Source organism: Marmota flaviventris, chromosome 8 (assembly GCF_047511675.1).
Source record: "Marmota flaviventris isolate mMarFla1 chromosome 8, mMarFla1.hap1, whole genome shotgun sequence".
Classification (NCBI taxonomy): Eukaryota; Metazoa; Chordata; class Mammalia; order Rodentia; family Sciuridae; genus Marmota; species Marmota flaviventris.
In genome coordinates, this window is record NC_092505.1 from 26,667,113 (window position 1) to 26,811,291 (window position 144,179).

The 144,179-nt window shown below is 35.7% G+C and overlaps 1 protein-coding gene and 1 non-coding gene across 2 annotated transcripts; one reads left to right on the forward strand and one right to left on the reverse strand.

The window, feature by feature from the left end:
- Positions 1 to 39,954: 39,954 nt before the first annotated feature.
- Trnai-gau (transfer RNA isoleucine (anticodon GAU)) lies at positions 39,955 to 40,028 on the reverse strand. Its single transcript has one exon. It is a non-coding gene; the product is annotated as a tRNA-Ile (tRNA).
- Positions 40,029 to 64,694: 24,666 nt separating this feature from the next.
- Positions 64,695 to 120,539, forward strand: LOC139706651 (uncharacterized). The gene is made up of 8 exons (XM_071614882.1): positions 64,695 to 64,718; positions 70,444 to 70,575; positions 88,014 to 88,054; positions 91,022 to 91,059; positions 92,772 to 92,858; positions 100,001 to 100,077; positions 117,786 to 117,912; positions 120,059 to 120,539. The coding sequence occupies exons 1-8, from the start codon at positions 64,695 to 64,697 to the stop codon at positions 120,421 to 120,423; spliced, it is 891 nt and encodes a 296-aa protein (XP_071470983.1). The 3' UTR covers positions 120,424 to 120,539.
- Positions 120,540 to 144,179: the final 23,640 nt, after the last annotated feature.

Below are 144,179 nucleotides of genomic sequence, written 5' to 3' on the forward strand. Positions count from 1 at the left end.
TCATAACCCACTTGAATCAAAGTGTGGAATATGATATGTCAAGAAATTTGTAATGTTTTGAACAACCCACAATAAAAAATTAAAAAAAAAAAAAAAGAAATGAAATGGGACAAATAGTACAAAACATAAAACAGGAATCATTGACTAAGAAAAACATAAATTGAAGAATTATTAAAAGACAGTTTACTTATAATGTGGAGTTTAAGATGTATGTCGATTTCCAGTTTTAATGTATTTAAATTAGAAACTAAAAAAAAAAAAAGAATTACTTGGGAAAAAAAGGCTTTGAAATGCTCAGAGATAAATTTTTAGATTTTCCTAGTTACTTTTCATGTTGATTTTTCATATATGATTCTTATTTCTATTTAAATCATGTTCTATAATTCTAATTAATCTTCAGAATTTCAATTTAAATTGAGTTAAAATAAATCCCCATCTCAAATGAATATTCCTATATAAAATATTATAAGATAGTAAGAGTCCATATGCTTATTTTTCTAACAATTTAAAGAATATAGTCTTTTATCTTCAACAACTTAATATACCACCACTATATATAACTTAGTGATGTTAAAATTCTTTTTCACTCTCACTCTAATAAGTATTGAGATGACATAACAGATAACAGTAGTATCAATCAGTATTTAACATGATAACCCCTGGACTATTTGTTAGATCTAGGTACAAAAAGAATTCATAAGTGGTGAATATTCATCAGCTAATTAAAAAGTATTAAACATTAAATAAGGTTAAATAATAGTCTTTTTAGTTATTTGTTTAAAAAATAAAAATCTCTGTATGCTAATGAAGATCTATAAATTCAAATATTAGAACACTGGATCCAAAAAACCAAGTCAACTTGCACTGGTGTGGCTTCCCTCTTATTTTTACTCCCATCTTATCTACTTAATTTTTATCCATTCTTCGTGTTTCAGTTTAGATATCACTTCCTCTATCCGATTCCCTGCTTGTCCCTCTTGAAACACTTGTTGAACTGAATTTTAGCTGCCTCAGCGGACAGCTCCTCCTCAGACAGGAACTATGTCTTGTTCACTGCTGATCCTCTGTGCCTCCTACAGGCTCTGCTAATCCTTGTTGCTCAATACATAATCATTGGGGAAAAAAATTGTCAAAGCTTTTGAGCATTTCTGACAAATAGTAAGCCCTCTGGGACAGGTACACCATTCCTAGCCTCATTTTGGGGATATTCTGGAATGAGGAAGAAATACAAAGGAAGCTAAATACAACATCCCCAGGGGATGCTAAAGCCCTAAGTCTTCTTTACTTATGACTTTGGCCAGAAAAAAAAAAAATCCCTTTTACTATTTCAATTTAATTTATCAAACATTTTTGAGTGCTATGGGTTTCCTTAGAACTGTACAGATAACCAAGACTGTTTTTACTCTCGAGGTTTTTAGGCACTGGCGTTGCAGCTTTGGTAGGTGACAAATAACAAGGTATACGCTACAGACAAAGCACCTAACTTTTTAGACTAGAGTCACTTGAAAGGTATTACAGTGCCCAAGACATTTATGTGAAGGCCATGCTTCTCCCATTGCAGAATATCCTGGGTCATTTAGTACTGTGCCCTAGGACTCTTTCCACCTTAGGAATCCCATTGAAACCTGGGACAGTTCTTCATCCCCAAATATGTAGGGTTTATAGAAACTCAAGGAGCTCTTCAGATGTAACTTCTTCTTCCTCTACATGAATAGGTTCAAGATTGGTCAGACTTAATTAACATGGAAATCTTTCTCTTCTTAGTCCTTTAAGATAAGTTACAGATCATTTGATGGTCATTAGGTCCATTTGAATTAATGGTCATGTGCATTTGGCCACATGTACTGAGTCATACACATTTGGGCACTGCCAGAGGTGCCTACGGGATGGCCTCTTCCTGGCCATAGCTTCTAATTGCAAATGGCTATTACCATCATTGGGACAGAGGTGCAAAGGCTGCTAGGTGAAGATTTCCATAAAGCGATTGCACTTTTGTTTCTCCTGCAGTAACCTAAGCCTTCCAGTTGCATTTAATTAGGGGTATGATTTTTTATCGACCAAGACTTAAATTCATCACTAATAAAACAAATATCACCTGTGCCCTAAACTGAGTAGAATCTATAATTCTCCTGAGTAAGATACTACTTATTTCAAAACATATTTTCACTGCAAGAAACTTTTATATATATATATATATATATATATATATATATATATATATATATATATTTGATGTTAAATTGGAAATTAAGTGGGGGTATTCTTAATAGGAATTGTTTGGCTAACTGCCCATGTTTTCCTGAAAATTTATATCTTAGGATTAGCTTTTACATATTCTGTAAGCAAGTTAGAAGCTGAGCTTTTGTAGATTACCTGCTGGAAGGTAGCGGGGATTCCAATTCTTATACACCCTTTACTATCTGCAAATAGAAACCTGGAGAGATCAAGAGAGAAAGGATTAAGGAACAGGAAAAGGTTAATGCATAATGCTACCTTGTGTGAGAAACAGGATATTTTGCTTTTCAGCCTAGAAGGAACTAACACAGATGTTTCTAAGTAATGGCTGGTTCCACCAGGAATGTATTCCTTTAACAGCAAGAGCCATATTTTTATGTTATACTGGCTCACCACACATTTAAAATTGACATACATTGGAGTGCTTCAAATTTATACCTTCATTTGGGCCATTCATTTAGTAGGTCAAATCATCATTATATTTCATGGGTATGGTGGATTTTAATTCATTTAACATTTTAATCTTTCATCAGTTTTTCATTTCAGGGGATTTCACAGCATATACAGGATTTGTATAAATTTGTGTGCAGTAAATTTATTCTTTTAACAGTTTTATTCTTTCATCAGAAATTCATTTAAATGGGTTCCATTATATATCACTTCTACTTCCAGTGCAGCTTTAGGTCAGGCTATAATTGATGCAAAAGCAATGAGGTATTAAGAGAGATAGGAAATATCTGAAATTGGAAAGAGTTCAAGAAGTTGGCCATTGTAAGGGCATTACACTGCTCAGATAAGGTGGGAAGGGGAGAAAAATACAGCATTTTGATACGAAGCCTTGCATGCGTTATAATTTCAATTCTCGAAAAAGTCCAAAAGATCTATTTTATCCAAGCTTGGGGTTAAAAAAATTAACTGCTTCAGTTCCCTAAAACATCCCCCATATGGCTATGTGAATATACAGGCTTGTCTTTACCATCCATTTGAATTAATGGCACAGCTTTGTTCAGTGAATATTCTCCCTCGCCCCCTTCTGCAATGACATTCATTAAATGACATCCTAATGATAAACATTAATATAATAAATACAGTAGCTATGGAAATAACCCAGGGAACAGCCACATTCTATCATATTTTCATATAGTAAGTAGATGAAATCACTGGGAGTACATAATAACTACAGAAAAGTGCAGTATAAGAGATGCCTCTAAAACAGCAGAGGTGTTGGTGCTTGCTTTGTGTGCATGAGAAAAGCAAAGGATGACCTTGAGAAAGTCCTCTTTGCTCTCTAGAGCTTTGCAAAAAAAAAAGTTACTACTTTTATAGTAAATACCATTGTAGGTGGGTGAAACATACTTGATCAGTGAATGAAAGGTACCCAAGAAATGGCAGGTGGAAGTTTGAATTCCAATTGTTTGAATTTGTTAAGGTCTCTTTGAAGGAGACAAAGCCTCAAGAAGAAAAGGAAAGAAAAAGAAAGTAGAAAGTAAAGGAAGAGAAGAGGAGAAAAAAAAAGAAAAGAAGGAGGGAGGGAGGAAGTTACCTTGTGATATTGTCATTGTTGCATTTAATATACTTCTGTATGAGACTGATAGCTACTTATAGTCTTCTCCTGATTTTTTTGGCACTGTGGAGTGCCTGCCATGCCAAGTGTCGAATAAATGTTTGTTGAATTGAATTGAATTGTACCGAATTGAATGAAGTAAATTAATAATGCTGGGAAAGATGACCCAAGTCCATCGTGCTTCTCCATTCCAAACCTCAGCAAGGGTGATATAAAAATGAAGTCAAGTTACTTACCACTCTATTGTAAGGGCATGTTCCTTTATGCATCTTGCTGGGGAGAGGACATGGCTGGGAGGGAAAAGAATGCTTTCAGACTGAACAAATTTGGATAAATTACTAATTTGGATAAATTAGTACTTCCAATGAGACAATGATGGGTTATAAAGCTAGTTATATGAGAATCATACTTATTTCCACTCTAATGTCATGCTAAGCTCTGTGTGGCTCGTCTAATTAAATTATAAAGAGCCCAGGTAACAGCATCTATAGGTTCAGATTATGCAGTTACTTATATGAGGGTTTGAAAGTTAGTTGGGAGCAATAGTGGATTTCACTGTATATTCAGGATAACTCTGGTTTGTTCTAGTTCTCATAGGACATCCTAAAACTGACAGAATTGTAGAAGGTCTAATAAATTTCTATCTGTTTCCATCTGGGGGTGGGGGAAATAAAGTAAAATGAAAAAAACTCACTATTCTACAGTGGCTTGAGAAAAGACAAGGAATAAAAAGGTTGATTGCCCCCCCACACTGGCTTTGGAGGCTCCCTGCACTTATGTGGACTGCGTGCTATCAAGTCTGGTTAACAAAGTTTCAGGTCCATTTGGGTGAGTCTTCTGGTCCTTCAAAGGGCAACAGGTGTCCCAGAAAGTTTATTAGAGTAATAAGAGAGTATCTTATGGAAGGCTAATTTTATTTGCATCTAATTTATCAACCTAGCTGTCAAACTACAACTGGGAAGGTAAATTTCACCATGTGGACAATTTTGTAGCCTTTCAAATGATAATTATCTGATTTTTTTTATACAGGCATTTATTGATGGAGGCCGACAGAATGGAAAGAACAAAACTACAAAACACAAGATGGAATCCAGTATAAAAATCATCTTTCTGCTTACCCCTGCTCTATTGCTATTTGTATAATGCATGCAAACTTTCTTTCATGTGCAAAATATGAAGCAGGCCCTGTTTTATCTCACTGATCTTGCTTATCTATGTACTTCCTTTAGTTTTGCCTGCTTTTCTAACCAGGCATCTTTTGCTAGCAATTTCAGATTATAATGCTCATTTAGATGATTTTTACAGTTATTATTCATTAAAATGTATACCAGTTAGATCTTCCTTTAATACTTAAGTAATCTGGTTGAGTTAGAAAAAGTTTGCAAAACTTTAGTCATCAATTTTATGAAGACTGAGCCCTATCACATATTAGAGTATTTGGGTATCATGTGAGTGTTGAACAAAGGTACAGAGTTCCCTCTGTACTTTTTTTTAAAAAAAATCATGTTTGCATGATGTTTCTTTTCCTTTTACCTTCAACATACTTACATTGTTTTTGTATTGAATTGCTTGTAGATAACATATATTTGTGTGATACTTTTGACCCACCCTGCCAAGCTCTGTTTTCTAATTGGTGTATTTGGTTCTTTTACATTGAAAGGTAATGTAATAGGGTTTAAATTTGCCTTATTGTTTGTTTTCTGTTTATTCCATGTGTTTCTCATTCCTCTGTGTCTCATTTACTTGCCTTCCTGTGAGTTACTTCACCATTTGTTTTGGGTTCCATTTTGATCATTTTTTTTATTTTACTGAGTATATTTGCTACGGGTTGAATTGTGTTCTAGTTCATATGTTGAAGTCCTGACCTCCAGGGTGTTGGTATTTGGAAGGGAGGCCTTGGGATGACATTAAGTTTACACTCTCATAATGGGATTAGTGCCCTTATTAGAAAAAGATGGGGGATTTCTTTTACTCTCTCAGCTCTGGCACAAAGAAGAAGTCATATGAGTCCATAGCAGGATGATGACTGTCCACATGACAAGAGAAGAGGCTTCTTAATGAGACCTACCTTGCTGTACCTTGATCTTGAACTTGCCAGAACTTACAGAACTATGAGAGGTAAATTCACATCATGTCACCTGGTCTATGCTGTTTTGTTATGGCAACTCAAGGTAATACAATATTATATTTGCATGATTTTCTTAGTGCTTGCTTTAGGTATTATAAGATGCATATAAATCGTATCATAGTATTCAGGCATTGACATTTGAAAACTTCTGGTGAAGTATAGAAGCCTTATTTCCATTTAGGACACTTTACCTTTCCACTTTCAAAATAGAATTAACCTGATTATTTTCTTCACATATTGAGCACTGTATGTAATAGCATTTTAATTTTGCTCTGATCATCAAATATTATCTTAGAAACTGAAGAGAAAGAGAGACTGAGTTAGATTTTGTGAGCCACAGTTGCACTGAGAATTTCGCTTTCTGATCCTTGGTAATATATTTTGGTGTCTTTGGTTTCCTTGGTGCTGTGGAATCTATGATATCTTTCTTGGTGCTTCCAGGTCAGTCGAAGCCATCTGAAGTTTTCAGGTAAGGTAAGGGTCAAGACATAGGGTTTTGACAGTTGTTAAATGAGACTCCTATTATTGACAAGGTATCCACTCAATTCCCGCCCAAGGAGGCTGGTTGGTGTCTCTAAGTGGAGTATGAGAAGAGTGAGAATCTAAGCCAATTCCCTAGGCTTCTAGCTGATGGCAGGACTCCTGTTCAACATGAAGAAGGAATCCACTTAACTAGTCCACTTTCTGCCACTGTGTTAGGGATCAGAAGATGTGGGGCCTGGTTCTTTTCTAAGTAGGAGAGACCTAGCTGTTGTTTTTCTTAGGTTGCTTTTCTAGCCAGTCCATCTTCTTTTATTTTTACCTTGATAAGTCCTTCTGCCTTTGCCCTGTGTTATTTTCAGGGATGTATAAGTTATACTTAGGTGGAGAGGAACAGGAAAAGATAGGTTCTGCACCACCTTATTCATATCAGATGTTTTCCTCCTGCATTTTGAAATGTTCTTGAAAATAATTTTTGATAAATTAGAGATTATCTTCTATGTCTTCTTTATAAATTCCTGTACTTTTATTTACTAAGTTCCTTGAATTAAATATTAACAGATTTGTCAGGAAAAGGACTGGAGAAAACTCATTGAAATTTTATAGTTATTTCCTTTTTGGGAGGTAGAAACATGGGTGTTTCTTATTTTCTGCCTTGTTTTTTTATGTGTTCCAATTTAAAAAATATTAGTGAACAATATAACAAGTTTTAGTAAAAATGTTATTTACTAAGGGAAAAAAAGAAGCAAAAAAAAAAAAATCCACACAGCATGGCTAAATTAGAAAACACTGAGAAATAGTAGAAAAAATATATCACTTCTTTAATATTCAGGCACTGGGCTCTTGGCCTTCTGTGCATCTGTGCTTACCTGAGATACATGTTTAGAACTCCCATCAGTCAGCTAAAAGAAGAAAAGAAACCTTCAAAACTAAACAACAATGATGGCAGTGGAGGGCATGGTGGATAGCATGGACATTTGACTAATGGTGGTGAGTCAATTGAATATCTATATAAAATAGGTATTTCAAGCCATATCTTCTAACACACACACACAAAGTCTATTATAGATGAAGTACAGACCCTTATATACAGACTTCAAAAACAAATTCTTCTGAAGAAACATAGAAGAATATTAGAATACATTCAGAATATATTCAGATATTAGAATAGAAAATATCTCTTGAATAAGACCCCAAATCAATAACAATAAAAAAAGAAAATTGTAACATATTAAGAAAACACATTCACCAAAAAAGCACCATTTAGAGAATTAAAACCAGCTTACAGATTGGGAAAAAATTTGCAAATCAATAAGAAAAAAGACAAATATAAATGAAGAGGCATCTAGAAAAGGAGATGATAATAATGACCTGTAAATGAAAAGTTGTTGTTAGCAAACTGAAAATTAAAATAACAACTGGCTACTACTACATTTCCATTAAAAAGGTTAAAGTAAAAAAACAATACAAAATATTAGTAAAGGTACAGAGCAGCTAAACTTTCATACACTGACAGAGGGAGTGTCCATTTATACAACTACTTTGAATAATATTTGGGAATATTGAATTAGATTGAACATATGTACCTCTTATAATTCAGTATTCTAAGACTAGTCATATATTCAAGAAAAATATAGATATGTGAACATACATACATATATGTACTTATATTTCTTGAAAGGGATTTATGGCAGTGCTACCCCTAATATAGAAACTATCCAAATATCCATCAATTGTATAATTGATAAACATATTAAGTGTAATTACATAATGAAATCCTATACATCAGTAAGAATGAGCAAATTACAACTACAGCCTCATCATGAATATACTGTGTAAATGTAGCATCAAATGAAAGAAGCCATACACAAAATACGTATCTTATAATAACATTTATATAGTGTTTAAAGCTAGGAAGAATTTACGTAGAGGGTTAGAAGTCGTGATAGTGCTTATTCTTTGAGGCAGGAAATGACTGGAAGAGGGGACAAGAGTGGTTAATTCTGGGATCTTAGTCATGTATCATTTTTTTTGGTACATGTGAATTCAAGTTACCATCTAGTGTTCTTTTATTTCCTTCTGAAAGACTTAGTGATGTTTAGATGAGTGTGTTGTAATTCTAAAAGGTAACTGAGCTTGCATTTATTTAGAATTCTTTTTTCGTCCACATCAGTTATTTTTCAACAAAAATATGACTACATTTTAAAATACAATAAAATCTTATTTCAAAAATAAAATGAAATTGATCAACTGTATTTTAGATGTGTTGTGAAATCACTTTTAGTTGTTTATGAAATTTCTGTCTCCCCACATCACAGAAAGAGAAGGGACAATAGTCAAAGGCAGGGATTGGTGATAGATGCTCCTAGCTCTCTAAGCCACTACTCTAGAGTGAGGCAATCAGTAATTTGGAGATTGTATATCATGCTTCTTCTTTACCTGGAACAGCTACAAATGAAGTCTGTTTTGTCTAATATTAGAATAGCCATCCCAGTTATTTTTGCTGTTGTTCTTTTCATGGTATATCCTTTTTCATCCTTTTATTTGTGTCTTTTAATATAAAATATATTTCCTATAAGTAGAAGAAAACTGGATCATTTTTAAAATCTACCAATTTCTGTCTTTTGGTTGGAGCACTAAATCCATCTACTTCTAATATAATTATTGATAAGGTAAGATTTATATCTGTTTTGGTAATGACTTTCTGGTTATATCTTCTTGATTCTTTATTTCTACAGTGCTGCTTTATTTTTTGTTAAATTCATATTTTCTAGTGTATTATTTTAATTCCTTTAACTACATTTAGTGAATCATTTTTATAGTTTGCTATGAGTGTTATAACAATTTATAACAACAGTTCAGATTGGTGTCATGTTAATTGAAATAAAATACAAGAAAAACTTTACTCCTATACAGTTCTGTTCTCTCATTTTCACTTGTAGTATTATTATCATACTAATTATGTCTTTATACATTATAAGTCCATCCATTGAGGATTATAGTTATTGCTCTATGCAGTTGACTTTTACATAATATTGAAGAAAAGAGTTAAAAGCATATAATACATATTCTCTTTTATATTTACCTGTATGATTATCTTAATCAACATTTTTTATTTCTTTATGTGAATTCAAGTTACCATCTAGTGTTCTTTTATTTCCTTCTGAAAGACTTTCTAGTATTTCTTATAACAATAGTGATACACTATTTTATATTTTGCTCCTCTGGTGATTTTTAATTTATTTTTGAAGGATAGCTTTGCAGGATATAAAATTCTTGTTTGGCAATTTTTTTTTTTTCTCTTAGCACTTTCAATATGCTCTCCCACTGTCTTCCATTGTTTCTAAGAATTCAGCTGTCGATCTTAATACAAAGATCGTGTACATGATAAGTTCTCTGTAGTGCTGTATGGTGGTCAGGTTCTCAGCATTATACCTGTCAATACCCTCCAATAGCTTGCCCACATTTACTCTTATCTGCTTAAACATCACCAGGACTAGTGTTGCCTTCCACACCATGGCTGGAGTTGAACACTGGCCTGGTACAATGCCCTCCAGAATCAGAAGAAAAAGAGGAGGTCAAGAGACATGCATTGCAAAGGAAAGGATATCTGTTTTTGGTTTCCATTTACTGGATCTCTTTCTTTTCTTCTTACTAACTACAAAGTTCAGTGAACACATATTCTGGTAAAGTATCTTTAAAAATAGCTATGTTTAGTGGTACATTCAACTTGTAAATTAACTATTCTATTTGGAAAGATGATGATTGTATCAAGACAGTGGCATGGAAGTTTGAGTATAAATGATTCTCACAAATCAAGAAATAGACAGGCTTAATCAAGGGTCGAATATTTTCACTGATATGTGGGAGTTAACACACAATAAAGGAGTGGGGAGAATAGAAGTTCAGTGGAGTAGACAATGGGGATTGAAAGGAAGGAAGGCGGGGATGGTAAAGAGAAGACAGTAGAATCAATCTGACAAAACTTTCCTATGTACAGATACAGTGAATCTCACCATTGTGTACATCCACAAGTCTGGGATCCTAATTAGAATAAGATATATTCCAAGCTAGTATAAATATATCAAAATGGTTTCTACTGGTTCTTCAACTTGGCTAATAATAATAATAATAATAATAATAATAATAATAAACAGGTTTTGATGAGTTAGTTACTGTGTCTTGATTCTGAGTACAGATTCATAGAACATATAATGGTCTTTTTGTCACTTTTCTTAGAAAGGCTGGGTGTGCTCAGATGACTAGTATTCCCTGCCCTTTAGAAAATTTTCTAGTACAAAACAGAAGAAAGAACAAATAGGTAACTAATGACACACGTCTCTCATAAAATTCTCTCTTCCATTTGACATTTATGTGTGTTTTCTAGTTTTTAACTGAAATAGTGGCTATTTATAGGAACTCAAATTTGCTGCATTTTCATAAAGTTACAAAAAATGTGATAGTAGCAAGTACCAAGCAGTGGCTGCCACACTAACCCTGAAGTATAAATTATAGTGATTTTTTGTGCTTTCTTTTTAGATTTGAGATTCTTCCAGAAATAGATCCAATTACAGATGTGGATGCTTAATATGGTTGAGCACTGATATGGATTCCATAAGTTGAAAGACTTGTGTGTATGTTTCTATAATCCTTTATCTTAGTAGATAATCTAACATTATTGCTTGAATCACCCTACTTCCTGTGGTTAGCAAATACGCCACTACCCAAACTATTCCTTTTAAGCAGAGCAATATATGCTGAAAAGTATAGGGCCACCTGAAGCTGGCTCACTGATCATTGTAATAGATCAAAAGATGACTCTAAGATATCATCAGGCCTAGGTCGATGATCATTCTGAGGGGAATGATTCCACCATAGAACACTGAGATCATTGAAACTCTTCTGGAAACTTCTTGAACAATCCAGGGGTGGACATTCTCCACCTTTTCTCACTAATGAGAAAGAAACATGAACATATACAGTAACACACAGAAACTCATTAACTATATTTCTTGAACATGTGAAAGCAAGAGTTAAATGCTGGTGGAGAGGGGACAGGAAGTGGAAGGTTTGGATAAAAGAATAATCCATCAATTCTTCTTAAAAATGGACACATTAATAAATAGTTCATGTGGAGGAAATGATTTATGATGGACTGAGTCTAATTTTTAGTTTTTTTCACATGAAATCAAATTTATTTAAATAATTTAAGAAACTTTTATTCATAATTAGTTACAAAGCAATGTTACATGCTATGCCCACATATCTCCTCTAAATGATCCAAAGAACAGACTGTTGTTCAAATAGCAAAAATACCTTATGTTACTGAGATTAGCAGTGCAGATTTTAGGAAAATTGGTAAACCCTCCTTTTGAAGAGAGTTGAACCACTATATTTAATTTTATAAGTAATTAATATTTCTTTTTTCCTAATGAGATAAATGTAATTTTAATTTACAGTGCAAGAGGGAAATGAATCGTGGTGCCCTTTAATACCTTCAATCACAAATCAATTTTAAAAAATTAAAATATTATTTAGAATCTTCTGAACTGTGACTTGAAAATCGCTGTTCTGTGCCATCATTATTTCTTCTACTATTTATGAATGAATGTAGGTGGTATCTATAATTCCAACTTTCTGCTTTAGGAGTTACACCTCCAGGCTGTTATGCCATCTCAGTATGTCAGAGAACTAGTTCCCAGCTTGCTGCACTCAATTTCTTTCTGACAGCCAAGAAATTTGATTTTTATAATGAGGTGTAAATCATAGAAAAGGATTGTCTATAAAAGACTTCAGTAGAGATAAGAGCAGGAGTATAAAGAGTTTATATCAATGGTGCTGTAGGTTCAAACAGAACATCAGAATTAAGGTCATCTTCGGAGATGGAGACTGTAGCCAACCTATGCATCCTGTATCTGTACTGAATGTACAGTGAAGGCAAATATTAGCAGTAATAAATTTCATGCTTAGATCAGTTTTTCCTATGATGGTAGTCAAGAGGTCTGTCTAACAGATACATGACATAATAAAATGTGATAATATTTGACATCCTTCTGTGACTTCCCTCAAGGCAAGTAGAGGGTAATGGTGTAATGTTCTCCCTTCCCACTCACCCACACTTGAACTTAATGATAGGGTGACATCATTGCAAGAATGCTAGACAGGTAGAACTAAAAAGTAGAAATTTGGATTGTGGCATACAGTAATCTTCCCTACTGAGATGGAAAATTTTCTTACGTCCAAACTGATGAAGAAGAGAAAGGTTTTATTTCAGGATTTGGTAATTGTTACTTCTGGTATCCAATCAGCTTATTTTATCTTTGTGTCTTTTTTTCCTATTTAATATCTAAGACTGTGGGTAGAAATAAAGTGATCAAATGAAATCTACATCCAATCAGTGTTCTCACTCCTTGTTCAGCATCACAATCACCCTGTTGAACTATTATCAGATAATACTGATTTAGCATCTATGTCGGATCAGTGTACATCTGACTACTCTTATTAATTTACCAATCAGATATCATAACATTGACTCATTGAAATAAATGTGACTCAATCATGGGCACATGTTGTTATAGCTGTATAAGCCCAGAGGACCTGATAAAATATCAGTTCAAAATACATAGTCAGTTATTATGTACCTCCATGTAATTCAATAGCTGAATATTTCACTTATGTAATGCCAAGCTTAGAAATATTTAAGAAATATCCAGCTGTTATTGGATTCTATATTGAATGTGGATATTTAGCAATATTTATCAATGCAATTGTTCATGCAACAATTATAAGGAGATAGGCAGTCCTTAATTATGTAAGTAAGTTCGGGGGATGTAGTCTTACAAAATTACATGCATTTTCTCACATGCATGTCTTACATATTACCAATTATTCTTTCACCATCATTAAGTTTTGAGAATATTGTTCTATCAGTCAAAATAGGTGCAGGAAATAGTCATAAATCACACATGCAAAAGCATCTTCTGCCATATATTGAGCTAATATCACCACTTGGATGAATTTCAAGCCCATTGACTCAGATGCTCTATCTATAGATTTATCTGACTCTTAAATAACAATTGGAGAAACTGTAATGTTGCTGACGAGGCTTATAATGATGATTCACAAGAAAAACCTATTTGTTTCTCTCTATTTGCTTGTTTGCACATCATTCTTTCTGTTGGATTAGTGAGCAGAAGGAATTGTAAAACCACAGGGGAACAGTTTAAATGGGATAATGCAGACATTAGAGAATGATTAACAGTAATTTCACAAAGGTGGAAGGTAAGCTGCTCATTTTTATGGAATGGAACAAATGTGTTTGGAATGATTAACAAAATAAGATGTGAAAAAAAATAGTAAAATGTAGCCACTCGGTTCTCTCTGGGCAGCAAACCATATGAAATGTAAATGCAACCCCCTTCACATATTTAATATTATTTAATGTTAAACTTTAGTTAGACTATGGAGGACAATCAACATAGAACATAAAACCCCACAGTACTTAAATGCCAGCCATCCCACTCAATTAAAAGACAGTTTATAACATGTGTACTTTTCTGGAATATCTTTTAACCCTTTACAAGCCAATATAACTCAATGTTTAACAATAGCATTTTAAGAAAGCCCAAACTTCCTTCCATAATTCAGTTTTATATAATTGCTTAAATCCTGAAAGTTTCCAATTAGCTTGTAAAATAAAGACTATTTGTTCATTTATTAATTCCCCATATATTGAACCTATTCTCTGTGTGGAGCACTATCTTAGGTGTTGTGAGAAATATGAAGGAATCTATGTGAAGTGTTGTCCTACTGAAGCTGGGCAAGGAGTGTCGATACAAAAATATATTTGTTAATATCCAGAGTTCCTCAGTTCTCCATCACTTAGGCCAGGTTGGGACAAGCTTTTTAATTTCCAGAGAGCTGCTACTTTAACTTTTTGAAATGACTCCTAATATCAGGCAAGGACTGCTTCGTCTTTATTTCCTGTTGACTTTTTTGTTGCTCTTCAGAGGGAGATGGATGCTAAGATCTTTGAGAGTGCTTTTAGTAGACCTCCTTGTCATAGTACTCCACATGTTTAGCATTGCTCCATCTTTACCCCACTCTGACCCTTGAAAGAGAAGAGCTCAATGAGGATACACTGGAGCCTGGGTAATATGAGGTTCATTCCTAGGAAGGACGAGATTGTTCTTTAACCTTAAGCTTTTGCTAATAAAATTGTGGCCCATGGACCAAAAGTAGGGTCATCATCTGAGAGCTTCTGAGCAAAGCAAGATCTCAACTAGGATCTCCAACCTAATGAAGCAGATCTGCGTTCATATACACACTGAAGTAAGAAAGCACTATGTTAAACTATTGAAAGTTAAATGAATTGGAAAAGCTCTCTCTCACATTCTTAATTTAAATTCAGATTAAATAAGGCACAGTTTGTTAGAGTATGATTAATGCAGTCTTTGATTCAATACTATGCAGTCAATTTAGGGCAGAGATTTTAACTTTCAACAATGTTTCTGAAATGCCCAGAACAGTGTTGAGGTGGAATAAACACTAAATGGATATATATTGATTAAATTTACATATTCTGCTCAGTATCAAGTATGGAGTTCTCTAAATATATTATATACTAGTTGATTACAGATTTGTAAATATATACTAGCTGATATAGACTAGTAAATATATACTAGTTACAAATTTTCTATTTCAGTTGCTAGTCCCCAATCCGTACACATTCATTGTCTTCAACCTGATGAATTTTTACATAAATGAGTCTTATTTCATCAATCTACAATATTTACCAAATTTCCACAACTATTCTCTTTGCTAGAAAGTTGGAATTAAAGAATGAAAAGAGATTTTCCTTGCTCTCAAGGTGTTTATAATCTGATTCATTGAAGGCAGAGGTATATATAAAGTGCAATAAAAATGTAGGAAAATGATTTTATTTTCCTGAAATACATCAGGCATGACTTCACCAAAGCAGTATTTGAAGTGAGACTTAGTGAATGAGTAGTGCCTAAAGTCAGAAAAGTTTGAGAGTATTTTAGGTGAAGAAACTGAGGTACACAAGAGGTTATACAGTTTTTACAGAAAAGATAAAGACGGGAGCATGAGACTGGGCAGGAAGGCAATGGCGTGGCCCGCAAAACCCTGCTGGCTTATTGAGGAGGGGTCTGCATATTACCAGGCAGGCTACGTGGGAGCCATTGAAGACCTTTAATTAGGACTTGGTCATATATGCATATTCTAGAAAGGTTGAGTGAAGAAGGATTATAACCAGAGTCAGAGAGACGTCCTGGGAGGCTATTGCAATATTCCATTTTAGAAATTCTAAGAACTCAAACTATGATAGGGAAGTGGAGGTGTGATGTGTGGGGGATGACAAAGATTTTCTCCTAGACCGAACTCTCCTCAGGTGCCCTGAACACTTTTTCAACCAGGCATCAACTATGGGATTTCCATGTTTGTCCTGGTATGTGAGGTATATTTGTCATGTACTCATAGAAACCTCCACTCCTCAGAGAGTAGAGGATGGCACAGATCCACTTACTGTATTTGCAAATAAAAATGTCCTTATGGCTGTGTGCAGTGGTTTATGCCTGCAATCCCAGCTATTTGGGAGGCTGGGGTAGGAGGACTGCAAGTTCAAGGACAGCCTGAACAATTTAGCAAGACCTTATCTTAAAACAAAAAGGACTGGGAATGTAGCTCATTGGTTGAGTGGGTTTCCTATCATTTATCATGTGCAAGGTATTGGCTTCAATTCCACAAAAACAAAACAAAACAACAACAACAACAAAACACCCTCATGGTGATTTTTTAAAATTCTGCAGCTGGATGCATAAATCCATAAAATATAGAAAATTAACAACAAAGAGCAATTATTTATAAAAGTAAAATAGAGAACTGGAGATGATTCCAAGAATTCTCATCTCAAAAATAGCTTAGTCTGTTCCAATGCCTTGCATGTTTTCAGGTAAATTTGCTTTTATTTAATTTTTTTAACACACACACAATGGAGTATTATTGAGCCATACAGAAGAATGGCTTTATGACATTTGCCTGTAAGTGGAAACTATCATGCTAAGTGAAATAAGTCAATCTCCCAAACCCAACGATTGAATGTTTTCACTTATATGTGGGAGCTAACCCACAATAAAGGAGTGGGGAAGAATAGAAGTTCAGTGGAGTAGATAATGGGGATTGAAGAAAGGAAGGGGGAATGGGAAAAGAAAGTCAGTGGAATAAAATCTGGAATGAATGAATGAATATATATATATATATATGTAAATTTCCTGTGTACATACATGAATAACTACAGTGAATTTTACTATCAAGTTCATCCACAAGAGATTAATTTAAAAAAAGAAAAACTATAGGAAAATGACAGAAAAATCAACAGAGGGAAGGGAGCAGGCCTGGGACAAGGAAAGGGAAATAAGAGGCATTGAGTCTGAACTAGAACATGATATATTCCATGCTTTTAATATTGCTAAAGCGGATTCTACTGTCATGTATAACTAAGAAGAATCAATAAAAAATATTTGGGAAAAAAAAAACAATCTGAATAATTACTCATAATTTTTCACTCACATAGACACATTCTGAATGTAATTAGAAGAAAAAAAGCAGTGGTGGAGTAGAATCCAAGGCATAAAGCTGAAGTGAAGACATTAGATATAGGTGACAGAACACTTACGGTACAATTAAGAGATTGACTTTGGCTGAATTTATAATTGCTTTTTCTTGCATAAAAAAGCCGTGGTTTATTTTTAATGAAAGATTAAAATTTAACTCAACAATGACATTTTGAGCAGCAACAATGCAAACAAATGGTAATTTCATCTGGCCTGAATTCAGCCTTTTAAAAATGCTTATTCATTTCTTATGTACAACAATTACTTTACTGGGTTCAGTTTATTTAGTTATTTAACATTTAAAAATGGATTAAAAATATGTGACCACATTCTATTACCTGGCTTAGAAAATTAAGCTTGTGGTTCTGTTCTCGCTAGGAAGCAACTCCCTGAACTTGGTCGACAGGCAGACAGGCAGAGCATGAAAAGAGGATTAAAACTGCTTTCTGTATTCCCAACTTTGTCAGTGATAACACAGAAATCTCCATCATTCATGTAGCCCAGAGAGTTCTAAAGCATTAACAATTTATCTAGCTTATATATTATAAAAGCTAGAAAGCATATATTTTTAATACCAACCACCAAATCCAATCGTAATGCAAAATGTGTATTGGCCGTTTGGTACAATCCTTGCTGAATGAATAAAACAGGAGATGCTCCTGGAAAAGCTGGTGTCCGATAAACTTGACAATAAAAATCTCATCCAAAGGGGTTAAGAAAGGTGTATGGGGAAATGCACTGCTTTGCAAGAAAGGTACTATATTTGATGTGTAAATATTTTCTTTTTTTTTGAATTTGCCAGGATGAACAACTGAAGGCATTGGCTTTTGTGGGGAAAGTTGTTAACAGATGCTTTAGACACATGTATATGTGACATTGATTGCAAAGTTCCTGAGTTGCTTCACTGTTCCTTATCATTTGTCCAGGAGAACTGCTTTTAAGAGCAGAGTTCAGACAGGGCTCACAGAGCTAGCCTGAGGCAAACTGTCAAGAAGGAAACTCTGTTGTTCAGTAACCTCCAATTCCTTCCCACCTTGTGGCTTTACTTTGCTTTTTTGCTTTTTCTATAGCCCAAAGTTTATGTCTTGGCAGGGTGAATGAAAGGAATCTACTTATCTTCATTTGTTATGAAAATCCAAAGGTTTACTGCAGGAAAGAAAAGCTAATTCTGAAAACATCCATATCATAAACTAATAGAAAGTTTCTTGTAATATAAAATTAATATTTGACAAATCTACCACATTTTCTTCAGGAATCATTATGTGTGTTACATAATGATTATAATTTATGTTTTATGCATTATTATAAATTAACATTGCTAGAAATACTGTATTTTTAAGGAAATGTCTCCCCAAAGCCTAAGAAAAATAAGTTTTCAGTACAAACAAAAAAAATCAATGTAAACTATGAAAATAAATCATCATCATTTATAAAATACAGAACAGAGTGAAATTAGGCAAGAGGAATCTCGATCTCTCTCTCCCACCTCCCTCCCTTCATTTTTTTTAAATTTTAAAGTGTCAAAATTATTTCTACAAAAGTTAAAGAATAGCCAAATGAACATAAGAATACTCAAAAGGAAGTTAAATTTTAGGTGAAATGGTCATTTGGCCAGTAGTATAAATAGTTCAAGTGAATAGACTTTAGATTTTTTTTTTTTTTTTTTGGTTCCAGGGATTGAACCCAGAGATGCTTAACCATCAACCCACATTCCCTGCCCTTTTTTTTCATATTAGAGACAGGATCTCTGAGTTGTTTAGGGCCTTGCTAACTTGCTGAGGCTGGGTTTAAACTCATGATTCTCCTGCCTCAGCCTCTCTAGTTGCTGGGATTACTGGAGTGTGATACTGTACCTTGTTAGATATTCTCCTCGATTGTAATAATACGGCCTGAGATTTCCTTGCCTGGAATCATCAGCTAGATCATTTGATATACAGATGGCCAAGACCTGCCACAGGCCTCTGAATCATCTGAACCTGGACCTTATCCATGTCTTAAACAAGCCTTCTCCCCACCCCTTTTTTGGGGGGTGCCAGGAATTGAACTCAGGGGTACTTGATCACTGAGCCATGTCTCCAGCCCTATTTTGTATTTTATTTAGAGACAGGGTCTCACTGAGTTGCTTAGCATCTTGCTTTTGCTGAGGCTGTCATTGAACTCACAATCCTCCTGTCTCAGCCTCCAGAGCCACTGGAATTACCAGCCACAGCACCTGACTCCCTGCAATTCTTATATACATCATTGTTTGAAAACCCCTACATGGTTCTAATCTAGAATCCCCTGGCCTTGTGTCCTTGACCTCCAGATAATGTCTAGAGCTAACAAACTTCTTTTTGTTACATTTTTAAGAATCTTCTTTTCCTTATGTCTCAAAGGCAAAGGAGATATAAAAGATGTTTCCTAGGATCTCTTCATTCTAAATTCTTGGAGAACTCTTCCTTCAATACATACTTGTGGAATATTTAATAAGAGAAGGAAAATTCAAAGCACTGTATTGCCATTGTCCTCCACCCACTGTCTGTGACAGACATTAACAATCAATTATAACATCCCTTCCCATTATCCTGCAGTTGGCTTAATAATCTTATCCAAAGTAGCACTTAAGGCAACCATTTTCACTTGATCAGAGTCATCACTCAAATCGCACTGTAAAGGACTGGGCTAAGGGTAGTGATTGTGAATGTGAAACAGGTGTACATTGTGTCCTGAAGGAATTTGGAGTTAAGAAATAATAGGGAGTATCCTGGGGACATTGCTATGTGCTTTGTTAGAGCAAAGCCAACGTGAATGTGTGTGGTAGAAAGTAAGTCTAGATAGAGACCTGATGGCCAAGGTAAGTGACCATTAAGGTAAGACAAAAGCATGAGACATTTCTGTGATATGACATGGGGCGGTGACTGGGTCATGAAAAACTGGGAGTGAAAGGATCACACTGTGCTTAAAGAAGATGTATGGAAGTGAATAAAAGAGTCTATAAATGCAGAGAACATGCAGGAGGCCATTGCAGAACTTAGGAAGGCCATAATGTAAGAACAGATTGATGGTAATAAGAAGACTTGCAAGGAAGAGGTGGGTGGAAAAAACACATTGCAGATGTAGAATTGAGAAGTTTGACTCCAGTGGTCAGAAGCAGAGGAGGGGCTGGGGTTGTAGTTCAGTGGTAGAGTGCTCTCCTAGCATGGGTGGGGCACTGGGTTTGATCCTCAGCACCACACAAAAAAATAAATAAAGGTATTGTGTCCTCCTACAACTAATATATATATATATATATATATATATATATATATATATATATATATATATGTTTATAATAATCTTATAATCTTTATAATCATCTTGTCATCTAAAGTAGCACTTAAGGCAACCATTTTCACTTGATCAGAGTAGTCACTCAAATTACATTGTGAAGGGCTGTGTTAAGGGTTGTGACTGTGAATGTGAAAAAGGTGTAAATTGTATTCTCAAGGAATTTGGAGTTAAGAAGTAATAGGGAGTATTAATCACCCCAGATGACCATCAATAGAGGAATGCATCCAGAGAATGTGGTCTATTATAATACAATGGAGTTCTGCTCAACCACAAAGAAAAATGAAATAATGGTATTTGCTGGTAAATGGAGAAAAGCATGCTAGGTGAAAAACAAAACAACAACAACAACAGCAAAAAAAACAGACCAATAAAATCAAGGGTTGAATGTTGTCTCTCACATGGAGACTAGAGCAAAATAAGAGGAAGAAGGCAGTGGGTGAGGGGAACAAATCTCATAAAGCCTAAAGATACAGTGAAAATCAGTGGAGTAGAAGGAGGAGAATGGGAGGGAGGGAGGAAGGAAGGGAAAGGGTAGGAAATATGGATGAATCTAAAAGAAGCAATAGCCGACAAACATAAAGAAATCTTACCTTTAAGCATATGTAGAAAGTACCAATCAAAAATAAATAAAGGAGTGAAAGGAAGATCAGTAAAGAAAGAAAAGGGGTAGGGAGGAGGAAAGAAAAGGTGAGGGAAAAGAAAATCGAAATAAAATTCCTTGCATGTATAATTATGTCACAAGGAACCCAAATACAATCTACAAATATAATGCTCTAATAAAAAATACATTTAAAATTGTGACCAACAATAAAAAAGAGTTTCAATCAAAGTTCAATATGAGGAGAAATTTGAGAGGGTTTTTTTGATCGTTTGTAGTAGGTATCTCTTGTTTCTGTCTGCGTTATTTCGATTCCATCAAGAAATTACTTCTTCCCTGCTCAAAGTGACTTTTGTGAAAAATAGAGCAGGAGACCTGCTCGCTCCCTCTTGACCACAGGGCAGCCCGCTAGACTCACTGGCTGGCACCCTACTGGGAATTTGATCCTTAGGCTGAGATACACAGGGATGAAAGGTGGGAGGAATTGAGACTCCTGATGACAGAGCCCTAAAGACACTTTTGTGAGTTAATGTCATTGAGTTTCCTAAGATAGCCTACTTAACCTTCTGGAGACAGAATTGTTCCCTTCTTTCTTTAACTCTCTAAACTATTCGTTGAGAACTGAAGCCAACATAATTCCGGTCTCTGCGTTGGGCAACACTGAGATCCAACCAATATTGCTTAGTTACTTGCTTCAGGCTGTTCTTGTTCCTAGAAGATAAAATTGTGAAACGATTAATTCAGGACTAACAGCTTGCTCATTGAAGGGCCGTCCCTCACTGTGCTTGCTAGTCTAAAACTATTATAAGAAAATAATATAAATGATTATATCACAAATTATGCATACATTCTGTCCTTGCTTTGCTGAGCTGCTTAAAAAATCACTATATTTGTTACTGAATCAAATGTCTGAGTTGTCAGCTACTATTTGGGAGATCAGCCTAGCTAGAAAAATATCAACTTTATCCAATGGCCGACAATCTTAAGACAATAGTGTTTTACCTCAAAGCTCTATCTCGGGGTGCTGAGGAGCATAAAGGGCTTTTGTGGGGAAGAAAAGGGACTTCTGTGAGACACTGAGCAGGGAACTCACACTGGGTGGGGTCTTTATCATCTAGGGGCCAGTCTCTTTTTTCTTCCTTTTCAGATCAAGGCAAAGGGTCCTCAGCCTCCTGGGCCCAGCTTCTGAATTGTTTTTTAGACAGATTTATTACTTTGCTACAAGTTAATTCATATGCTTTGTCTTAGTTGATGACACAACAAAGGCTGTTTATCAGAACTAGAGAGAGAAGGGGGCATTATAGAGATCACCCGACGTTCTGGGTTCTCAGGAAAGATCATTCAGGGGTTTCCATCTTAATCATCTATGTGGGGCTTCTCTTCAATCAAAGGGTTAAGAAGGGGCCATAAGGCAAACAGGAGGGTGTGAAGGATGGTTTCAGGGCAGCTCTGTTATATGTTCAGGCCCTAAAACCTTATATTTATTTTTCTTCGAACATATTCTTTCAGAGAATCTAAAAAATATCAAGTTGTTGAGTTTTTATACAAGAAAGCTTATAAACCTAGGTTTGCTTGATCAGTAGGCTTTTCTGGTTGTCTTTTGGGGATCCCAAAGTTAACAAAAGTAAACAACTAACAAATCTTTTTTTCTTTTATAAATTATACAAAATTAAATTTTGTTGCCTGTAAGTAAAAAAAAAAAAAGAAGCTAATTACATTGTGAATTATCATACATTCTCATAGAATGTGACTTTGTGTGTAAAATTATTCTCATTAGGTCTCTTGGTCAAAGCAGTGAAAAAACTGACTAAAACAGTGGCGCTCTGCTTCCTGGTGCCATGTTCCCAGCTGCTTTCCTCCACCACACCTTTCCACCATGATGTTCTGCCTCAGTCAGGTACAGAGCAACGGAGTTGGCCATCGATGGATGGAGACCTCTGAAATTGTCTTCTAAAATTGTTCTTGTCAAGTCTTTTTGGTCAAAGCAATGAAAAAGATGACTACAACATTTCATAACTCCAACTGATGCTCAGCCAACACGCACTGGAACATCTGCCCTGGTTGTCCATGGTTGGTGTCCGTTTTAATGGCTTGTTCTGTTTATTCCTAAATTCTGCAATGGCCTCCTGCATGCTCTTTTGCCCATACAGTTCTAGTTGCTATCTGTTTTTATTATCGTCCTTGGTTTATAATCAAACTTAACAAGTACTTGTTTTCAGATGTGCTTGGATCTTGCTCCTGAACTCTGAAGAGAATGCCATCCTATCCCTATATTGTCCTCATTGTAATGTCTCTTCTCACCAGCTCCTTAACATTTCAAAGAGAGACATTGCCTTAGTTAAAATCATTGCCATTTTCTACATCAGATGCACCTGATCAGTCATCCCTGCAAGCCTTTGTGTTACTCCTTAAGTACTGTGCATCTTATCATTGATTGCATTGGCCTGGTGCCAATCTATCCTGTGCCCTTTTAGACAGAATTTAATGTGAGTTTTGAGCAACACCATGGAACATTACTTATGGTAACCCCAGACTGTTTTAAGTCTGTGCTTAAACCCAATTAGAAACTGTGTTTAATATCTAATATGCATAAAACACTATAAAAATGGCTGAGGAACATTCAAGAATTTTGACAATGATTTCTGCCTTCTAAATACTTATGATTCCAATTCAGGTCTGGTACACAGTATTTATGTAGTCCCAGACAAGTCATTTAACCCTTGTACCTCATTTACTGGTTTTTAGAATGATGACAATAACCGCTGTGCAGGTTTCATGTAAAACTTTTTAAATACTTCCTAACACAACAGGCACTCAAATATTGCATCTACAATAATTATCAGTCTAATTGCAAAGCTGAGTTGTAAAACACATGTAACAGTATATCATACCACCTGATATATATAAAAAACAAAGTAAAATTAATATATGCATAGAACCTATATTATTATAAATACTGGGGAGGCAACTATTCTGGGCTAGAGAAATTGGAATAAGTGGGATTAGAATTGAATACTCAAGAAGTGATAGACCTTGAATAACATGCTCAATGCCTCAAAATGAGACTAGGGAAGGTGCGCTTGAGCACTTAAGATGGGTGTCACACCGTATGAAGCTTGGGGACTCAGGACTGGGGCAAAAATGAATTTACAACACCTGCCCTAGCCCATGAAGGGATCAGTTTAAGGGGGTTAAACTTTATCTTAATAATAATGCAATGAACGTTTAAAAAATTGGAATGGGTTAAATTTTGAGAGGAAACCCTCAGGCAGAGGCAGAGACTAGGAACTTGACTGATGAGGACTTGGTTTATTTAAAGATAGTATAAAGATGATTATCATCTATTTATTAAACATAAACTTTCATGTCTTTTTATTTATATATGACAGTGGAATGATTACAATTCTTATTACACATATAGAGCACAATTTTTCATATCTCTGGTTGTATACAAAGTATATTCACATCAATTCATGTCTTCATACATATATTTTGGATAATAATGATCATCACATTACACCATCATTTCTAACCCCACACGCCCTCCCTTCCCCTCCAACATTTATGTCTTTCTAGTCATTTCCCCTGGAGTAGGCATATGTACAGGAGTCAAAATGTATGTTAAAAAATGACTTGCTTCCTTATTTAATTTTTTAAGAACAAGATAGATATCATACTTATTAAACTCATGAAGAACTATTCTCAAACTCTTCTTCCCATTTCATACTGGACTTTCCTATCTTCCTGCCTTGTCTGTGTTTATCAGTGAGAATAGTATAGTCCAAGTTACTTCTTCAGGGAATGAGGAGGCTAAATTTTTGATATTTTTAATTTTTAAATTATCTTAAAACTACCATAGTTTTAAGAAAATATACAGAGTCTACTGCTTAAAAGAAAATTAAGAAATGTCAATAATGTCAAAACACAAAATTACTCTAGAGTTATTCTTAAAATCATCGTATGCGATGTAGAAATGAAGGTGTTAACTTCTGTCCTCAGATCCATTTTTATGTTGCCAGACAAAAACCAGGGCCTCCACTGAGTTATAGGTGTGAGAGCCATTATCTCCCAGGAGCACCTTGAGAAAGAGATGTCTAATCTCAATAATGTGACTTTTCGTGTTAAATAAATCCCCCATGTTCAGTACTTCTTCGTTCTTAAGTAGAAAATGTCTTATCCTTCCCCTCATTCACCTCTTCTAATCTTAAAAAGAAAAGAATCTCAAGGAAATTTGCATTTTTACTAACCAGAATTGATTTTGTTTCTTTCTACTTAGTATTCTTCCTCACATTGTGTGTTATGGAATGGATGAATAAACTCAGGGTAATCAGTTTCCTTGCCAAATGTTTACTAAACTATTTTCATTTGTATTGACTTTCCTCTCCATTTTTTTATACTACAGTATATGCTTATTATAAAAAAAGCAATTAGCCTAATAAGTCCAGTTTAATCAACACACCTCTGAGGCACTGCGTGGGAAAATGCCTGAGAAAGCACTTAGCTTGGATTTTGAAAGGCTCCGGAGACTTTTCACTTGTATTTTGCAGACGAGCTACACTGGGAAGAGGAGCATCCTGCGGAGCCTTTATTTTTCTTTTAAAATTCTGCTGTATATACTTTCAACTTGCTATGCACTGATGCTCATATGTGACTTGGCGTTTGTGAGAACATTTCTGAGCATGTTCTGTTTTGGCAACAACCCTGCATGTTCTTTCTTATAATTGCATGAAATAGAGTTAATGGATTATATAGAATGATCATTTGAGCAATTGAAAGCAAATAGGTAATTTTTGTCCCCTGTAAACTTAACGTTGGGTGTTTTTTTCTCTCTTTACTGGAACCATTATATCCGCTCCTTCCCATCCCTCCCCACCCCACCCCACCCCACCCCACAATCTCTTCAATGGAAGAGAAATAGATTTTGATTAAAAAAAAGGAAGAAAAAAATAAAATTGTAGTTTCATATTAGTGCCCCGATTTAATGACTTGGTTTTCTGAGTGATGATATGATTTTATTTCTATTTTATTAAATTGTAGTTTTACTGTCATGAAGAGGCCTACAAGTCATACATATCATAGTAATGTGAGAAGCTAAACATTAGAAAATAACATTCAGGTTTTTTTTTTTTATACAAGTCTTATGAATGCTGTATATACCTTTATTTTACATTTTAATTTAGGTATGAAATTAATCAGTTTGAGAAATACAGAGACTAATTTCCCTAGTGTGAAACTTTTACAACTAAGGGTAATATCCACAGCATTTGGTCTAACTCAGCTGGAATAGAGAGCTACAGCACTTGGCTCTAACCAAGGGTAAAGGCAAGACCAGACTCCTCATTGCCAGAAAACCTTAAAGTGACCATTCTTTAAAAAGCGACCCTTTAACCAGTAACAAAATAATATCCTCTTATAATGATAACTTTCCTCATATGCACAACATTATGAAATATTAGATACTTAACACTGACGACATTGACATTCCAGCACGAACACTCTTTTCTGCAGGCAACCCTGGGGCTCACTAGCTAAATTCCAACCCTACTCAGCCACTGTTAATGAAAATGTCTTCATGTTTCCTGACACAGTGTTCTTCTATTAATACAGCTGAGAGCTGTGCTTCTCTTGGTTACAGTGGCATGTCATTTTGCCAGGTTTGAAGTGGGGTCAGCTCTGACCTCAGATGCCTGTCTGGCTTAGACTAGTAAGTTTAGCTCTCTCTGGATATTTTATTTTTCTTACCTAATTGATGTGAGACGCACCTGGCACTATATTATTACTTCATCCTATTTAGACCCACGGGGTATTTCAGCTTATAAAAGGTCATGTCTTATTTCAGCTGGTTTCAGCTAATTCACTGCTATCAGAAAATTAATTAGAGAGCAGATTCACCAAAAACCATATCTACACCTTGACCAAACTTCCAATTGATACAGAGAAATTGGTAAAAAAAAAACAGTCCAGTCAGTTGTTTGGATTTTTAAAATTAAACAACTGATTGGTATATTTGCTTTTATTCAAACTCTACTTAAGTAATTCTTTGATTAGGCTATTAATGAGATAAAAATTAATATCATAAAAAGGAAAAATGTAAGTAGAACTTCACCCAATTTTTGACTTCGAGGATCAGAATACACATTAGTAAAACTCCTCCTTGGGAATGACCCCCAGAAGTTTTTCAGTCACCTGCTGATAATTTGATTTAAATCACATTTCCTCAATCTGTTGGTGAGTACCATATGCCATTGAGCATAGAAGGAAGAGGTGTATTTTGGTGAGACATATTGCAGGTATTGCCTCCCTTAGCCTACCAAGCTTGTCAATGTAACAGAAAAAGAAAATCTTATATGGATTTTAGAACTTGATATTTAAAAGCCTTTTTTAATTGGGTTTATAATTTTTAATAGAAGCCCCATGGTTGGCAGAAAATGATAGTGACGAACTTGAGCTTGAGAGAAGGGAACGTTCTTTTAATAATTAATAGATGCTAAAAGGTTCCCCGTATTATGAAGGGGTGGGGGAGGGATAAAACCAGATTTAATCAGAGAATTCAGGAAGGAGGGTTGATGAGAGAGATTAATCAAACCAGAGCGTAGTCATATAAGAAACAAGATCAGATGATTCACTTACAAAAATGAGTAAGAGCAAAGGAAGCCGAGGGTGGGGGTGATGGCGGAGGAAGACACATATGCAGTGGTAGTGAAATGTCAAATCTCATTAGAGAAGTTGTCCAAAACATCTCTAATGAGCCGGAAACAATGTGCAACTCACCTGGTTCAAGGCTTTTTTGCACAAATTCAAACTCAGGCCAGGTTGCTCAATGGGTCTTCAGAGAAATTACAAACACTGGAGTAAATCCTGGCCAAGGGGAGCTGTGTTAACAGACTTTTCCCAGCCACTAAACTTTGGCAATTGAGATAAAGATGAAGAACTTTGTCTCTTCCAAGTAATGCTGCATTGGCTCCCTTTATACTCTGCCACTAATAATTGTTCTGAAAGACCTTAGGATTAGAGAAACCAAGATAATAACAACAACAAACGATACAGTTTTTCTGAAGTGTCAGGATCAAGGAAGGCTGGGGGCCAGATATCAGTGAGCAGGGAAGGATGTGATGGAAATCTGTGTTCCTCTGCCAAAGGAGTTAACTACACTGAGCCACCTAAGCCATCTGTATATGCAGAATGACCTTGGCAGAGTGGAACACACTATTTGTTTCCATGGAAGACAGAGCCTTTTCTTTTTTTTTTTAATTTTAAATCAGGTGACATCGTCTAGTGCAGAGTTGTCCTCACTTTTCCTGCCAAGACCTCCTGGGCATCTGATGAAATGTTGTGAACTTCTTTCAAGTTTTTGATCTAAGTTTGTCTTCCATGGGTGCTTTAAAATTAATGAATTAAAAGTGTCAGCAGACCTCAACTGTTTTTATTTCTTTTCTTCCTCCAATTATAAGTGAAAGAAATGATCTTCTGCAATCATTCTTTTGATTGTGTCACTGTCTTTAAATAACTTGAAAAGTACTCTTAGTTTTAATTTTCATTAAAAGAAAATGTTCTGACTCTCTTCCTTTGTCCATCCTGTACCGTGCTGTTCTCATTTGGGGTTGCATACTGCTCTCTTCTTTCTGCTCCAGGGATGCAAAAATTATTTGCCATCCTGCATCCATTATTATTTTTTCTGCTTTAAAATTTGTTATTTTCCTAACTTAAATTATCTCCCACATCCTTTTCATTAAACTGAATCATTTGCTTTTATTCAAACTCTACTTAAATTTTAGAACTTTATTGCAGCTGTCCCTTGGTATATGTGTGCACATGTCTCTGATATTTGTGTTAACCTATATGCATTTATATTGTCCTCTTCTTCACCAATAGTTTGTAAGTTCCTTAAGAACAGAGTCGTATACTCTTTTGGTTATTTGCATAGTACTGGGTTGATCATTGTCAGTTGATCATTGATTCCATTTATGTACTAGTGGATATCATGTTCCTTGATCTTTACTCAAGCTTGGGCAGACTACCTTGCTTTGTTCTGAGATTAGTATTTTTGATTTCTTGAGGTTTCTATCTCAAGTGTTAACATGTTTTCTTGGAAATGCAATAGGAGTGGTCTTTCTGAGCACACAGTGGATGGTTTCCAGAATGCTAGGTCATGCTTTGGAAAGCCTAGAGAGCATGAGGAAAGTAGCAAATCCACAACTTCTTGCCTTTCATCCATGCAACAGATTCTTGACTCTATATTGATGTACATAATGTTAGATCCTTACTTATTCACATACCTGTCAGCATTCCGTGTGTCAGTTATTTGTTTGTAGCATAACCTCCCTGAAGTATCACTTTTGTATTGATTAGTTCATACTGTCTCATTCCTGGATAATGCTGTGTACCTAGTCTTACTTAATTACATATTGATGACTTAACCACACTTTCTGTCACAAATATTTCCAAAAGCAGAAATATTGTAAATGATGCCACTTTCCATATAAGCCACAGACTTGAGTTCCAGCCATATTCTTGTCACTTGTGAGAGCCAGATCTATTGGTGTAAACGCCCTGAGAGCAGAGCCTTCAGACACACAGGCCCTGAATGTGAAGAATCTAAACCTAAACGTGTATCTGCAGACATGTGCAATGTCACTTCTTTTCAGAATGTCTCACTTTGACCCCAAACAACCTTTTTATGGAAACCTGCCTTCAAAGACTAGTATTAGTCACATAATTGCTCTGTAATCACCCTGTCTCTCATGATGTGAGCCCAACTCTGAGATCACTGTACAGATTTAAAATACTTGGAAACCAGCAAAAAGGTAGATGAGAATATATCTGTGAAGGATCTAGTCCAGGAGATCAAAAATCTCCTATCTTACTGGAAATATCAGATTTAGCCCTTCAACATTTCTCTATACAACTCTCTCTAATCAAATCTCAATAGCAAAAATAACCCATGATGGAGAGACAGGATAAATTTTGGCATGATAAGAATAGTGCTCTTACATTTTATCACAATTTTTTGGGAAAAAAAAATGGTGCTGATGAGATTCCTGTGGCAAGTGAATCTTTGTGAGGCCTATGTAGGTGGGAGAAAGTTGAGGTAAAATAAAGATGACAAAGGATATGGGCTTCTTATTTATATTTCTGATTTGAACATTATATAAGACTGCCTCCCACAGAGTCAGGAGGAGCTTATTATAAATGCCCTACAGGTTACTGGGTCAGCCTCTTCCTGGTATTGTATTCAGCCTCCTTAACAAGCTCTCACAAGAAGTTCTCATGTTCAGTGGAGTTTGAGGGCCACTGATAGACACTAAAATAGTACATCGAAAATATTCACTGATATGCTGTGTGCTGTGCTAGATGCTGGAATACAAGAGCAAATAAAACAGGCCCACTTGGAGAATCCCCAGAAGCAAATTATGGCACCAATGTCAGTGAATTCTGGTAACTATTGCTAAGGAAACTATGCAAAGTGTGAAACTGGACTACTGCATTTTCAAGTAGACAACTTTTAGTTTTCTTATGTGGAAATGCATTTTATTATCAATTAAATTAATCTAAACAATTTATTGAGAGCATTCTTAAACCACCCTCCTAGCTAGCTGTTGCAGTCAGAATGTTTTGAAATTATTTGCCTAAGCCAAACAGATGTTTTGACAGAACTGGTAGGCAAAATTTTGTCTTCGGGCCCAACTTCTCTTTTCTTTGCCTCCAGCATCTCCTTGATGTCTTCAAAGACCCCTGGCCTCAAAGTGTTTCCTGTGTCCTCCTGTCAAAATGCTTTAATGACATGGATATAATATAAAGTGCTAAGGTGATATTCAAGAGAAATGTGTTTGCACTGTGATTGTGATATTTAATAAACTCCGTAGCTTTGAGCAAATTCCTTGAACTCTCTTTCAGTTTCCTTGTTTGTAAAAATAAAGTCTAAAGTTTTAGGAGCTCTAGTATCCATCCTGCACTCTTGTTCTATGATGCATTGAGTTCCCTGTGCATTGTACTTCAAGATGGGAACCGAGGTCAGGAAGAGACACTGCATGAAGAGGAGGCTTAAAGTTGCTCATGAATGTTAGAGCAGTATCTGAGCAGCACCTCTTGCAACTAGTGAGGAGTTAGAGCTTGAGGGCTGAGTCAGCCCAGCTCCACTTCTGACTTGGTTTGTGAGATGGGAATACATTCTTCGACTTTTCTGTGATTCATTTTTCTCATTTTTGAGGTGAAGACAGTATGTGTCTCCACAGTGTCACTGTTGGCATTTCCAATGATCAAATGCATTTAAGTTACATGTGGGCCTTCCATAAATGTTTCTTTATTCGGTATAAAGGAAAAGTTGGGCTCTTTATTTATTTAACAAGCACACACAAGGCTTGTGACATTCCAGAAACTAATTTAAGAGCTTCACTGTAACACTAACTATCCTTATAACAAGCCTGTGAGGAACTATTATTGTATCCAATAGAGAGATGAGCAACCTGAAGTGCACAACCTGTCCATGGTCACTCTCCATGTAAGCCAGGCAATCTGGCTGCAGGGCCTATGTTCTGGACCATTGTTCTAAAAGCAGATACTGATGGTCAGAGGACAGGAAATGGAATGGAATATGGGTAAGTGAACTATACGCTGTATCATGTCTTCACATAGGTCATATGTCTCTGAAAAAGATAGAAAAATTAGAATAGCTTTAAAGTAAACATTTACCTAGAGGAAGTCCAACCACTGCATGCTCCTTTTGAAGGATTCATCAGTCTAGCATCAGAAATATTGGCAAAGCATTTTAAATCTTTGTGGCAGCCCCTCATTAAAAAAAAGACCCCACATGATGAAAACTTCAGAATCTTGAAATGGGAATCGCTCCACTTTTTCAACAACCTATTTCCATGGGTGTTCCAGTCACATTCAGAGGAATGGAAACTCATTCCTTCTCTCCTTGGCAGAAACTCATCCCTACTGTAGCCTTGAAATCCTACCCTTATATTCTTACTCTCTTTATTATTTAGTACATTACATATTTACCAGTTTTCATATTTTAAAGGGTCTTAGTACAAATGCAATGTATGGCAGGAATAAATCTTGTTCCAGAAATAATCCCTACAGCTTGTTGCTTACCTGGTTGCCCTCACTCTGAGGGTTGGAATCTTCATTGTGACAGTTAGGTTTTCTTTAAACTGGAACTTTTACAGCATAATGAAAAAAATCCTGGAGATTGGAAACTATTATATGAACAACATAATATACTAAAACCCAGCACACTTATTTTTAGTCAACTAATAGATATCTAAAATTAATTTCCAAATTTGCTTTATGAGTAAATGGTTATATTCAACCAATTAGAACTAAAATAAGACTTCTGTTCAGATTTGGTTTCTATTGTTATTTTTTTCTACTGCTCAAATTCTGCTGAACTTCACAGGTAACATGTGATTCTGCCCTGGGATATCACTTCCTTATTTCGAGTTCCTTTTACTATAAGCAGACAATCCTCACCCTCTGCTCATGTAATTGCTCAGAGGATAAGTTAAGAATCAATTCTACTTCTATCATTCCTATTTCAAAAGGAGTTCACTTTCAGCATCATGCGCTGCCAAATGCCTGCTATTAATTAATTATTGCCCTGGAGATGATTTCCTCTGATTAAAATATGGCCTTGAAGATTTCTGTCTCCGTTTTGGTTCTCTGTCTTTTTACTCAGCTCACTTTATACCCTTTCCTTCATTAAACGCTGAGCATCTATTTGCGAGAGACTGCTGGGCACTGAGATTACCAACACAAATGAAATATAACCTCTGTGTTCTGGAAGATCACTCTTTAGAGTGGGGCAGCTATATACATAAATACAAAATTGTTTGAGAGATATGTCCAGGTATCATGGCAAAGTAAAAGAAAGTTATTAACTGTATGCTAGCATGGGGGCAGAAGATGTCACATCAAAAAAAAGTGACTTCTAAGTTGAGTTTTGAAACGGGAGTTGAAGGTGGGTAATACAGAACAGGTGGGTAATACAGAAAAGAAGCCAAACTGCTCTACGAGGAATGCAACATGTGCAAAACCATGGAGAAGTTAGAGTGGGTCCATCCAGGAGACCAGAGAGAGTTTGCTCTTCAGAGAAGTTGGTGACTCTAAGGTGACAGATGGTATCTGGGCTCAGTCACGAAGGGTCTTGGACTCCAAGTTGAGGTCTTCAGGTTTGTACTGAAGAGCTTCCTTTGAAAGTATTCCAGACCTGTTTCAAAATCTAAAGGAGACAGATGACTTTCTACCAAGAAAAATATGGACTTATGCAGAAATATCAGAATTCACACATATTTCAGAAAGCGTTCAAGTCCCAAACCACAGATTAACATCTGGAACTTTAGATGAAGAAGAAACATTGACTTAGGTGGAGGAGTGATATACCTAGATCTCTTAGCAAGGGAAGGAGCTGGTTGGTGTTGAATAGTGTGTGCAGCGACCCTGGAGAATAGTTCTAGAGGTAGACACTAAGGCATTGGTCCCTGAGGGTGAGTAGGAGTGGTAGTGTGTCGGAAGCTGTGACTGAATTATGGGTCTTGAATTGTCCTGTGACAGAGGCAATGCCTCTCTTGGGAACTCTCTGTGCAAAGGCATCTATCTGAGACTGCTCAGTTGCTATGGTGATGCCTGGTTCAATAGGAGTTTCTGTGCCAGCCAAGGAGCTATTCAATTCTTGACCTTGAGGTTACAGGCACAAGCTGATAATCAATAATTGGGCTGTTCATACTCATGACCTTGGTTCTACTTACTTTGAAGAAACTATCTCACAATAAATTCTTTTGATGTTTCTACCTACATAATAAACATGCTGAGCTTGTGGTGTGTCATTACCTCCCTACCAGGGTTATAGTCAACCACCGAGATCCGGCTTTTTCTCTATCTGTGAGTCTGTTTGTCTTTTCTCCAACCCCTCACCACCCAGTCCAGGAGTTGAATTAATGGTTGCTGCAGTAGTGGCTTCAGATCTGAGTCTTATTGTGGACACAGAATTGCTAGAAATAATTAATTAAACATGGTGGAGAAAACAGAAAATATGAAATGAACTGATTTCAAGGGTCCCCAAGAAGTCTGTTCAGTACCAGTCTGAGGCCCTCAGTAGATTAGAGGCCTTGAGTAGATTAGTGTGCCATTGGTCCGTATTTTGTCCTTTCATATTTTAGTTAGATTCCTAAAAGCCCTTGCTACACTTAAAGAATCCCTCCCTTCCTTCCTTCCTTCCTTCCTTCCTTCCTTCCTTCCTTCCTTCCTTCCTTCCTTCCTTCCTTCCTTCCTTCTCTCTTCTTTTCCTGATAGAAAGAGTAACCTACAGATTAGTTAAGCTAAAACTTATCCTTGTCATTTCATAAAATTTGAGATAAACAAATTTAATTTTCTAAATTTTAATAATCACTTTATAATCAATTTTACTAACTCCAAATGTTCAGAGACACTCCAATATAATATATTTCATACATTATTGCCTTATCATCTGTTTATTCCTTATTTAATCCACATTTTTAGATCTTTACCATCAAGGAAAATTCAAAGAACCAAGGATTTTTGTAAGTTTTTCATAGGAAATTTCTATAGAAATTTTTAGTGTGAACTTTCTTCTTTAATACAGTCACATCTTAGCACTTTGAAATAACTGTCTAATTTAAGCATTAACTCAATGGTATTCACCTGACTACTTTTGAGTATAGACACATTAGATAAACTGAGTAGTTTAGGTTATAAAACAAAAACCTGTCTTCAGACCTTTTATTTGTAATATGACATTTTTTTAAAAAAAATAGATATATGACCTAGTTTTAAAGGCTTGCTTAAAAAGTAGACATGGAGACGCATGATCAGCCATTTATCTAGTAATCTATAATTTCTTGTGTCACAGAATTCTGGCTCAGGGCTGGCACAGTTGTTAAAAAGACAATGTTAACACATAAATCTCACTTGTACATCTGACAAAATAATTAATAGCATGTTTTCTTCTTAGTATCTTCTCCCATATTCTTTACAAAACAATAGAGGTTTGCATGTGCCACAAAATAGCCATCGAACTGGCATATATAGTGAGGTAGAGAGGTTTCAGAAGTACTGGTGGAGAATTACTTCTATGAAAATGTGGGTAGAGAATCATGATCTTGAAAGCCCAAGTGAGACATTAATAGACAGGAAGGTCCTCTGTAGAAGAATCTACCATCTATCAATCTATCATGTGAATAGTAGTACCAGGATAGCCATAAGCATCTCACATCTCAGACTATTCCCCAGTTTGTTACTGAATGGAAGATTACCTTAGTAGGAAATTCCTTCTAGGAGGTATTAAATTAAGCCAAGCATGGAGGCACACGCTTATAATCCAAGAGGCTCAGGAGGCTGAGGAAGGAGGATCACCAGACTCAGTAACTTCGTGAGGCTTTGTCTCAAAATAAAAAGGACCGGGGATGTGGCTCAGTGGTTGCATGCACCTGGCTCAATCCCTGGTACAAAAAAAAAAAAAAAGGTATTAAATTAAATTATCTCTATTTCTCTTTCATTTTAAAAGTAACATACTGATTTAAAAAACTGAAAATATAACTAGGTGTGGTGGTGCATGTCTGTAATCCCAGGGATTTAGGAGGATGAGGCAGGAAGATGGCAGGTTTGAGGTTAGCCTGAGCAACTTAGTTGAGACTTTGTCTCAAAAAGAAAAAAGAAAAACAAAACAAAAAACATTGAGTTTGTTACTTAGTGCACCCCTTGGTTAAATCTAAAGTACCATAAAAATAAATAAATAAATAAAAGAAGAAAGGAAGAAAATAAAATGCAGACATGATAAAGGATAAAATTAAATTCACAATTCTATCATCCAGAAAGAGAAAAAACATAAATATGTATTCAAATACACACACACAACTATTATATGGGGCTGTGCATTCTATTCACAAAATATTGAATGTACTTTTGAAATACATTTAAATGCAATTATATCATATACAAGGAGGGACATAAGGAAATGGCACAAAGAAATTTATTTGTTGGTACAATCAAATTACTACTGTAAAATCTGGTGAGTTGCCAGAAAATTTTTCTATTAGTTTTTTGCTGTTTTTTTAAAAATATTTTTTTAGTTGTAGATGAACACAATACCCTTATTTTATTTATTTTTACGTGGTGCTGAGGACCAAAGCCAGTGCCTCACACATGTGAGCAAGCACTCTACCACTGAGCCACAATCCCAGCGCATATTTTTGCTGTTATTAAGGAGTGACTATTATTATTCCCTGCTAAAGTGGAATCCTTACAAGTACATTTTCTACCAACAAAATTTACTCCAAAAAGGATATAATAAAACTGACTCAAAAATGCTGTGAGATAAATATGATGATGGACATAGAGGCTCTTTATTATATTCTAAGGCAAAAAGATCAATAATTTCCTCATAAATTTATAGTCTGCCTTCATTTCAAAAGGATGTCTATTTTCCCAAAATAATACATAGACAAGTTTTGAACAAACATTAAAGAGAAACTAAATTATATAATAATTGAGTACATGTAATAGAAAAAAATACCTGGATCCAACAAAATTATCACTAATTTTAGCTAGTTGTCCACCTCCAGATTTCCTATTAACTGCCTTTCTTTGAAAACAGCAAGCTACCATGTATCATTCAATGACTAGTAGAAGCTGTTATTTTTAAGATATTTTCTGGTCCTAAACCCTGAGAACATTTTTTATTGATAAAGTCTTTTTCTAGTTTTTCTCTTTTTACTTTAAAAAATTTTATGAAAAGATTTTTTTTAGAGCTAGTTTTTTAGAGCCACTCTGTTCTATGTGACATTAAACTAGAACCTAAAGTTGATATTGTAATATTATCTTTGCAGTTACTCAGTGGAGTAGGTACTACTATTATCCACCTTTAAGGCTGAGGAAATTGAAACTTGGAGACTTTGAATTCTTCCTGAGTAACTGACCTAGTAAGTGGACAAAGCTCATTTGAAATCTATAGCTATTTAAATTCTAAATCTATATGATGCCTACTATTATCCTGGGTGGTTTCTTCATTAAACTTCAGTAAAGGTGTAAATTTAGCAATCATATGTATGTAAAGTTTTTGAGGGAAGCTAGAATCTAAGTCAAAAACATCTGCAGATAATCCATTAAAAGAGGGGCATAGCAAAGCATTTCTCAAATTTGAATCTTCATTAGAATCACCTGGAGTGTATGTTGAAATACAGATTTCTGGGCACAACTCCCCTGCAACCATCAGGTGATGATCAGAAATCAAGGAGGAGAAGGGCAAGGCTGAAGGCTGCATAGACCAAAACAGGGCAACACTTCCCATCAAATCAAAGCTTTTCTCTCTTGTGTAGTATCGTATACAGAAGGCAGATGAGGCAGGGTGCCACAAAAGATAAGGGGAAAAGATGTGATGCATACAAAACAAAAGAATATTTGCTAGCTTGTGTAGCAGAAGCTATCAGAGCCTCACCATACCCCTTGTACCTTTCCAGTTGGCTGTGCACCAGTGCCCACTTCAAGCTGTGTCCAAGGGCTTCGCTGGATCTCTAGAAGTTCACTCTGGTCATTCATGGCAGAACAGAAGTGCCCGGGACATGAGCTTCCCCAGGAAGCAGATTGATTGGAGTTGACATTATGTACCCCAGCAACCTTCCTCCTCCAGTAGCACAACTGCGACAGGATTTTGTAGCATCTCCCCTGGAGTGTTCTAGAGAGATTAGCTCAGTCACCCTACCTTCCCTGTCTCTGTATCAGTTCCCCATTGCTTGGTGTTCCTTGCACTCAGGATCTGCTACTGGGGAAATTCAAACTAAGGCAACAAGTAAAGGAGTGTGAGGAAGGGTTCAAAGGTTTCAGGTAAATGTATTCATAGTATTTTGAGAAATAACACTAAGAGCAAGAGAACAGATGGAGTGGTGTTGAAGGAGAACAGAGGAAAGAAGACCAACAAGGAGAGAATTGCCAGTCTGGAGAGTCTGCAAGCACTGAACTAGGCCGCTGGGAGCTGGGAGGGGTGGAGACAGAGAGCTGTAGAGATGCTAGGGAGATATGAAGGCACTAGACAGGAAGGTGCAGAACTGAGGCGTCGAGGGCGACTGACGGGTCAGTCAAAGAGACAGCAGAAGACCAGGAGAAGAGTTTACCCATTCAAGGGAGGAGGCTACCCCTGGAAGAAAGAGGGCCAATGGTGCCAAGAGCTACAGAGAGATGGCATGTGTAATGAGTTTAGCTTATTGGGAAACCTTGAATCCTTATAACTTTCTGTAAATCACTTTCACTTAGAATGATATGGACAGAATTCTGATGGTAGCAAACTGAATGAATAATAAATTGCAGCGACCAAGTGATTATAAGCCAGTCTTTGGAAGATTTGGCTGTCAGGTGAAGGAGAAGGAGAGGGAGGTTAATAGAGGGATGCTTAAGGTTAGAGATGGTGTTTTCTAAAGGTGGTGATGGTTGAGCTGATGGATGGACTATAGTGACAGAACAAGCACAGGCAAAAAGACTGGGGATACTTTAGTCAGTAGTGTTGGTTCCAGGAGACAGGGACCAGGGGGTAAAATCTTAACCATAGCAAGGAGTTTCACCTCACATGGTCAAGTTGAAGATTTTTCACATGCCAGACATCTGAAGGGATGTACTTTGTACTTCGATTGTTTTGATAAGCATTCCTGAAAACACACATAAAGTCAGGGTTTGCTGCAGATGCCATCCTGGGTCATCAGCTACAGAAACAGAAGGTTGCCGCAGTCTGGCTGGGCACAAAATCACGAGCCACTCAAGCAGGAACAAAGTTTATTTTTTGAAACTGCCGCCAATGTCCGGTATTGCCCGGGAAGGATTTTTTCCACCCACGCGGCCTCCTCTCGGACCACAGAGAGAGCTCCTCCCCCGGAACTCCCTCCTACTGTACTTCCCCAACCAATGGGAACTCTCCAGGAGTCCCGTAGCCGGCCTAGGTGAACAGCAGGAGTCCAATATCCATATGAATGCAAATCTTAACATAATCATATCATCTCAATGGCTAGCTGGCGTCACCTTTAGACCAAAAATGCCATGCATCATATACTTGGCTCTTAGCATCTCCCCCCTTCTGTTTAAGTAACAAGCAATCTGGCTAGGGACCGTGCCTGTTAGGTTTGTCCAATTCAACATATGGTTCTTACCCGTCATCGGAAAACTGACTTTTAGGCGTCAGCCTCCTGTCTTAGGTTGATACCACTGCAATTGGATCATACCCATCACTGACTACCGGTCTAGCATATAGCCATACTTGTGGATAGGCCTATATACCAGTGGGGGGGTGAGGTTCTTTGCCTCACCTCTGTTGGCCCCCAAATTTAGACCATCACTAGTAGAAGGGAGGAGGATAGAGAAATGTCATGACACCAAGTCAATTAATGGCTCCTAGGAAAAATTGCATCACTGGTGACACATCAGCAAAGATACGCTAGCACTACCATAATTCGCTGCATCAACAAATAGATCACAAAGCATACAAGTGATACATAGTCCAGGCAAGTTCTGTAAGCAGTTCAAAGCAGAGGAATCTATCAATATGTCCATATCCTTCCAAAATAAATCGACTCATTGATTGAGCATTACTTGTTGAGTTATAAATCATTGATGTATCAGTTTACACGGTTTGTTGTGATAACTCTCGAAGAAGTTGTAGTTTGGTTTTATCTTTAGTATATGATGCATGGCATTTTTGGTCTAAAGGTGACGCCAGCTAGCCATTGAGATGATATGATTATGTTAAGATTTGCATTCATATGGATATTGGACTCCTGCTGTTCACCTAGGCCGGCTACGGGACTCCTGGAGAGTTCCCATTGGTTGGGGAAGTACAGTAGGAGGGAGTTCCGGGGGAGGAGCTCTCTCTGTGGTCCGAGAGGAGGCCGCGTGGGTGGAAAAAATCCTTCCCGGGCGGTACCGGACATTGGCAGCAGTTTCAAAAAATAAACTTTGTTCCTGCTTGAGTGGCTCGTGATTTTGTGCCCAGCCAGACTGCGGCAACTGGTGGCCCGTATGGGGAACGAACCCGCGACCTTGGCGTTATCAGCACCAAGCTCTAACCAACTGAGCTAACCGGCCTAGGTGAACAGCAGGAGTCCAATATCCATATGAATGCAAATCTTAACATAATCATATCATCTCAATGGCTAGCTGGCATCACCTTTCGACCAAAAATGCCATGCATCATATACTTGGCTCTTAGCAGAAGGTGATAAATATAACCAAGGATTGGGAGTGGGACAAGAAGGAACCCAGTATGGGAAATGGGATTGTAAAGTTTATAATGCTTTACAATGACTTTCAAACAGTTTCAGAAGCAAAGAAAAGAAGAATGCAAAGAAAATGAGTTTATTTTTAATAATGCACTTTTTGTTTGTATTGCATTTCCCCTTCATAACTGTCTTGCAAATTGTGTGAGCTTCTATCTTGAAAAAATATTGACTGCATGATATGTGTGTGTGTGTGTGTGTGTGTGTGTGTGTGTGAGAGAGAGAGAGAGAGAGAGAGAGAGAGAGAGAGAGAGAGAGACTACTCATCACTCTGGCAGTAAACAAGTCAATGAACACTCCAATTTTTAATGAAGTAGGTTATTACTTCTTTATATTAACATACTAACTCCTCCAATATCCTTTCCTCCCTGAACCTCCCCCTACTCGTCAGAGTTTTCAATATTAATCCTAAATATAGCTCTGCCCGGCCTCTGTCTGAGTGTACAGACTTAGCAAGTTGCAGTTTTTCAGATCTTCTTTTTGGTGTCTAATTTCCTGAAGTCCAAGAGACAGCTGTCTGGGGGCCTGTGAGCTAAGATGATGAACATGCAGATATCAAGGAAATGGTTTTCTTACAGCAGTGACTCTATTTAGGTCTAAAATTGCCGAAGTCTTGCCTGAGTGTGGAGAATCCTAAGTCTCGGTTTGGGCTTAATTCAGAAATGTTCTTTCTTATTGAGGAGGGCATTTAGGGTTAACTTCTTAATCCTGCTTTACACAAGGCAAGATTTAATCTAAGTATTCTCCAGATGCCAGTAGTTTGACATTTCCATTGTGTATCCTGTTGAAAAACAATGCCTGCAGATATTTGCAAATTAAACCAATGGGAAATATTAATTTTTAAAATTAGTCGAAGAAGACTTATTTTTATTTCTGACAAAAGTACTTTTCATTTGAGCCATTTCCCCCCTAACAGTCTGAGAAAAATAAAACATTTCATCTTCTCTGGAAGTCTGGGTTTCTAATAAGAGGAGGCTCATTTTCTGCATATTGAAATAGGAAACACTGTAGGCTGGTTTACTGACTTCCTTCAGATAATATCTGCTTAGTTGAAGTTTAGACTTCATAAAATTAGTTTAATCTTTATGGTCCAAGTGAAATAGAATATCAAACAATTAACCACCTAATTTAAACTAGGTTAACAGTCAATCCAAAGTAATTCTAACATTGGACACTTTCACACCTTGAATTATTGATGAAGACAAATCTATAGAGTGAAGTATTGGTCATGACCCAGTGCCAAGATGGATCATTTGGGACATGAAGTGGACAATTTAGTTTCTAGAATACAGTATTTTCATCCCTCTGGATGATTTATATTAGTGTTGTCAGATGGTTTAATCAGCGATTTTCAATCATTTTCATCTTGCAATATCCTAATGTTGTTTGATTTTATTACATTCTTGTATCTCACCTCCAAATTCTATACAGAATTTTTTGCTTTTTAGAAAGTGAACTTATATGTAGCCACTTTTATTGCAGAATTGTTTTCTTTGAGATACCTAAAATTCCTCTAATTTGCATTTAAAGCAGTTTTGGGAAACATTGGTTTAGGCATAAATAACTGGTGCATCTCGTCCTACATTTTATTCTAGAGATGAAAGAAACTGAGACCAAGAGGAAGTGAACTGCTTAAACTCAAACTGCTAGATTCTCATTGAGGTAGACTGATTACAAAATGGTTGCAATTGTCATTTTGTCAATAAGGGCGATTGCCACCTGTGTCCATTTATTGTAATATGACTTTGCAGTTTCTTCCATCAAAGGTGACATTGACTTCTTCACACCTCGAATCCAACCTTGTATTGTGATTTCCTTTAGCTGATAAAATTTGTAGGAATTAAGTGTGCCAATTCAGCAGCAATAGATAACTAATGCATAATTTATTTTGTCTTTTTTTCTTTTAAGTCCCAAAGTAGTCTAGAAAATCAGCAATACTCATAGGGATTTTTTTTTCCCCTCAATTCCTGCTTCCAGCTATTTGGCAAATTTTCAAATATTTGTTTTTTCACTTGTGTATTGAGTGATTTGTTTGTATCTTCTACCTCATAAAGCTTTCCAAATGTTCCTTTTTCCTTTACTGTTTTTGAATTTTTAGGAACATCTTTGGCTGGGACATAATTTTTGTCTATGCTAGTGGGCAGTACTATGTGGCACAAAGTTTTAATCCACTTAACAGCTTCCAAACACATTTCCGTTTTTTGGCAGGCAGGTGATGCTGTCAGCTATGTCATACCAGCAGGCAAAGAGCAGCAAGCAAATAACTATTGGGATGAATGAAATAACATCTCTGACCAGGGGGAAGGTCAAGTTGTATTTGATGAATTTCAGATCTTTTCACCTTGAGCTATGCATGGTAGCATAAGGCATTATCATATGTAGGGCACAAATAAAATCACATTATCTAACATCTTTTTGTTTGGGGCAATTTTCTTGTTCTTATATAAGCAGCATTATAATGTAATAAAATGAGCACTGAACTTTATCATAGAAATCTCGAGTTCAAATTCTAGACCATCCACCCATTAACTGTGTCACTTTGGACAAATCCTTCGACTTCTTCTAACCCAACATCTTCATTTCTTAGTTGTTTTGGAGAATAAGCTAAAGCATGCAAACCATTTACAGCCTGCAAACTTCAATACCCACTTCTATCTTGAACTTCTTACATTTGCAGTTGCTAATTGAACATTCTCTGCTGGATGTTCCCCACCCAAAATAGATCTCAATATGCACCACTGAATTTCCTGACTTCCCTGATTCTTTAAAAATAGTACTGATAAGCCCGGTGCAGGTATCACACACCTGGAATCCCAGTGGCTTAGGAGGCTGAGACAGGAGGATCAAGAGTTCAAAGCCAGCCTCAGCAATGGTGAGGCGCTAAGCAACTCAGTGAGACCCTGTCTCTAAATCAAATACAAAATAGGGCTGGGGATGTGGCTCAGTGGTTGCATACCACTGAGTTCAATCCCTGGTACAAAAAAAAAAAAAAAAAAAAAGAATAGTATTGATAGTTTGCCAGTTACCCAGGTTTCAAAACTTCAGATAAGACTTTTTTGTGGCTCTTTCTCACTAATCCCATATAAGTTATTCATTTGCTTATTAATTTATGCATCCAGTACATGCTTACCAACCACCAGCTTCCTTTTGGATTGCTGTATATCCTCCCTCTACAGGCCCATCTGTATGTTTCAGACCAAGCTTTGCTCCACCTTCTCTCCATATTTCACACTCTGCTTCTCTGGATCGAATATCCATCTAGAATCTCTCAATCTAGACCTTAACCTGATTGTATTACTTCTCCCACAGACTGTTCTTTCAGCGCTGGTGCCTCTTATCTCTGGTAAGAACTCCTTTATTCCATAGGACTTCCCCTGTCCACAGTGGGTCAGCTGTGTTGTCTGAGCCAATTTGTTACCACCATCCCCATTTCCCTGTGGGAAGAAGAGACAAATGCTACGATACTGAAAATGTTATCTAAATTTAATAAATGCTATTTCCACATTTGAGAAGATGAGAGGGATGTTGACTACCTCACAGGGTCACTGTGAAATGACAGCACACATGATTGGCACAGAGGAGGCGCCCACACCCTAAGAGCTCTCCCTAGAGATCTGGTCATGCCTGCACAACAGTAAACTCAATACTCCTCCTCAAACAAGTCAAAATAGAAGCTTAGACTCTATTTACAGAGATGAGAATGAAATGCTTAATACAATTTGTTTAGAGAGATAGAATGTAAAAGGCAATCCAGGTGGATGAGCACAAAGTGAAAAAGTGAGAAATATAAAGTAGCGAGTAGAATTTCTCAAGAAAGACAGGTAAGCAAGTGATTTGGAAAGAAACTATTAGGAATGATTGGGTGAAAAGAAATATGGAGAATATTTTAGGTGTGGGAAGTTACTTGGAAAAATGCCTGAGAGCAAAACAAAGTATCACATTGAGGTGCTAGCCTGGTAAAATGGAGAAGATAGGCTTTTGTTAAAGATCATGTTTAGGGAGATGGTTACACAGACTTAAATGATTGTCCTGCCAGCAGAAAAATGTGTAAGCTGAGGTTTCCAACTTATCCAAATTTACTCCAATAAAAGCAATGCATTTTGTTTTGTAATTCTTGAAGAGGCCAGAGGAACTTAATGAATTTCTAAATCCCTTGCTAATGTTAACTAAGTGGTCCATCCCCATTTCAAAATGCTTGCCTTTAAATGTGAAATAATATTTGTGGAAAGAAATGTGTTTAAGCCACCATCCTTCCAAGGAACACTTCCTGTGTTTTATTTATGAACATTAGTTACCTTCCCTTTCAGTGTGAATTGGGCCAGAAAATCACAAATGCAAAAGTCTTTTGGATCTTCTCATCCAAGCCTTGCACATTTTGCAAATGAGGAAAAAGAGAGAGGAAAGTTAAATATCTTTCACAAAGTCATAGCTAGTCGGTAGCTAAATGAAACTTTACGTATAATGCTTTAAAAAATATCCTGAAGGACCTGAGATAGCCAAGACAATATAAAGAAGAAGAGCAAAGCTGGAATACTTCCACTACCAGAAAGAGACGCTTGCTTTGAGGCTATAGTAATTAAGAAAGTACAAGATTGGCACAAAGACCAACAGAATAGAATAGATTCCAGAAAAAAAACCCCACTAAAACAGAGCATCTATGTGATAAGAGCATCATGTACTTCCACAGGAACTCAGTGGTATTCTCAAGAAATTATGAGTGGTGGATGGCATGTATCAATGAAAACAAGAAGGAACCTCACATCAAACACAGAAATTAATTTGAGATGCATTACAGACCTTAAAGGTAAAAGCTAACTAAACCAAGTTTCTAGAATAAAACTTAGAGAATGTCTTCATGACTTTGAAATAGGTAAAGATTTCTTAACCAAGATGCAAAACCACTAGGCAAAAGGAGGAAGGAAGACTAATAAATTGGTTTCCACTAAAGTTAAGAACTTTTGTTTATAAAGTGATAGTATTAAGAGGATAAAAAGTAAAGCCACAGACTGAGAAGTTACTGTAACATATATGTTTGTGAAGTTATTCTTTAGTAGGAGACAAAGAACTAAAAATCAATAAGAAAAAGGTAGATAACTGAAATGGATTAAAGAGCTGAAAAGAAAAACATATGAGGTTCAATATTGGTAAAACCGCAGTTAAAATACATATACGAGGACTGCCAAGATTAAAAACTAACTACCAAGTTTTTATTCCCCCACATACTTTTACTGGTACATTACAGTTGTACATAATGGTGGGATATGTTGTTACATATATGTACCTGCACACGATGTAACTTATTATTGACCAATATTACTCCACAGCACTTCTCTGCTCTCTCCTGCCCCTTTTCTTCTATTCTGCTAACCTTCCTTTGATTTTCCTGCCATCATCTCCCCTTCTTTTCCTTTATTCCTCTCTAGCTTCCACAAATGGGTAAAAAAAACAAGTGACCCTTGACCTTCTGTGTTTGGATTTTGTTTAACATAATGCACTCAAGTTCTCATCCATTTTCCTGCAAATGACATGATTTTTTTTTTCTTTATGGCTGAATAAAACTCTGTTATGTATATATACAACATTTTCTTTATCCATTCATCCATTGATGGACACTTAGGCTGGTTCCATAGTTTGGCAACTGGAAATTGTGCTGCTATAAACATGGGTATGCATATATTACTATAATAATATGTATAATGACCTTAATTCCTTAGGATAAATACCAAGTAAAAATTAATTATCAACATTCGATAGTAATATGAAGCAACTAGAATTCTTTGTCACCAATGGAAATGTAAACTTTTGCAATCACTTTCGAAAACTACTTTTCAATTGCTATCAAAAGTAAACTTACAACCTAACACATGATCAAATTTTGCAATCTTAGTTACACACACACACACACACACACAAACACATCAAAGATAATGAGTGCATATGTTCATCAAAAGATATATAAGAGTGTTCAAAGAAGCTTTATTCATAATAACTGAAAAGGGGAAAACCCCACTGTCCATCACTAGTAGCATGTATAAATAAATAAATTATGGAATAATTATATAATAGATATTACATAAGGAAGAACAAGTTATAACATGGATGAAAATCACTGACATAATGTTGAATAAAAGAATGCAAATAAAAAAGAGTACATGTTGTGTGATACCATTTAATTTAAAATGAAAAACAGGCAAAATGAATACATAGTGATAGAAGTTAGAATAGTGGTTTCCTTGGGTTAGAGGTGAAGAAGGTGCACAATGAGAGGGCACACAATGGAGACTTCTGAAGCACTGGAAAATCTTCTGTATCTTAACACAGATGATAGTTCTCAGTATGTGCTCATATGTAAAAGTTTATTAAGCTGTATTATTCATTTATGATATATGTTATATTTCAAGCTTTTAAAAAAGTGATGATGGGGGGATCCAACATGGCGGTGAGAGGGGAGGGAGCGCTTTCAGTACCTCCTCAACAACGGGGTCAGAGAGACGCATGGATACACTTAAATTCGACCTGCTGAGAAACTCCTAGCAAAATTCCACTAAAGAGAGACGGGCCGGGAATCGGTAGGATTTTTGGAGGTGACAGTTTGCGCTAGACGAGTGAATCTCCGCCACGCAGCGCAGAGGTCCAGACCCGCCAGCCGCTGCCCGCGTGACTGGGCGACTGGCAGCCCCCGCGTCAGGGCGGATAGCCTCCGAGGCGCAGCGCAGCAGGAGCGGTGCAGGGACTCTAGGAAGAGGTCTCTCGCCAAGCCTTCATGAAATAGCGAACCGGGAGCTGAAACCAACCAGAGACAGACCAGTTCCACCCCTCCCTTAGGACACTCCAGCAAGGAGCCTGGGGCCCGCCATAGCAGAGAGGTGACATCACCAGAGTTCCGCCGACAGAATTCCTTCCCAGCGGAATCCACGTTAGCAGGTGTGTGACTCCCACCCCCTCCAGATACAAGCAGCCAGGAAACCTCGGGAATCTCTCCGGGGGCGTGTCTGTAGGGAAGCAGAGGGGATTCCAGATCCCCACCTCCCCTTAACAGCAGCGGCGACACCCAAGATCTTAGCCGCCAGTTTCTGGGGGCGTGCCCACCAAAGGGGTCCGGAAAAATTAAACTGTTGGTTCCCTGATCACCCCACCACAGTACTGGGGCTTAGATGAATGACAGAAAGGGTGTTCATCGTTCGGGATATAGGACACGCGGTGGGGCTGCAAGTGTAATCAGATCCTTGGGGAACCGCCTCTGGTGAACAGGACCTGGCTGGCTGGCTGGGAGGAGGAACAGGGGGAGGGGCCGGATAAGTGAAAGGGCTCTGGACTAACAGGTTTGAGAGACTCCCAGGAGCCACCGTACAGGGATTTCTGTCAGCACATAGAGGGCAGAAGCTCGGCTCAGAGGGCACAGCTCTGCCTATTGGAAGAGAAGAAAATGGGATTCAGCCATAGAACAGGGGATGTCAGCATGGCAGAGATCTGATGTCATCGGAGAGCGGCTGAGGAGAGAACTTCATCGGTGCCAGCGGCGACGGAAACAGTTGGTCCCCTGGTAGGGAGGGTGAGTCACAGATACCCGAGTCTCTCTCGCTTTGTCGTCGAGCCAGAGGGGAGGAGCGGGGCCGCCGCCCGAGCCCGCAAGGTAGGCAGACCTGCGACCAACCTGCAGATCAGGCCCAGCGGTCTGCAGGCGTGGTAGGAGGGGCAGGGCAGAGCCGCCGCCCGCGCCGGCAAGGTAAGCAGACCTGCGACAGACCAGCGGATCAGGCCCAGCGGCCTGCCAGCGTGGTACACACTTCACCCCAATTGGAGTAGGGGCAGAGCAGAGCCTTCGCCCGCGCCCAGATCAGGCCCAGCGGCCCGCCTGTGTGGTGGTCAAGTGACCCCAATTGGAGTGGGGGCGGAGCGGAACTGACACCCGTGCCCGTAAGGTGGGCAGACCGGCGACCAACCTGCAGATCAGGCCCAGGGGTCCGCGGGCATGGTAGACACCTCACACCAATTGGAGGAGGAGCAGAGCAGAGCCCCCGCCCGCACCTGCAAGGGAGACTTTTCAACTATACAAGAGCAATATAAATATATAGGGGGGGAAAAATTTCAAAAACACAACAGTTTCACCAAGAAGAAAGAAACGCAAGCAGTATGAAAAGACAAGGAAAGAAAGGACTACAAGCAATGCAGGTCAACTCAACTTTAGAAGAGGTAACAGCTGCAGCAGATGGAATGTCAGATAAAGAATTCAGGATATATATGCTTCAGATGATCTGGAGTCTCAAGGAAGACATTAGACAGCAAAATCAGACAATGAAAGATCACTTCGACAAGGAATTACACAAACAAATCCAGGAAGCAAAGGATCAACTATACAGGGAGATAGAGGTTATAAAAAACAAACAAACAGAAATCCTATAAATGCAGGAAGCAATAAAACAACTTAAAAACTCAATTGAGAATACTACCAGCAGAGTAGAACACTTAGAAGATAGAACATCACACAATGAAGACAAAGTATTTCAACTTGAAAAGAATATAGACAGCTCAGCAAGACTGTTAAGAAACCATGAGCAGAACAACCAAGAAATATGGGATAACATTAAGAGACCAAACTTAAGAGTCATTGGGATACAGGAAGGTATAGAACTCCATACCAAAGGAATAAGCAATTTATTCAATGAAATAATATGAGAAAACTTCCCAGACTTGAAGAATGAGACAGAATCCCAAATCCTAGAAGCCTACAGGACGCCGAATGTGCAAAATTATAAGAGATCCACACCTAGACACATTATAATGAAGATGCCCAACATACAGAATAAGGAGAGAATTTTAAAAGCTACAAGAGAAAGGAAGCAGATTACATTTAGGGGCAAGCCAATCAGGATAACAGCTGATCTTTCAACACAGACTCTGAAAGCTAGAAGATCCTGGAATAACATATTTCAAACACTGAAAGAAAATGGGTTCCAACCAAGAATTGTGTATCCAGCGAAATTAAGCTTCAGGATGGAAGATGAAATTAAAACCTTCCACGACAAACAAAAGTTAAAAGAATATGCAGCTAGAAAACCATCTCTTCAAAACATCCTCAACAAAACATTACAGGAAGAGGAAATGGAAAATAACAATGAAAACCAACAGTGGGAGGTAGGACAGTAAAGGGGGGGGGGGAATAATCAAAGAGGAAAACAAACCATGTTTAGTAACATAAATAAACAAATATGGCTGGAACAACAACCCATATCTCAATAATAACCCTAAATGTTAATGGCTTAAACTCACCAATTAAGAGACACAGGCTAGTAGAATGGATCACAAAACAAGACCCAACAATATGCTGCCTACAGGAGACGCATTTGATAGGAAAAGACATACATAGGCTGAAGGTGAAAGGTTGGGAAAAATCATATCACTCATATGGACTTCGGAAACAAGCAGGAGTGTCCATACTCATATCAAATAAAATAGATTTCAAGCCAAAGTTAATCAAAAGGGATAAAGAGGGACACTACATACTGCTTAAGGGAACCATACACCAACAAGACATAACAATCATAAATATATATGCCCCAAACAATGGTGCAGCTATGTTCATCAAACAAACTCTTCTCAAGTTCAAGAGTCTAATAGACCACCATATAATAATCATGGGAGACTTCAACACACCTCTCTCGCCACTGGACAGATCTTCCAAACAAAAGTTGAATAAGGAAACTATAGAACTCAATAACACAATTAATAACCTAGACTTAATTGACATATATAGAATATACCACCCAACATCAAGCAGTTACACTTTTTTCTCAGCAGCACATGGATCCTTCTCAAAAATAGATCATATATTATGTCACAGGGCAACTCTTAGACAATATAAAGGAGTTGAGATAATACCATGCATCCTATCTGATCATAATGGAATGAAACTGAAAATCAACGATAAAAGAAGGAAGGAAAAAGCACACATCACTTGGAGAATGAACAATAGGTTACTGAATGATCAATGGGTTATAGAAGACATCAAGGAGGAAATTAAAAAATTCTTAGAGATTAATGAAAACACAGACACAACATATCGGAATCTATGGGACACATTGAAAGCAGTTCTAAGAGGAAAATTCATTGCTTGGAGTTCATTCCTTAAAAAAAGAAAAAACCAACAAATAAATGATCTCATACTTCATCTCAAAATCCTAGAAAAAGAAGAGCAAAACAACATCAAAAGAAGTAGAAGGCAAGAAATAATTAAAATCAGAGCTGAAATTAATGAAATTGAAACAAAAGAAACAATTGAAAAAATTGACAAAACTAAAAGTTGGTTCTTTGAAAAAATAAACAAAATCGACAGACCCTTAGCCATGCTAGCGAAGAGAAGAAGAGAGAGAACTCAAATTACTAACATACGGGATGAAAAAGGCAATATCACAACAGACACTTCAGAAATACAGAAGATAATCAAAAATTATTTTGAATCCTTATACTCCAATAAATTAGAAGATAGTGAAGGCATCGATAAATTTCTTAAGTCATATGATCTGCCCAGATTGAGTCAGGAGGATTTAGACAACTTAAGCAGACCAATATCAATTGAGGAAATAGAAGAAACCATCAAAAGACTACCAACTAAGAAAAGCCTAGGACCGGATGGGTATACAGCAGAATTTTACAAAACCTTTAAAGAGGAACTAATACCAATACTTTTCAAGCTACTTCAGGAAATAGAAAAAGAGGGAGAACTTCCAAATTCATTCTACGAGGCCAACATCACCCTGATACCTAAACCAGACAAAGACACTTCAAAGAAAGAAAATTTCAGACCAATATCTCTAATGAACCTAGATGCAAAAATCCTCAATAAAATTCTGGCGAATCAGATACAAAAACATATCAAAAAAATTGTGCACCATGATCAAGTAGGATTCATCCCTGGGATGCAAGGCTGGTTCAATATACGGAAATCAATAAATGTTATTCACCACATCAATAGACTTAAAAATAAGAACCATATGATCATCTCGATAGATGCGGAAAAAGCATTCGACAAGGTACAGCATCCCTTTATGTTCAAAGCTCTAGAAAAACTAGGGATAACAGGAACATACCTCAATATTGTAAAGGCAATCTATGCTAAGCCTCAGGCTAGCATCATTCTGAAGGGAGAAAAATTGAAGGCATTCCCTCTAAAATCTGGAACAAGACAGGGATGCCCTCTTTCACCACTTCTGTTCAACATAGTTCTCGAAACGCTGGCCAGAGCAATTAGACAGACGAAAGAAATTAAAGGCATAAAAATAGGAAAAGAAGAACTTAAATTATCACTATTTGCAGATGATATGATTCTATACCTAGCAGACCCAAAAGGCTCTACAAAGAAACTATTAGAGCTAATAAATGAATTCAGCAAAGTGGCAGGATATAAAATCAACACGCATAAATCAAAGGCATTCCTGTATATCAGCGACAAATCCTCTGAAATGGAAATGAGGACAACCACTCCATTCACAATATCTTCAAAAAAAATAAAATACTTGGGAATCAACCTAACAAAAGAGGTGAAAGACTTATACAATGAAAACTACAGAACCCTAAAGAGAGAAATAGAAGAAGATGTTAGAAAATGGAAAAATATACCCTGTTCATGGATAGGCAGAACTAACATCATCAAAATGGCGATATTACCAAAAGTTCTCTATAGGTTTAATGCAATGCCAATCAAAATCCCAATGGCATTTCTTGTAGAAATAGAGAAAGTAATCATGAAATTCATATGGAAAAATAAAAGACCCAGAATAGCAAAAACAATGCTAAGCAGGAAGTGTGAATCAGGCAGTATAGCGATACCAGACTTCAAACTATACTACAGAGCAATAGTAACAAAAACAGCATGGTACTGGTACCAAAACAGGCGGGTGGACCAATGGTACAGAATAGAGGACACAGAAACCAGTCCACAAAACTACAACTACCTTATATTTGATAAAGGGGCTAAAAGCATGCAATGGAGGAAGGATAGCATCTTCAACAAATGGTGCTGGGAAAACTGGAAATCCATATGCAACAAAATGAAACTGAATCCCTTTCTCTCGCCATGCACAAAAGTTAATTCAAAATGGATCAAGGAGCTTGATATCAAATCAGAGACACGCCGTCTGATAGAAGAAAAAGTTGGCTACGATCTACATACTGTGGGGTCGGGCTCCAAATTCCTCAATAGGACACCCATAGCACAAAAGTTAATAACTAGAATCAACAAATGGGACTTACTCAAACTAAAAAGTTTTTTCTCAGCTAAAGAAACAATAAGAGAGGTAAATAGAGAGCCTACATCCTGGGAACAAATCTTTACTCCTCACACTTCAGATAGAGCCCTAATATCCAGAGTATACAAAGAACTCCAAAAATTAGACAATAAGAGAACAAACAACCCAATCAACAAATGGGCCAAGGACCTGAACAGACACTTCTCAGAGGAGGACATACAATCAATCAACAAGTACATGAAAAAATGCTCACCATCTCTAGCAGTCAGAGAAATGCAAATCAAAACCACCCTAAGATACCATCTCACTCCAGTAAGATTGGCAGCCATTATGAAGTCAAACAACAACAAGTGCTGGCGAGGATGTGGGGAAAAGGGTACACTTGTACATTGCTGGTGGGACTGCAAATTGGTGCAGCCAATTTGGAAAGCAGTATGGAGATTTCTTGGAAAGCTGGGAATGGAGCCACCATTTGACCCAGCTATTCCCCTTCTTGGTCTATTCCCTAAAGACCTAAAAAGAGCATGCTACAGGGACACTGCTACATCGATGTTCATAGCAGCTCAATTCACAATAGCAAGACTGTGGAACCAACCCAGATGCCCTTCAATAGACGAATGGATTAAAAAAATGTGGCATTTATACACAATGGAGTATTACTCTGCATTAAAAAATGACAAAATCATAGAATTTTCAGGGAAATGGATGGCACTAGAGCAGATTATGCTAAGTGAAGCTAGCCAATCCCTAAAAAACAAATGCCAAATGTCTTCTTTGATATAAGGAGAGTAACTAAGAACAGAGTAGGGACGAAGAGCATGAGAAGAAGATTAACATTAAACAGAGATGAGAGGTGGGAGGGAAAGGGAGAGAAAAGGGAAATTGCATGGAAATGGAAGGAGACCCTCAGGGTTATACAAAAGAACATACAAGAGGAAATGAGGGGAAAGGGAAAAATAATACAAGGGGGAGAAATGAAGGTTAGTAGAGGGGGTAGAGAGAGAAGAGGGGAGGGGAGGGGAGGGGGGATAGTAGAGGATAGGAAAGGTAGCAGAACACGACAGTCACTAGTATGGCAATATGTAAATCAATGGATGTGTAATTGATGTGATTCTGCAATCTGTATATGGGCTAAAAATGGGAGTTCATAACCCACTTGAAGCAAAGTGTGAAAGATGATATATCAAGAACTATGTAATGTTTTGAACAACCAACAATTAAAAAAAAAAAGTAAAAAAAAAAAAAAAAAGTGATGATGTTATTTCCTAAAGTGAAAATCTAGGAAATCTAAGAGAAAATGTTATCTCATTTCTTATAGGCTAAATGCTTTAAATATTTGCTCTTCAGAGGTTGGTGACTCAGTACCATAGCTCCTAGTCTCTGTCTCTTTACAGCATACATAGGCCATGCTGTATTTTAATGGCACCTTGCTATATTACATAGCCAGGGGAGACAAATCTGAGCTCTCTAGCCTTCTAGGCCCTGCCTGCTGGCTTAGAGGAATCAATATATCAATAAACTAGTAATTTGGTTTGGATGATGCCATATAGAGATAGACTTCTTTAGCTTTATCAAGTCAAACATTGGGGTAAAGCCTGATACTGTCTGAGGCTGTTCCAGATAACTTGGCTATGTAAGCAAAAAAGAGAAGTTCAGCAGCAGACCCTATTGGCTCTTTCATGACAGGTATATTTTTTACCCAGTTTGTACTGTTCCTAAAGCAAAGAAATACTTTGTTAGGTAGCACCTATACTTCCAAGTGCCATGAAGTCTTATCAGGGAAGAACATTTCAATTTAGGTGGGGAAAAGGAAGTATTCCAAAGTCATCAGCTTTGTGACCTTAGTTTTCAATGCTGTATGAGGCTCATCACCAGACTGCTCTTGACATCTGTTTGGTGGAAGATACTATTTATAATTGCTGCTATCTATCTATGTCTATTAGATTAAAGCCCTAAAGAACTGAATAAAATAATAATTAATAAAATGGCCATTTTATCTGTAGTCATTGAGAATTCTTTAAAATACAATTTTAAAATTTAGTTTATTTTTTTCAGATACTATAAATATATTATTTACTCCAGTGAGTTTACAAAGTTTAAAGCCACATTTCACTCACCGAATTTTTCTACAAGAATTTGAAAAACAAGCAAGAACCCTGATATTATCCAATCCCATGCTTTACAGATGAAGTTAAGTCACAGAGGTATTATTTATGAGCTATTTCTCCATTATAAATAACTTTTAGGAAACATTTTTCTTTTTGCGATATGCAAATTACTACTATTTTGCATGTGTGTGTATGAGAGAGACAGAGACAGAGACAGAGAGACAGAGAGAAACTTTTTTATTTTTGTTTAACACATAATAATTGCACTCATTTATGGGGTACACTAGGATATTTTAATACATAACATAATATATAGTGAAAAAATCAGAGTAATGAGCATTTCTACTCCTTATCATTTCTTTATGTTCAAAGGCATTTTAGGTTCTCTCTCCTGGTTCTTCATAATAGGTTAATGTGAACTATAGAAAACCCAATGTGATCAACACTAGAGTTTTTTCATTCTACTATGTTTTGATATCTTATCCAATATACCTCTCCTACCCCTTCCCTCAGTCCCTCCCAACCTCTAACAATCACTGTTCTACTTTCAGACTGACATTTTAGCTTCCAAAATGAGAGATAGCATGTGGTATTTGTCTGTGGTTGTTTATTACACTTAACAGAATGTGTTTCAGTTCCATCCATTTTTCTACAAAATGACAGGATTTCTTTCTATAGATAGAATTCTATTGTATGTATATATATACACCACATTTTCTTTCTTCATTCACCCATTGATTGGGATGTACAGGTTGATGCCATATTTTAAGAGTGTGCTGCAATAGACATGGAAGTGCAGGCATCTGGTCCGTTGATTTCATTTCTTTTGATACATATACCTAGAAGGAGGAGAGCTGGGTCATATGGCATATCCATTTTTATTTTCCTGAGGAACCTCCATACTGTTATCCATATGGTTGTACTAATTGATAGTTCTACCAACTGTGTATAAGAATTCCCTTTTATCACATCTCCCCAACATTTGTTATTTTTTACTTTTCTAATAAAAGCATTTCTGACTGAGGTGAAATGAAAACTCATTATGGTTTTGACTTCCACTTCCTTGATGATTAGTGACACTGAACATTGTTTTTTTACATACTTGGATATTTGAATGACTTCCCTTGGGAAATGGCTATTCAGATTGGATGCCCATTTGAAATTGGAATGTTTTTTGTTGAGATTTCTGAGTTCCTTATATATTCTGGATATTAAACCTTTTTGTCATATATATATATATATATATATATATATATATATATATTTTTTTTTTTTTTTTTTAAAGATATTTTCTCTCATTCTATAGGTGGTCTTTTCTCATTCTTGATTATTTTCTTTGTTGTGCAGCAGAATTTTAGTTTGCCAAAATTCCATTTGTCTATTTTTGCTTTTGTTGCCTGTACTTTTGGGGTCCTATCCAAAAACTCATTGCCTATATTCATGTCTAGAAGTGTTTTCCCCATGATTTCTTCTAGTACTTTCATAGTTTAAGATCTTACATTCAGATATTTGATCCATTTTTACTTGATTTTTGAAAATGGTGAGGGAAGGTATCACATTTCATTCTTCAGCCCATGCATTTACAGTTTTCCCATCACCATTTATTAAAGAGACAGTCCTTTCTCCAATATATGTTTTTGGCAGCTTTATCAAGAATTCTTTGGTTATAATTGTGTGGATTTATTTCTGGGCTCTGTATACTGTTTCATTTGTCTATGTGACAGTTTTTTTTTCTTTTGCCAGTACCAATCAATGTTTTAATTATTATAGCCAACTAAATAGACATGGAGTGCAGGCATCTGATACGTTGATTTCATTTCTTTTGGATACATATACCTAGAAGGATGTTTTGAGATCAGGTAGTGTGATGCCTTCAGCTTTGTTCTTTTTGTTCAAGCTTGCTTTGGATATCTGGGATTATTGTGTTTCTGTGTGAACTTCAGGCTTGTGTTTCCCAGTTTGGTGAAGAATGCCTTTGGTATTTGCATTGCATTATGTTTTGAACATGATGTGTTACTCAAAAGCTCCTATGTTAGTGCAGGAGATAAAAATATTAGATTATGAGAGCTGTGACCTAATCAGTCCATTATAATTTGGATGGACTAATAGAGTGGTAACTTTGGGAGGAATGTGGCTGGAGGAATTTGGTCACTGGGAATGTGCCCTTGTGATTATGTATTTTGTTCCTGTCTCCTCCTACTCTCTTTGCTTCTTGGCCACCCTAAGCAGACTAGTGCTTCTCTGCCACTACCTTCTGCCATGATGCTCTGCCTCACCTTGGGCCCAGAGTGGTGGAGTTGGTCAACCATGAACTGAACCTCTGAAACCATAAGCCAAAGTAAAATTTTCTCATCTAAGGTGTTGTCATAGGGTATTTTCATTATAGTGACATAAATCTGACTAACACATATTGAATCTGTAAATCATCATGGGTAGCATGAACATTTTCACACTAATAACCCATTTTTCAATCCTTAAACATTTTTGTATGTGTCTAATTTCTTTCATTAGTGTTTCATAATTTTTATTTTAGAGCTATTCTGTTTCCCCATTTCTAGGTGTTTTATTTTTGGCAGTTATTGTGAATGAAGTTAGTTTTATGATTTCTTTCTCAATAAGGTTGACATTGGTGTATAAAATGCTATTGCTTTTTGAATGTTCATTTTGTACCCTATTACTTTCCTGAATTCATTTATCAGTTCTAATAATCTTTTGGTGAAGTCTTTAGGTTTCTGTCTATAGTAAATCATCTCATTTTAAAACAGGGACAATTTGACTTCCTTCTTCCTACATCTTTGTCTTGTTTTGTATCTTAGAGGAAGTATTTTCCACCTTCCTCACTCAGTATAATGTTGGCTGTGGGTTTGTCAAGTATAGCCTTTATTATTTTGAAGTACATTTCTAATTTGAAGTATGCCTAATTTTTTCAGTTTTTATCATGAGGGGATGTTGAATTTTATCCAATTCCTTTTGACATTTATTGAGATGATCACATAATTTTTATCCTTCATTCTGATACTATGATGTATTCTACTTATGAATTTAGATGTATTCTTGCATCCTTGAGATATCCCACTCCATCAGGGTGAATGATCTTTCTGATGTGCTGTTGGATTTGATTTGCTAGTATTTTTGTTAAGAATTTTTACGTGTGTGAAAATCAGAGATATTGGTCTATATTTTCCTTTTTTTTTTTTTTTTTTTTGGTTATGCCTTTGTCTGATTTTGGTATGCTGACCTCCATAGAATGAGATTGGAGGAGTTCCCTCCCTTCTAATTTTATTGATTAGTTTGAGAGGAATTGATGTTAGTTCTTTAAAATTTGGTGGAATTCAGCATTGAAGCTCTTTGTTCCTGTCAGGAAACCTTTTATTACCAATTGTATTTCACTGATACTGATTTCCTCAGATTTTCTGTGTCTCCAAGTTTCAGTTTTAGTAGGTTATATGTGCAAATCACTACTTTCTAAGATAGAACTGTCAAACTTCTTAACAACTTATTCCTTACCAAATTCTACTTGGTTGCAAGAAACATTGAAAACTTTTACCAGACAAAGTTTTGAATTTCAGCATATCAAAGACAACATATTCCTGTGAACTTCTGTCTAACAAACAGAATCCTCCTTAGCTTTCTCTCAATATCTGTCCTTGAAGAGGTAGGATACTTGTTGACTGTCACAAAATGTACATACTGCTAGAGTTTCTCTTTCTCCCTTTCTCCATATCCCCTTCAAAGACCCCATACTGGATGCTTAAAAATGGGGGTAAAATGTTACCTGAGTTACCTAGCTAATAGATACAATAGTAATCACTTCCATCAAATCCTTCCAAAATGATAAGCGTTTTGCATTTGATGTTTCTAAGTACGTTAACTATGCTTCTTTGAAATGCATAACTTTATATCTGTTCTTTATTAATACAAAATTTCAATTTTTGGCACTGGACTTGAGATGATAAATGATTACTTGTTAATCTAAGACTTATTCCTTCATAATGAAAAAGACTGTAGCATTTATTTTCTTTTAGTCTGACTTTAGAAAGTGACACATCAGGATATGGTCTCAGAATTGTTTGTGGTATGATTTCATGTAGCAGTCTATAAAATTTGAATATAAAGATTACATTTATCTCTATCTAGTTTGAAGGATTTTCCCCTATTCCACGATCCAATGAGTGTTATAAAGCTAGAGGGACTTTAGATATCCTCCAGACCAGAGCTTCCTAATTGCTGATAACACAGTGATTATATGGCAGGAATGACTAAGGATGTACTGAGATATTATCTCCTTGGAATTTAATACAACTTGTGGGGCCTTGAAGCATCTTCAACTTAGTGTGTGTACAATTAGATTAAAAAAATGTTACGTTGAGAAAGATTTTATCTTTTATATAGATGAAGAAACTGAAATCCATTGAGTTTGGAAAACTTTGTTACAGAGTTTCTTGCATCCAATGCTAGGTACAAAATCCAGATTTTTGTGGCTTTTGCTCTGATGGAGTTTAGCATGATATCCTTCCTTCCTTCTTTGAGTAAGATGGTAGAATTTAGTGGCTTCCCTTGGTGTATAGTTTAATGAGAAGAGATGACCAAACTAATTCATAATAATAGTGTGCTATTTTTTCTTGGAATTTATTTTAAGGAGATTGATATCAATTCATATAAATTACTTTAAGAGAGAGTCTATCACCCCCCCTTTTGAAGTGGAAATTCACATTCAGAGTAGTTAATTGATTTGTCAAAGACTTCATAGTTCTTCATAGCCATCTGTCTAGATCTAAAGCTTATGCTTTTTGTGCAATGTCACAATAAGTACTTGTTAAAAGGTATGGGAATTCTGCATGCAAAGTAAAGATACGATACAGTAGATTTTCAGTATTTGAGAAGAGCAGATGGGGGGGGGGGAATGGGCAGTTGTTGTAGATGCCAGAAACTATTCTCTTTATATTGGCAATGGCTTTGAAGGAACAGGTATCTTGGGGTAATTTTTAAAAAGTCACAGATGTCTTGCAAAAAGAATCTTTGAATATTTTATTGCTGTTATGTCTTTACTAGACAGAAGAGTCAGGAATTTGAGGTTGAACAATAACTACAGAGAAATAGAGTTTTACAAAGATTTAAAAAGTTGGATACTACAGTATTATTTTTAGATTCTCCTAATGACCACCTTATCTCCAATGAGAGTGATGCACATAAAGAAAGGATGTATAAAGGGTGTTATCTAACTCTAAATTGACCAAAGGTATTGTCTTAATTTTTTTAGATTTACTTTACTACCAATAGGCAACTCAAGGACATAAACTCCTTTATTTCACATATGTGGGGCTATACATGTGGGATATAACTGGTATTCCAAAAACAAAGAAGGGAGAAACAAAGAGGACCAAAAATACCGTGGCACATATATTTGGCAATTAAAATATTCTGAACTTTCCTTGGATGGATGATTAACTCTAGATTTGAAGAAGGAAATATGTAAGATGAAACTGGATATCCTATTGTGCTAGAATTAAAAAAATCATTTAACAATAAGTTTCTTAAAAACAAGACAAACACACTCACTCTCTCCATGACTGAACATAGGACACCATTGAGCATGAACGTGCACATGGAAATATTAATTGAAGCACATTGTACACATAAAACCCCATTATCTCATAATGTCATGAGGGAGAGGGAGGGAGAGAGGGAGAGAGGGAGAGAGGGAGGAGGAGAAGAAGAAAGAGAAGGAGATGGAGAAAGATCATAATTCAGTTAGTAGCATTGGACAAATAACTAGAATACTAATTCCTTACTCTTGAAATTTTCCCTTGTCTTTTCTCTATGAACTACAATCTACATTTTAGGTTAAATGTATTACTAGTTGATGAGAGAAATTTGTACCTTAAAAAATTAGTGGATTAAAACAACAATTTATATTCCCACAATTTTGCAGTTTTATGGGCCTCACCAGGGACAGCTCTCTGTTCCATCTGAACAGCTAGGTTGCCCATCTAGGCCTTGAACATTTACTTCCAAGATGTCATCACTCATGGAGCTAGCACATGGGTGTTCTTTGTCAGCTTGGAAACCTTCTGGGGCTGTCAGAGGAGCCCATGATTCTCTTTCATGTGGATCTCTTCATATGCTGCTTGGGCTTCTTCATAATATGGCAGCTGGGTTTCAAGAAGGAGAAAATGGAAGCTGGCAGTGTTCTGAAAAGCTCGGCTTAGATGACACTTTGTGATAGGTTTTGGAGATCTACTCTACCACATGAAGACTATAAGTACTAATAACTATATTGTATATTTTAAAAAGCACTAAGATATTGAATCTTAAGGGTTTTCACCACAGAAAATATGTTTGTGAAGTGATAGATGTTAATTAAGTTAATTGATTCAAATCACAATGTATATTTATAAAAATATTGTGTTGCATGCCATAATACCATTCTTATTTGTCTATTATATCTTAATAAAATAAGAAAAAAGAAAAGAAATGCACTAAGAGGGGAAAAAAATCTAGGCTTAGAACTAGCAGAGTGATATTTACTATTATCATCAGTGTCTCAACCCACATTCAAGAGATTGGAAAAATAGAACAAAGTTTCTCAGAGGTGAGTGACACAAGAAGGTGTTTAAAGTTTGGCACTCTGATTTTATAAGAAAATGTCAAAAATTTTATAAGATGATGTCTGGGGTTTGTTTTATTTAGCAGAAAAAAATGATAAGGAAACTAGGAATAAATAAAGAAATGGCTGCAATATCTTGATAACTATTAAATTAGGTGATGAGAATATGGAAGGATTGTGGGACCTAACTTCTGAGTATGTGTGAAATTTTTCATAGTCATTTTTTTAGAAAAATATCAGGAATTAAAATGCGATTCTTACTCTTAATAGAGACAATTATAAGGAAGAGACTCCAAATTCTAGTTTTATCTTTTGATTAAATTTTGATATGATATATCAAGAACTATGTAATGTTTTGAACAACCAACAATAAAAAATTCAAAAAAAAATTTGATATTACAGCTTCTCAAAATATTCCTTAAATAGTTCTCAGTGAAATTACTCACTTAGGAAAGTATGAAGAAATAGAGAAACTTGCAGGAGTGCTGAGGATGCTGGGAGGCATAACTGAAGGACATCCAAACTGAGGGCTGATGACTATGTGGTGTTCATTTCTTGTGTCAGAAAGCTTCTGCATGAGGACCTAATGCTCAAGCTTTTGTAGCCATCTTCAACCATGAAAGGAAGGCAGGGCAACTATACACAGTGCCCATGACTCTGACCTCACTGACCCTTGGCCAGTGCCAACAACTGCCGATCAGCAGCCAATCTTATATGAGAAGAATGCTTCTTAAACAAATGCTCTCAATCATGTGGACCATTACCTGCAACTCAAAGCATTCTTATCTAATAATACTTAAAAGCAGAAGGCACCAATATAAGTTTCTAGGTGTTGCTAATTAAAGAAAAGGGGAAACTGTAGCTCTCCTTTCAAAGGGCATTAGAAATAATTGTTATTTAAATAAAAAAATAAGTATGGGATCATCTGAAGAGGAAATTTTCAAGATGTAAATTTACTTTCATTATACATTCATCCTTTGATAGACACTTAGGTTGATTGTATATGTTGGCTAATTTGAATATTGCTATAATGAACATGGGGGTACAGATTCTTCTTTGATATACTGATCTTATTTCCTTTGAATATATCCAGTAGTGGGATTGCTGGAAAATATGTTATTATAAACAATGAAATACTATTCAGCTTTTAAAAAGAAAGAAATCTGTCATTTGTGACAGTATGGATGAATCCAGAGGACATTATGTTAAATGAAATAAGCCAGACACAGAAAGATAAAAAGCAAATGATTTCTATTTTATGAAACCTGAAAAAATTGAACTCATAGAAAGAAAAGAATAGATTGGTTACTGTTAAGGGGTATGGGGAGATGGGAAGTTGGCAATAGTAGAGATTGCTAGTCAAAGGATACAAAGTTTCAGTTAGATAAGAAGAATTATTTTTAGAGGAGAACTACTGTCCAACATAGTGACTATAGTTAACAATGTTTTGTATAACTGAAAATTGCTGACATAGTAGATTTAAGTGTTTTCATAGAAAATAAGTGGTAGGTAGATAAAATAATTCATATGTTAATTAATTTTATATAACCATTCCACAGACTTACAATTGGCCTTCTGAATCTCTGGATTCCATTTATGTGGAATCAACTGACTGTAGATTCTTCTAACTGCAGATTGAAAAGATGGCATAATTTTGTGTGAACATACTTTATATACAGAGTTACAAAAAATTGTTCTGTGAATGGGTAATTATGAATGTAACGCACTCCACTATTGTCATGTATGTAAAAATAATAAAAAGAGAAAATATTCTAAAGAGAAAAAAATGCCTCTGTGCTGAACATATATAGTCTGTATTCATGTCATCCTTTCCTAAATAATACAACTACTTACATAGCATTTACATGTGTGGGTATTGTAAGTAAAAGAGATGATGTCCCATTCAGGATATTTTCAAATGCAATGCCATTTTATTTAAGAGGCTTGAACACTCATGGATTTTGTTATCCACCACGAGTCCCTGAACCCATACCCCTTGGGTACCAAAGGAGGACTATATTTCAAAACATATGCAATGCTGATTAACGTGATTTAACTCTCCACATAAGTATTTTAAAACATCATGTTGTACAACAGAAATATACTTTTTATTTGGCAATTACAAATAAATAAGAGGTAAAAATAAAATTAAGTTAAAACAAATTTAACTTTTAGAAATATTATTGTATGTAACAATATATCTAAGAATAAAAGGACTAGATATATATCGAAGAATCACCTGGTTGCTTCTTTCACAAAGCTATGTTTATCATGGCCATTTCAAAGAGAGTTTGCTCAAGGCAGAGAGCTAAGTACTATCCTACAATTTACAGAAGATGATAAAGATAAAATTTAGGATCAGAATTTCTGGATTAAATTCTAGAATCTACCACTTTCTAGTTTTGGCCTTGGGAAAATTACTTATTTTTAGTCTTAATTTCTATATCTTTAAAATAGAAAAAAAATGGATTTCAATAAGCACATGTATCCAAGGGGATACCAAGAATACTTATTTTCACAACTTACTATAAAGCAATTGTAATCCAATTAATATGGAACTTTAATAAATATACACATATAGACGAATAGAATAGCACCGAAAGCCCAAGGAAGGTATGCAAATGATCAATAAACACTATATCACAAGTAATTAAGCAACTGTAATAAAAACTATGAGCTACTACTTCATCCCCATTAGGATGGCCAGTATGTAGATATAAATTTAAAAACAGTTTTTATGAGGATGTGGAGAATAGAGACCTGGGTGGGAATGTGACATGTTTCAGCCACTGTAAAAAATAGCATGGTGTTTCCTCTTCAACAAAGAACTACTGTATGATCCAACAATGCTACTTCTGGGTAAATACCCCAAAGAATTGAAAACAGGGATTTGAGCAGATATTTTTATACAGATGTTCATAGCAGCATTATGTACAATTGCCGAAAGATAGAAGCAACCCAAATGTCCATCAATAGATGAATGAAATATATCAAGTAAAATATGATTTAATTAAACTTTGTAACTTTGTTGATGTCAAAAAAAAAAAAAAAAAAAGAGGAATGGAAGATGGGGAGGAACATAAGAGAGAGCCTTGATCTGACACATTTAAAGGGAAGGGGTTACTTTTGCATTGAAGAAAGATGTGTCCTTCAGGGTTTTGCTTCATTTTTTAAATATAGTTAACCAGACCTACAGTTGTTTAGGCTGCATCCTGCCCCCACCCCCTGATTTTAGGAATATCACCATCACCTTTGATATCTATTTACACAGATCATGGTTAAGTCTCATTCTCTCATTTTATTAGTCAGGGTTCTTCATTACTTTAGGAAATTGTTTGTTCAATAAAGACCTATCTCATTTGATAATGGTCGCTGAATCCCCTGGATTATGGCAGGGATTTGATTTTGTAATAATCTCTCAGGAGAACTGTCCAAACAGCTGTGAAGGCAAGACAGAGCGACCAGGGGCAATCGTATTTTTTAAAGCACAGCAACAGAGACTGAAGCTGATCAAAATGAATCTTTTCTGCTTTTCGCTGGTGAGTTCTTTTACAGGCCCCATTTATGTTCTCATTTTTATGTTGTTGCGTCAAATAAAAGGAGTGAAATTAAGCTTTTATCCTAAGCTTCCTGATGTCAGTAATACATTTAGTGTTTCATAAGATAGTTCCCTTCAGAAAGAACAGAAATAATGCTTTCATTTAGTGCCTGTTAACTCTGTTCAGAGACAAGCAACTTAAAACAAATACATTCATCTACAATAATTATTAGTAATTTAATATTTTTATGATGACTTTAAAAGTATGGTCTTCTGTGCACAGTACTTTTGACTATTTTCTTCCACTTGTTATTAATATGAGAAAAACTTTTGCAAAATATGCTGCATTGGGGTTACTTGCTTTGCTTTGAGATATTCCAGGAATCAAAAATTTTTCTTTATTGTTTGAGTAATGAATTCCATTCAATGTTGGCTTGGTTAGCTTCCATAGAGGCAGTTTTCTGAGTTACACTGAATTGTAAATGCAAGGTACAATAGATGAAGCCAGACTTGGAGATGTGCTCACTCAAGGGTATAAGCATCTCTCAAATTCCTTTTTACATTATTACTTTTTATTTTCTTTAGCCTGAAGTGGATCAGTGAAAGTTATCAGGTAGTCATAGATCTGGAAATATTTATAATTCTAACCTGCAATTGTGACCATATGCCAATGCTTAAAAGTGGATTTAAAAATAATTTTATTCATTTCTATCTGTGTTTACAGCAAGGCGTTATGCCTATTCATTGGCATTGCAAGATGTCGTTGGGCGATCCCTCTCATTTGGGAAAATAAAATGGTCTACTTTTGATGTTTGTTTTCTTTCCAAATTGCAAATAAGATTAACATAAGTACTAGAGATGGTGCTGACATACATTGCAATACCTAAACAGGAGGCATTTTAAGCCAAGATAAGGGATTTAATCTCAGAGCATCTTGAAAAATAAAATGCAATTGTGAGTTGTGAGAGGCTGAATCATCGAGTTTAAGTTGCCTGTGTAGTCCAATTTACTAAATAACTGCCAGCTCTCAACTTTGCTTTGTGCCATATAAATCTGACTAGAGAAATCCCATTTCAGGTGATTTAAGTGGTATTTTGCATTCTTTTCTAGTTGATCTAAAATAGCTATATATGGTTTATCTGAATACACTTCCCATGGAAATAGGCAGTGTAGCACCAAAGAGGATTGCATTCTGAAATCATTTTGAATGGTAATATAATCAGTATGCTAATGTCTCTATAACATAGCATGGTTCAGCATGGTATAGCATACGCTTGTAATCCTACTGCTAAAGACATATGACTATATAATGAGCGTGATTGTTTTTCTCAGTAATATAGGGAAGGAAGCACATACTATAAAGAATTTCTTCAAAGTCCTGGCTCATGGACTTAATGACTGTAACATGTTTTTCTATCTTTAAAAATTATCTTTATGAAGTTACTTGCTTAGAAACATTTTATTAGATTGAACCATCATAAACACTCAATCATGTGTTCAAGAATTCCAAAGTTTGTTATAAAAATTAATTGCTTTAATAAGAAAATACATATGAAATATTTGAAAAATACTAAAGTTATTTCAGTTGTTTTAAAAATTCCTTTTCATGGAGTAAATAAAAAAAAATTACTTAGCATATTGATTCTCAACCAAAGTGTTCCGACAGCGTACTTTTATGATCAGTAAAAAAAAAAAAAAAAAGGTGGGGGTGGTTAATAAGCTTTTACCAGGAATTTACTCATAATCCAAAACATATTTTATCTGTCTGTAAGAATGCAAACATGGGACTCTGTTCATTTCAGAGATGAAAATCATTGACTGAGTGGAAAGATTACAGAATTTAAAAATGAAGCTATATATAGATATATTGACCTTTAAATCTCTGGGAAGCAGGTGATTTTAAATATTAAGTATATCATGGAGAAAATAGTGAAAGAGTTAAATATTCTCTTATTTAAGTGTAGGGGGGAAATTGTAAATCTTTTAGTAAATGGGGTTTTTAAGAGAAATATAAAGCAGAAACTTAATAAACTACCCATTCAGAACCAGGAGTACTATAAATAATCCATTAAAGGTGATTGCTATTATTTTGGATCTATAAACTTGAAATGGGGTCTATCAAAAGGGAGGCAGAAATACTCCTTTATATATGCCACTCTGACTCCACAATTTTTCTTGGCATTTTATGTTGTGATGAGCATTTTTAAAAGCTTGGTCATTTGAAGCAAAGTGATTTTCTTATTGGGCTCATCATACAGTTATTGAGTTTAGCATGACTTTGTAACCCATGAGGTTGTGAATCAATTATCCCTGCACCATTTCTTTAGTGATTTGAAGCCCTGCGTCTATCTTTATTTTGACTTTCTAGTCTATCTCTCTCTTTCCCTCACCTTTTGCTATTTCTTTGACACACCTATTTAATATGATTCTAATGTCAGGTAGATACCTTACTTAGAAAAATACATCCTCCTTGTCCTTCCAAGTTTTGACTTTTAAAAGTCTTTGTTCTTCTTTATCAATTTAGGATCATCTAATCAAAATCCTTTTCCAGATTTTCATATAATTTGACAGCAGATCCTAAGTTATCTACAAAAATATATAGCCTTATTTTTATCAATTCCTTTAATTTTTTCACGGCCTTTAGTGATGTTTTAGAATTTTCTCTATGAAATTTTTACACAAACTTGGTTCAATTTGTTGCTGGAAATCTAAGCATGTTGGCTGCCATCATAAACATTTTTTTCCTTGGTTTGCTTTTGCTGATTTATATATACACTGTGATTTTTAGATATTGGTATTACAAATAAAGAATTTGGCTAAATTAAACTTTCCTGGTAGTCTGTGGTTTACTCAGATTTTCAAATGCAATCTATCAATTTCCTTCTTCTCAACTTTTTACTCTCTTCTCTGGCATTGACAGGCGAGAATTCTGTGATGCAGGCACCATATAATTTCTAACTAGAATTTGTGCAATTACTTCTAATTGAGTTTACCTAAGGAGTTTGATAAACAACCCTAATCAGGATAAGAAAGTCCCATCTTTTCCCCAACTTACTAAGATTTTGTCACAGATATTAAAATTTTCAACTGCCTTAGAAGATTTGTTAGGATAAACATTCTCATGAATATTTAATGTACATTTATATGTTGAAACATCCTTACATTCCTGTATTAAGCATGGATAGGCCATGATGTATCTTCATATACACCATGAGTTTTAATTTTCTTGACATTTTATTAGGATTTTTAAAAGTAGGTTGAGAAAAATTGATCTGTTGTTTTCTTGCATTGAGCTGAAAGTGCCATCATTTTCTTTTGCCAGAATTGCTGTTTGTCCTATGTTGTAGCCTCTCAATATACTTTGTCTGCATGTTTATGTCTTTTGCATTTTTCCTCTAATGCTGCAGTCTGGGTAAAGTCTTCAGCATTTTTGTACTTCTCAGGATACCGGAGTTCATCCCAATTTTCAATTATTCAATATAAATGTCTGCAATTATGATATTCATTTTTAAGTTTTTTTTTTCAAAATTGTTTGGTTTTGCTCCTATTTAATTACTCTTGTTTCATTTGTTTTGTTTCATTATAAATTATTTATTTTTAATCAGGTATTATATTTTCATTTATCATCGTGAAGATCATAAATATTCTTTCTTAAATTGTTTCTCCATCTGTTTTATGATTTTAATTTCATCTGGAATGAACTGTTTTATTTTCAGATTGTCTGGTTGGCTCTCTTTCTCAGCATTCGATCTCTTCCCATGCTTTGGCTTTTTGAATGACAACTCTCGTCTTTCTCTCTTTCCCCGTGCTCTTTCTCGCTCTCCTTCCTGGCTTCTTCGCCTTTCTCCCTCTACTTGTAGACATACCTCTCAAGTGTCTCTGTGGCCTGTGTAGAACCAGGTGTACATTGCTGGTGCTGGGAGTTCACATCCAACGAAATACATGGTGTATTACTGATCCAGACCCTGAACCATTGGGAGCTTTATCTCATTTTGCTGGCAGTGTTTTGAATTTTGCTTTTCTGTCATTTATCTGCCTATAAGCAGAACCCCAGCAACTGCTGACAGAAGATTCTTTTCTGTCTCATTTACATTTCAGATGAAGTGCTGTATGCGGAAGACATCTTATTACCCCTATGAGGTTTAAGTCTGGCCTATGCTGCCTGTTACTGGAGGAAGGTGTAGCACGCTCTTTTGCTTTGCTCACTCTGTGTTTCTGTTGGTTTGGGGTTCACTTCATGTTAATTAATGTTAGAGCCTGCATATCTTCCTTAACATCTTATTTTCACAATAATGTGCCATGTGTTTGGAACAGTGGTTATGCAAAATAAGAAACTGCAAAGCATAATGGCTGAAAGTTCTAAATGTAGGCAGTGTACTCAAATTTTACTTTGCTAATATGGTAATAAAATATGTTTTTAAAAACAAAAACATTTTCAGTACAGTACGTTTAAAAAATAAGTTGAGATATATAGTCCATCAGACCTTTGTATTGATGACACCATCATCAGCATCACTAGTTAATATACCTAGCTCTCTCCTTTAAGTTTGCTTGCAGATGATGCCAGAAACTAAACTCATTCTGTCTAAAAATGGAGGAAAAAGCAAGTCAATTAAGTTTGCTTCAAAAAAAAGTCATAATATAGTTCACAATGGTTTATATATGTCACAAAAGATTAAAAACAATGAATATTATTTATAGTATGCATTTTCTAAACACTAATATTAATGCCTTTACTATCTGTGTGAAATACTTTTGCTATTTCAAGGAATACAGAGTTTTCATTTTATCATTATGACTCCTCTTCATGGTGAATGAACTGCTGCTTTATAGCTGAAAATGCTCAAGTATAGCAGATTGTTTCTTATACAAGTAAGGAATACTAAATAAAGATGCACGTGATTAAATCCTGTGACCCAAACAGTATATTGGATGGATCAAAGAGGCTTCTTTTTAGGAGTTTGAACTGAAAGTCTTCATCATCATGCCTCTTGAGGAATTGCTTCATTTTTTCGATCATGCTTCTTCACGTTTAATTCTTTTACTATTTGTTATTTATTTGTTTATTTTTATTTTCTTTTTAGATATACATGACAGTAGAATGTGTTTTAATGTTTTATATATACGTGGAGTATAACTTATTCTAATTAGGATCCCATTCTTGTGGCTGAACATGATGTGGAGTTTCACTGGTCATGTATTTATAGATGAACATAGACAATTTATGTCCAATTCATTCTACTGTATTTCCTTTTCCCATCTTCGCTTCCTTCCCTTCATTTCCCTTTGTCTAATCTAATGAACTTCTATCCCCACCACCCCTTATTGTGTGCTAGCATCTATATATCAGAGAACATTCGACCTCTGGTTTTGGGGGATTGATTTATTTCACTTAGAATGATAGTCTCCAGTCTATCTGTTTACCAGCAAATGCCATAATGTCATTCTTTATGGCTGAGTAATATATTATCATGTATATATATCATATTTTCTTTATTTATCTGTTGAAGGGTACCTACATTGGTTTCATGTCTTGTAAGTGGTGAGAATGCTTTTCTTCACTGTTGTGTTCACTGCTGAAAAGTATCATACTATAAACTCTTGATCCCTGTGTCTAGCATAATTTAGGTAGAGTACTATGTATAGGTAGGTTGATAACTTAGGTGCTATTTCAAGGAAAATGATTTTTTCTCTTAGTCTTTAACTCACACAGCTCTGCCTTGTAGGAGGGATCTACAGATAGCTTATATGAACCAACCTCAGGGCAGCAAGCTAACCAAGAAAGCACCCGTGGAGGAACCAGCTGTCCTGTCTCACCCACTGAGGACAGGGCACAAACACACCACAATCTCTTCATGGTGAGTAAAGCCTTGAGTGTATCAAATTTCTTTTCCATTGCATATTTAGACTCATTGCTCAATGACACCTGTTAATACAGCAAAAATCCATTGTTCTCAGAAAAGTTCTTCATTTATGTTTTTTTTTTTTATTTTTGTACTGGGGATTGAAATCAGGGGTATTCAACCACTGAGCCACATCCCCAGCCCTATTTTATATTTTATTTAGAGACAGGGTCTCACTGAATTGCTTAGCACTCACAGTTGCTGAGGCCTGCCTTGGCCTCCTATGCAGCTGGGATTAGGGCATGCTCCACTGCACCTGTGATTTTGTTTACTTTTAGTTTCTGAGTTTCTCCTCGTTGTGGCAGCTTTCATGATTTTGGCTTAATATGAACTACTCCTTATTGATTATGCATATAGTATATATTAGGTGATCACACAAATTAAAACATTTAATACTCAAAGCATTATAATTACATTCATTTTCTTGATGAGAAATTGCAGGAGAGAAAGGTAAGATAATTGGCCAAAGGCAATAAGCCATTATGTGTTACAGTCGGCAGGTGCCTTCATCAGTGGCTTCTGGTTAACCAGTTCTGGGTGTGTGTGTGTGTGTGTGTTTGGGGAGGAGAGACATGGATTTGTAGAGTATGTCAACTCCCATGATGTAAACATGTGTCCCTTCTAGCTAATTTACAGCTTCCAAAGGTTAGCTACAGGATTGCAATACCTAATATTTAATTATTAATTATTTTGAACACTGACTTCAGCATACTACCATCAGTTTTCCAATCCTATAGCCTAACCACTTTACTAAACTATTTCTTGAATTTGCAAACACATATTATCAGCTTAAAAAATAGGTTACCAGAATGGAAATGCAAACATTTTCTGTAAATTATCATTAAATTGACAGAGATACAAAGTTCTCTGAGTTCTGCAAGAACTTTTTAAAATAATGCTTTTTAAAAATAATGCTGTCTATTCTAACTCTTAGTTGTGCTGTATTTAAAATAGTTCTATACTAACAAACTTGTTTAACTTCATTGTGACTCAGGACAATAAAAATATTTAAAAAATGTCTGCTGCAAGTGAGATTGTTTTAGATGTCATCTCCTGCCCTTACAATCAAACTTTTGCCCAATAAATCACAAGTAATTAATGTTAATGATGATTTATGCAGTGCATCTGTTTTTGTAAAGCACTAAACTCAGTGATGTGCATATATGAAATTATTTATATTTATTCCTACAACAATTTCAGAAAGGTTTAGAAATGTTGAGAAAAGTAACTTGCCAAGTTAAAAAGAGGATGTGTGAGGATTCAAGCCCAGATATTTTTTACTCTAGAGAAAGGGTTACAATAAAGGCCTTCAGAGTTTTACACTTGCCTTCACACCCACCAATTTTGTTCTTTGGTTACATTGAAAACTGCTTTTTTTATGGCTTACAGAAGATTTCTGCTTCTCAGAAGCATAGATCAACTAGAAAGCAATGCTATTAGCGAACAAGTTCAATAATTAGTTTCAGTAAAATAGAAATAAGACAAAAACATTTTCAATCCAGTGAAAACTCTTTCCTCACTTCTATACCCTTTGCAATATCCATAGATGTTGGCATTGACAGATGTGAATATGAGGAGGCAGAAATATATTTTACATATTTATGTGTGAGAGAGAGATCATTTACATAGAGGCCCTTCTTTGACCTCATAGAATGTTCATATGCATTTTCACCCTGTAATTAAAAGGAAAAATTGAATAGAGCCTGAAGATCTTTCCTTAAATGTGTGAATTTAATAAGTATGCATGACAAATAAACAAGTTCATGGCCAACTAGCCTACTAGAATTTTTTTTTTTTTCAAAAATCATGTATCTTACAACAATAAATGATAATAATAAAAACATGATTTAAATTGCTACAGTTCTCTCCCTTTCTGTTTCAGTATTTAGTTAAAAACTTATGTATATAAACAAACTAGTATGTGTATATGTATGTGTGTGCACACATAGGATATCTGTATGTGTGAGTGTGTGTGTGTGTGTGTGTGTATACACACCCATAAACTGAAAGGTCAGTTTGACCATTGATTCCACCATTTCATTATTGAATTAAATTGATCTTATTAAATTATATTTGATAATTTTTATATTAGCAATGAAAATAGTTCCTCTGTTGGATAAAATAAAGTCAGTCTTCTAATAATGAAATTAAAATATTTTAAGGATCTGCATTCTTAGTCTTCCTAGTTCATGGTTTGAAGTTTTCCTGATTTTCCCTCTGAGCCTCTGAAGAACGGATTTCTTTTTTTAACCCTAGTATTTGTGTTTATTTCAGTCTTCTCCTTTCTTTCTTTCCCCTAATTCAAGAGAAATATATTTTGGAAAAATCTTGACAGTATCAGAAAAATATTATTTTTGACTGGGTTCTCTAGAAATACTGTGAGCACTCCCCTCATGTGGATTGTGCTCTGCCAAGAGTTCCTAACTCTCAATCCAATTGTGTCTGTAGCCTTCCCAGAGAGGACAGGTGCTCTCAAAAGCTGTAGCACCAACCTGACATCACTGCTAGTTGTTACAGTGAAAATTACAACTCAACCTGAAAATAATGTCATAGGCCACATGAATTGAAAAGAAAAATCAAAATGAGAGAAGCATGCTCAGGTTTTTTTGGCTTCTAGTAAGAGCTATTGTATTCATACATAGTTATTAAGAATTTTACTATTTGGAAAATAATTTTAAACATGGAGGGGAGTTCCATGGACAAACATAAGATTATCCAGAATCTTAAACAAGATGATCTGGTATAGACCAACTGCACAATTAAGGGTAGCGGAGTTGTTGGGGGAGAGGGGATAAGTTTTCCAGTGAGGAACATTATGTATAGTTGGCTTGTAATTAAATGCAGTAGTTCCAGGAGAGGATGAAAATTTGGAACTGGTCCAAAGAGGAATCAATTAAAACATTATATTTTATTAAATTTTAAAAAGAGAATAATGTCATCTAGTCTATTAGCAAAATCAAGGAGTTTTGTAAGGAATCCTGCTAAAAACAGTGGGTAAAAACTCCATAGAGTGAACAAATATAAATATAAATATTATATGCATAATATATAAATATAAATATAACAAGTATGAATATGAATGTTGAAAGAAAATGTAGTAGCATTCTAAACTAAGGACTGACCACTCTCTTATTATTTTAAGTGTTGAATGTACATTCTTGGTTCTGTACAAGCTGCAGTATCTCCTGATTATGTCCAAGTATAATAAATATCTTGAATTAGAAAAAGAGTGAGAACATAAAATTTTGTATCTCTGCCAATTTGGGGTTAAGTAGATCAAACCTTAAATATCTGGGTTGCCATCTATATTGATTGATGGAAGCAAATAATCATCAATTTTCAACTTCATTTTGTATCTCATAAATTAAATTGATGAGAAATTTGAGCCTTTTCAAAAAATGACTTTATATGTAAGGCAGGGGCTATGTTCCTATTATTTATATCTTGCACGTAGTGGTTGCTCAATAAATATTTGTATACTAAATAAATGGATTAATGCAGGTGCATTTCTTAAGCTAACAAAAGTATCAATAATGGTGATTCAATGATGCAAGGTCTAAAAGTGTGAACTTTGGTGGAGGGCAGAAATGAATTCTCTACTTATGAGGTATATGACCTTGGAAATGTGCTTGAATTCTCTCAACCTCAGTTTCCTTCTGCTGTAGAACATGGAGAATGAGTCTCTTTATCAATCTGGCCAAGCATGATTGCAGACAACAGAATCTGCTCTTGCTAATGTAAGCTGAAAGGATTTAGCACATAAGTTAGAAGACCATCAGAAGGGATGATATTTCATATTTCAGAACAAGGATTGAAAATTACAGCCTGAGCATCCTGAATTTATACTGTCTATGAGCTAAGAATGGCCTTTACATTTTTAAAAGTTTGTTTAAAAACAAAAATAAATGAGCCAATAGAATGCAATAAAATCTATGTGAAGCCTAAAATATTTCTATCTGGCTCTTCACAGAAAAAGGTTGCCATCTCTGCCTTAGAGCTGCACCGTACAGCCACAGGTGGCAATCGAGTATTTGAAAAATGGCTAGTGTAAATGCAGATGGCATTAAGTGTAAAAAAGTAAGCCATATTGTAAAGACTTCATATGACAAGAATGTGAAATACTGTAACAGTTTTATATTGATTGTTGAAATGATACTTACTATCTGAGGTAGGTCAAATAAAATGTCAGTCATTTCTTTTACATTGTTGCTGGATATGGCCTCCACTTCCACTTCCCACCTTCTGGATTTCTTGTAAATGCATGCATTCTGCCACACTTAAGTCACATCTGTTATGCAGACTTCAAGGGAACTTGTGAAATGTGGTTTTCAGCCTCTGGCTCCTGCATCCAGGAGACAAGCCAGAGGAAAACATGCCAGAGCCACACCTCTGCAGTAGGCACAAAGAGGGACTGACTTTCTGCAGGTGGCTCTTCTCTTTCGTAGATAGTGTCATTTCTACCTCAGGGTCCAATTGTTAGGCTCATGTTGAAAATAACTTGGAGACAACGATTCTCTGACATTTGGGGTTTGTAAAATGTTAACAAATTAAAATGTAATTTTCCCCCAGTTAAGATGGAGAAAAATGGCAAAAGGCAAAACTATTTAATACCATTCTATTTTAGAAGAAATTGCAAAGATGTATTACACAGAAAGACTTTGTTATAACTTCTGGCCGCTGTTTTCAAGAGCGGCTGGACTTCAGGATGACCTAAAGATACAAACAGATAGCTAAAACCCACCCTGAACCTATTCCTGTTCATTAGAAATAGCATGACCCACATGTTTAATTTTAGACATTCTAGTAGTCACAATTCAAAAAAAATTAAAGAGAAATAGGTGAAGTCGGTTTAAAAATCTATTTTAATTAAATGAATTAATCCAAAATACACATTTCAATACACAACTAGTTATATTCTTGTATGTAAACTAACACTTTGGGATCTAGTGTGCATTTTAATACTAAGCAGCACATCTCAATTCAGATTCTAGGGCTTCAATGGTTAAAGTGAGCTCAGCCTCAGAGAAGCAATAAAAACAGTATGTTTTTACCCACCTTTGGTTTTCAAATCAAAATCAAATCAAAATTTATTTCCTAAATCGCATCAGGCACATGTGCAGTGCTCAATACCCACATGAATATTTGATGTTGGTGACAGAATTGAAACATCAGATAACTAGATAGTATTAATTGTCCTCATTTAGGGCAGTATAAGTATTAAAGAGTAAAAATACTCAATGACAAGATTTGGTTACGTAGATTTAGAATGAATACAGATATTAAAATTTAACTACACTTGATAAGAAATATTTATTTATATATTTAGAAAGAAATAAGATTATAGGGAGCATATGTATTTACCAGGGATGAAGCTGAGCTGGAGACTCCATTGAAGTGACAGGTGGAGTCAAGACTGGAGTTCTGGCTTCCCAAACACTGCTCTTGTTAACTGGCCTCTGCCCCAAGTGTGTTTGTGTATGGTGCAGGCACACATGGGTACACAAGAGTGAGAGACTAGAAGAAGTGTTAGTGGGAGAATGTCTTTGGGAGATGAAAGTGAGGAGGAGGGCAAGATAGCATGAGGGAAAAAAACCCTCCACAATATAATATATATGCTAAATATAATCTGTTATCTAGAGGACATAGCAGACAGAACTGAGATGGGCAATGAAGTTAATAGACTAGCATTTTATTCTTGATCCCAGGCTGGGAACTGTGTATCCTCGGGAATGTTATTGAACTTCTCTGACCTTAAATTTTCTGAGCAATAGAATATGGATAAAAATATCTGTCTCTTCATTTGTAGGGAGGATCAAATGTTAGAAGACATTTTAAGCACCTGGCACAGTGTGTGTTAATGATCATTTCCCTTCCTTCTGCAAACCATCATACTGGGGTAGAGTGATCTTTTAATTTAATATCCTTGATTAAATGACTTTAAGTCAAACTCTCACTTGAGCGTCATATCGTTTTAAAATAATTTCTCAAAATAATTTGTAATCAGCACTCCTTACCTAAAAGCATTGATTTTTACTGGGCTGGACAAGAAGAAGCAACAGGATTTATTGTTGATGTGCATTAGGAAACCTGAGATTTTAATCTCTGCAAATTGCCTCAAAGTCCCAGGTGTAGTGCAATGCTTGACAATTCAACCTCAGATTCCCCACCACAGATAGATAGTGGTAAACAAGAAAATCTATCATAGTGAACATTTGTTCACCTACTAACTCATATTTCAATGTTTTCCTTTTAAACTTAAATATTTAAAAAACGTAAGTTTATTTTTTAAAATATATCCACTTATCCGCATTCTGCATTCATGAAAAGCACGGGAGAAATCAATAAAATTGGTCCCAGTTACTAGATGTTAATGAGAGGGTAATATAGCAGAATCAAGCATAGTTTTAAACACAAACAATGTGAAGCGTGTCTAACAGTTGGTTAGAACTCAGTACTAATGAGGCCAAGGTCAGGGGTTTAATCCTCTTATGGCCAGTTAGTTTTTGCTCTATCCTGTACCCTCTAGCAGCATTTGTGACCCCAGCCAGACATCTTGGATATGCACTCCACTGATCATCAAGGGGTCTGGGTTGGAGGACAGGGGCCACCACACAAAACCATTACCCATGACAAGAAAGGCAACTCCAGGGAAGATCTACCTTGCTTCCTTTGCCTGTGAAGGCTTTCCATCACTATAATCAGTCTCAAGGCCACCAGGTGCAAGTCTCAGCCTCAGCTTATTATCATGAGAAAATAGCAAAAGCATTAAGAAAGAAAGCTGAGTTCTCACCCTGGCTTGGTTCCTAAATAGCATTAAAGAAGTCATTATCCAATCTGGAACTCAGTTTCCACCTCTACAAAATGAAAAGATTAGATTAGGTGCTCTCTAAGGCCCCTTACTGCTCTCAAATGGTTCCATGAATACATTTAAAGTTTCTTTTTTCTTGCAAGGGGGAAGAACTGTTTAACATTAAATGTTATTGTTTTCCTTTCCGAATTGCAGACAGAATTCTAAGTTGGCCTCAAATGAACTCCTCTATGTTAAGTAGGATTTTCTGAGGAATGTTCATAAGTGTGTGTGTGTGTGTGTGTGTGTGTGTGTGTGTATGTGAAAAGAGAGAGGGAGAGAAAAAGAAATTTTAAGTAATTAACTCATTCAATTGTATAGGGCAGTCTAAGCAGGCTGCAGACCCAAGGAAGAGTTTATGTTAAAGTGGAAATTTGAGGGTAGTCTGGAGGCAGAATTCCCTCTTCCTTGGATGAGATTGGTGGAAGTGTTCTTAACACCTTAAATTGCTTAATTGAGGCCCACCCCCATAATGAAGGGTGATTTGCTTTACTTAAAGTCTACTGATTGAAATGTCAATCTCATCTATGAAATGCTTTCATGACAACATTATAGATTCGTGTTTTACCACATATTTTAGTAATATGACCTACACATGTTGACACACAAAAATAACCATCATATCTGCCCTTGGGTACTTGTGTTGTTGTGTGACCCTCACTCTGCTATGTGACTTAATTTTAATTGAATATGGCAAAGGTGACAGGAGTGACTTCATAATGAGATTACAAAAGCCTTGCTATGAGATTGCCATTATTACTTTTTTGGATTGCACATTACTCTGAAGCAAGATCCCACATAGGAGAGTCCCATGTGGCAAGGAACAACCAGTAAGAAAATGAGGCTTTCAATTTCACAGCCTCTGGAAAATTGAATGTTGTTGACAATCATTGTGTGAGGCTGGAAAAAGACCCTTTCCCCAGCTGAAACTACAAACGAGACCTTAGTCCTTGGGCCAACAGCTTTTTGCAACCTTTTGAGAGACTACAAAACTTAGAAATGAGTGAGATGATTTAGTCATAGAAATTGTGAGATTAAGAAATGTGTATTATTGTCAGTCACTAAATTTTGGAATAATTGGTTGTGTAATAAAAAAATAACTGATATAGAAATTTGAATTAATATAAATATTGATCAGGGTTATTTGTAGGTAATCAAATCTAAGCTAATTTAAGCAAAATAAAATACATACAAGTTACTCAGAGCTCAAAATTTTTGTAACTCTCAGCTTGCAGAAATTACTATAATAATTACTACTTCTGCCACAACCAGGAAATAGCCGAATCAAGAAGTCACCACTGCAGTGGTGGGTTCCAGAATCTATCTCACTGTCTCTGTTGAGATATGTGACATTCAAAAAGACTGCTTGGAGTTAATGGAGATAATGGGGATTGGGGGAGGGGGAGCATGGGAGGAATGGAGGAACTTTAGATAGGGCAAAGGGAAAGGTGGGAAGGAGAGGGGACCGGGGTAGAAAGATGGTGGAATGAGTTGGACATCATTACCCCAAGTCCATGTATGAAAACATGAATGGTGTGACTCTATTCTGTGTACAACCAGAGACATGAAAAACTGTGCACTGTATGTGTAGTATGAATTGAAATGCATTCTGCTGTCATATATAACAAATTAGAATAAATAAATAATTTTAAAAAAAAGACTGCTTGAGACAGGCACAATGGTGCATGCTTGTAATCCCAGCCACTGGGGAGGTTGAGGTTGGAGGATCTCAAGTTCAAAGTGAGCCTCAGCAACTTAGGGAGACCCTGTCTCAAAACAAAATAAGGGCTAATGAAGTAGTAGGTCATGGTAACACACTCCTGGGTTCAATCGTTAATGCCAAAAAACAAAAAATAAAAAGGCTGCTCACACTTTGATTTTTCCCTATGTAATACATTAGTGTCTACAACTTGTTGCCTATGATAGGTGGGATCTGAACAGTCAGTTATAGCAGTCAGGATAGTTAGATATTTTCCTCCCTTTCTTCCCTACCTTTTCCATCTCCTCTTTCTCTTCTTCCTCCTCCTTCTACATACTGATTTTCAGGTAAATGAATGATAGATATCCATACACACACACACACACACACACACACACACACACACACACACACCCTACCCAAATATCTAGAGAATAAGATAAGAAATCATGTGATTAGATTCTGTAGCATAAATATCAAGTATAACTTCTGTAAGAATTGCCAAAAACGAAATTTAAAAATAATACCATATAGTAAGTAGGAATACAGAATTTTGCAGGTCAACCAATATTAAAAATCCCAGCTTTGAAATTAACCAGCTATGTGATCTTGCATAAGTTCCCTAAACTCTTTAAGCTTTTATTTTTCTCTTACAATATGAGAAAACCATCTGTGTCCTCTTTATCATCAGGTGAGAATAAAAAGTGATGAGGTATTTCACATTTATGAGCACAGTGCCTGGCACAAAGTAAGTGATCAGTAAGAGGTGTTCACTCTAGGCATGTAACTGTGGTTTGTGGTTTAATGGTGCAAGCTGCATGGAGAAAGTGAGATTTAAGCTGAGCTTAAGAAGGAAGAACTAGAGTCAAAGTTGGTGAAAGGTTTTGATCTCACCCAGGGAGGCCAATACAACAACAAAAAGTGGTGAAAGGCAGGTGGGTAAGACATTATCTTTGCACAGGGTCCTAGCACCTTTCATAAAAGGCCTTAAAAAGCACTTAGAGTCTAGTGCCTTATAAATGGATAAATGGACATGTTGAAATGTGGCATGTCATCTTAGAATAGGTGAGTAATGGAGAGGTCAAGGTAGGTCACTCCCAGGTTGGTATTCTAACCACTTAACTGCATTTCTTACTTGGCTCCAAACTATTAAAGTTGGGAGTTTTTCGTTCTGCCTCCATATTAACATCAGCATTGACATAGCCATTAATAACAGAGACACTAAAGGAAGAAAATGAGATTAACAATGGCATCCCATCAGCTTGGTCTGCATCAAACTATGAACAAGAGAAGTCAGTGTCAAAACAGTGCATGTAATCCTTCATTTCTGGATCTCATGACTTGCAACAAGCCAACATATAAAGCATAGGTTGTATTCATTAAAAAGACTGCACTTTTCTTCCCTGCTTAATTTTTTCCTATTATATGTATGATTGCATACAGCATACTCTGCCACCAATTTATATGTGACACTTTTGGGTGGATTTAATTGGTTTTTCTCCCGTAAATAGAGATTTATGTTAAACTAAAATGGAATCAATAGATTAAGGTTAATTATGCCCTGTTCTCCTTTTTATTTCCTGGGCTTATGATACGATTACTAATTGAATCTAATGAAAGCCATAGTTATCTCTTTAATCATGTTTTTAAAGAAAAAACTGTAAAGCAAAAAAAAAAAAAAGTCCATTCCCACTTCAATTTTCTCTTAAAAGCTTTGTCATCCCTACTGGCTTTGGGTAGATCAGGAATCACAGCTTATTTCTACTGAAAGGGATTTTAAGTTTCTCAAATCTTCATTCTATGGATGTGAAGAACTGAGAGGGACTTTGGATCTTTCCCAATTTATTTACAGACCTGGGGACAACGAGCCAGATTTTGGAGGGCTGGTTTAGTTCTTTTCTATCATAGAAAGAATTGATATTTTTACTCATCTGATTGTCAATCACTCTTCTTGAATGTTTGTTTGGCTTGACCTTGTTCCATTTGTGACCATGAGGATTAAATAAAATAATGATATAAGTGTCAGGAAACATGAAATGTAATATTAAATATGAGTTGTTCTTTCTCTATCTGAAACCTGGTGCAAATAAAATCTCATAAATCACAACACATTTAGGGCTATTTAAGATAGCTCTCCGTTTCAAGAACTCTGAAAGGGATTTTTTATTTTTGAAAAAAGAAGACTCTTTTATAATGCAAATAATCATCCCCTAGGTAACCTGTTTTGCCATCCTGGATATTTATAGTGCTATGAGAAGAGTTTGTTACTTCAGGATTGATAGACAGCTCACTTAGCACACCAGTAGACAAATGGCAAAGTTCATATGCAATTTACAAGCTCTATCCTTGATGGATTAGATATGGTCCCTGTGCATTCTCCAGGCACTACAAGCCATAGGATCAGCCCTGAGATGAGGGGCCGTGTGTGGATGCTATATATCACCCTCTTAGAGAAATCAGAATTCATTAGCTCTCGAGGATTGTTACCTCGAGACAGGAGCTGTGCGGGCTGGCAAGCAAGTCTCCTTTCCCAGCAGGATGAGCTGACTGTTGCTTTTTCTTGGTTTTATTCTCATGGGAGGATGAAATCTGTTTTTCCTGAGAAGCATGGCACTATTACGGTAAAAATCTGGAGGCGTCCAATTGCAGAATGTCATCTAAATTCATGGTTCCTTAAGTGTCTATTTTTAATTAAATGTGTTGTATTAAATTACTGAGCATTTCTAAATGATGATGGTGGTGGCATTCACAAAAAGACTCATGCTTTTAAAACACATAACTGTGTGGTCTACATACTTGTCTTCATATAGTACTAAACAATTAGTATTTGTGCTTCAATAATGGTAAGCTTTCTGAATTATTTGTTTCCTAGTGACATATGGTGTTACATTTTCTCTGCATTTTTTTGTAGCTGATCCTCTGGCCAATAGTGCTTATTTGTGAAATCTCTAATCTAGATGACAGATGAATTCTGTATCTTTGCAGCTAAGTTATAGTGCTATGAGAAGAGCAATAACTTTATGTTGTCGTGAAGATACTAGGCATAAAATCTATTTTACCCCTTGCTAGTTATGTGATCTTAGGCAAGAATCTTGACAATTCTCTGCCTCAGTTTTCTTCTTAATAAACTGAGGATAATGTGATGGTATAAATTGCATAGCACAGGTTTGAGGATTAAATGAATTACTACATGTAGAGCCTTTTGAACTTGTGTGTGTTCTACCATGATTGTTCTGCAAGTGAGTAAAGTCAAGACGTTACTAAAGGGAAAACATTGAAGCCTGGTCACTCTTAGTCACTGACTTTAACTAATTGTGCTCAGACTAGGCACATTTACCTTTGTGACATTTACCTTTGTGACATGTTCTATACCTTGGGAGAGTTCTTCATGATGTTTTTCCCCACATGTTCATAGTTCGGAGGCAAGACAGAGGGGGTTCATGACTGATAGACTCCTTCATATTTGTGATCGCCCTCCCTTGTTTTTAGAACAGGGTTGATTGCTGGATACGCATTCTTTCCTCACCCTGCCGTCTTCTGGTGCACTGCAGAATGATTCTTCTTTATTAACTTCGATGCATCATAGTTATCCTCTTTGCTAGGTGGTCTTAGAAGTTTTAAAAGGAGACTGAGGAGGTAGCTTAGTTGTAGAGCACTTGCCTAGCACGTATGATACCTGGGTCCAATCCACAATATCACAAAAAAAAAAAAAAAAAAAGGAGAGAGAAAAAAATAAAGAAGTTTTATTAACTGTTATATCTTTTTTTTGGACATATCTAGGAACTTTTGTTGAGGCACGGGAAGATGAGAAGTTTGGAAGTGGCATTTTTTGAATTACTGCACTATTATTTTAATAAAACCATTTTAGTTATGCAGGTGAATTATCTTTGTTCTTTCAAGAGATGTATTGAAAAGTAGAAATCAAATAATTCTAATGGAAATTCATATGCATATATACAAACACATATATACATGTGTACATATATATGTGTTTGTATATATGTTCAGCTCTTGCCTGATATCAGAATTTTATGTAACTATTAATGAAAAATTCATCAAATGAGAAATAGCACCATCTATAAGTATTTTTAATGTGCTTGGCATCATGCAAGGATTTAATGCCAATTAGCTTATTTAGCCTTCAAAATTAAGAAAGTGGAATCTGGGAGGATCCTGAGATCAATAGTCATTGATGGTAGATAACTGAGAGAAAATTACTTGAAATTCTTCATTGTTTCCAAAATAGGGATGGGTACAGGAAATGATACCTCAAAATGTGCCACCTTGGTATACAGAATATTTTAAGCTGAAAGAAATTGAGAAAAAACATAGAAGGAGGAAGTTCTCTTTGACCTGCTTCTACCTTCTCGTTTGTAAAGTGGGTCATAGAGACCAATATTTTCCTTGCCCATTTCTCCCCTGAAGTAGGTCACAGAAACTAGGATTTCCCTTGCTCCTTTTCCCGGATGCAGACCATAAAACCTAAGAAGGTTACTCTCTGATATTCTCCCTTTCTCCTCTCTGGAAGGCTCTCTGGTCACAGGTATTCTGCCTTATCCCTGGAGAGAAGACATGTCACATAAAGAGTCTAGGAAGCAGAACAAAAAACCAGACCTTTTTAGGTTCCCCCAGGATCCCACCAGTAGATCATACCTTAGTATTCTCTATACCTCTGTGTGACTGTCCATAAAAATACACAGATTTCCCTAGAACTTTGGATTTTCATTTTTAAGTTATCCATGCCATGTATGTATGTATATATATATATATATATATATATATATATATATATATATATATATTCTTTAATAAGTACTTTCCTTTTTTTAAAAATCTGTTTTTCGTTATAGAGGTGCCAGCCAGGAACCTTGAAAGGTGAGGAAAGAAATATTTTCTCCCTTATAATAGTGTCAGTACATAGTAGATGCTCAGTAAATGTTTGTTAAATGAACTTCCAATGTAGGAATGAATGAATTGTACAATTCCAAATAAGTATAGTAGAATAATTTAACCAAGATAACACACTGCATGCATGACCCTAGGCAAGTCAATTTACCATTTTAAGCCTCAGTTAACTCACTTGTAAATCAAAGGTAAGATCCCATCAGTTTCACAGTCTTAAAAATTCACCATGGGTTTTACACTAGCAGTTACTGTCAATCATTTTTCTCTGGTATAGAAACACCTTTGATATTTCCATTAGCTAGAAAACAATAGCTCCTAACATGTACTTCATTCTTCCTTTTGATGTTGTAATTTGAAAATGAGATTGGTAAACCAATAATGCAAGAAACATGTACAGATTAGTCTCAAGACCAAAGAACAGTCATCTGTAACCAGGGCCTGAGAATAGAAATATGATATTTGATATCTAAAATGTATCTCTTCTTTTATGCGGCACCCTTTTCTTCATTTCTTTCACTTTCTCAATACATATATGTATACGTGTGTGTGTGTGTGTGTGTGTGTGTGTGTATTGATTTGACCTAGTTTCATAGTTATGTAGAAATGCTTTTCTCCTGGAGCCTACCTGCATGCACATTATGAATAACACAGGTTGAACATATTCCTTAGTTTCTGTTGATTCATTTGTAATAATGTGCCTATGTTTTACGTTTTTATAACCATTTCAAGGAGCAAAAATTAAATGAAGCCACAAATTCATCAGTGAATGAAAGAAAAGACCAATGATCAGTGCTAGGTTTAGGGTATAATAAAATGAGAACTAACAGAAGTAAATTTTACCTGGTATTTATGGTAACTGTCAAATTAATGGACAAAATGGAATTATTTCACTCAGAACGGGTGTCTTCCTTTTGGAGTTCAGACCATAAGAAACACCATGCATGTTTGCATGCACACACACTAACAGCTGTAGTTCTAAAAATAAAGCCGTATGGAGTCTTTCTTGACTTGCCCCTCCAGAAATAAAGAACCGGGGTCTGAACTCCAAAGTACCAGACAGTCTGCTTATGTAAGGAGAAGTCAGAGTGGGAAGGCAGTTTATATTTTCCACAGCTGCTTTAAGTCTAGCACAAGCAGTACTAAAAATTACTTAACCAGTTCAGTAGTAATCTACAACTAGGCGACACCCAGGGAACAGGCCTATTATTCTAATTAAGTAGATGGTGCCCTGTTTAAGTAATCCCCTTTCCTCACATAATCACACTTCAGACCCGAATTTAATGTGCTTGACTCCAGGCCCCGGAGGAAGCAGGCTGCCTAAGGAGAACTATATTAACTCTTTCATCTTTGCCGGAATGTAAAGAAGTTCAAATTTTTTTCCCAAAGTATTCATTGAAAGAAAATTTGTTAATAAAAGATCCCCAAATCTAAGCAGATTTATTAGAAGAAAAAACTTGGATGACCCATTTCCAACAGAAAGAAGTGAACAGTCCCTAGAGAATGTGATAATATGTGTCCTAAAAATCTCTATCCATGGTTTGAAATTATTTCAGTCTTAGTCCAGATGTTCCCAAAACTCAACCCAGAAGCTAATTGTTTCTCTTAGCTAATTGTTTCTCTTTCCCCATGATGCATGATCAGCAGTCACAAATCCTTAACCAGTTTCGTGTGTGTACAAACCTGACTACAAGTATTAATTTAACAAAGGATTCACTGGGTGAAACAGGTGATGGCTGGAATAATAAATACACTGTTGCCCTGAGTTCAAGCATTCTAGGCTCAACTGCACATGAATTTTGTGAGCCATCTGGAATTAATCGGTTTGAAAAAAAAAAAAAACAATAAAATACTGATATAATAAGCTGATAAGCTGATTTAAAAATATGGTGATTCAAATTTTAAAATGTAAGATGTATCTACTATTTTCCATTTTCCTTTTAGTAGAGTCACCTTTTGTACTGGCTAACTCTAGACTCGATCCCTTTCTATTCTCACAAAAGGCAGAATCTATTTTAAAAATTATAAGATTTGTAATCCCAAGAGAGCAATCTAAACCCATAGGGCAAATGATTGAGACTTGGGATTGTGGATTCTGACCATTGAGACATATTTGGCCCAGGAAGCATAGATGGTATGAATAAGGAGCTTGCCCCTTCCTCGCGAATTCCAGATATATAGGACAGAAAACGTGGCTACAAAGGGGAATGTCCTTGCTCTCTCCTCATGACCATTCCTAACTGCTTAAGCTTGTGTGTCTGCTGATCTTGGTGAAAGAAACACAATTAACTTCCAGACTGAGGCTTGGCAACATCTAGACCTGAAGAATTTCATAAAAAACCACTGTGGATAGAAATTGGTTACTTTTAGGACACATGATAACAAAGCCCAGAGAATTTAAGGTGTGGTCAGTTAGACCATTAACTCCTCAGAGGCCTGCTGATGTCTCAGCTCTCCACAGGTCTTAGTTCCTAACTCTCACATCCTTATATACACTCTACTCTGCTACTAGATGTCCTCCCTGGGTAATCCACACAGATTTCAAACTTGTCAAAACTTTTCCATAAGGTGGGGAACTTGTTTCATTATTCACTTTCAGTAAAGCACTGCTCAAAAACTGAAACAACAACAACAACAAAAAACCCCCAAGATATTCAAATTTATCCTCTGATTGCTCAACAAGAAATACAGTACGGGTTAGAGGAATGACCCCCTTAATCACTATGCTGGGGAAAGATTCTGATTTGACTCTCACAGGCTGATACCATTAAACATTTGAGTAACAGAACCAACTTTACTTTTTAAACAATTTTTAATATGTTCTTTTTAGTTACACATGACAGTAGAATGCATTTTGACATATCACACATACATGGAATATGACTTCCCATTCTTGTGCTTGTACATGATGTAGAGTTACACTGGTTGTGTATTCACATATGAACATAGCAAAGTTATGTCTAATTCATTCTGCTGTCTTTCCTATTCCCATCTGCCTCCCTTCCCTTCATTCCCCCTTGTCTAATCTTCTATTCTTCCCTCCTACCAAATTTTCTTTTTTTGATTTTCTTTCACCATTCTTTGTAGCTTTGTATTTCTCTTTCCCACTACATGGAATAGTGTTCCAATTTTTTTAGTACAGTATGCAAATTTCTACCATATCAAACAGATCAAACTTCCCAGAACATGATCTGCTGTCTATAATGCAGCACAAGTTCAGTACACATTTTTTGAATGAAGGATGGGATGAACAAAAGAGAATCTGAGGGGTTCTCAAAGAGGCCTGGGGGGAATTTTAGCTCTTCCGAGGATGGTAGAAAATATGGTGACATATTCTTCCCCTAAATGTGTAAGGGATTTTGCAAACCATTCAGTTGCTCTGAAGAGAAAGGTCAGATGAATCACAGATGATTTCAACATCCATAGGGTATTGTAATAATCTACTTTCCTTTGGCAAAAGAAGGTACCAAGCTGGTGGTGTAGCTTGGTGATGCAGCCCTTGGCTAGTAAATGAGAGACCTCTGGGTTGGATCACCAGAACTGCAAAAAAAAAAAAAAAGAAAAGATACTATATAAAGCAATTAGCATACTCTGGCATTCATCTCTCCCCTTGGTTTCGGTGGTCTGAAGTTGTGAGGATTTAATTACATGCTTTGATTTAAAAGACCAGTTATGTTTTTGTTTTTGTTTAACTGGGAAGAGCTTAGAATGAGGTATAAACTCTAGTTAATAGGGAAAATACCCTAACATTCGTAAAGTTGCAAAGGTGAAAGAAGAAAACAAATAAAAATCTCTGTGACACATTACTGAAAAAGGAGAAAACACTCATCATTTCACTAGGTAAGACAAAATGAGCTGCACTTGATTTACACCACAAGGCTGAGCACTGTTTGAATTCTTTCTGATTTCTTAAAGTGGTTTTATTTTTCTTTATTTATTTTACAGGAAGTTTCTAATTCTGACAATGAAGAACCAAAAAAGAGAAAGTAAGTCAAATTTACTTTGTAAATTTTATGTTCTCTTAGTCCTATAAAGTGGAATGTGACTATTTTTTTTTAATTTTTATTATTATTTTTTTACTGTCCTGTGCATATCTGGGTGTGTATAACTCAGAAACCATTTCTGTTTATGCGATTGCATAAGAAAACTGTGTTGTGCCATTTCTGAAGACAGGGATGTGAAAATTAAATTTTCAGAAGAAAAAAATGTTTAAACTAGGCTCAGATTAAATTGGGAGCCTAGTTGAAAACATGTGTCTATTGGTGGCCTACTAATCTTCTAAAGAGTTCATCTAATCCAAATACGAATGTGTTTGCAGAGTTTTGGGTTATTTAGGTCAGGCCTGGCTTTACATTCTGCACACAGAGCTGCCAGAGAACGTGACATACACATGTGGCACCAGGCAACAGAATGTTAACTAGTATGCAATAAATACACAGGGGCAGGAAACTGGTTTAGCCGGAAACTTCCAGATCGGTTGCTGAGGATACAGAAAATTAAGCTTCCTTGTATCTTGGTCTGAGACCAAATTGTGAACTGGGTGAGATTCTCTGGGTGTCCTCTTTCTCCACAGCCCTTGCCTTCTCCTAGCCCATGTGCTCTGTATTCCACATTCTTTCCTCCCTTTCATGCTGAAAGCATTCTTCTAGTTGAGAAGTTGAGATTCAAACAAGCTCCATGCATTTGGCTTAACTCATGAATCCACAGACAATTCACAGTTCAAGGATCCTGCCAAGCAGGGGGAGTTGTATTTTGCCAGTCTCAAAGTACTTAAACTGCAACACTGGCATTTTAAGCATGAGTTTAATCAAGTAAAGAACCAGCTTTGGCAGTACCCTTCTCAGTCTTCAAGCCCAACTTACCTAGCTGTTTATCCATGGATAAGCAACTCACTAATTCTAGGTCAAACACTTAAACAAAATTGCAGTTGTTGGCTTATGATTAATGCGTTCACAGATTAGAGGATACCAAAGCATCAAGGGGCAGGTGGAAGATAAATTAAAGGGAAGGTGCCTGAGACTGACCAAATTATGCTTTTTCCAACAAAAGAATCTACTAAGGTGCTCCTCAGGCTCTAACCTGTTAGAACAAAATCGAAGACTCTTTGAGTTCCTCAATTGTTATTCCTGAAGGGAATAACATTGCATGCCTTTACATACCTACCTCATTTTGTTACAGCATAAGTAGCTTTTAGCCAAGAGATGGCCTAAGCATTTGGCATTAAAATTGTTAAGTAGGAAAGAATCTTACATATACAGGTTTTTGCTTACAACCTGAAGCTTTTTTTTTTTTTTTTAAAGCAATTAAATTTGGCTTTAGTTTAGCGACTACCGAATATCAGTAGTGGAAATCTGATGCTCTAACAAGGGTAGTTATGTGCATAGGATGTGAGTATGTTCATTCATGCATGACTCTATTAACAAAGTCGAGTAAGTATAGTCTTATACTTTCTGTTTTAAAACATTGTATTATGGAAAATTTCCATCACATACAGAAGAGGAGATAATGATGAACTCACATTGCCAAGTTTGAACAACTACTGTCGATCTTATTTTGGCTTAACTCATTTTACAAGCCCACCCCTATTTCCACTGTTTTGTTTTTATTTATTTATTTTTAATAAAGCAGATAGCAGCCATATAATTTCAAATTTCAATATATTCTGTTGTAAAAAACGGGCTATTTTTTGAAAAGCATAATCAAAATACCACTACTTTACCAGAACAAAATAAGGAAAATAACATCATCTCACCAAATACACAGCCAATGTTTAAGTTTCTCTATCAGCCTTCAGTGTTTTTCATAGATCGTTTGAGTCAGGATCCAAATAAGCTCCATACATTGCCTTTGCTTCATGTCTCTTAATTTATGTTTTTATTTGTTGAAGACACTGGGTTGCATGTCTGGAGGAATTTTTTTTTATTTTTAAAATTTTGCTGATTGAATCCTTGTTATAGTTTTTTAAATGTCATTTCCTATATACTGTGTTTCTTGTAAATTTTAATTAACTCTCAAGATGTGATAAGATTCAAGTTTGATAAGCATATATATTTAAAAGCAGGTCTTTAAGGACTGTGAGCTTCCTGTTGCATTGCATTATCAACCACATTTTATAACCTCTGTTCTTATGATGGTGGTACTGTGGGTACAGACTTTATCAGGGTGATCCATCCAGCACAATGTTGCCCATCAGTCTTTTAACTAAAAGTTTGAGAAGCAATTGGTGATTATTTCCCATATCCATTTGTTTTTTGAGGGATTACATAATAACTCTATCAATTTGCAGCATTCTTTTTCTATTAAATAGAATTATAGTCTGTCCCCTGTAGTCACAAGTTCCATATCTGTGGATTTAATCAACTGCAGATTGAAAATACTTTCAAAATTGTGCCTGTACTGAACATAGACAGAATTTTCTTATCAAGATTCCCTCGACAAAATGGTTCAACAACTATTTAGATAGAATTTATATTGCATTAGATATTATAAATAATCTGAAGATGATTTAAAATATACAGGATGATGCATACAGGTTACATGAAAATACTATATCATTTTATATAAGTGACCTAAACGTTGACACATTTTGATATCTGCAGTAGGGTTTAGGGAGTCCAGGAACCAATCCCCTGCAGACACTGAGAGAGGACTATATCTAGGAAAAAAAACTTTTTTCCATTACCTGCTCAGTTTATGTAGAAATGGTCCACTATTTTCTTTTTCAGGTTTTATGAATGTTAATTTCTTCATATTGCATGAAAAACTCCAGGTCAAAATTATATTTGTGTTAACAATAATTTGCACTTAGGGTCAAGAAAGTTCAAACCTGGAGTCAGACCTCAGAGGTAGAATTTAATTCTTCTCTCAAAGGCATTGCACACATTCTAGCTTGTTTAATTAAAATCTTATATATTAAATATACATTTAAATATGTGTTTCTCTTATTCTTCTAGGACATTCCGGAGATGTACATCTGAAAATAAAATATTTGGTTAGTGATTCATAAGATTACCTATATGAATGTTGTATTCTGTTTCCTTAAACTTTATTTTTTTCTGCTACTGCCGTAAAGCAATAATACATGATTAGTGGAAGTCAAATTGAGTTGTCTTGAATTCAATAGAATTTTAAAAAATTTTATTGTAACTTTAAGACTAAAATAAAGAAATCATTGATTTATTTGGAATAATTTCCTTTTATATTTAGAAAGACTCTCTTTGATGGTTTATTAGTTGATTATCTTCCAGCTCTCCACATTTGCTTTGGTTGGCCCATGGTCAAGGTGACCTGTTAGAGATCCTTCATATCTTTGAATTTAGAAGCAAATAAAAATGAAGCTGAATACAGTTTTAGTTGCAAAAGACTTTTCTACTGCGTTTCACACACCAGGATGTCCCTTTAGTTTCTACTATTATAACATCCATAGTAATAATAAGGGCAATTGGTTTGATTTGCATTTTAATTCTAAAGTAAAAATGTAATTCTATTAATAACTTTTAGAGAGTTAATGGATCATCTCCCTCCTTCCTTTAAAGAATATAGGGAGCCAGTCATTCTAAAATTCACAACGGCAAAACATCTGGATTACGCAGTTAGGAATTCATTTTTTAGTGTAGTGTGTCACACCTATAGGGAACCCTTTCTCCTTTCCTTTTTTCCACAGAGCCTATGAGTCTGATGTTCATCCCCATTTCCTTCTTTTCCAAACTGATTTCCTTATAGGATCTGAAAAGCTCAATCTGATTAGGGTGATCATCCTCAATACGTGCATATTCCTAAGATATCTGCACTTTAATCAGGTTTGATGTTCTTCCAGCCCTGGCATTGATAGGGACTATGCTTTATCTAATTCGTTCGCATCCTGTGGGCATTAGTTGTTAAATATTTTCAGTAGCAGATCTGGTTTGAATAGGGTGTGGTATTACATAAAAGAAAGTAAGGTGAAATTTAATTTTCCATCAAGATCATTCTCACGGTCATCTATTCTATTTACACATACAAGATCAGGGATATTTCCATCTTAGCAATTCTTGGTGATCATATGTGTTTTCTATAATCAAAACATGAAAGCAAATGGTGACTTTAGAAATAACACAGTATGCTGAATTTGTCTTCATACTTTGCTTATAATTACTTAATTTTTTTTCAGTAAAAATATAACACATAATCTTTGGCAAATAGATGAGAGGAGACTCTAGTTCTTCATCTGCTGCAGTTCTTACATGTCCAGGCCTTGCTTTAGGTACTTTAGATGTTGAAAGGGACCAGGCTAAGCAAATTATGATCCTTCTGTTCAAGCATTTTACAGTTTCATGAAATTATCATAACTCAGTGTTCTCTTTACATACTTATAATTTTGTTAAACATGTTGGGAAATGTGGAAGGGTGGGGGTATTTTAACTTATGTAAAAAATGGTAATGAATTTAAGAAAACTACTCCAAAGAATAATGCAATATGATCTAGCAAGAAGCACTTGTGTAATAGCATTGTACCACACATGCGTGAGTGCTTATATGAACAGTCCACAGGTCACCTGGGGCTTTCCATCAGAGACTAGAACCCTCCAGAATGGGCTACAGAGCTCTCTTAACGTATCACTTAGCAGGTTACAACCATGTGCTGAAATCGTTTTGAATATTTCTTATACTTACTCAATAGATATTACCATGAATTTTGCTAACTAATCTTCTGCTTTACTTTAGAAGGAAAAACTGTGAATGACACAATCTGGCAGGAACCCAGCAAGGCTGAGAATAATTCCCACATCAGAAGGCCCTGTCAGCTAAAAGGTAATTGCTAAATTTATTTCAGCTGACTTTGCATTTTTTCCAAAGTAGTTTAAAGGGCAGGTAAGAAAAATTTACATCTCTCACATAGGGCATTGTGGTCCACTTACAAAGGAAAAACAAATAAGATAGCATGAGTAGTATTAGAACTTGTTGAGATCTCTCTCTCTATATAAATGGCATATATATGTATATTTATGTGCATATATATATGGTTATATACATGCAGTCACATAGATACACATATAAAAAGGAAGTAAAATCTAAGTTGCCTGTTGTAGCAAAAAGCAAAGAATCACTTGCAAGTAATATTTGAAAATCTTTCATGTCCAAAATAATTTTAAAATTCATTAAAAATCAGCAAATAGAAAAATCCTTTAAAGATAGCAATATATTTAATAGTCATTATATTGACATTCTAAAAATTAATTTAGGAGAAATAACATTGATTATTAATGTAAAATTATGCCATTTCATAATTTAAAAATTCCCATGAGGAGGAAATTAGCAGTCAGGTATAGAATAATTTATTAATAATAAATGACTTCATAATTAAAATTACTTAACTTTGGGAAGATAAATATTTATGTTAGTCAGATTTTCATCACTGTGACAAATACCTGAGGAAAAACAACTTAGAGCAGGACAGAATTATTTTGTCTCACAGCTTCCGAGGAGGTTTCAATCCATGTTGACTGGTCTCATTGCTTTGGGCCTGAGGAGAGGCAGAACATCATGGTAGAAGGGCCTGGCAAGGAAAAGCGTGTCAGCTCATGACAGCTAGGAAGTACAGAGAAAGGAAGAAGGGGTCAAACAAGAAAACACCCATCCAGAGGATTCCTCCATTGACATACTTCCTCCAACCATGCCCTAATGCCTCATTTTTACTACCACCCAGTAATCCATGCAACCACCAATGATCATCCATTGATGGGATCAGAGTTCTTAAGATCCAATTGTTTCCCAAAAGTCCCACCTCTGAACATGGCTGCATTGGAACCTTTAACACATGAGACTTTGGAGGACCTTCCAGATCCTACCCATGAGTTCACAAAGATAAACAAAACTGTAAAAAGTTGGTCTATTTAGTATTCCTCCCAAGGTTATTGAAACAAGAAATGACCAGTAATACTAGGTATTAATAATTTAAAAGTTGTTGATGTTTAACTAAAAATATTTTTTAATATTTGGGGACAAAGGGAATTTTAATGTATTTTTGCAGTTAGGACCTTAATACTTGTTTGATTCTATATTCTGTTAAGATTTTTTCATTTTAGTTTTCCACCAAGCTCTTAGGTTTGTAAATCAATTATTTATGAAAATAATACTTTTCTTTTGAAATATTTCAATTTTATCCAAGATTAAGTAACATTCGGCAAGTGATTTTAATTAAATTTTTAAAGATTTAAAATTTTCTCTGTAACAAGTAAGTGAAACATTTCAGGATTTTAGGAAATTTTTTTTTTTAATTACAACAAAGGGAATGTTTTAATATTATCATGTTTTCATTGGATTCTGTCTTCAGATGAATGCCAGTTATATTCATCTATATAACTGGCATTCGTCTGAGTCAGTCAAACATTCATCCATATATCTGTCATTTTGTCTATTCATCCACCTATCCATCCATTTATCCTTCCCTCTAACAAGCACGTGTTATAATTTAAATTATTATTTTTTGATTTATGGTTAATGAAGCTATAACTGTATTATATATTATTTTTAATTAAGAAATTTGCCATAACTTCCTTTAAGTATTCTATTTTCTACAATTGCCATTGTAAGAAATGCTGGCTTTGTTTTACTTTTTACATTTAGTAGTAATGGGCAGGTAATTCTGTTATAGTTACTCTGACAAAACAGCAAAGGATCTTGACCTCAGATGAGGTGCTTCTGATTGATGGTCTTTTCTTTGACAAAGAAGAAGACGAAAAAAAAAATTGAAATCTCTTACTTCCCAGCTTTGCTATTTCTCAGGTTTTTGAGTGTTCATGTACATTCAGGGTGTGTGTGTGTGTGTGACCAAGAAATTCAGCCCACATTTCAGCAGTAGCAGTTGAGTCACAGGACATTACCTAGGGATTAATGCTGTGCTGGGAAGAGTTGATGGCCTGAGACCAAGGCTGTCGGTGACATTATAAATTGAAGGGAGAAATTTAGTGGGGGGAGGGAGAACCACAAGTTGTGGGCTCAAATTTTATGGGTGTAGTAGCTTCATTTGGATGTCACAGAGTATTTCTAAGCAATTAGTGCCCTACATATCAACCCATAATATTTCTTTCTCATTTTAAATAGTACTTTTTAGCAGTTAGTTGCATAATTACTTAAGAATGGTTTACTGTGCCTGAGGATAGGCAGTCTGGAATCTAGTGACATGAAAATGGGAAAGTGCACCATTGTTGTTATCATTGTTATTATCTATAGCCCCTGATTTTTACTGAACACTAATTATGAAATTATAAAGACAGCCACAATAAAATAGAAGAAGAAAATATATAGAGAAAATAATGGTAGGAACAACATTAACTCTTAAGAAACCTTACAACCTCAAAGACCAAAATTTCAAAATGGTATTTCTACATGACACTCATTCTGTTAATAGCATGTACCCCTAAGGAGTATTGGGATTTGATGCAAAACTTGCATAGGCTCTATTTAGCAGAAGATTTGTGCCTGTCCTTTTAATCCTTACAGATATTCACATAGCTCCACAACATGGCTATGCTATATCTGGCAGAGCAAAGAGTAAGTTTAGTGGCAGAAGCCTAATATTCTTTCTTTATTTTGTCCATTTCCTTTTTCTAAGAAGAATTTTGTTTAAACCTACATGCATTGAAGTAAGAGACTACTTCTGTAAAATAAATATAGGGTAAATATATTGCTCAGGACTTTGCCATTTAAAAAAACTCAAATATCTTAGGTGTCAAGGCAAATTAATCTCGAATTTATGTTAATTATATTTCAGCATTGTAAACAGGGATAATATTCATTGTTTTGTAAATTGATTTCAATTCTAAAGTTTTAAATCTATTTTGGCTTTTGTTTTATGAAAGAAAACTGAGAAAAACAAACTTTTGAAAACTATGAATTGGAGTTCACTGAAGATCAAGTTGGAATTTACATAAAAATAGATTCAAGAACAAGGTTTTCCTACTTCATACCAAAAATTACAAAGAATAAAAGCAAAGCAATATTTTTAAAAATAATGAAAAGGAATCAAAGCATTTGGGCATGTAGTTGATTTTATAGTCAATATGACTGTGATAAACTATTCCATATAAGCATTTGAAAAAAAAAAAAGCGTGTAAAGGAAATAAAGGAATAAGAAATAAGGACAGGAAACCATGGTTAGTAGTAAAAGCAGTGTTAACTCCATTCACACTACTGCAGAATTACTTTAAAAATAAATCCTCTTTACATATGATCTTGTAAATTTCATTCTCAAAAGAAAACCCATGGGGAGAACAGTGGTATTCTTAGGGCCTTCTATCAAGTGAATGCTATGGTTTGAAACCATTCTGTCCTGAATTTTACTCAATATCAATATTTGGCCAGCCTCTTTGAAGTAAGCATATAAATATTTTTGGCTTGATTTTTAAGACCCCATTAATTCTTTTCTCCTCCTCCTACTCTTCCTCCTCCTCCTTCTCCTTCTCCTCCTCCTCCTCCCTCTTTTTCTTTTTGGTCTGATTCCTAATATCCTCATTTTAAGACAACGAACAAAGTCACAAATGTATTTACTATACTGGATAATATTTTGGTAGCACACTTTTCTTTTTCTTTTTCTTTTTTTGGCACTGCTGGGAATTAAACCCAGGACTTGGCATGTGTTAGTGTTCTATCACTAAGCTACACCCCCAACCCTACACATTTAATTAAAAAAAAATAAAGAAAATGTTTCGCAAGAGCAGGCACTTCAACTCTGACTAGACTGCACTATAAGAGGAATGGCAGAGAGAAGAGCTATTTCACAACTGAATGTCCACTTATGATGGCTGAATGAACTCCCTGAGCAAAGGCTACCTGCATGGGAGGCAGCTCTTAGACTTCCAAGGAAGCTCTTCTGAATTCAATAATGGCAGCACTTAGAGATCCTGTTTTTTGTACAAATAAATCTTGAATCTTGGATCCTTAAATTATTTACATGAATTCTTCTTAGGATTATAGTTCCCTATTTGAAAATTATTATAGTCAGATGTATCCCTATTAGAATTACCTAGAAGTTAATTAGAAATAAAGATAGTTTTCCTTAACTCATCAAGTTTATTTTTCTGCATATTCATTTGAGGGAAAATTTGAGTAGTGATTTTTATGTGGGATGGTGCATTCCTATGCATACAGATGTTTATGATCCACTATGCAGTTCATGGTTGTTCTGGTGATCTGTTGCTCAAACAAACCACACTAATATTTAGTGATGTAAAACAATATTTTTAAGGCTCATGAAATTCAGACAGATATCAGGAATTCAGTGAGAGCAGTGCTTCCTGATATGATGTCTTGGACTTCATTTGGGAAGACTTGAATGACTGGGAAGACATTAAAAGTTTGGTGAATGATCATATACAGGCTTCTTCACTTACCTGTCTGGCACTTGATCTTGGATGGACTGGGCTCAGCTTGGACACTCATCTGGAGAATCAACATGTGGCCTCTCCATATGACTTCAACTTCTCTGGGCCTAATGGTTAAGTTTCAAGAAGAAGCAACAGAAAAAAAGTTTCATTCCACAACAAGGGAAAAAGTGTTGGGAAATGAGCACCTTAAAAGATCAAGGCAGAAACAATAAGTCTTCTTCTAACCTGGCCTTGGATGTCACAAAGCGTCACTTCTACCACATTCAACTGTGACTAGTGAGTCACCAAGTTTAGCCTAAATTCAATCAGAGGAGACTCGAACTCCATTTCTTGATGGAGTGGTGACAGGTCACACTGCAGAAGAGATATGTTTGTGGCCATCTTTAGAAAACTCAGTCTGCATATTGCCTAATTTAGCTATTGCTCTTTGTCACTATTTAGACGCAAAGTACTCCTGTGGTTAAAAATGCTGTCTTTCTGGGGAAATATTTGGGAAACTTGCCAACACACATTATGGTTAATCTTCGTAAAGTGCAATTATCCTGGTGTCCAGCCTTAGTCCCAAACCCTCACAAGCCCCAGTTTTCTATAGCAGGGGTGAAAACTGGTAATTATCATTGAATTTATTCCGAAGATAAGCTTGTTTGTGGCCATTTGATATTTTAAAACTCAGAAATTTTTACATTAAAATCCACATATTCATACTTGTTTGAAAAACATGAGGGAAACCAAAAATCCTGGACCCAAAGTCTCAGGAGAGTTCATTTAGAGAGCTGAAAGCCATGACTACCTTTCAGCTGGTGAACTGGCCCTCTAGCTCACTATAGCACATCCATTGTCTCCTTGGGCAATCCACTTCCTGTAATATTTGCAAATGGTTGTATTTGCAACATTGATCTCCAAATTCTTGCACCTGATACTGAGGGACCATTTAAATTTGGCCACAGTTACCCACACAGCCCTCTCTCCTCATATAGCATATCCAGAATTGCCCTCTGGAATAACGGATCTCAATCTCTGCACTTAAACATGGTCCACTCATTCTGTACTGTAGGCCCGTGTTCAGTGCATTTGTACAAACACTGCTGAATTTGTAATTTTCCTTTTTCTTCCACCTTGCCTTAGAATACATATTCTTCAAGCTTTTATGCGGGCCCTGACTCTTGCATAAGTACCTCAGGTCATAATAATCTCATCCCATCCTATTGTGTCTGAACCACTCATTCTAACAACCTTGTATTATTATGTAAGTTCATTGTACATAATCACATCCAATTTCCTCAGAGAGATTACAGATTCTAGAGTACAGGAGGCCACTTACCTTTGTCCATACTTAAAGCAATGTCTTGAGAAGGAACTCTTCAAAATTCATTTCAAAGGGATCAAAAATAAATAGAGAAAGAAATATAGGGAAGAAATATTGTCTTTTGAAACTACAGAAACAAACAAAAAAACAGGTTGCAAAAATCACAACTTTTGGCATCCTGACCCAATGATAGAATATCTTGTTTGAAAGAACCACATCACAGAATCAACTCATTTTAAAATTTAGAGTCCTATTGGAATCCTATAGCATAGTGACTTTGAGTTTAAATATTCGGTTATTGGTGCAAATAACTCTGACACTATGAATTTAACCTATGTTTCAACTGTAACATATAAGGGGAATTTGAGGAAAATTCTGTTCTCACTGTGCATGGAGGATAGGCTTCACTTCAGTGCACAACAGGGAACAAAGGAATTGTGGAAAATTCTAGCAGTGATTCCAAGTAAAAAGGAGTGAAGGTGAAGAGAATGTTTACTTGTTTGGTGGCCAGGTGATTTTTTGTGGGTCACAGTCTCCTCATCTGTAAAATAAAACAGATTAAGTAACCCATAGGTTTTTTCCTCTTTTAACACATTATATAATTCAGATTTAAATAAATGAAGCTCTTTGTACAGGGTCTGAAAAGGAATTGCTGTTATTTTTGAAAAGGTTTCATTTAGCTACAAGCAAATTCCAAAGCTTTCACTAAAGCATGCATAGAATAATTTTGACATAAATAATTCATGTTGAGAAGACCCAAGCTAATGAAGCTCAAAACGCCAGGGGTGGATAGCTTAGTTTAACAGAAGCAGGTGAGGTGATAACAGCAGGGAATCATAGTATTTTGGAGTCTGAAGTGGCTTTTGTAACTAGTGTGCTATCCTTTTATTACCAAGAGAGAAAAAGTCCCTGAAAGATTTTGTGGCTTGCTTAAGGACACAGCTGGTTGGTGGCATTTTGAGTTTTAATTTTGTTATTTCACTATTTTATTTTGATCTATTTCTTGTAAAAATAGTACACTTTTAAGGAAATTTTATGACCAAGCCAATATAAATTCATAAATAGACTATCTAAAAACACACTTAATATTAAATTGCACCTAAACTTCCTAAATCTTGTAGTTTTACTTCTATTTGTTTTTTGCAGTGTTGGTGTCCAGGGCCTCATGCGTGCTGGGCAAGAGCTCTAATACTGAGCTAAATCCCAGCCCTAAATCTTGTCATTTTTGACAATCTATGTGTAACCTTTATTTCTTTCTGTAGGTCTAAATGAAGATGGCTTTCTTTTGAACATTCACATGAATACCTTTCAAGAAAAAGAACAAGGAACTTCTTATCAGGTGAATAATATGAATAATCAACATTTAGTTGGTGTTTTGTGAAAATCTTGTTACTGAGCTCTCTAATATGCTAGATATAGTGTACAATATTTAGACAGCCCGGTAGCTACTTTGTAGTTAGTTATTGTTGGTTTTTTTGTGATTGATAAACTTATGTCCCTATGAATTGGAACATAAATGAAAAAAAATCAAAAATGATTTGAGATAATAAGATTTTGATTGTGCAAAACATCATGCTCTATGGCCTTCTGATAAAAAGATCTGGGTCTGTTAAATTAATATACTGGGATGTTCTCTGATGAGACTTTTGCTAAATACTTGGAACTATTTGACAACCTTCAGTGTGAGGCTGTTCCTCATAGGTGGCAGATTATCTCTGAAATATGCAATCTCATTTTCCTTAATTCAGATAAGATCTCAGATATAATATCTTAGTGAAACATTTCATATAAAGACATATACTCTGGTTCCTGACTTATTCCTCTGAAAATGCATTAATTAGCCCAGGCATTCAAGCAATTAACAACATCCAAATGTTGGGCCTTCACAATGATAAAAACATAAATTCACAGCTAAGTACTTGCTATTCATCCTGTAGCAAAAAAAAAAAAAAAAAAATAGTATATGAGTCAATAGAGGCAACTCAAGCATCAGGCTGATTTTTGATATTTTTCTGACAGCCATAAGGTCCTCTTTAATCATTGTGATAGTTTTATTAGAAAATTTAGAACTGACCTTCCTTGCTGCAGTAGATTGATCAATAGGCAGAGGATATATAGCATATGAATTGTGAAGGGTTGATTTGGTAAGGAAAGGGAGCTCACATTCCTAAATTCAGCCTGATTTCTGAGGCTGTTGGAGGCCCTCCAATGAATTAAACAATGGGCTATAACTTTTGATCAACTGCAGCTTTTGCTGGTTGATCTGATGCTGCCGGAATGAGAGTATTCTCCTGAGGTCTGCTAGCACATTGCCTGAGCACCTGTCTTCCAGTAGAGTCACCAAAAGTGCATGAACAAGGGCTTTGAAATCAGAGTGTGGTCACATCTTGGTTTGACTTGTAGTTGCCATATGACTTTGGGCCATTTCTTTGCTCTCTTCTACCTCAGTTTTCATCACTCTGTAAAATCAGTCTATAAAGGACCTTCTGTCTCAGGGCTGTCATGAAGATGGAGTGAGATACCTCACTACAGCCCTTAGCTTCACGGCTGGCATTTAGTTGATGCTTTAAAAAATTTGGTTGTTGGTCATTGCTCCTCTTCTTTTTTTGCTTTACGTCTCTCTCCCCTCCTTCCCTGCCCCACCACCCTTTCTTATTCTTTACAAGGGCTGGATGACACTTTCACAAGCGCAGCTGGCAGATTATCTCTGAAATATGCAACCTCATTTTCCTAAATTCAGATAAGGTCTCAGATATAATATCTTAGTGAAACATTGTCTGATAGTCAGAAAAAATACTGGCTGGTTTATAGGAAAAGTTCCCCCAGATATGTCTAAAAAATACTGGCTGGTTTATAGGAAAAGTTCCCCCAGATATGTCTTGTGCCAAAGGAAATTTTTCTTTAGATTTTCAGTAGAAAATATAAAACTGTCAGAAGGAAATAATGCAGAAAGTTCTTAGAAGAAAATGGTAAAAGATAATTCTTTCCTCTAACACTAATGCTTTGAGAACTTTTAGTTGACTAAGAAGTGGGGCTTCTAGAATGGTAACCATTCAATTTTGCCATGTAGTTTACCACTAAAGGTGAGTTTAAGGAATTCATACCCAGTGGCAGACAAACAGGAGCCATCTCATTGGGAAATCCCTGTTTGGGAGAAGGGACTAATCTTATCTTTCTTTAATAACTCTGTTCTTATTCATAATAGGCATCAATTAAACTTATTTAAGAAATGTTATCTGTATGACAGAATACTTTGTTTTAACAAAAAGAGTGTATGTAAGGTATCAATTTATTAACTCCTTGTGATTGAGGGAAAGTGGATTCAGTTTACCCTTTGAAAGATGAGGAAGGGAAGGAATCATTCTCAGACGGAGAAGCAAATCTACTGTTAAGGGGAAGACAGGCTGTCAGTGGGACCAAGGGGGACCGTTAGCACAGACTGTGTCTTCCCATCAAAGAACAGATGACCAGTATAACAATGTTTCTGCAGGTGTAGCCTGAGCACCATCTGTATCAGACTTGCTTGGAAAACTTGTTGAAAATGTAGACTCTAGACTGGGAATGGAGCTTTGTGGTAGCTACCTACCTACCACACAAAATGCCCTGAGTTCAGTCCCTAGTGACCCAGAGTTGGTGGTGGTAATGGTGGGTTGGTGGTGCTGCAGGCTTCTGAGCCACACTCTTGTCCAAATGCATAGTCATGACTGGGGACTAGGGATGGGGGATTTATGTGAATCTCTGACACTGCTCAGAATCTAAACCATGAGACTTTTTGGGATCAGGATTTGATTCTTGGTTGGTAATCGTTTACAGACATGAAGTCCCATGCATTGTCAATTGACAAGTCCAAACTTGGCTCAGCTCTGTCCTTGGAACTCAACAGCCTCTAGAAAAAAGTGAAGTTGATTTTTGTTCCTTATTGGAATGATTTATGCTCACTATAGAATTTTAAAACTCTTTTAAAATAGAAAGGATGTTGGGCATAGTGGCGTACACCTGTAATCTTGGTGGCTGTGGAGGCTGAGGCAGGAGAGTCACAAGTTTAAGCCTCAGAAACTTTGTGAGGCACTTAGCAACTCAGCGAGTCCCTGTCTTTAAATAAAATATAAAAAAGGCTGGGGATGTGGCTCAATGATTAAGCATCCCCTGGGTTGAATCCTCAGTACAAAAAGAAAAAAAAAAATAGAAAGGATTAAGATAATGTATAATATCCTAACAGAATAAATGTTTTCATACGACTATTTTACAGAATACCAGTAACACAGGAAAAAGTTTATAGATTGTAAAATATTTTAGTAATTATAATTATCACATGACCACACATATAAAATATTAGGACATTAAAAAGTTCAGATTAAAAGACTTAAACATATGCTTAATTTCCAATCAGAAAGTCTTGAAACAGACATGCTTTCTGTACATTTTCAAAATGAGAGATAGGTGTCAGGGATGGAAGAAGTTACAAAGAAGCCAGTGGTGTGGGAGAGTATGTTGGTGGAATGCCTTTCCCAGGACTGACTTGCTCCATGACTATTTCTATGCGCTTGGCCTGGGATAAACTTACTGGAGAACCAGGCTTGCAGAAGTGCTGATCAGGAGAGTCTGAGGGAAAGCAGCCTGCTTAGTTCTGTCATCATTATTCCAACCATAAAGAATGTCTTGGGGGAACTTGACTCCCAGCATTTATTTTTGTATCCTTGTTCTTGTTTGTTCTTCTCTGGCAGTGTTCAGTTGATGGTTCAAACCTTTTGTAGCATATTGAAAAGGGTATAAAATATGCAATAATACAGACTTTGGGCTAATATATTTTCAAAAATGTTGCATGCCTCATTTCTCACGTAAATTTTTAGGTTGCTTTCAGCCTTCAGAGCGTCATTCATATTCATGATAGAAAAGAGGGATAACATTTATTACCTTCACTGCACATGAAATTAAGCACTGTCAAGCACCCCTACCCAGGACTGAGTCAAAACGTATTTCTCCTGAGCTCTTTTAGTGAGAAAAAAATATTGATAACTGAATATTTAATCAAAAATATACATGTAGTACACATTTAATTAAATTATTTAATTAAAATGCATAACATATACACATACATTCTGTCCTATGGCAGCTATTAAAGTATTGAGTACCCACATCACTCCATACCCAATTTAACCCATTTCTTTCCTGATGTCTTTTATTATGGAAACAGTAAGTATTTGAAGTTTCAGCCTCTTCTTTAGTTTGAGGTAGCCATGGGATTCAGGGCTGGCCAATGAAATGCTAACAAATTTTTAGGAAGGGGAAAAGAAAAGCAAAGATCTATGAGTTTTGTCCTTTGCACTCTTTCTTATCTAATGCTGGACATGATATCTGGTGAGTTAGCAGCCATCTTCCACCAGCAGGCCAAAGGCAGAGATGTGAGGATGGTGGAGCAGGAAAAGGCAGGAAGCCTGGTCATTAAGGACATTCTTTGGAAGCTGCCCTAGCCTTGGACTGCCTTTGTTTGGACTTCTCGTTTATGGAAACATAAGCTGCCTACTTGGTTAAGACACTATTGTGGATTTTTCCATTCCTCAGAGCTGAACACTTTCTTAACTGATACATCTTATCTTGAAAACAGTCACTTCTGACAATGCAGAAGTCTAACTGCTCCACCCAAGCAATAAGACAGACCTGTGTCTACAAAGTGGGATGGTGTGGAGACTTATCTCTGCGCAACCTAGACTAACCCACTTCTGTTCTCGTGGGAGATATCAGCATGTAGAGTTAGTCATGTAGTTCTTGAGATAAAAATTGGATTAATAATGAATGCAATATGGGCTAATCACAGCCTGTTGGTTATATAAAACTTTAAAATTATATCCATTGCAGCACACCATTGTTTGGAAAGATGTGTAGTGTGTGGACCAAAGTGGTACATTTTCTTGTTGTTGTCATTATTTATTGATTTGTGTGGACCAAAGTGGGACATTTTCTTGTTGTTGTCATTATTTATTGATTTATTCATTTAGTTATTTAGTGAGGTTAACTGAAGTCAAAACACTTGTGTTACTGGGAAGAACTTTTAAGATTATGGTGTAATCTGATAATCTATTAATAAACAAGAGCAGCAGGTCCTTCTGAAAGTTTCATTAGACAGATTTGAGATGAGAGGTGTGAACAATCTATAAGGAAAAGGAAAAAGAGGCTGAAGCAACATTTCAAACAGTACCTTATAAGTGGCAAACAAAAGAGTCATTGAATATGTTGTGATAATATTGAGATGAATACTGATATTAAGCATTAATCTGTGTTTATTATTTCTAATGATTTTTATGTACTGTATAAGTTCAGCTATTGTGTTAGACAAGGAAAGAACATAACTCCTTTTAAGACCGAGTCCCAGAAGTTAAACATCAACATTTCCATCATATTCTTTTTACTAGAATCAAGTTACTAAATCCAGCTCACACAAAGAGGAGGGGCATTATGATCCATCTTTTGAAGAGAGAAATATGTGAGAATTTGTGGACACATTTAAAAGCTATCAGAGCTACATAATAATATTTTGAAATTACAGATACTAATAGATGGAGAAAATGTCCTGCTTCCAAAGAGTAAGTTTATAACTCACTTAGCAGATAAAATATAGGGCGAAATTGTTAGAATGAGAATCTAATCTCTATGAAAAGAAGACTTTAAAAAGTGGTACTTTAGTTGACGTTGAAAGGATACAGGGCATTAAAATGGAATCTACACCTGTTGTTTCTGGTATGATAAAGTTAAAATCACACTATATTTTTCTCATTTCCATATTCAGAGTTACACCGAATCTAGGAAAAGCACACTTTTCCTTTCAAAGCAAAGCAAAGAGTTTAAGCAACTTTTATTCAGGGAAGAAGAAAAGTCTAATTCTGACAAATGAATTTTGTAAATGAACTATATTTTCTAGTTAAAAGTCTGACTTCAAATACACATGAATATTTTCACTTTTGAACCCCTTGAAAGATTGAGAGAAATTATTTGTCATTTCTCTTATTTATTTTTAGAAAGGAATTATGCAATTCAGAAAATGGCTAGTAAACACATTCTTGGAACTTACACAGCTCCAAGTCCCAGATATTATATGGCATCCTTACAATGTAACAAGCCTAAAGATATAGATCCAATTCTTTAAGAAGCCACAAACACTAGCAAAATAAATCCAATCACTGAGCACTTGCTTCAGTCACATCAACTGTGATGTCAATTTTCTGCTTCTTATCTGTGTTTATTGGTTGTACCATGTTTTAGAAATTGAGAATTCTCAATTTGGAGTTCATAACCAAATTTGCCTTACCTTTCTTTGTATGAGCCACTATTCTTGTTTAAACTCTGTGCTTAACTTTCTTTATTTGTAAAATGGTGATAATAAAATTTTCTTTTGTTATAAATACTAAATGAAACAGCAAAGGTATACTGCTCTCAGAAGATGTTCAGTAAACCATTATATCCTTCTTTCCCTAAATTCTCCTTCTTTCCATAGTTAGTTCTTCTTTCATAATAAAATTTTAAACTTCCTTTGTTTAAGTCGTTCAGGTCGCTATAACAGAGTTCCTTAGACTATGTAATTTCTAACCAGAATCTTGTCGCCCACAGTTGTAGAGGCTGGGAAGTCCAGCATCAAGGGGCCAAGCAAATTTGGTGTCTTGCTCTGCACCTCAAAGATGGTTCCTTCTTGCTGCATCCTGTTCATGCAGGAACAACTCCCTTCAATCTCTTTTTGAGAGTGCTGACCCCATTCATGAGGCCCAAAGGCCATACCTCTTTACAGTATCACATTGTGCATTAGGGTTCTAACATATGAATTTTAGGGAGCACAGCATTCAGACCGTAGGACCTTTCTATCTCTGTTGTAAACTCCATCAATGCCCATTAAAGTACCCTAGGTATGTATAAACTGTGCTTGATATCAGGTACATGAATTTTTTTTTTAATTTTTTATTGTGGGTTGTTCAAAACATTACAAATTTCTTGACATATCATATTCCACACTTTGATTCAAGTGGGTTATGAACTCCCACCTTCACCCCATACCCAGATTGCAGAATCACATCAGTTACACATCCATTGATTTACAAATTGCCATACTAGTGTCTGTTGTGCTCCGCTGCCTTTCCCATCCTCCCCCCTCCCCCCTCCCCACCTCTCCCCTCCCCTCCCCTCCTCTCTCTCTACCTCCTCCACTGTATAATCCTGAGGGTCTCCTTCCATTACCATGCAATTTCCCTTCTCTCTCCCTTTCCCTCCCACCTCTCATCCCTGTTAAATGTTAATCTTCTTCTCCTGCTCTTCATCCCTACTCTGTTCTTAGTTACTCTCCTTATATCAAAGAAGACATTTGGCATTTGTTTTTTAGGGACTGGCTAGCTTCACTTAGCATAATCTGCTCTAATGCCATCCATTTCCCTGTAAATTCTATGATTTTGTCATTTTTTAATGCAGAGTAATACTCCATTGTGTATAAATGCCACATTTTTTTTTATCCATTCGTCTATTGAAGGGCATCTAGGTTGGTTCCACAGTCTTGCTATTGTGAACTGTGCTGCTATGAACATCGATGTAGCAGTGTCCCTGTAGCATGCCCTTTTTAGGTCTTTAGGGAATAGACCAAGAAGGGGAATAGCTGGGTCAAATGGTGGCTCCATTCCCAACTTTCCAAGAAATCTCCATACTGCTTTCCAAATTGGCTGCACCGATCTGCAGTCCCACCAGCAATGTACAAGTGTACCCTTTTCCCCACATCCTCGCCAGCACTTGTTGTTGTTTGACTTCTTAATGGCTGCCAATCTTACTGGAGTGAGATGGTATCTTAGGGTGGTTTTGATTTGCATTTCTCTGACAGCTAGAGATGTTGAGCATTTTTTCATGTACTTGTTGATTGACTGTATGTCCTCCTCTGAGAAGTATCTGTTCAGGTCCTTGGCCCATTTGTTGATTGGGTTGTTTGTTCTCTTATTGTCTAATTTTTTGAGTTCTTTGTATACTCTGGATATTAGGGCTCTATCTGAAGTGTGAGGAGTAAAGATTTGTTCCCAGGGTGTAGGCTCCCTATTTCAGGTACATGAATTTTTCCAAAGAAATTGGAATTGATCATCATGAGCTTACACTGACCAAGTATAATAAAATCTCATGCTGTGACTAGGGACATTATCCAATTCCAAACATATATGTGGTTTGTATTTAAGCTTTATTGTACTTTTAAAAATTGATACCTAATAAGTGCCAGATAATGTAGGGCACTGAGGGATTGCAGAGTAGACTGCTACATAAACCATTTTCCTATTTCTAATGTTCTTTCCTTCAACCTTCTTTAGGTTTTTGGATCATAGATTGGTATTGGAACAAATGAAGGAATAGGGTGTGAATCTAACATATATATGTAATATGTAATGTATAGTATGTATAAATTATCCATAAGACACAGAGACTGTATGTTCAAGTACACATATTCCACATTCATCATCCTATTTATGTACATACAGATGAAGTCACTGATGAAACACCAATAAGTGTACTTTGATAACAGGATAATTATAATCAGAACAATGGATGTTTTCCCAATTATTTTGCTAGCTTTGTGGCAGTTTTATTTGTTCATTTTGCTCTTTAAAGAATGTTAAATCCAAGCACTGTGGTTTATGCTCTTCGGAGGCTGAGGCAGAAGGATCGTGAATTCAAAGCTAGCCTCAGCAATTTAGTGAGGCTGTAAGTAACTTAGCAAAACCTGTCTATTACATAATATGGAAAAGGGCTAGGGATGTGGCTCAGTGGTTAAGCACTCCTGGGTTCAATCTCTGGTACCAGAAAAAGAAAATTAATATCGGAATCTCCTTTTTCTCTTCCAATGCTAAAGAGAGTGGGTAACCTCTGAAGGTTGTTGTCCATCTTGCTGTCAAAGACTTGTTTTAAGCCTGTTGCTCATGAAATAGTGAGACATATCATTAAAGATATTATTTTAATGAGTTTTGTTTTCTATAGTTCTTCATTACAATTGTTTTAGTTGCCACAAAGAAATGCTTTTAGAGAACATAAAAATTAAAAATCTTATCTTTATTGAGAAGTCTCCTTACTTAAGAGAAGCATAATGCATTTCCTTCAAAGAATAGGTAGGTTATGTAAAACTTTTGCCTAAAATTTATCAGTCTCTAAGATAGAGAAAATTTAACAATGTCAAAAAGCATACTTCCTTAAAGTGCCAACTCTCCCTTATGATGTTAAAATCCTCAGATTTATGTGTACTTGAACATACAGTATATATGTCTTATGGATAATTTATACATACCTTTCTTTCCTTGGGGAGCATTGCTAAACAGAGGTTCATGGAAAAGACATGTTTTAGAAGGTGGCAAATTTCCAGGATCAAGTATTATATATTATGGACTTGAATAAACTGTACTTCCTATTTATAGTTCTTGTTCCAAACAGTTTTGGGAGAACACTACAAGTTAAATTACACAACTGATTTGATTATCGGTTCCTAAAATGGAACTGTAATACATACTTGCAGCTTTGTGCCAATAAATACTCTCAGCAAATCATGTTGCTTTATGTAGGCATGAATAGAATAATCTCAAAAATATCTTTATTCATAGATGCCTTTTCTCAAAATAACTAAAATATTATTGGCATCTAAGTTTTGGAAACAGTTTTGTCTTCCACTGTATTCTCTTGCCTTCGGAGTATTTCATAATTAGTTAAATGTTAAGGAACCATGAGGAAAAATAAAATAAAAAGAAAGAAATGAATCTCAGTGAGTACCAAAAATAATTCCAGTGGAAAATAAAGTGTGCATTTGGAAGATGAGGAAATACCTTAACTTGAAACAGTGTCAAGAACACTGGTATGGGTCAAGAGATCCATACCACTGATCGTGCTCTTAGAATGATACTAAATTCACATTTTTGTATCTCAGTTTTTCCATTTTTAAAATATGGTGCTGAACTAGGAAAGGCTTCTTCAAACTGTTGTGCTCTGTGATTATTAATAGTTCATTTCCACTTTTTCCTTGATACTTTAAAGATCTAAGTGTTTATGTGAAGGGATAGAAGGATACACTTGTCTAGTCTCATGTCCCTAAACTTACATGAGGAACAATGAATTCCTCTGATCCAGCTTCCTATTTTATAGATTAAGGGGCTGAAGTGCAGAGAAGTGAAGTGGCTTGCTCAGGTCCACATGGCTAGTCACAAAGCAGAGTGTCAAAGCAGAACCGTCATTTATGTGCAGAGCAGGGCTGGTTATTGCACCAGGGTTTCCTCTTATTTATTTCTTGTATTTATTACATTAAAAATTTGAGATACAAAGGTTGAATTTTTTTCTATGTAATTTTCTATACCCATGGCTCTTCCTATTGTTAGAAATCCTATAGGTACTGAAAGAAAATTAATTCATATATTAGCTCTAAAATTTCCTATTTTTTTTTTTTTTTGTCATACAGGAAGTGTACCCAAAAAGAGAACCACTGTAATGAACAGTTCTAGAAACTTCTTCAAAATTTCAGAGCAGGGGATATTACACAGGAAGTGAGAACAATATTACATCTGTGGCTTTTCCCCTTAAACCAAAAAAAACCACCTCCATTTGCATCTCTGACTGGTGTAATCTTGGCAGCTTTTGGCTGGTTTGGCAATGCCTCCACATTAAGAGTGACTTTACCCCTACAGAAATGCAAAGACGACCCTGAAGTTGAAATTCCTTATGCCATAGAAAATAGAACCTGTGTGGCTTCTCCAAGCCCCTTTCTGCATTCCCAGAGGTACCTTATTCTAAGACCAGTGTGTGTACCTCACAACCTGCTTGAAAGGAAGAAGAAGCTAGAAGCCTGTACTAGGACTTGAGTGGGTTGCTTGGATTTACATTGAGGGCTAAGACTGCAACATAACAGGCTTTGTTAGATACACTAAATCACACAGTTTGGCAGTTCAAATGCCTGCAAACCCGCACCTCATACTGGTTTCCCCTTTTCACCCCCAACCTGATATAATCGTTCTCTCCTATGAATAACTACAGGATGTATGTATACGCATATACATATATATGAATACGTGTGTATATGCATACATGTGTATGTGTATATTTATTATTATTATTATTGTTGTGCGTGTGTGGTGCTGAGTATTGAACTCAGGGCTTCACGCCTGCTAGGCAGGCACTCTGTTAGTGAGTTCCATCCCCAGTCATAGAACTTTATTTGTACTTCTCTTATGACACACTTTAGCCTTTTCCTCAATCTATTTTTGGCCAAGTATTCAGCTCAAATATATTCGTTGAGCATATTAAGGAACTGAGATATGTGAAAATAGGCCTGGATCCCCAAAGAATTAAGCTTCTAATGGAGGGCATAGGTTCAGTTACAGATGACTATTTTTCTTAGGGCTTATACTAAACAATGAGCATCACAGGAAGACAAATGTCTCCTCCTTTGCAGCTGCCACAGATTAGGTTCTCAGTAAATAAATGTGTGTTAAATGAATAAGTAAATGTATTATAAAGCCTTGTAAGAGAATATATTTGATTTAATTATTTAATCTAATTACTTATTCTTTTAATGACTTTTTAAAATTGTGCTGGTCCAGTCTTAGTTTAATTTCAGTTTCTATCACTAAAAGATTAATGAATTTTGTAATTATAATCATATATGAATATCTATTATTAACGTGGCAACTTCCTCACCAACTGTTTTTCTTCATTTACATAAATAGTTCTCAAATTGTCTTTTTAGTTAGGTGTAGTTCCAAGATAGCAGTGAAATAAAACTCTAAAGTGAAATGTGTTTGTTTTCATGTGTTTGCATTGATTGATTCCAGCTCATAATCCTCTTCATTTTATCACTGTCTGCTGGATTACTACATGATAATTGATCATTGTGACCTTACAAATTATCTTTTTAGAGTATGTTTTAGGTCATGAATAGAGACTAGTCACTTTGCATAAAAAAGAATGTAGATATAGCTTTGGGAGTTATGCTGTTTTTTTTTGTTGTTGTTGTTGTTGTTGTTGTTTTTCTGTTTTTTTCGTGGAAAAAAAAAAGAAAAAACCCTTCTATTTTGTATCCAATCCCAAGATAACTTTCCTTTCAAGTGGGTAGGAACCAATTCAGAGTAGAAAAACTGGTACTTCTGCCCCTTCTTGGCAAAGACAGAATAACTTATTGAAACCTGCATTCTAAATACATTTTAGAATTACAGAATTTCTCCCAATTATAGAAGTAATGCATCTTCATTGTTTAAAAAAACTTGAAAATAGAATATAAACAAAGATGGAAATTATTTATGCAAATATAAAGAAGGATGCAAACTTTTTATACAAATTGACATTCTGATTTTTACGTAAGAGATTGTGAGCAGAGACATTTTTCCTAAAGCCCTACGGATGTGTACATTTTTAATAACAAAGCTGAGAGTCAGAAGACTAGGAAGCTCTGAGAAAACTGTCAATGCAAATTACATGAAACTCCTGAAGTTTTACTTCCTTATTTTCATTACAGCTTTCTTTAAAAATAAACTCAAATATTAACTTTAAAGACTCCATTCTCCTTCTCATATAAAATATATATCAGGCGATCAGGATTGTCTATTTTAATACTTGTGAAAGATTGACATTAGAGTTTTTCCAAATGAGAAAGTAAGCATAAAATTAAGAACAAAGGGGTGGGATTTTGTTGTTGTTGTTTATTTCATCCAAGGTCTTGCATGTGACTCTCCAGCACCTTTTCATTAGTGAGGTAAAGAAAACATGATTCAGGTAGATAGGTGACCTGGATTTAGTGAGTCTTCATAAGCTTAGGTTTCTCTTCTGAAAAAAAAAGGAAGGGAGAAGAGAGATGTAAATGCCCTTCCAGTGTGTGTGTGCCTGTGTTCCTCTTAGATATATACATTTAAGAAGAAAAGTCTCTTATCTACCTGATATTTATCTGCTGTACTGGGAAACCATATTTAACTTACAAATCAAAGCCCTGAATTTGGTTGGTCCTAATTTGGCTGTCCATTCTAGATGACTAGTAATTATGTTGGCTCTCAAAAATCCTTTAAGAAAGAACATTGGATTAAAAGTCAGAATACTTGGTTTTCATTTTAACTCTATTATTAATCAATTATCTTTCTTTGGGTAAGCTACTTAGGGTTTTCTCATTTATTAAATAGGCTGGTAGACCTCTAATAATTTCCATCCCAGTTCATAAAATATAATTGTATGACTAACCCAGTTTAATAATTCATTGATTCCATTTTCTAAAATTTATTCTATAATTCTAATTGTCAAGCAAAGTATTAGAAAATGAGATATATTTAACCTACCACTCTAACTAAATTTTTACATTATTTAAAGAATTGTGAGCAAAACAAACTAAAAGCTATTTTCATTTATACATGTAAGTATATATGAGAAAACACTAGGTACATATCAAATATATACAAATGAAAAAGTTACATTTATAGTCATATAATTACCATTTGGATGGAGACTTCCATCTTTCAAAGAGGATTCTAATTTAGAAAGACAAAAGTGAAAAGAAAACCAATTAGAGACTTGGCAATAGTTTCAATAAGAGACAATTAAGTTAAAGGGTCCTAGCAATAAAGATGGAGACAGACAGACTCAAGAGGTAATCTGGAAGTAGGACAGAGCAAACTGATTTATGGAACGTGGAGTTGAATGGATGGAGATGGTATTCACTAAGCTGGAGAAGACTGGATGAGAATCATGTTCAGGAAAAGGTGTAGAAGTCAGTTTTGATCATGCTTATAAGCCATTTTAAACAATCTGTTGGGTCTGTGAACCTGAAGCTCTGTCTAGAGGCCTGGAGAATGATATATTGGATCATTCTCCAGGATCAACATGGAAGTATTATAAAAAGTCCTGTGTGAGAGAGCATGCACACACATGTGTACACGCGCAAAAGGAGAAGGGTGATGTTAGGCAAGGGCCCATAGTTGACCATGAAGAAGTTTAATAATTTAATTTCAAGATAAGAAGGTGTCAGCATTTGGAAGTTAGGGAAGGAACAGATAAAAAAGGCAAAAGGACAACATTGTGTCACAGAATCACAAAAGGAAAGTACTTGTGGAAGGTCATGGTAGTCAACATTCCTGAATACCAAGATTAAAGGGTTCAAGAGTAAACAGCCACTTCAATGTTTATAGCAGCACAATTCACAATTGCTGAAATGTGGAAGCAACCTAGATGCCCTTCAAAAGATGAATGGATAAAGAAACTATGGCATATATACACAATGGAATATTACTCAGCATTAAAAGAAAATAAAATTATGGCATTTGCAGGTAAATGGATGGAGTTAGAGAATATCATGCCAAGTGAAATAAGCCAATCTCAAAAAAACAGGGGTAGAATGTTTTCTCTAATAAGTGGATGCTAATCCATACGAGAGGGTAGGGGTGGGCAGGGATAAGTGCAGGAACTTTGGAGGGGGTAAAGGGGAGGGGAGAGGGGGCAAAGGGGTAGGAACGACGGTTGAATGAGATGGACATCATTAACCTAGGTACATGTATGGCTGCACGAATGGTGTGATGCTACTTCATGCACAACCAGAGAAGTGAAAAATTCTGCTCCATTTGTGTACAATGTATTGAAGAGCTTTCTACTGTCATGTATAACTGATTTGAACTAATAAATAAAAAAATTAAAAAAAGAATGGGTCATTGGACCAAAAGCAATTTAAATGGAGTAGTAGGGGAAAGCATTGAGCTTGGTTGAAAGCATGGGAAATTAAAGGAAGTAAATAAAAGGATGTGTACTTAGTTAACTTTTGAGATGCATGCCTAGGAAAGGGGGTAGGAAACTCAGTAAATTAAAAAATAATTGGTTAAAGATGGATGAGAACAGAGCATATGTGAATACCACCAGGGAAAAGTTAATTGAAAGAAAGATGACCAAAATTAAATAGAGAGCATGAATAAAAATGTAAACTAATCCATGTCACTCCCCTCAGGCATATGTATTCTTCCACCTATTCTACAGAAGCCTCCTTGAAGGACTCTTGTTAGTTTCTGGGATTATCTTAAGATACTCCACCTGTTCTTGGGTACCCCATATAAACTCTTTTAGGGATTCTACCTTTAGAATCTTTGCACCAATTGACTCCCCTTCCAGGAATTTTCTTCCCTCAGTTGACTGGCTGAACCTTTTCTGTCCTCCAATTCTCAGCTGCTATGTCCTTTTAAAACATCAGCTGCATCCAAAACCATCTTCAACTCTTGTTTGGTTCATTTAGCAAAGTCCCTCCTAAACACCCAGTCTAAATTGGTGAACCATCCTGTTTATCCTTATCCGACTATTCTGTTAGTTCTTAGTATAGCACTTTTTATCTCACACTGTCTTATTCACATGCTTGTTTATAGGTTTATAGTCTATCAACTTTTTATTTCAAAGCAGTGATCACATTTTCCTGGTTTAATGCCATATCCCCAGAATGTGTATAATGCTTAACTTAGAGTAGGCATTCAGTAAAAATGCATTGATAAGTTGAATGTTAAGTTAAATTTATGGAGCAGTCTCTTAGAACATACCTTGAATTAAAAAAGATCATTATGATAAATTTCAATCACATTCAGTCCAAATATGAAGGTAACAGATTAGGAGATTGCGCTGAAATAATCTGTTATTTTGAAAATATTCTAGATGATTTATTTTTAGTGGATAGTCTTCATGATTCCATCTCTCTCTTTTTTTGTAACTTTTACTATTCTTTTATTTTGAGGATACTAGGGATTGGACCCAGGGGTATTGTGCTACATCCCCGGTCCTTTTTATTTTGAGGCAGATTCTCGCCAAGTTGCTGGCCTTGAGTTTGTGATCCTCCTGCCTCAGCCTCCTGGGTTGCTGGGATTTCAGCTGCACACCACCATATCCATCTTACATTTATTATAATAATCTTAACTCCAACTTTTATCCATCAGGTATAAACTACCTATTAGCAAGAGGAGGAGACTGTCCAGAAAGTAGCCAATCTAGTATCAAAAATTTACTGGGACAATCCATTTGTTGGAAAAAACATCAAAACTGTACTTATACTCAGCAACCATATTTTGAACTGTGCAATGTCCTAGGCACATGGAATTAAACTGAATAAAATGCAGTGGACTGATCTGATGCCTAGTAACTTAAAGATGAATGGCTGAATAAAGACACAAAAGTTAACCATACTGTACATTGAAAAGGCTATTCTAGAGAGTGAGCAAAAAATAAAAGGAGTCAGTTTGTTTGTAAATTTCTGAGCCCTGAGATCTGACTCATCTGAATTTAGATACGTCGAAATACTTTTCTTCCTCCTAGGGGCAAATCATTTATATGAAGTTCAGTTTCCCTTGGTATATAACACCTTTTCCCAAATCAAGTGCAGGCCTTTCTCACAAAGAAGGGAGAGGGAGAAGGCTATTTTCAAGGCAGTGTTTCTTTCAATGGAGCAATTAAGTTTGGCTGTAACAGAAGGAGGTTGCCATAAGAAAAGAAGCACAGCAAAGACAAGACGGTTTTGCAATGTCAGCTTATTATTTCTGCAGGAGGCTGAAGATTAGAAAATAGCTCTTCCTGAGTTGTAACAGGTCTATAAAATTGAGCAACTCACAAAGCCCCCAAAAGGAATACTGAAAATATAATACAAAAAAAAAAAAAAGCAATAGAAATTGTGTTGAACTGAATATGACCTTTGAAAGAGAGGGAAGGTTTTGCATATCTAAGAATATCTCATCACAACCCTCTTTGAAAGATTAAAATGATTTCAATATTTTCCCATTTATTTAATGCAAACAGGTATGGATTTCTCTGACAAAACATCACATTTTGTACTTAGGTACTACTATGCAGAGACAGAACATCAAGTTTATATTGGTTGTTTAAAGTCATTCTTAAAGCCCAAATAAAATCAGACTATTAAGATTGGAAATGTTTTCATGCCAGAAAATCTTTATTTCCAAATGTTTCTGTGGGCTTATAATCTCTCTCCTAGGATCAGAAAAGAATATTATATATATGTTACTTTCAAACATTAATGAGGAAACAAATCTTTTAACTTCTTAAAATTGTTGTGTCTATTTAGATGTCATTTATCAGCTCTTCAATAAAAAGAATGAGATAAAAGCAGAGGATTTCTGAGTCTAGAACTTTCTGGATGGAAAATAAGTATTTCTGAGTATGATTCTACTTCCCATCTGGTCAATACAACAGAATACAATTCCTTTACCTACTGTATAAAACTTAGTATACAAAGTATTAATTTATAAAACATTGTAAAACATTGAAAAGTAAATACCTTAAAAATAATGAATGAAAATTGTATAAGTACAAATTCACCAATATTAAACTAGTGGAAAATATTTCTATTTCTTTCAAAGAAACCTTAAGAGCCATTAATGTAATGTTAATTTTTTATCCATATATTTTCATCATAAACAAGTAACACTGATATACTAAAACATAATGTAGTACACTTTTGTATTTTGTAACACTCCAATATATTAATGAAGTCCATTTTGATAAGGTCTTAAAATAATTAAACTTGAGCTTTCTATTTCATTTGTCTTTGAGAAAGCAATAAGCAATACCATGCAAAATATATTACTCAAAAACATTTTATACTTGAAACAAACTGCTGTTTTCTAGAAATTTCCAAAAGGAAAAGGAAGAAAATTTAAATTTTGCTTTGTCTGTTTTTGCTTTGTCTGATATCAGTTTCTTTCTTATATATCATGCTACAAAGAACTTAACTCCTTTCTGCACTTTCACATTGGGCAGAAGTGAGTCATTTATAGATGGCTCTGGAGTCCATCCACTTTGCTGCATTTTGAAGGGGAAAAAAAATTGTTAAACACTTCACTGTTTGAGTATATGACTGACCAGCTATAACATGTTTTATAATTTTGAACCCCCCAAATGTGGTACGCTTTTAAGTTACTGCTTAAATTGCCTCAGGTTTTAGATTTTAAGGCCATATTATTAATTTCCCCCCCATTTATGTTCTCAACATATTTTATATTTAATCTTTTATGAAGAATAATTTGTCTTTATCTTGAGCTGTGTTTGTGCTAGGCCATAAAATCAGGTGGTGACCCAGTGGAATCAATGGGGACATTAAAGCGTCTACAGAGACTGGTGAGGACCAAGAAAAGCAGGGCGCAGAGTGTGGATGAGGTGAAACCCACATTAATAAATCTCCGTAAGTAAAAGCTCAATGAGCTGCTAAAAGTTCTTTGAGGGAAAACTGGTGAAGCATATATTAATGAAGTTCATTTTGATAAGGTCTTAAAATAATCGTTAAACTTTGAGCTTTCTATTTCATTGCTAAGTTATTTTAAAACGGGTATCCTAATCCTATTCCTAAATTTCACCCCATACCTATGCTGCATCCCAGAGGGAAAATAAGGGTCAGTAATGTCTACCCTTCCCATTCCTCCACCAAAGTGAACAATATTGAAAATTTTTGATGTGAGTATAGCAAATTGGAATATCATTTGCAACTTTGAATTTATTTATTTACAGAAATGGCCTATGAATTATAATTATTTTGTATCTGTCACACATTTCCTTTTAAAGGGATTCAATGACTTAGAGCCTTTTACTTTGGGTGAGACATGTTTTTGTTATCTGAAATTGTTTTGTATAGTACAGTAGTCCCTCCTTACCCACAGTTTCACCTTCCACAGTTTCAGTTAGCCTCAGTCAATGGTTTACTTAACTTTTTGGTCTCTGTGACCAAAATACCCAACAAGAGCAAAGTAAAGGAGGAAAAATTTGTTTCAGGCTTACAGTTTCAGAGTCTTGGTTTGTACACAATTGGCTCTTGCTCTGGACCTAAGATAAGGCAGCACATAATGGGGTAAAGTCCCTGCAGAAGAAATATGCTCCCCTCATGGTAGGGTTGAGAGTAAAACGAGGGGAGATGGAGCCACAGGGAAGATACACCCTTCCAGGACACTCACCCACTGACCCACTTCTTCCGTTCACATCCCACCTGCCTATGTAATTACTACACAGTTTATCCAAACTGAGATAGACTGATGAGCTTACAGCACTAATAATCTGATTGTTTTACTTCTGAGTATTCCTGCATTAATGGTAGCTTTTTTGGGGAGACAACTCATATTCAAACCATAATAGTCAACTATGGTCCAAAAGTATGAATGGAAAATTCCAGAAGTAAACAATTCACAAGTTTTAAATTCTGAGCCATTGTAGTATTCTGATGAAATATGATGTCATACTGTTCCATCTAGGGAGGGACATGAATCATCCCTTTGTCCAGAATATCCAAACTTTATAGGGTAGCTGTCCTATGCAGTTGGGAGAGAGAGAGAGGGAGGGAGGAAGGGAGGGAGAGAGTGAGAGAGGGAGGGAGGGAGGGGGAGAGAGAGAGAGAAGAGAGAGAGAGAGAGAGAGAGAGAGAGAGAGAGAGAGAGAGAGAGAGAGAGAAGCATTCATGTAACTGTTAATAGAGTATACCATTATGTTTTTGTCTTTTATTATTATTATGCATTATTTATAAATTAAACTTTAGCATAAGTAAGTACTTACAGACAAAAAACACAGTGTAGATACTGTTCAGTACTCTTCACAATTTCAGACATCCATGAGAAGTCTTGGGACATATCCCATGGATAAGGGAGGACTAGAAATTTTTATACTAGAAATTTCACCCATTGCCACATTAAGTAAATATATATCTCACTAATCAACTTTGTAGTACTAAAGATATGCTGTTTCTTCATGTTCTCAGTCTTTTCCTTGCTTTTCCAAAATATTTCACTATGCGATGCACTACGTGCATAAATTTCTTTGCAGATTGATATGAGAAGAGTACATTTTTAGAATGAACATAGGATTTCAGCTTCTATTCTTTGAGATATCATTTATTTACATAAAGTGAAGAAATTGATTTGCTTCTTGAAGATACTCTCTTATACATGTGACATAAAAAAATTAAAAATATTTAATAAAATGATTGCATCACTTATGCTTGTAAGATGTGGGGAAATGTTTTAATTTATAATTTTTCTTAAGTGTTCTCAGTATGCTTTTTGCATATGACTTCCTTTCATTTCAGTACAATTGATGTTAATCAATAGATATGGTTTCAGATGTTAGAGGTAAATCTGAGTTTTATAAAACAATTTCATTCAACAAATTACTTTTTAAAGAAATAATATTATAAATTCTTTTTGGGAAGTTGGATGACTCCCTGGTTCATACTGTGTTGTTCATTCATTTGTAATCTACAAAGATAAGTAGAGTATTCATAATTCATAATTTCTACAAGTAAATAACCATTAGCCTTAATGTTTAACTCATGTGTCTTTGTCGTTCAGAAAATGAAGATGACACATTGATTTCCTGTATGAAACTAAGCAGATCTCAAGAAAAGAAAGCTAATAATTTTAGCACAAGGAGGAGGGGAGAAATGGAAATTAGACCAGAGTCTCATCCTATATCTGTGGATCCATCCAGCACTTCAAATGAATGCGACTTGGAAGACATATTATCTTATCACGAAGGCGAAGTTCAGAAGTGGAACATCTGGAAGTCTTTTCCAGAAAATCTGTTCTGGACTGGCATTGACTTCCAAATTGCCCAAGTTGGATCCTGGGACAACTGCTCCTCTTGCACTCACCACTCACGTCTCAAATCTTCTTACACAGATATAGATCTCTTACATTCATGGGTGAGTTTGTAAACTACGGAAGTATGTCATCTTAATCTGTGTATTTATACCACCAGGAAATAAGCAGATAAAAAAAGTGTGTCAATCGGTCACATTTTTTAGTTTCAGGAAAATTACCAGAGTTACAGCTGTCTTTCCAAAAAGCAGTTCAGCTCTTATGGTTTTTGTCCCTGTTAATATTGTATATGTTCCTTTGTGTACAAATACACTACTGCATAGTATTTTCCAGAGATTTTATTTTAATTGAAGGGAGACTTTAGCTGCTGATTTGGATTAAGAAAATGTGATTGAATTGCCTAAATTATTGCTAGTAAAATGAAGTTGCACTGACAGCTAACAAATAATTTTAATGAGCATTTTTTGGGGCCTGGTATTCTCCTAAGCACTTCCCATGTATTGACTCATTTAAATATCACGACAACCATGTGACATAAGGATTGTTATTCTAACATTATTTCCTCCCTGTTTCATAGGTAACAAAACTAAGGTACCAATATGTTAGTAACTGGTACAAATTTAAGCAACTAACAAGAGGTAGAGCCAATATCTGGAACATACATAGTCTTATGCTAGAAATTCTGCTTCTAGTTAATATATTATAGAGTTTTCCATGTACCAAGCTAGACTCTAAGACTGTAGGGTATAGGAGAAAGTACAGATTCTGTAGTTAGACAAATTTGTTTTGGATTCGAGCCCTCCTACTTTTTTAGCTTACGCAAATTACTTAAACCATTGAATCTTAATTTTCTTAGCTGTGAAATGAAAATAGTAATATTAAACTCATGAAATACCCGAGAAGCCAAAAATTGAATATCATAAATCCTCTAGGATGTAAGGGTGTCTTTTTAAAAAATTTGATTTCATGCTCCTTAAGGCATAATTTCCCTACATTTATTGGTTGTTTGTGTTTGCAGTGAAGGAATGGAATAGCTTTGTGTGTCCAGGAAGCCTCTACACCATTTTCCTCTAAGGATCAATCTCTCATTAGACACGGTTATATTTTTATGATGCATTAGAAGTCTCTGAAGAAGCTTATTCTTTTAGAGTCCTTTTTACCTTTCAAGGTTTGTGTTTTGTCTTTGAAGACTAGGAGGACTAGGGTGACCTGAGACTGGACTTCCATGTTAAATGTTACAGGTGTCTGCTAACAGACTTCAATCAGTGACATTGTTCAACATTAATCATTTTTGAGGCTGCTTTTCCAGCTTCTTTAGTCTTTCCTCTTCTGGGACATCTGGACATGGCAGGCTTCTCTTCAGCGTCTTCTCACAGAGTAGCTGGCAATATAATTAATTAGGATGTGTTTCTGAAGACTGTCTGGCAGCTTCAGAAGCAGAATCAAGGATGCTGTCTTCTTGACAAATAGCAAAGCTGGTACAGAAGAATCAAAACAGAATAAAATCCTTCAAGAATAAAATCTGGACACCTTAACTTGGATTTCTAGATTACAGCTGTCTGGTCTCCATCTACATTTTCAGTCTTATCTTCCTGCTGCTCTTGCCTGATAGGTTTCATATGCTGGACTGCCAAAGTGAATGATCTGATATTCCTAAAAGCTGTCTCCTGCTTCCTTGCCTCTGTATCTTTCTGTCTGTGTGACAACCTCTTCCTGGTGTATTATTCTTGCTTGAGAGCAATTCCTCCACCCCTTAAGTTCACATAAAATATTTTGTCCTTCAGAAAGCCTTCCTGGGCCATGCCAGACAAAAGTCGTCTCTCTTTCCTTTGAACTTCTAGATCATGTAAGCACATTATTCTTTCATTATGCACATATCAACCATATATTGTCATCTACTATGTGCCAAGTCACAGTATTAGATACTAGGGATAGAAAACAAAAAAGTCTATTCACTACTTCTGTCTTTACAGAGTTTCCATACTCTACCATGTGCTAGAATTAATTAGGCATTTATTCATTTCCTAAGAGTAATTTATCTTTGTATCCTCCAAGGTCCTAAGAATATAAAGAAATAAATATCTGAGTAGCATTTGCTGCCTAGATGAATGAAGTTCTAAAAACCAGTGGACTTGGTTTCCATAAATCTAGAAAAACATTTTTTTCTCATTGTCTTGTTTTTTTTTTTTTTTTTTTAGCCAAAGCTTTACTCATTCTGATTAACTCAATTATCAAGTTAGTTATTGTGAGTATGAATGCTTGTGAATCTGTGGGTGTCCATTTAGGTAAACACAATAGTTATAGTTTTTGAAAAAAATTTAGGTAGTTTTGCCTACTTTAAGTGCATAACTAAATGACTAAATGAGTTTTATCTGTAGAAGGTCAAGCCTATCCACCAAAGGCTCAGAATTTCAAATAGGAATGTTCAGCTTTTGTGACAGGAAAGCCTCAGTGGATTTGGCGAGAAGGTTCAAGAACATGTTGGAGTTAAATTGGTTTGGTAAACTTAATGAGACCACTTACACCCAGGGATTTGAGACACTAGAGTGAAAGAAGTTGAATGAGTGCAAATTATTATTTTATATTCTATACATATATTCTATAATAATAACAAGTGAAAAATATCCAGTTTCATTTTAGCAGAGCCGATATTTTTTCTGTAGTAATTGCAGAGTTATTATTTGGGTTATTTAACTTTCACTCTATAGAAGAAATAGAAGGCAGACAGTGTAGAGGGAAAAGATGTGCTTCTGAAATGAGTATTACTATTAATGACAGGTAGTCAGAGGTGACATTTTTGTGATTTTAAAGGGTAAAAGTGTGACTAGATTTTTTTAAAAGTGTGCCAATATGCAGATATGGTGGAGCTGGGCCTACACTCCACATTTCATAGGCAATGAATCTAATCCACAAAGACATTTGTTTCTCCTTGACTTCAGAAATTTAAGGAATAGTAGATTTCAGTACCTCTGATCCCATTATCAAATCAGAGTTTTGAAGTGGCCTGAAATTGATTTGTCTTCCAGAAAGTCCTTATTTACCCAGGCATGACTCTGCTAAACCCACTACAGTTGGAACTCTGATTTTGATGGATTCAGCCCAGCTCTGTCATGACCTGCGGGTGAGTTTGGGCAAACCCCTTATCCTCATTAACCCACTAGTTCCAATTCTACAGAGTGATTTCAGTCCCCATTCACTACCTTTCCTCTGAGTGACGTATTTCATATGAAAAACACCCATTTCTAAAATCAAGGTTGGGAAGATTAAATGAAGTAGTGTCAGGACCCAACAACATTTATCCCTAAATCAAAGAATCCAGAAACCTGTGCTAAGATGTAACATTTTATTCAGTTAAGTTTCCATAAACAAATTGAATCAGACAGGGAAATGTATTGTTCATGAAGGGCTCTTCATAGAAGTCAACAGAAAAATGAGACTCACACAGATGTTTAATGTGCAGTTTAGTGGTTTGTAAGGTCTGAGGGATCAGGGAGTGGGGGAAATATGTGATTGTGGAATTGATGTGAAACAAGAGAGGTAAAAGATCAAATTTTATGAGACTGTACTCCACAAGAGAAGCCTGAAAGGAAAAACTAAAGAAGTAGTTCTTTTCTAATGTCTGAGATGAGTGGTTTTGAGGGGGGATTTCAGAAGCATCTTAAAGAAAGTAGTAGTGAAGGTAACCAAAAATAATATTTGAAGCCAAGTGTTTAGAATCCATTTACAAGAGTGATTGAAGGATTCTTAGGATGCTCTGCATATTAAAAGCCTGAAACATCTTTACAAAAAGAGAAAAAAAAGGAAAATGAACCGCTGGCCTGGTGGGGAGCAAAGGTAAGTAAGACAAGTGTGTGTTGAGGAAGATGAGATCTTCCTTTAGTATAATATTATAATAGCAACATATTTTTCAATACCTGGGAGAAATTTTCAGGTTCAAGAGAAATAACATTATTTTTATAGTATTAAGAAACAGAAGCAAACTGGATATGAAAAGGGAAGCAAATATCCACTCAGCTCTTTAAATTAATTCTCAAATATTTTGAAATCTGTTTTATAAAAATGGCGATATGTTTACAATGTGACACTAACAAAAGCTCTTTCAGAAAGAGGCAAAGTCAAGGTTCTGAAAGAACAAAATATAGACTTAAGTAAAGAAGAATTCAAATAAAGTATTGATAGAAAATGATAATAGTGAGAGAGACAGAGCCATATAGCAAAAATCAAAGAAAAATGAGGAATTTATATACAGCAATTTCGAGGTAAGAAAAGAAACAAGGTTCCACTTAAGGGTGTCTAAGAAGAGGATGATGGAGCCTTGTTGGACTGTCAGATGAACTCATCAAAATGGTGTCAAAGGGAAAGTATGGCAAATGGAAAAAAAGTTACACAACTATTTCAGTGGGAGGAACAGGATTCATGCCAATGCTAACCAAGAAATAAAGTAACAAAAGATTTTACAATTAATCTTTTAGTTTAAATGAGAGGCAGTGGCTACCAATTATTGACATGGGGAGGTGCTCTTGGGATGCATAGCCCACTGCTAAGCAGTGTAAAATTTAAACACTGCCCAAGCAAACCAGTGGTGTGTGAAAAAGAGGCAATAAAATCAGGATAATCTGTCCCTGCATCTCTGCTACTTTCTCTCTCTGTCCTGTCCCTTTGGTAATCTATCCCAGTATCCATGACTCTCATCTTTCCCTTCAGTCAACATGACCCATTGTTACCAGATGAGTTTTTTCTAATCTAACTGAATAATGCTGCCTAATATCCATGTGATAATGTCACTGCTGCCCTTACAAACCTTTGAGTGTCTCCCCAAGACTTACATGATCAAATACAAACCTGTTCACCTAATCTTCTAACACATCCCTAAGTGTCTTTCACATACTGTTTGCTACAGACAAACTGAGTACCATCCTTTCACTGAAATGATATTATTTCCCATCTTCGTATTTAAACTTTACTTGTTTACATTGGAGTAATGGTGAGAGATGGAAGGAAATGATGTTTCAGCAGATAAATTTGTACAACTTGTGAAAAGGAAGTTACAGTGAATGATAATCTGGGCTGGGCCTTTTGAAAGTAAAGATAGGAAAATGTGATACAAAAGTTCCAAAAGATCTCTGCACCTACCACACTCAGTGCCAAAATTAATTAATTGGAACTGAGATTCCAAAAATAATTTTGAGTCTTAGATAAACAAGAACAAATTATTAATCATGAATAACTTATGTGACAAATCTTAATATAGTCAGTATAATGTTTGATGTAAGAACTAGCATTTACAAATCAAAATTTGAAAAATAAAGAGATTCTCCAATAACTTTCTCATTTATTCTTCCATTTATTCACTCATTTAACAGATTTATGCCAAGTATCTCCTGAATCTTTGAACTTGGGACTTAGGAGTATATATGCTTATATTGAGGTGGGGCATGTGGATAATCTACTATTCCTCTTGTATAATGGTAGTTGTTGTGCTCCTTTTAAAAGAAATAGGTATTTAAAAAAGAACAAATTAATCACAATCCTTGGTGCAAAAATTCACTGGGATGCCAAATGCATTATTTATATATCAAATAAACCTGAAAAAAATCTGGCCAGACCTGCAAACATCTTTTACATTGAGAAAGGAGCTTATAGAAGAAACACTTAAATATGATGATATTGTAATAGTATAAGTTGTCAGGTTTATGGAAATTCTTTAGTTTGAGTTTGAAGAAAGTAAATTATAAATGTGTATAAAATGCTTAAATGTCCTTTCTAATAAAATCTTTAGTAATAAAAATAAAGATAAAATGTAATTATAAATGTCAAGTACTATTCTAGAATTCCTGAATAAATAGAGATATTATTAAATTAGATTTTGGAGGCATAGTAATGTAGCATTCAAACCAATCTAATTATTTGTGTTGATGTTTGGTATTTACCAACTACACAAATTTTATGTATTGGTGAGAAAAATTGACCTGCGAAGTAGTTCTAAGACTGTTATAGAAATCAAGGATATCTCTCCCCTATGTATTATCATTTTTCTCTTTTTATATTTTTCACCATGGACTTGTTTTACTCAAGGGGCATTCAAATCAAGGAGAAAGCTGAATTGGTACTACCATAATAAAACATTTCTGAAGTTGCCATACATTGTTTATCACTCAAATTATTCCTCATGATAATGAAATATTACCCATGATATTTAATTATAAGTACATTTTGGCTTCCACAAGAAAGTTGAAATTTGTTTTGCTGTGTTCTCAACTGAAAAGAGGAGGACAAGGAGAGTCATTCTGAATGGTGCCCACTTATGCTCACTGGCCATGGGAGACTGAAAGCTCCTTCTTGCTCAGAGCTAAACTTTCTTGCATGTTCAACAAAATAAAGCAAATCAAATCAGCCAAGCTGGACATCAACTTTTGGCAGGAGAGAGGCCTGAATGTTAGAACATTTCCTTTAATGAGCCTTAGCAAACATTTCAAGTGGTGTTACCTTTTCTTTTGCAGCAGAGAAGTAAGTTTATAATTCAAATATTGCTATGTAAGGAGAAGACAAAGGCTGTGGCATGGTATGTTGGAAGCTGTTATAAGTCAAAGAAACACAAGTCAGAGCCAGGAGAGTCAGCTGTGAGCTCAACCCTGTCACTTTGTAGGATCTCCTTGGGTCAGGTTGCTTACTCTCCATCACTTCTGCCTCACTTTTCAAATGGGTGAGGGCTATCAATGATTCGTAAAGTTCTTTTTATCTTCAAGAATTTAAAATATGAGGGCACATTGAAGAAGATAAATTCTATGTGTTAAAAATATTAGTGCATTAAGGTTTCTTTCTGCTTGTTCAGAGCAGTTCTTTTCTTACTCTTCAGATGTCCCTGTGTTGACCTTATTTCTAGGTTTGTTTATTTTTTTCTTTCATAAGCTATTTAGTTTAAGGGTTCTTTCTTTCTTTTTTTTTTTTTTTTTTTTTGCCCCCTACACATACTGTGTCCAGGCTACTTCCTTTCTTCTTTATGTTCCTGGACTCATCACAAGGTGAAATCAGGCAATGTTAGAGACAAGACTAGCAACTATGCATATGAGTTTACTTCATTTGGGTTATGGCCAGGACATCATGGCCATGAAAATCTCTTTATGTACCAAATGTCTACATTTTCATTCATAGGAACTAAGAAAACCCCTGAAGTAAAAAGAGAGCTACTTTAAAAAATCCTTTAAAATGAGATTTCAGAAGACTGAATTTTCCTTTGAAGAATGAACTGGTGACATTGTAAGTATGGTTATAGAAGGGGACAGAAAAGAAGGACTATTCAGGGTAAGAAGTCCTGGCTGAAGTGAGAAATCCTCTTCCACCACCATCATCTATCAGCTATGTACACATGTGTGTACACACTCCGGTGCACGGTGCCCCCTTGAGTAATTCATTACTGAGCTTCTGTTCTTATGATGTGCATATATCAATATAAAGACAATCATTGCCTTCACTGACTTAACATTTGACTATATTTCAGTTGCTTTTAAGTAACTATCTTTATGTCATGATTCAGTGAGGTGATTTCATTTTTCCCATTTTAATGATAGAAATATGAAGCTCAAAGAGGTTCAATAGTCTATGCAATATAAGAGTATGTAGATTTCTAGCTAAGATTATATAAGAATCCAAAATTTTCTGCCAGATTTTGGCTTTGTAACTCTTGAGACTAGGATAGTAAGTTAACCTTACTTTTCCCATCTGTTAAAATGGAGTCAAGTTTCTAATTTGCCGTATAAATTAAAATCATGCATATGAAAAATCCAGGTTCAAGGTATGAGATTTTAGCTCAGACTTTAGCTTACATTAACTTTACGAATTAGGCAAAATATGATTACCATTGTACAGGTGGAAAAATTGATTCACATGAAGATTAAATGAATTAGTTGAGGTTCCACCGTCGGTGATGGAAGAACTGGTACTAAACAGAAATCTCCTAAATCTTAGCCCAGATTTTTCCTCTCACTAAGTTGTCCTTAAATTTTTGCATCAGATATGGAATAATACATATGGAAGTACAGATAAACCATTTTTGGTGGGAACTCCATGAGAACTGGAGCCAAATAAGCCCAGCCTTCATTTGTAGCCTGACCATTACTATACACACAACTGTTAAGTGACTTGATTTCTCTGAATTTTAGTTTCTTATTTGCTAAATGACTAAAATGAAGATTTCTTGTGGTCTTCTTATAAGGTGAAGTCTTTAACTGCACCTGACACATCTACTGGAACTCAACGAAAAAGAGCTAATATTTTCACGGGCAATTATTGCTATTTACTTATAATTTATAACTATGTATTTATAATCATTTATTTTTCATTCAACAGACATTAGCATAATGCCCATGATATATCAGGTATTTCCTTGAACTGTGAAGTCACAGAGATAATTAAGAAATGTACTTGCCATTAGGGTGTCACCATTTGCAATTCTCATCAATTCTGTATCACGCGAGATAATACTGCCTTTAATATACACTCCTGGTTTTCACTAGTATTTAAAATTATTTCATAGAGTTTGTTGAATGTTCTCCCTGGTGATAAGAATGCCAGAAGTATTTCATTCAAATGTATAGGGAGGGCAGAGGGAGACTATAGTATAGGGGGTACTATAGTAACTCCAAGCCTATCGGTCTCTGGTGGCATCAGGCTGGGGTGTGGGTCCTAAGCTCAGCATTGTGCTTTTCTGGCCTCCAAAATTATCACTGTATTAATGGTGTCTTACATATATTTAAACTCCTGGCATATATTTTATCATAGTCATATCATATATGCATTTCATGATATTTTATTTCAGAGTCAGAATAGAACTCTCAAGCATAACTACCTTTTTCAAAGGACAGTGAAAAATGAAGGCAAGAAATTCATGTTCCCTCTCTTTCCTGGATAGTTGTAAAGCAAATGGTTGAAGTCACTCTAAAATCTCTTATGAATATTCAGTGTGAGATCTTTATGTATCTCATGGTTTCCAGCTATTAAATAAAACCACACTGATGAGTAATTGCTTTAGAAATTTGCCCTTATTGCACTTACCTCAGGTCCAACCCATACTGAAGCTTACATGTCACTTATAGAAAGGACTTTAAACCAAGACACAGGAAGCATTAAAATCGAGAACTCATTTATTCATTCACTCAATAATTGATTTTAGAATATTTACTTTGTGCCAGATAAGGATAAAATGTTGGGTGGAAACATACATTGTGGACTTCATAGTCTAATGGGAAACAAAAATAATCAAACTTTGAAATAGTAACTGCTATGATTGCTACACAGTTCTAGAAAGGTCTATAATAAAAAGATTTGACTTAGGAGTCAGTAAACAATTTCAGGGGTGGTGGTGACTGAGCTCAAATCTAATTAAAGTCTTGAAGTTAAGTAGCCCAACATAGAAAGAAGGAGAGAAGGCTCAGAGTGGCTTCCAGAGAAAGGTATGTGGTACAAAGTAGATGGAGAAAGGAGTCAGGTTACACAGGAGTTTATGGGCTATACCAAGTTTTATTGTTTAGCCTCTAAAACAGTGGAGAGCTATGCAAAAAAGTGTTTCTGGTCAACAGCTTGTTTCTTGTTTGTTTGTTGAGGGTCTGAGGTGATGTAATTGTGTTTTGGAAAAAACTTCTCTGCATACAAAGAAGAGAATAGTTTGAATGGGGAATAGGTGAAAGATGTTGGCAATAACCGTGGTGGAAGGAAGACAGAGATTAATGAAAAGCTCTCAGCCTGTGGGAGCTATGTCCCCAACATATACATTTCTTCAAATGAAAGAAATGTCAGCTTTAAAAGTCATCTTTTGTGATGCCAAAAAAAAAAATTCTCATTCACTTTAGGACATATGGTCACAGATGACAGCAGAGAAGTGATACAATGACATGCCTGCACATTCCAAATCTGTTCTTTAATTTTTAAACCTCAGAAGCTCATATCCACCACACTGTTTTAATGGAATCATTACCAATGGATAAGGAAATGTCATCCATTTGCCTCCCCTGATTCCACTTGGACATAGGCCATTGTTTCTACAAAGAGTGGCTTGGAGCCATGTGAGGTTTCAAGGGAAATTGGCCTTTCAGAGGGGCATATGAAGAGATAATGCATATTGCCACCGTAAAATCTCTAATGAATATTAAGGGTGGCTTTCATTTGTGGTGATTGAAATGAACTCATAAATTCTCTCTCTAAGATGCGGGAATTTTTTCCTCCCTGTGGAGAGATTTAATGGATTTGCGGCATTCTGAATGATTTGGCAAGAAATCAGAGGTACCTGCGCAGTCACCCGCAAAGGGCACTTAGTTTCTTGCATGTGATAGTCAACCACCACAAAATATTTTCTGTAAGAACCCAGAATGATTGATGCAACCCACCGTAAGTCATGACAAGGTGTCAACTGAAAAACTGAAAAAGAAGTGGTTGAAGACACCACAGCTTTAAAAACAAATTTGACTTTTAGAGAAGGGTTATTTCCTTTTAGAGAAAAAAAAGTTAGACCTGCCACCTGCAAAATTTTAGATCAGTTGTTTGTGGCAAGGGCCATCATATTTTGAGGCCACTGAGAAAGCATACTGCTCTCTGTATGGAGTAGATTAAACTGTTCCCACACAATGATAAATATATCACAAAAAGCCATAACAGGAATACAGTTGTTGTAGCAGTTAATGGTACAACTTCCAGTTAAGACAACATTCTTAGGGTTTCTTTGCCCAGTTCCCATTTCGTGTGTGCTATTTTTTTTTTGATAAGTTAATTTTTCACATTTGCAGAATCAATAACTTTCAAAGCTTTATAATGAAGAGGAACATTGAAGGCAAGAATTCTAAGGAGTTATGCTAGCTGCATGGGATTAGGTTAACAGAACAAATTCTGAAAAGTGAAAGAATAATTTATCAAAACAGCAGATAAGAATTTAGACTAAAAACTTTCTGTACAGGAGGAAGGAAATTGAGAAAATAACTCAAAGCAGAGGTTACCCAAAACTCATCTGCATCAAGCAGCAATTGCCACAAATTCATTCGTTTGTTTTACTATGGAATGTGGGAGAGAATCTCTTTTCCAAGAAAGTAACTTTTTAAGACTTTTTAATGATGGACTTGAAGTAAAAAGAATTCTGGGTAATTTTGTGTTGTTGAAGGAGTGTATTCCTTTGTGAAATGAATCTGTGCCCCCGATGCTTTACAATCCGGGTAAGTCACACTAAAAAAGTTAATTCAAATATTTAGCATTTATTTACATGAAAGAATTACTGCTCTGATTTAAGACGCTGGATTTCTTGTCAACACAGATAGGGAAGATTGGTTCAGTGGGGAAATCTTTCGGAGTGTAGACTTGGCTCTCTGTTAGTCTTCTCTTGCATGGGAAAGTTCATCTGTGATGAAACTGAGCTAAAGGAGAGGCCAGATGGCATTAGCCATAATTCATTTTACTATAAAATGATAGTACTAGATGGACACTAAGACCTTTTCCATGGATAAATATCCATGAACCAACTTTCTGAATGGTAATTTTGGATTATGTTAATCCAGCATATGGGGAGAAGGACCTGATTCCCTTGAAGATACTCACAAACTCAATCCCTTATATGAAAAAATGGAGAGCATCTTTCAGTACCCAATTTTTAAAATAATTAGATTGTGTTCTTCTCATACTATTTACATACTTTCTAGAACTCACTGCTGCTCAGATGTAAAAAGTGGTTATATTTTCATTTATGAGGTAGGCATAGAAGTTTATTTTAGTTTACAATTAGAGGCCTTTGTAAACTTTCAGGTTTGAGGGAGAGAAATGACATTGAAAGAAAGAATCATTGAACATACATCTATTAATTCCAAATAAAACAATCTCTGTTTCACAATTTTGCTAGAATGTTTACTTAAAGTTGTATTTCTCACTATGTGGTTCCACAGCTAACCACATTAGAATCACCTACAACACTGATGCTGTTTGTTCCAAACTTACTAACTCAGAATTTCTGGGATGGGCATTTTTTTTTCAGAGGTTTTTTAAGTGATATGTTCATTGAAGTTTGAAAATGACCTCTGAATAAAGGAAAACGATTCATTATTCCCGGATTCTTTAGTTTAATTTTCACCTATCCAAGAAATCATTTTGAGACTGTCTTTTTTATAAGTTATTAAATCTGGAAGACACAACAACTCTGTAAAATAAGTAATTAAATTTTTCAGAGACAACAAGGCTCTGAGGATTGAGGAAGTCGCTCAAGGTCAATTCAGTTTCAGATCTGAGCTGGGATTTTAGTCAAGATCTTCTGAATCCCATTCTTGTCAGATTCATCACTTTAGGGACTTCACTCCGAGCGCACAGACAAGGAACAGCAGAAAGTACTTGGTGGTTCTTGGTAATAAAACCTTGAGATCAGCTGTAATGACGAATGCAGCTGATAAATCCCTAGTGTTAGTTTTGTGCTTTCCAACTGACTTGGTTTAAAAACCCATCAGAGAGTGTTTGGTACTTTTTATAAATTACAGAGTAGAAAAATCCCAAAGGGTATGGCAAACCACCAGGGAACTTATCACATATCTTTCTGATTTTAAAAAATGTTTTTAAATATAACTAGCTCTTAAGATTATAAAACATCATTCTTTTCTTTTTTTATCTTTATAAATGGAATTTGATTCTCTTAAATAGGTCATTGTTTTAATTATTTTTCCCTCAAGTTTAACATGCAAACTGGATTAAAAAACATTCACCTGACTCCTTTGTACCACTTCCTTAAATGGCCTGTCAGTCTCTGTTGAGAACTGGCCACTGACTGGGAGTGGACAGCCCTGAGTTTATGAATTGACGAATGCCTCTTTCATTTTCTTTGCTGCCATTTTTGATCTGATCTTTTGACAATTCCCTCCAGTATGGTATTTTAGTGGGTTGTTTTCCTTGGTTCTAGGAGCCATGAAATCCTATGCCAATAGCACTTCCAGATAACCTAAGACCCCCTAACACAGCATCCCACCCAATCACTGAATAGCAAAAGGCATCCCCCTCTATCAAAGGGTAAAGAAAATGCCAGTTTGCTATTTCTGAAGCCCACTTAGTATAGTAAGAGTTTCCAGTCTTGTTTGGTCATGATCTCTAAATCTTAAGATGTTTGGGTGATGCTATTTTCTCTGAAAGGGATATTGAGTTGTTGGAGGTAGTGTGTGTATTTCTTTGCATGGGATAACACTAACACAGTTCAAATAGAAATATGCAGAATGTTTTATTTGGTTCACCAGGTCAGCCTCCTTCTGTCTCTACCATTATGAAAAAACAATAATTTTTTAAGTGGCATTATGTGATGGTAGCCACATATGATGCAATAGATTTAAAAAATGTTCCTTTAAATGTCAAAATAGATTGTGGGAAATGAAAATCACTGGGGTTAAATGAGAACAAAACTAATGATTTTGAAATATTTATGTTAAAAGGCTTTTTGAAATTGAATACTTAGCTTCTGTAATGTGCTTTTCCTGACAGTCTTGCAACCCTGGAATATCCTTATTTGACACAATTAGTAAATTTGATGGCTGTTTTCATTGTGCATTAATTCAGCTGAGATGAAAGTGGAGAGGAGTCTCCCTTGACAAAAAACACAACTGAATTTAAATTGAACCAAAGTAACTGCAGCACAAATGTTATTGCTACTGAGTTTTCAACCAAAGCAACAGCGTGGTTTTGTATCTGGGTAAATTGTTAGAAAGGTAAGATTCTCTTGAATGGTTAAAAAAAAAAGGAACTAATTAGAAAGTTAGTGTACATACATATAACTAGAATTGACGTAACTATGGTTTATGACTGAAAATGCCCCATTTTCATCTAATTGGCAAGGAGACACAGTTCATTGGTTTTTCTTCTAGAATTAAACATGTAAACAATTTTCAAATATTTATTAAACTTCTAGAATTTGCAGAGCATTTTTGATATGGTTAGTACTGTGTTTACCATAATGTTTAGAAGTTTAAAGCAGCATGGTATAAGGAAACGACAATTAGACTTTGAAGAAAAAATCCTGAGTTTAAATTTAGAATACACAGCATACATAGTCAGCCAACTCTTGATTTCTAGTCATTTCTTTTGTGTAGTGAGGAAAATATAACTTTTCTTAAAGACTTAGGATGTTAAAATATCCCAGGGTTTTTTTTTTTTTTTTTTTTTTTTTTTTTGTGTGTGTGTGTGTGTGTGTGTGTTTCTATAACAAAATACCTGAGACTGGTTAATTTTCAAAAAGGTTTATTTGAAGACCCAGTTCTGTAGATAGGAAAGTCCAAGAGCATGGTACCAACATCTGCTTGCCTTTTGTTGAGGGCTACATGCTGTTCCACCTCATGGCAGGAAAAGCAAAAGGGCAAGTGGGCAAATGTACAAGAGAGAGAGCACAGGTGGCAGGGGGTTTTGCTTTATAACAACTCACCCTCAGTGTACTAATCCAGTTTTGTGAGAGTGAGAACTCAGAAGACAAAAAGGCATTAATTCATTCATGAGAGCTCCACCCCTGTGACCCAAATATCTCCCACTGTGACCCACTTCCCAACACTGCCACATGGAGGTATCCAGCTTTAGTGTGAGTTTTCGTGGGGACAGATCACATTCTAGGCATAGGATAAGAGATATTTTTTTGTGATGATACCTAGCTTTCTGTTTGATATTTAGATGTTGGCATTAGGAACCATTGTTTTTTTAAAAAAGTAAATCCATATTTTAGAAAGCCACACTTTAAAACCACATAGGAAACTATGGATTGAAGTATGAAGAAGTATTTTGCTGAGCTCATTGACTTATCTTGGACCTTTAACACTGTCTCTAATCTTCTCAGCATGGCCCCTAGTGTGAATGTTAGCATTATCCATAGAAGATGAACAATTGAAGTTATTGTGCATATTTCCATACATTTTTGAGGGCTTCTGTGTCTGTCAGATTTTCATTGCTGTGACCAAAATATCTGACATAAACAATTCAGGGGAGGAAAGACTTATTTTGGCATGGCTTTAGGGTTTTCAGTCCAGGGTTCGCTGGCTTAAGACAGAAGTATGGCAGAAGGGCATGGCAGAGGGAAGTTGCTCAGATTGTGGCCACGGGGAAGAGAAACAGGGAGGGGGAGTATAAGGGGCCAGGAATAAGAAATATCCTTCTAGGACGCACACACAGTGACCTGCAATTTCACCACCTCCCAGTAGTCTCTTCAACTATCAGTGGGTTATTCTGCTAATGAGGTCAGAGCCCTCATAATCCATTCATTTACCCAAAGCCCTAGGTCTGAACATTGCTACAGTGGGGAGTAAGCCTTCAGTGCACCCGCCTATGGGGAACATTCCGGATCCAAACTACAACAGGCATATGATATACACAAACCAAAATGTTCTCTTTCCTTCTCAGCTTTATATGTTCCCTGTGTGTCCCTCTTGTGTTCCTCCTCTTCACCTCTGACCAATTTCAATTATTTCTCCAGTTGTTTGTCCATGCCTTCCAAGCCAGCACACTGTCTTGTAACCTTGTATGAAATACAGATTTTCCTCTCATGTTGATTTTGAATGATCCTGCTCAGCTTTCAATTTCTTCCTTTTACAACTCTTGCAGACTACTCCCTTAGGTATGGGGAACTTTAGTGAACCCATGGAAAGGAATTACAGAGTAGAAAGTGGGAGAGAAAAGAGGCCAGAAGAAGGTGAGGTGGAAAAGGGTAAGCAGGCTTATTTTTTGATTAGAAAATCAAGGTTTATATGTACAGCCAACAGTTGGTTTGGTTTACAACTTTCTCCTTTATTTATTAGTTCGATTTGATTTGGCATAAAGGAGTTGGCAATGTTCATGATGGAGTCAGAGAAGATTGAGTTTAAGTCTTTACTATTGGTAGCTTTTTTGACTTTAGCTGAGTTAGCTATTTTTTGCCTCAGTTTCCTTTTTGCAAAACAGGAGATAATAACTGATAGAGTTGTTAAGAGGATTAACTAAGATGAAGTAATTATAGCAAACTATCAATGAATGTTTGCTCATTTTCCTCTTCCAAGAAATCTTTCTTCTTTTTAAATTCTTCTGTACTTTAATAGTGAAGTAGACTGAATATGTGAGTTTTGGGAATGGTGGGTTTTTAACCTCTCAACCATATTTTTCATCTGTATCTCCAAGTAACTCTTCTATCAAATTAGTATGAAGGCATCTAAGGTCCTACCTTAGATTATCTAATTTGAAATAAATTGCATGGGTTCACTAGACATTACTCCTTCTAAAATCCACATAGTATACTCAAATCATATCTTTTTAAAATGGAAACATTTTCCAACATAGTAGTAACTCAAAAATGGTATTTAGAGGTAAGAAGAAAAAACTGAACAAATACCAGTGGATAAATATACACAACTCAGCCATCCCATCTTGGTTATTTGGGATTCATTTTTGTGCCTTTTCTTAATTGTACCTGTATCCTGTTTTTAGTCTCTAACTATGTAGGTAATTCTGCCATTACTGTAACTGATACAAATGTCAATTGCATTTGCATCAAAACACATATCTACAACTCCTTCCAAATGTTTTGTATCTGTTTTTTCTTTGGAGAAAATATGATTTGATTTGCAAAGTAAGAAAATATCATATAATACTGGCCAAGGCTGTCAGCCCCCCTCAGATGTCATGTTGTAGGACCTTAGTAGAAAAATTGATGTGTTTTTTTGTTGTTGTTGTTTCTGTTTAGTTTTAGTTTTTGTTTTTGTACACTGTGGTGTCTCGAGTGGTTATGATGAAATTACACAACGTGAATCATAATGCTTAACATTGTCTTCTTGCTCTCTAGTGAATTCTGCCACTTTAGTAAAGCTATATCACTTAAATCCTCTGTGTGTGCACACATTTGTGGTGCTTGGAATAATGAAATCACATACATCCTCTTTATTTATAATAGAACCTATTTAAACTATTCAAGATTAGAAACCCTTATAGTATATAGTCTTAGGAGTGTCACAGATTTGAATGCCATTTATCAAAATTAGAAAGAAGTTATCTGCTTACAACAAAACTACCAGTTATCATCACAGTCCATGACATTTGGAGAAAATACACCTAATAGAAATAATTAATGTACTCCAGTATCCTTAGTATTGATCTCAGTAATAGAATATTTTATAAGTTTTTCACTTATATAGGAATAGACATTTCAAGATATGGATATAAATCAGTTTCTTCAATTAGGATAGAGATCAAGGAAGACAATTCCGGGAACTCAAAAGGCTTCCTACTGGAAAATTAATTTTATTTATTTCATGCTTATGAGTTCTGAACTGAATTATTTTTAATGACATCAAAATATCAATATCAAAATAATTTAAATGTGTGTATCATAGTAGTAGTACTGTCATTTTTCATTGTGACATTCCCCTTACTAAATAAAGTGGTCTGGCAGGACAAAATTTCAAGGCTTGCCCCTTTCTTCATCCAAGTAATATGCAGAGAGGGGATTCCTGATATAGCTCCTTGGACCAAACTGAGAGAGGTGAAGGGAGACCTTTTCTCCATTCTGAATTTTTTTTTTTTCACAGATGAGGATACATTGAGGAACTATAGTGGTCAATAAGCTTTGAAAATTTTGCAAATTAGAGGAAAGGTATATCTTCTGTCCCCTTCTTATCTTTAATCTATATTCCACATTCAACTAGAGCTTTTATCTAACACACAGATCTAATTGTGTCCCTTTCTTGCTTTGGCAACAGTTCTTCCATAGTTACACATTTCATACAAATGTATATTCTCATTACATTCAAATCTATACCATTTAGCATAGTATCTTAGTTTCCTAGGGCTACCACAACAGAGTAGTTTAAGTTACTTGGCTTAAAACAGTAGGTGATTTTGTCTCACAGTTCTGGAGGCTAGAAATCCAAAATCAAAGTGTTGCTAGGGCCTTCTTTCAGGCTTCTAGACGACTCTGTCCTTTCTTGCCTCTTCCAGATTCTGGTAGCACTAATCCTTCCTTGATTTGTGGTGAAATACCTCCAGTTTTATCCTATGTAGTCACAAAGACACCCTTTCCTTGTATGTTCATGCTCAGTCTTCCTTTTGTGCAGGTGAATGTCTAAATTTCCCACTCCTTTTAAGGTCACCATTCATATTGGATTAAAGTCCCATCCTAGTTCACTATAGACTCATATTAACTAATCCAACTACATTACAACAACCTTATTTTCAAATAGGATCATATTATGAGATACTAGGGGTTAAGATTGCAACATATCTTTTTTGATGGGTACAATCCATCTGACTCTAAGGGATACATGCCATCCAACTCTTCATAACATGGTCTTAAACTAATACCTGCCAGCCCCTTCATCAGCCTTTCTGTGTTGAACATACACATTTGCTATGTGGAATTACATCTCATTCTCAGGCCATATCAGACTTATGTTTCTAAGCTTATGATGTACTCCACCCATTGCTAAAATGTGACCCGCATTTCCTTCATCTGTGTGGCAAACTCCTATGTTGCTCAACATTCCCTCAAGCATTGCTTCCCTAGTGAAACATTTCCTTACTTTTCTAGGCAAGTAATGCTTTCACCACTTATTTTACCTTGGATTGATACAGAACACATCACACTGGTTCCCTGTTGTCTTTTGGTCTGTCTTCCCACTAAGTTAGAACCTCATGGAAGGCAGTGCCCATGCTTTTGTTTTTGAACACCTGGCAATATTAGCCAAATAGTAGATATTTAATAAATATATTTGAAGCAAATAAGATAGGTTAGTCCTTAAATCTTGGAACATGAAAAGAATGACAGGAGTCCAGAAGCAACATCTTATGCCTCTGGACAATTCATATCCTGTTGGATTTTATCTCTGCCTGTCTAAAAGGGGGACTCTACTAGGGGGACACCGATATAAGAAATAAAAAAGGCCCTTTAGTGTCTCAGGGTTCACCTAGCAGGCCACCAAAGTTGCACTGACTTAAAGGATAGAAACAGACTTCCACAGTTTCCAAGTAGGTGTCATAGCGAGTTGGCACCACTCAGAGGATTTTATCCATCTGATTGCCAACAGAGAAGATGACCTTTGCTGGATAAAATAAAGAAGTTGCTTTGCATGAACTGTATGGCATACTTACTTATTGCAGCATGAACTGGAAAAATGAAAGTCTATATGTTTTTCCCCTTGGTATTTATTATGTTATAAAGAAAGTTTCTTTTTTCTTTTGAAAGAGATGGGACAGTTTCCTAAAGCACCATCTCCACAAAGATGAGCTGGCAAATTCAAGTCAAGCCCTCATATTCAGAGAATTATAGGGCTGGGATTTTAGTGGAGATGGGACCAATATAATTTCTTTCAATAGGCAAAGAGATATTTCATTTCCATTAATGCTTTGCAGAAAAGCTCCTGGGCTCAGAATTAGAAGTCCTGGAATCAGGAGCTGATTCAGTAGAAAGGGAAACTCAAATAATCAGTTTCCCACAAGCATAAAATCAGGATAAGTACTTCACAGGAAAGCTGTTGGAGTAAAATAATTTATGTTAAAAGGTGTTGTAGCCTTGGGAAACAATGTTATATAAATCAATAACAGATCATTATGATCATTAGTAATGTATTTTGACATCTTAAGGATTTCTCCATAAAGAAAGAAGTATATTTTAAAGGGTTTGTAGTCTGCATATGTAAAAATTTGTAGAGCATTTTACTATAATCTAAGTTCTATATTATTTGTTTTGAATGATATGGATTGTAAGATTAAAATTTTTTGTTGGTGCATATTAATTATACAGATGGTGTTTTATTGTGGCATATTTATGCACACATATAATTCGATCAATTTAATTTCCAGTACCTCCCTTTCTCCTCCTCTCCTTTTACTTGTTGATCCCCTTTCTCTATCCTAATGATCTCCTATTTTCATGAGATCATCTATTTACCTCTTTTTTCTCTCTAGCTTTCCCATAAGAGAGAAAACGTGGCAATTGTCTTTCTGAGATTGGCTTATTTTGTTCAACATAATGCTTTACAGTTTATACCCTTTCGTGTATAATTTCATTCTTCTTTGTGGCTGAATTAAACTCCATTGTGTTTAATTCAGCCATATATGTACGTGTGTGTGTATGTGTGTATGTACATATGTAAATAGATATAAAACAATGGCACTTTTAAATTTATATTTTCTTTATGCATTCATCTGCTGATGGACTATTGTGCATTTTGCAACTATAAACATGGGAACACGTATCTATCTAAAGTATACTGTCTTTAATTCTCTTGTGTAGATACTGAGGAATTGTATAGCTGGATCATATGGTAGTTCCATTTTCAGTTTTTTGAGGAACCTCCATAGTGATTTCTATAGTGGCTGTACTAGTTTCCATTACCATCAATGTGTTTAAGTGTTCCTTTTCCCTACATCTTCACCCAGACATTATTTTTATTTATATTCTTTTTTAGATTTATTTTTATTTTTTAAAATTTATATATGACAGCGGAATGCATTACAATTCTTATTACACCTATAAAGCACAATTTTTCATATCTCTGGTTGTATACATATTATATTCACACCAATTCATGTCTTCATACCTGTACTTTGGGTAATAATGATCATCACATTCCACCATCATAATAATCTCATGCCCCCTCCCTTCCCCTCCAACCCCTCTGCCCTATCTAGAGTTCATCTATTCCTCCCATGTTCCCACTCCCTATTCCACTATGAATCAGACCCCTTATACCAAATTAAACATTCGGCATTTGGTTTTTTGAGATTGGCTAACTTCACTTAACATTTTCTTCTCCAACTCCATCCATTTACCTGCAAATGCCATGATTTTATTCTCTTTTGTGTATTCCATTGTGTATATATGCCACATTTTTTTTACCCATTTATCTATTGAAGGGCACCTTGGTTGGTTCCACAGTTTAGCTATTGTGAATTGTGCTGCTACAAACATTGATGTGACTGTGACCCTATAGTATGCTGTTTTTAAGTCTTTAGGTTATAGACCGAGGAGAGGGATAGATGGGTCAAATGGTGGTTCCATTTACAATTTTCCAAAAATCTCCATACTGTTTTCCATATTGGCTGCACCAATTTAGATTGAGTCCATCCCACTTATTGATTCCTGATTTTAATTCTTGTGCCACAGGAATCTTATTAAGACAGTTGGGGCCTAATCCCACATGATGGAGATTAGGGCCTACTTTTTCTTCTGTTAGACACAGGGTCTCTGGTTTTATTCCTAAGTCCTTGATCCATTTTGAGTTAAGTTTTGTGCATAGTGAGAGATAGGCGTTTGTTATTTGTATTCTTGACAATTGCCATTCTGACTGGAATGAGATAGAATATCAGGGTAGTTTTGCTTTATATTTCCCTGATGGCTAAATATATTGAAAAATTTTATATAATTGTTGACCATATGTACTTCTTCTTTTAATATATGTTCTGTTTAGTTCATTTCCACATTTATTGAGTGAGGCATTTGTCTATTTAGTGTTGCAGAGTTCTTTATATATTCTGGATATTTATCCTGTCTCAGAAGAGTATCTGGAAAGATTTTCCCTGGTTCATTAGTTTTTCTCTTTATGCTATTAATTGTTTTCCTTGTTATACAGAAGCTTTTGAGTTTGGTGTATCCCATTCATTGATTGTTGGTATTATTTCCTAAGCTATAGGATTCTGGTTGAGGAAGTTGTTGGAGATGTTAGAGTGTTTCTCCAATGTTCTCTTCCACCAGTTGCAAAGTTTCTGCTATAATTCTTATGTCTTTGATCTATTTTGAGTTGACATTTGGGCAGGGTGAGAGCTAGGATCTAGTTTCAATAATTTACATATGGATATCTAGTTTTTCCAGCACCATTTGTTAAAGAGGGTGTTTTTTCTCCAATGTAAGTTTTTGACCCTTTGTCAAGAATTAAATGACTGTAGCTGTGTGGGTTTGTCTTTGTGTCTTCTATTCTGTTCTGTCAGTCTATATTTCTTTTTTTTTATGCCATTACCAAGCTGTTTTTATTACTATGGTTCTGTAGTATAATTTGAAATTAGGTATTGTGATGCCTCCAGCTTTACTTTTTCTACTCAAAATTGCTTTGGATGTTCTGAGTCTTTTGTTTTTCCATATGAATTTCAAGATTTTTTTTTCTGGTTTTGAGAAGAATATCATTGGTATTTTAATGGAAATAGCACTGAATATGTAGATTGCTTTTGGTCATATTGTTATTTTAATAATATTACTTCTGCCTATCGATGAACACCTTCTGGTTTCTTCAACTTCTTTTTTGAGTGTGCTGTTCTATAATTTTCCTTGGAGAGGTCTTTCATCTCTTTGGTTAGATTTCTTTCTTTATTTTTTTAAATATTTATTTTTTAGTTGTAATTGGACACAATACCTTTATTTCACTTATTTATTTTTATGTGGTGCTGAGGATCGAACCCATGTCCCGCACTTGCCAGGTAAGCGCTCTACTGCTGAGCCACAACCCCAAACCAGGTTAGATTTATTTCTAAGTATTTTTTTTAAGCTATTGTGAATGGAACTATTTTCCTGATTTCTTTCTCAGCAAATTTCTTTTTCATCATTGGTGTATAGAAAAGTTACTAATTTATTTGTGTTGATTTTGTTTCCTGCTACTTCAATGGATTTGTTTATCATTTCTAGAAGTTTTATGGTAGAGTTTATAGGATCTTCTAAGTATAGAATCATCTGCAAACAGGGAAAATTGGACTTTTTCCTCTCTTATTTTGCATCCCTGTTATTTCTTTTTCTTGAACAAATTGCTCTAAGTTTTTGTTTTTTTGTTTGGTGGGAGGTTGGGGTATGGAAATAGAACTCATATGCACTCTACCACTGAGCCACATCCCTAGCCCTATTTTGTATTTTATTTATAGACAGGGTTTCATTGAACTTCTTAGTGCCTTGTTTTTGCTGAGGCTGGCTTTGAACTCACCCGACTCAGCCTCCCGGGCCACTGGGATTACAGGTGTGTGCCACTGTGCCCAGAAAGTTTTTAAGTACTATATAGAATAGGGGTCCCAAGAGTAAACATCTTTGTCTTATTTCTGATTTTAGAAGAAATGCTCTCAGTTTTTCCACATTTAGGATGATTTTGACTTTGGTTTTGTCATAAATAGCTTTTATGATGTTGAAATAAGTTCCTTTGTTTCTTCAGGGTTTTTATCACTATGAGTGCTGAATTTTGTTAAAGTCTTTTTTTCTGTATCTTTTGAGGTGATTATGTGATTTACTGATTTTTTTGTGTGTTAAACCTTAACACACAAAAAAATCCTTGCATCCCTAGAATAAAATAAATTTGATCATTATGTACATTCTTCTTAACGTTTTGCTGAATATGGTTTGCTGAGGTATTATTAAGAATTTTTGTAACTACTTCATCAAGAATATTGCTCTGTAATTTTCTTTCATTGAAGTGTCCTTATTTGCTCTTAATTTCAGGGTGATACTGGCTTCATAAAATAAGTTTGGAAGTGTCCCCTCACTTTCTCTTTGATGGAATAATTTGAGGAACATTGGCATCATTATTCTTTAAAAGTTTGGTAGAATTCATCTGTGAATCTATATGCCTCTGGGCTTTTTGTTGTTGGAACAGTTTTTAATTACTGCTTCATTCTCTTTGCTTTTTTATTGGTCTTATCTACTTTTCTAATGAGATTTATTCTTTCCCAAGTGCTCTTGATTGTGTTTAATCTTCTGTGTATAGTGATCCTTTAAGTACCTTCTGCAACAATGGTTTAGAAGGCATGAATTCCTTTAGATTATGCTTTTCTTGGAAATTTTTTTTTCTTCTTTGATTCCAAAGGGTAGCTTTGCTGGATATAGCAATCTTAGTTGCAATTGTTTTCTTTCAGAGCTTGAAGCACATCATTTAAAACCCTCCTGGACTTTATGTTTCTAATG

Coding starts and splice junctions, on each gene's coding strand:
- LOC139706651 (XM_071614882.1), top strand. CDS start 64,695: ATGAATCTTTTCTGCTTTTCGCTG. Junction 70,576..88,013: donor CACACCACAATCTCTTCATG/GTGAGTAAAGCC, acceptor TTTATTTTACAG/GAAGTTTCTAATTCTGACAA. Junction 91,060..92,771: donor ATCTGAAAATAAAATATTTG/GTTAGTGATTCA, acceptor GCTTTACTTTAG/AAGGAAAAACTGTGAATGAC.